The 144179-nt window shown below is 39.2% G+C and overlaps 7 protein-coding genes across 11 annotated transcripts in view; 4 read left to right on the top strand and 3 right to left on the bottom strand.

Moving 5' to 3' along the window:
- Positions 1-26446, top strand: part of adcy6a (adenylate cyclase 6a) — a 41048-nt gene extending 14602 nt beyond the window's left edge. For both annotated transcript variants that reach the window (XM_043224152.1, XM_043224151.1), the window contains 21 exons: positions 10142-10291; positions 12920-13041; positions 14118-14229; positions 16249-16376; positions 16918-17076; positions 17162-17303; positions 18183-18311; positions 18450-18478; positions 18567-18714; positions 18975-19072; positions 20178-20265; positions 20359-20475; positions 21304-21462; positions 21550-21725; positions 22419-22439; positions 22520-22549; positions 22711-22843; positions 22948-23211; positions 23333-23537; positions 23962-24086; positions 24174-26446. In XM_043224152.1, the coding sequence (XP_043080087.1) occupies positions 10142-10291; positions 12920-13041; positions 14118-14229; positions 16249-16376; positions 16918-17076; positions 17162-17303; positions 18183-18311; positions 18450-18478; positions 18567-18714; positions 18975-19072; positions 20178-20265; positions 20359-20475; positions 21304-21462; positions 21550-21725; positions 22419-22439; positions 22520-22549; positions 22711-22843; positions 22948-23211; positions 23333-23537; positions 23962-24086; positions 24174-24302 (2664 nt within the window). In that variant the 3' untranslated portion in view covers positions 24303-26446. The remainder of the gene's footprint in view (positions 1-10141; positions 10292-12919; positions 13042-14117; positions 14230-16248; positions 16377-16917; positions 17077-17161; positions 17304-18182; positions 18312-18449; positions 18479-18566; positions 18715-18974; positions 19073-20177; positions 20266-20358; positions 20476-21303; positions 21463-21549; positions 21726-22418; positions 22440-22519; positions 22550-22710; positions 22844-22947; positions 23212-23332; positions 23538-23961; positions 24087-24173) is intronic.
- A 496-nt stretch (positions 26447-26942) lies between these two features.
- LOC122328459 (testis-expressed protein 49-like) lies at positions 26943-28106 on the bottom strand. The gene is made up of 4 exons (XM_043224157.1): positions 27904-28106; positions 27754-27819; positions 27392-27527; positions 26943-27280 (listed from the first exon to the last, which is right to left on the bottom strand). Exons 1-4 carry the CDS (start codon positions 27989-27991, stop codon positions 27232-27234), a joined length of 339 nt encoding a protein of 112 aa, XP_043080092.1. The 5' UTR covers positions 27992-28106; the 3' UTR covers positions 26943-27231.
- A 15-nt stretch (positions 28107-28121) lies between these two features.
- LOC122329181 (polypeptide N-acetylgalactosaminyltransferase 6-like) lies at positions 28122-34949 on the top strand. The gene is made up of 12 exons (XM_043225379.1): positions 28122-28367; positions 29020-29505; positions 29593-29765; positions 30470-30617; positions 31279-31337; positions 32666-32900; positions 33015-33132; positions 33354-33554; positions 33643-33774; positions 33857-33958; positions 34043-34213; positions 34378-34949. Exons 2-12 carry the CDS (start codon positions 29021-29023, stop codon positions 34489-34491), a joined length of 1938 nt encoding a protein of 645 aa, XP_043081314.1. The 5' UTR covers positions 28122-28367; position 29020; the 3' UTR covers positions 34492-34949.
- A 298-nt stretch (positions 34950-35247) lies between these two features.
- g6pd (glucose-6-phosphate dehydrogenase) lies at positions 35248-46605 on the top strand. 3 transcript variants are annotated; one of them, XM_043224156.1, is made up of 14 exons: positions 35316-35464; positions 35748-35780; positions 36577-36695; positions 41364-41401; positions 42146-42254; positions 42353-42570; positions 42821-42979; positions 43123-43248; positions 43618-43711; positions 44422-44608; positions 44827-45062; positions 45219-45295; positions 45391-45483; positions 45563-46605. In XM_043224156.1, the coding sequence occupies exons 3-14, from the start codon at positions 36582-36584 to the stop codon at positions 45651-45653; spliced, it is 1542 nt and encodes a 513-aa protein (XP_043080091.1). In that variant the 5' UTR covers positions 35316-35464; positions 35748-35780; positions 36577-36581; the 3' UTR covers positions 45654-46605. The 3 variants fall into 3 exon arrangements, with proteins under 3 accessions (XP_043080088.1, XP_043080090.1, XP_043080091.1); XM_043224153.1 differs by lacking the exons at positions 35316-35464; positions 35748-35780 and adding an exon at positions 35248-35272; XM_043224155.1 differs by lacking the exon at positions 35748-35780 and having other exon boundaries at positions 35308-35464.
- A 496-nt stretch (positions 46606-47101) lies between these two features.
- naa10 (N-alpha-acetyltransferase 10, NatA catalytic subuni) lies at positions 47102-50639 on the top strand. The gene is made up of 8 exons (XM_043224062.1): positions 47102-47285; positions 48147-48245; positions 48317-48375; positions 48699-48744; positions 48854-48969; positions 49047-49091; positions 49544-49628; positions 50267-50639. The coding sequence occupies exons 1-8, from the start codon at positions 47265-47267 to the stop codon at positions 50468-50470; spliced, it is 675 nt and encodes a 224-aa protein (XP_043079997.1). The 5' UTR covers positions 47102-47264; the 3' UTR covers positions 50471-50639.
- Positions 50640-54429: 3790 nt separating this feature from the next.
- On the bottom strand, positions 54430-58979 carry lmod3 (leiomodin 3 (fetal)). Its single transcript, XM_043225496.1, has 4 exons — positions 58577-58979; positions 57812-58083; positions 55997-57499; positions 54430-54891 (listed from the first exon to the last, which is right to left on the bottom strand). Exons 1-4 carry the CDS (start codon positions 58755-58757, stop codon positions 54844-54846), a joined length of 2004 nt encoding a protein of 667 aa, XP_043081431.1. The 5' UTR covers positions 58758-58979; the 3' UTR covers positions 54430-54843.
- Positions 58980-61559: 2580 nt separating this feature from the next.
- zbtb46 (zinc finger and BTB domain containing 46) lies at positions 61560-131551 on the bottom strand. 2 transcript variants are annotated; one of them, XM_043224713.1, is made up of 6 exons: positions 131286-131551; positions 106961-107962; positions 81433-81702; positions 72762-72991; positions 71353-71395; positions 68549-71225 (listed from the first exon to the last, which is right to left on the bottom strand). In XM_043224713.1, the coding sequence occupies exons 2-6, from the start codon at positions 107925-107927 to the stop codon at positions 70633-70635; spliced, it is 2103 nt and encodes a 700-aa protein (XP_043080648.1). In that variant the 5' UTR covers positions 107928-107962; positions 131286-131551; the 3' UTR covers positions 68549-70632. The 2 variants fall into 2 exon arrangements, with proteins under 2 accessions (XP_043080649.1, XP_043080648.1); XM_043224714.1 differs by lacking the exons at positions 68549-71225; positions 71353-71395; positions 72762-72991 and adding exons at positions 61560-65285; positions 66911-67086 and having other exon boundaries at positions 131286-131547.
- Between the last annotated feature and the right edge of the window lie 12628 nt (positions 131552-144179).

The raw sequence follows: 144179 nt of genomic DNA, 5'->3' as shown, positions 1-144179 counted from the left end.
TCTGCAGTGTGCTTTCGGTCTGAGGTGAATGTGATACTCTCTCCTGTGCTTCTGTAATGAATAATTACTGTCCCCAGCACAACATCGACCGCATGCTAACAAGGCCAATGATACGTCCTCCCAGAATCCACTGTGGATATGAGGAATGTTTCAGCTGCTGAAACCAGATGATATACGTTTTGTTCACGCCTCAGTGTTGAATCATTTCATCCAAAAGTTGTTAGACCTTCTCAGTATATATAGATATGGTCAGTGGGGAAAGCTAATGTGAATTTGAGCAGTTAGAGGGGATTATGGGATGGGTGTGGTGCCATGGCAACTGGACACTTTCAGACACGCCTTATTTTGAGACTGATGGGTGATACTGTGTAAATTAGTTTTTTTTTTTAAAAAAAAAAAAAAAAAAGTTATTTAATCTTCATTCTCTTTTTTTCTGATCTGTGTTGATGTGGAAACATGAGGAACACGAGGAAATAAACTCAACTTGAATAAATATACCGTGACGGTGTCAAGGTAAAACCCCCTCTCTTCCTCCTAAAACCCGCTCTGGCCTCTTTCAGTAGTTTTGGTCAACATTTTCACCACACAGGCTTATCTAGTGTCCAGCAGGCCGGGTTCCTCTGACTCGGCACTTTGCTATCATGGAAGTTGTTTTACTTTGTGCCGTGTGCAGGATAAGAGATTCCAGAGAGGTGTTACACTCCTGTTGCTACAGCTACATTGTAGAAAAGCTGCAAAGTAGTTTAAAACGCAGTGCTTCATCTAGTTGCACTGTTTGTCCTTGGTTTGAAAGCTCTCCATAATTGAATTGATGCTTATTTATGATATAAAAATATTTGATCAGTTTTTGAATTTAAATTTTTGGATATTGGCCAATACATACATTATATATATATAAATATATATATTAGAACATACACACAGTTTTTTTTGTTTTTTTGTTATAGTTAATGTTATAGATTTCTATTATCTGCCATATCTGTTTGTCACGATGTGTGATAATCACGAGAGCACACAACGGATATAAATGAAAATAAATCCACTCAGGGATGAAATAAACACTATACAGACAGGCAGGCAGATACGACAAAATCACACGCAAAATAGAGAAGAGATCGGACAAACTGAACTGAAAACACAGGACTTAAGTACACAGGGTAAATTAACAAGACGCAGCTGAAGACAATGATATAATTAACACGGAGGGAAGGCAGGGCACAGGGAGCACATGGCACGAGACAAAAACAATAACAAAGTCCGGAGACGTGACACTGTTATAATCAACTTGAATATTTAATATTTTTAGCTGATACTTGACATTGCTTTGCCCTTGTTTTATATTTATTTATTTAATTATTTATTTTTACAAAATGATATAGATTTGTTTTTTGGCAGTTATATGAATTTTTATTTTTGATTGTATTTTTGATGCCATTTAATGGGCATTTATTGGCCATAACATGGAAAAGCAGCAGCTTACTTATTTATTAGCTCATACCATGCAAATAAAGTTTTAATATATACATTTTTTAGTCAACACCCAATCAAAGCAATTTATTTTGATTGGGCGTTGTCTGTTACATAAAAAGTTGTTTCATTATTATTTGATATACTTAATAATCCTCAAACGTAAACGATGCTTTGTTTCATCTCTTTGGTTTTAGCGTGTTTGTGGTTTAATCGTGCTGGCCGAGGTCGTTGGGCTGAAATGTATGGAACATGAGGGTGGGACAGTGGGAATGCCTCCGTCTCACGCGCTCTGGCAGAAGAATAAAGAATATGAATGCTGCACATTGTTGAGTTGCTCATGTTTGTGAGGGGGTGGCGGATGGGGCACGGGGCGAGTGGGACTTTTTTGAATGAAGACAAAGCATCTGGTTCACTGAAAAACACATTATCCACGAGGAATTAAAGATGGCATCCTGAGTCCATCTGATTATCATTTTGCACGATCGCAAAGTAACATAGTGGACAAATTAGCAGAAAAATGTAGCGGATATTAAAGTTCTGGTTTCGATTTATAAGTTAAATACCACAGAAAATAATGTCATTTGCTTTTGGTGAGCGCAGCTACATAGGAGTTCGCTCTTACCTACAAATACCTCGAGCTCTTTTTGAAACGCGTGTAGGAGGAAAACCTGGAGGAGCTAGATCTGCGTCTTCATCGTCTTTATGTTCTCCAGGACTTCTCAGATACATCCAGCGGTCGATTGTTTGGTTGTCGAGGTCTGAAAGGCATTTGCCTTGATGCTGAAATGTGAACACACACGAAGTGAATAGTGCTAGCATCATTGTTAGGCCTCGTTTGTATTACATAGGGCTTCTTCAGAGTGCTTAATGACTGTTTTTAATCAACAGTACACTTTCACAATGACCATGAGACCAAGATTACTAAAGTGCCTGTTACATTTCTTTATGAATTGTGAAACTTCCTAATAGATTCTGACAGGAAATTGCCTTTATACCTAATGTTTTTCCGTGTACCAATATGCAGAATGATGCTCAACCAATACATTTGCCAGTTGGTAGCAGACGTCTTTTTCTAATTCTATCTAAAATCCTAAATTTAGCAAAAGGGAAAAGATGACTCATCAGCCCATATTACTCTTTTCCATTGCTCAAGTGTCAAGGTTTCTCAGCCCTTGTACTGGTTTTCTGCGTCTCTATGTGTTGTCATTGGATACGCATTGTTTCTGAACGGCAGTCCTGTCATAAATTCCAGCTTTGACACGCAGGTTTGGTTGATTGGCGCTGATTCAATTCTCTGCTGATTTCTGGGCATCCTATTGAAAGTCTGTCAATCCCGGTTGCCGGATTGTCGGTGTGTCCACTTTAAGCCATGTTTTCCTCTTTGCTAAATTATTAAGCATTTTCTGTGAGTGATACTTCTGCAGCGTGGACATCATTTGTTGGGTCTATTTCTAAGCGCTGGCTGTCGTTTTGGAAAGTCACACAACAAAATGTTAATTGTCAGACCTCTTTTATAGCCGTCAGCATTAATCAGCCTAATGTGACTCACCTTTGCAGCTGCATTGGTAATTGAGATTTAATTACTTCAGGAATAAGCTCTTTTTTCCGCAGCGTTGCTGTTCGTTTGTCGATCTGTATTTGTTTGAATTTTTATGTTCTTCAAGGGATAGTTCGCCTAAAAAATAACTTCTGTTCGCAGTAAAACACTAAAAGAGATGTTTCGCAGAATGTTAAAGTTGCTCTTGTCCGTACAATGTAAGAATATGTCATTTAAAAGGATATGATTTGAGTTTTATTCTTAAAATGATTGATTCTTTCACTAAAGATTTGTCGACTGGGGTCATGTGGATTACTCTGAGACTTTCTGGACCATCTACATCGAGCCACTTGCGTTAAATGGTGAATAATACCATTTTTTTAATGTGTCTTGTCACATTATTGCGCCTGGTCACAAGCACCGGAACAACTAAAATATCCAAATTATGAATATAATTAAGAAAGCAAAGTAAATATCCTGTTTTCAACCTCGTATATAGTGAGCGTGTTTAAGCTAGAACCAGAAAGGCCTGCTAGGCTAGTTAGGTTGGTTAGCTGAAGGCTATCGTACAGCGCGTGCGCGAGTGTCTGTGTTTCGATCCCACGAAGGCTGGACTTGGATGTGAGTGTCAGTTATTTCCGTAATCTTGCTGAACATTTGGATGATAAGAGACTAGTTGTGGTGGAGTCTCATCACTTAGTTCTGTTTGACACCGAGAGATAAGATAAAGAGAAAAAAGCAAAAGAAATATAAGGAGATGCCTAATGCATGAAAGGGGGAGTGTGTGTGTGTGTTTTCAACAGACACGTATGAATTCAGACATTAAACCTCCAGATGCTCCTAGAGAGTCATCGCCCGAAACAGGAAGCAGCTCAGACCTGTTTCAGAAACAGTGTCCTATCAGTCATTGCCCTGAGAGGAAATGACTTACGCATTTACTTGCAACTTTCCCATCTTCGGTAGTTTCTGTCTTCTTTTTAGTGGTGCAGTCCAATTTTCTTTCAGAACGTTTTTTTACATGCACAGTCGTTTAAAGGCTTGGGATCAGTGAGGTGTTTTTTTTCTTTTGGTGAGTCTCTCATGCACACCAATGATGATAATAATAATAATATGAAATAGTTACAGTTTAAAGTAACTGTTAAGGAAGTAATGATAAACACATGCAGTCTAAATTCAAAGTGTAGAAATTAGGAAAGAAGTATTGTAACGTACTGCAGTGTAAAGCTAAAATAATAATATCTATGAAATTATTTTATAATATATGGCCTGTCTTAGGAATAACAATAATATAAAATTGTTATTATCATTATTATTATTATATTCTAATTTGTTTGGCTTCGTTAAACACTAGTATGAATGTAAATTTGTCTGAGACCATATATCACACATAAAAAGAGGATTGAGTCCCTTTTAAAGTTCAGGTACAAGTCAATTTAATGACTTTTTTTGGACTTCAGGAAATAAATATTGTGTTGTTGACTTCATATCACAATATAATTATATCGTGAGATTTTGATAGCTGCATCCCTACTAAGATTTTACATTTATTATATTTTATAATTTAAATTATTTCTCATGCAAAGCTGAATTTTTAGTGTTATTAGATCCTTCAGAAATCATTCCGTGTGAACACATTTTAATGAAAACTTTTTAGAAGAACAGTGTTAAAGAGTTTACCCTATAATAAATGTAACTGTTTCATGTTTTATTTCTTTTTTCATTAAAGCATTCTAGTCATTGCACTAAATGCATTTTGGAATAAATCAGAAGATACACTGAAAAGCAGCTAAAATTTCAGATGAATGTACAGTATAAAGCGTTTCTTGACAGAGCTGTAACTGCTTGCTAAAGACTCTCGGTTTGCACACGTTCGTCGTATAAAAGGAACTTATTATCTTGTTATTTGTGACACTGATACCCTGATGAAAACAGTGAGATGAAAAAAACAGTGTTTCAGCTCGGTGCTGATTTCCATCAATTATTCTCAGCGGTGCACATGTGCTTCATTTTACGGCTTTTTCTGGCCAAGAGCTGCCCACTTCAACAGAACGAGACCATCTGACCGGCGTGTAAAGTGACCGAACACAATGCATTTAGCTAAATCTTAAAACACCCGAATCCACAATAAGAATATCCCTTTAAAAGCCGCAGATGCAGACCTGGCAGTCGTATCGGAGCTTGAGATGTTGGCGAGCGTTGGCCGAGAGTGGTTCATATTCATCCTGACGACGGGCTCTCGGGTCATGCGGGTCTTTTTTTGAAGGACGTTGTGGAATTTGGGCTGGAGTCGCTGAAAGAAAATCAGCGTGCCCACCTCATGCCTCTTTACAGATGGGTGATGACACCATGCCCCTGATTTAAGGATCGATTTAGCAGTTCGATTAGCTTTTTTGGGGTTGGGAAATTTGGGTTTCTCAGTAACCCTCGGCCATCTTTGACGGTTGAATTACTGCAGCAGAAGGTCTCAAAGGCATTAGCTCAGTGTTAAATATTCTCACCGCTCGACTGCAGAGGTAGCACATAGCCACTAACCTCTCACTTGAGCAGAAGATCACGGTTCAGGCAGACAGCAGCTCAGTTACCAAACCGCTCTATTAATACAAAAAAGATCATCTTGAGGAAACTTAAAAAATTCGACACTAAAAGTGCATCCAGGTGCTTAAATAATGTCCTTTTGTTTGGTAAGTTTGAATTAGTTTGTTCACTACAGCTACAACTATAGATGTCTTGTTCAGCAAATTTTAATAACGCTGTAAAAACGATTATGGACTATGTTTTACAAGAAAATATCATTGAGGTTTTCATTCTTCAAAATTGACTAGGGCTGTCAAAAATGAACTGCGACTAAATTCGAATAAACTACATGCGAAAATTTCAGCTCAGTGTGCAATGACCTTTAATATTCCTGACTCAAATTGTCCTGTAAACTGGAAAACAAGTACTTGCTTTTTTACAGCGTATAGCAAGAAATAATAGCAATTTATAATTTATAATTTTTATATATATATATATATATATATATATATATTGATCTAATATATATATATATATATTGATCTAATGCCACATTAAGCTCTTGTTCAAAGTCACACATCATTTAAGACCGGTACGGTATGTACCTTTACAGATGCCATCTGTCTTTTTAAGGTTGTCGTTGTGTTTCTGTCACTGTCCCATTGTCCTCTTGTAATCTATTTCTGTCCCTCTCACTTCACGCTCATACTGTGAGTCCCATCCAGATATCCAAGGCTTCAGTTTTCTGCAAGTGGGCACGTACTCTTTGTCAAAGCCCAGTAGTTTCATGTTTCCACAGGTTTCATTTCCGAAGCGAGGCGTATTGTCCCTCCCCACCCCCTTTAGTGGCATCACAGAGGACGCGAAAGCTGGACATAATCTGCAATGATCATAATGGCTTTATATAATATCTGGAGCAGGCACAGGTAGATAAACACAGACCAGCACAGAGAAAAGAGGACGAGTGAGTCTGCAAACACAAATGATACGAACGAAAATAATCACAAATACCAGGAAGGGGTGAAATAATGAGTAAAAGTAAAAGCAGACAAACACAAAGCAAAATCATACTTTTATACAGATCAGATTTGTCTGATCTGCCAGGTTTGTGTCTACACATTGATCAGGGTTTTTAAAGTAAAGTTAAACCAGAGCTTGGCATTCGTCTTACATGCGCTGCAAAAAAAATAATATACACAGTATTTTTATATTTTTATCTTTATCTTTATCTTTATCTTTTATTTTTTAACTGTTTATTTCATAGGCAAAATTAACATATGACATTGTTTTAAAATTAAGTGAGTTTGAACTTAAAAAATATTTTTTTAAATAAATATAAATATGCAGTATTTTTGTTTTCCCATTGAATTAAATGAAAAGTTATCGCAATAATATTGCATGCACTTCAAAAAAAAGAACGTTATACGCAGAGTTTTATCTTTGTTTTCCATTATAAATACATAAACATCTTTAAAACACATTTATTTTTAAAATTAAGATATGAAATTGTTTTCTGAGAAAAAAATATATCTACCATTTAACAGGTATGTGTTTGTTATCATCACAAATTCGCTTCATTTTGATAGATTATTTCTTATATCATGTCTTAATTTATTAATTTATATACATTTGCACTAGAAAACAAGAAAAAGATACAAAATGCACATTTTTGCTGCGGGATCACAAGATAAAGTAAAAGTTTTTTCATATTCTTTTTAAAAATTAAAGTTTCCTAAAACCTTGACTTTGGATGAAGGCTTTCAAAACCTAAAAAAATGCATCTTCAAAAGTAGTCGAAGTAGTAGACGGTTTAAACCTAGTTTTCTCTTGGTTTGCATGCTCACAGGAATGACCTTAATAACACATGAGTTCATCCACTCATAGAAGTCAGCAGAAAAGACCACTTGGACAACATCACAGCTCAAATAGCAAACCTTGCATTGAACAGAAGCTGCACATTTTCATAATCACATCAGCCCAGAGACCTCCAGTGCAAGAAGTTGACTTTTTGTTGTATTTTATTGTCGTTTTACACCCGGAGCATTCCTCAGATGCTCTCCGTTTCACCACGCTGAGCAATAAACATTCAGAGTGAGCGCTAATCATAATATCATTTTTATGACAGTTTCTACACGTCGCTTGTTGACTTTTACTGGGAAAAAAAAAAATTGGCAGGCACAAAAAGGATCTCTAAACATTGGCTTTTAAGGGAAGAGATGTTCTCGGTGTCGGCGAATGTGTGAGAACACACTGCGAGGGAGTCGGGAAAATATATTTATTTGATGATTTGTGAGATGACAGACAAGGAAAAAGAGAAGGAGGAGAAGATTGACAGAGAGTAAAGGAGAGAACCATGTCTTTCTCTCTGTGTCCCAGCGCCTGTGATGGTTATTGCTAATAAATCCTGAGCGTGAAGGAGAGAGGTGTCAAGTTGCGCAAACAGAACGGCCAAGTGTGTGTGTGTGTGTGTGTGTGTGTGTGTGTGTGTGTGTGTGTGTGTGTGTGTGTGTGTGTGTGTGTGTGCGTGTGTGTGTGCGTGTGTGTGTGTGCAAACCCACTGACCTCGCCCTCTGGTGAAGAGCAAGCAATTATGACCTGCCTGTGATATGAACACACAGCTGATAACACACACTGATCATAACCAATAGTCAGTCGAAAGAATCAGCACTTTTTTTTTATGTCAAACTAATATTTAAAATGTTCTTGAATCTGTTATGGCTTGCTGATTATGAAGGCAATTTTATTCTCTAATATTTATAATTATTCAGATAATAATTATAGTCTAAGATAGGTACTGCATTTTAGTGGTTTTAGAAATCATTATATATATATATATATATATATATATATATATATATATATATATATATATATATATATATATATATATATATATTATTATGAATTATTTGATAGTTCTTTGAGTAAACTGATTATTTACATGTTATGGCTGATAAATACATAAATAGCCAATGTTAAAATACTATTTTATTTTTGTGTTATATTAAAATTATAGTAGAATTTATATATAGATTATATCTTTCTATCTATCTATCTATCTATCTGTCTGTCTGTCTGTCTGTCTGTCTGTCTGTCTGTCTCTATCTCTCTATCTATCTATCTCTCTATCTATCTAATTTGAGTATCCCTTATCAAATTAAAAAAATGCTAAAATGCTTTAAAACCTTTAGATTTTCTCTGTTTTGCTCAGTTTTACATTTAGGTGTTATTTGAAGGTTAAACCTGTCAAACTGACTGCTCTATAGGTGTAACACTATTGTTGATGTCAACAGTCAAAACACTTAAAGCGTCCACACACACACACACACAAATCAGGCCTGGTTTTGCTTGAACAGAAACTCTAATGTAAACAGAGCTCACAGCCATCTGCCTAATGTCAGTGTGGCCAGCAGGCTCGGCCTCACACACACACACACACACACACACACACACACACGCTACAGCATTGCTTCTCGCCTGTCCCTTTTCTTTCTCATTTGGTATTCTGTGCGCAGGAGTAAAAGCATTGTTTGTCAGACCTACTGTTTTATGTCATGTAGAGCAGCACACAGCACAGCATCGTCTCCGCTATCACTTCAGATAAATCCTCTGTAGTTTTCAGAACAGCACAGACATAAACTATCCAGTCAGCTACGAGAGCCTATTAGATTAATATGGCTGCTAATAAACCTGCCTGTTTGTAAAGTGGCGATGAGAATTTATTTTATAGTTGATAGCTTACTCCTATCAAACGGTTATGGTTGATCTGGGCATTGATTGGTGGATGAGAGTGGAGGAAGGCTTATCGACTGATTACTTTACCAGCGTTATTAGCTTTAGACTGTACTCACGCTCCTTACATTACATTTCATTGCATATTTGTTCATATTTTGTTGTAAGACTTTTTCTCTATTCGCAGATTTTATTCCTTTTTTAATTTACATTTAAAGTTATACATTCAAATGTTTGGTGGTTGAGCCGAAACACACAACAACAAAAAAACATAATTTTTGAAGCCATTTGAGTACACATTAAGACATTTTTCAAATACAATGCATGTTACATGGCTGAAAGTGAAACAAGATATATTTTTTTTAAATATATTGCCCTATATAGATCTGAACTGTATGCAATCTGCCTTAGCAATCGAAATTTTAACTGTTTACCTGCCTTATATTTTCTCAGTCGAATATTGTAATGAGCTTCACATCGCCCCGAATGGCTTCTCACCAGCCAAATAATGTATTTTAAGATTGGCTTTTTAGGAAATAGGCCAACAAGTGTTTGATAGTGAATGGTGTGAACCGTGTGACCTGGAGTAACCCCATCGCCCCCCTCTCATTCACCCAAAGGAAGTCACAGTGTTGGCTCTGCTTCAGGCTCCATTTTTAGCTCCGTTCTGGCTCTCCTATTCTAAACCTCTCTACAGGAAGTAGCCTCTCTGGGTCAGAGGTTGGCTTTTTTTCCCATGCTGCAGTCGAGTAAAGCCCTAGAGTACGACAGATGTCCCAGGATTCCAGAGCGCTGAGCTAAAGCCGTTTTTTTTTTTTTTTTTTTGTCTAAAGGTTCAACCGATCACCAGAGAGACACTGAGTGAGTCTGCTTTTCTTTTTTTTTCAGCTGAGTGCAAACGTGCTGATCTTCCTGTGCACCAACATCATTGGGATCTGCACCCACTACCCAGCAGAGGTCTCTCAGAGACAAGCTTTTCAGGAGACGCGAGGCTACATCCAGGCCCGACTGCACCTGCAAAGAGAGAACCAGCAGCAGGTCGGTTCAGCACCCAGTCCTCGACCTCCACTGGCACGGTTTAATAGCTACATTACTGGTCAAAGGGATTAGTGCTTTTATTCAGCAGAGGTGCATTCAGTTGATCAAAGGTGATTGGAAAGACATTACTAATCTTACAAAATTCCAACAAACTCTGGATGTATATTCATTCACTGAAGGGGTCTCACAACACACTGCACTGACGATCATTGTAAAATGAAAAAAAATAAATATTGAAAATAAATAATTAAATATTGATATCGTGTTAATACTGCGCAGATCCTGATAATACTGTAATTAAACCTTATAGTTGACACTCCAAAAAAGTAGGTGACAGTAACGCTGAACAATTCAGTATGTAGCTGCTAATGTTTATATATATATATATATATATCAATATCAACAAAAGAGCAATGACATTCAAGTGCTATAACAAGTCTCAGGTAGCTTAACGCAGTACATGTACAGTATATAAAAGAAAAGGAAAGCTGATAGAACAGAAAAAGAAGTAAGGATGATATGGACACAAACTGATGCATAAAGATTTTTGGTTAAGGAAATTGAACAAAGTGTACATTTTCTCCTATTTAAATTACTGTGTTTTTAAAGCTAAAATGACTGAATACTTCTTATTTCTAATTTAATTATTACATTTATTTATGTATTTGTATTCTTAGAAATTGTTATTATATATATATATATATATATATATATATATATATATATATATATATATATATATATTATACATATATATATTAGTGCTGTCAATCAATTAAAAAAAGTTAATCACGATCAGTTACACCTTACATTCAAGTTTTTAAATAGAATTTTATATTGCAGTAATCTCACATTCCATCATCAAATTCATTTAGAAACAACATAACAACATATATTTTGAATATTTGTTTAGTTGCAAATTTTTATATGAATATACCACTGCTACTGATTTTATTTTTTTCATTTTTATTTTTTTTAGCCATTAAACATCAGTGTAGTTGAGAGCTATCAAGTTGAACATTTTCTAGACTTAAAAAAAACAACAACTTATAATTTAAGTAAACTTATTTAAGTGAACAATCTTTCTACTAAAATATATTTTCAAATAATAATAAATGTCATATTTAACTTTGCCCTTCTTAAAGATATAAAAGTTATTGATCTCGTCTTATTTATGGGATATTATTAGCTCATTTGTCTGCTGTTCCTTTAAGAGCGTCCCACGGATCTGACACACGCGTGCTTGTAGTTTTATTATAGTTTTAATATACAGCGTTTTTCTATTTTCATGTTTCGAGTTCATGATGTCTTTAATGATGTCATGTCTTTTATTTTGAAGGTCAGCCTTATTCATAGTCTTTCTGTTTCCTGTCCCTCGTGTTCCTGTTTCCTGTCTTAATTGTTTTCAGGTGTTCCTTGTTAACTCATTAGCCCGGGTGTATTTTTAGCTCTCAGGCTTCCCTTGCGTCTTGTTGAGCTTTGATTTGTTTGTTATGGTTCCTGGTCAAGTTCAAATCATCATTTGATTCTGTTTAGTTTTTATTCGTATGATGCTTTTTGAAATAAACTGCTCTTGGGTTCAACTCTTCTCTCTTTCAGTAGACTTAACGTTACACTAACAAACTAAAAAAAAGCTAAAAAATGCTATTTATTAACATTAGTTAACAATCTTACAATGAAAAATACATCTTTATAAATCTTGTTACTCAGTTACTTTTATCATCTACTAACACATTAAAATCTAAATGTGTATCTGCTAATATTATTTATTGAATCTGAGGTAACACAGGATAGTTTTTATGGAAACACTTTACAAAAAGTCGTCATTTGTTAACATGAATTAATTTATTAAGTAACATGAACAAACAATGCATTTAATGCACTATTTATTAATCTTAGTTCATGTAATTATCATTGTTCATAGCTAGTTCGTGTTACTTCACAGTGCATCAAATAATGTTATCAAACTTAATAATGCATTGGTAAATGCTGAAATTAACGTTAACTAAGAATAATAAAAGCTGAAGTGATCGTTCTTAGTTGATGTTTACTAATGTTAACTAATGAAGTTTAATGTAATGTGTCACCGTTTTAATTTGAACTAACTTTAATAAAGATTAATATATACTGTGACACACGTACTGCTCGTTGTTAGTTTATGTTATTTACTAACGTTTTTGTTTCTATAGATATTGCAATTATGCCGTTATCATTAATTACTGTGGCTACGATAAAGGTAGTTAACGTCTAATATTGTGGCCGTCGTGGCTAAATTAATTATGATGGAAATTTTGTGATTCCTAATCAATTAATATGCTTAAACCCCACCTTTGACACTGAATGAAATGGCTGCTGTGCAGATTTTGGCAAAAATGACATCTGCTCTGAATCTGTTGAAGGTTCAGTTCATTTGGTTAAATGCCGTTATATTCTATGTATATAAATGTAATACAATAAACGCCGTTGCCAGTGGACAAGCCAACAAAAGTTATGCAACGGGATGCTGATGTTTAACAAAGAACAACCAGGGATATTAGGATATTTGATCTTCTTTGAGGAAAATGGCATGGTAATCTTCCTTCTCTCACACACACGTTCCCTCTCTTCTCCCCTCTCTGCAATTTTCAGGAACGCCTGTTGCTGTCTGTTTTGCCAAGACATGTCGCCATGGAAATGAAGGCTGACATCAACGCTAAAAAAGAAGACATGATGTTTCACAAGATCTACATCCAGAAGCACGACAACGTCAGGTAAGCATCGCTGTTACGCCACATTAGCTTTGACTGGATTAGATCATGAACGCAATCTAATCACGCGAAGTAAGAATGTTTAGGTTATGATTTTGAGGTTATGGTTTTATAGTATTTTCCCACCCTTATGGCCTTCATTACACGCTGTGAGCACAAGAGGCAAGTTTCAGTATATTTTCATCTGAGATCATGACTGATCACTATTTTATTTAGATAGAAAATACTCAGTTTTGTCAACTTCATATGGAATAATAATTTTTGGAGCATATTTGTGGCCCAAAACCAGTCACATGTAAACCTGGTATATTAGCAGTAGCCAAAAATACATTGCATGGGTCAAAATTATCGTTTTTAACTTCACTTCTTTTATTCATTATAACATTAAGTAAAGATCATGTTCCATGAATATATTTTGTAAATATATTGAAACTTCATTTTTGATTAGCAATAAGCATCGCTAAGGACTTCGTTTGGAAAAAATTTGAATATGATCCCAGATTTTCAAACCATTGTTCCTAAAGCAAACATGGATAGAAAGCTTATTTACTCAGCTTTCAGATGACATTAGCATTAGCCTTTAGCTGAAGTTGTTCGCCTGTGATTTTTTTTGTTTATTCGTCACTCTCGACATCGATCTCTCCTGCCTCTTTCGCTCTTTTTATTCTTTGCTTTAGCTCCGCGAGCTCGCAATAGGAGCAGTGGGGCTTTTCTTTTCAAATGTGGTCAGCTAATTATGGTGAGAGAGGGAATAGTTAATTATCAGTCACTAGACTAGCGCTAACCCCAGAAGATGCTGAAATGAAACCACGATTCAATTAAAGCGCTCCACAGCCTCAGAGTGAATTTCCCCTCGGCTCAAGGGATTCACACATTCATACTGTATGCATCTACCTTTCTACCTAGTTGTCATGACCAAACATTAGGATGAAAGGGCTTTTTATTCAAATCTGTCTTAATTTATCGCATTTTGTTGGCGTGACATTTTAGTTAACGGACTGATTGATAAGTATTGTGAAAGACAAAGCAACGATAATCCGTTTTTTGGATCTCTTTGTCTGTCTCTGTGTCTTTGTCAGTATTTTGTTTGCAGACATCGAGGGCTTCACCAGTCTGGCGTCACAGTGCACCGCTCAGGAGCTGGTCATGACTCTGAACGAGCTGTTTGCCCGCTTTGACAAGCTGGCTTCGGTGAGCACATCTGTTAACACGTGTCTGAAAGCTGCTGGATTATGTTTACTATGGTGGCAACATGAAGTCTGCGTTAGATAAAGATGGCAAGATATTAGTTCAACGTTACTCCTCTTTCAAAATAAAAATAAATAAAAAGATCATGCACATCATGCACATCATGTTTTTATGTCCCCTTATAATGTTAACAAACTTTTGACAAAAAGCATCATGATTTACTAGCAATAGGTTATTTTCTGTCCTGGTTTTGTCCCCCTCATCAGGACGAAGTTAACCCCCGCTGCTATAACTGACTAATAATTGTGCATTCCTCGTAGATGCACACTGCTGTGATTTAAGTTAAAAACGCATAAATAACTTGGTACATATCAAACCACAAAATCACCAAAAAAAAATCACAAAGCAGCAGTGATCACGTAAGGAAAATAAATCACACTTGTGTGGTGTGATGTTATGGTTGGATCCAATATAGTCAACACAGCATTTCCTTTAAGTTTTAGTCTCACTGAAAATCCTGCGCTGAATTGTGCCTTGTTTCGTAAATAAATCCACAGCAAAATAAATCTGGTCTGGATGGGCCTGGATGTTCATTAAAAATAAAGTTCTTTCACTCTTTTCTAACAATGCAATCAGAAGGAAGGCGATTCAAAGAGTGTTTTTTTTCACCGCTCAGCACTGTACAGCATCTTCTTGCCTACAGAGCCATTTTTCGTTCATTTTTCGGTTCTTTTCGTGTTCGTCTCTCTCGTAAATACTACATGCACAAATCGGTAGGCGGGGCTAAACAGGCAGTGATGTAGTAGGCGGTGCTTAGACACACTATCACATCACAGAGACGTACTTTCTTCAACCTCTGGTTTTGACAGTTTAGCTTCAGTATTAGCGGTTTTGAAACTAATGAGAAAGTTCTGAAACTTGCAGGGTGTTTTTATAGTACAGTGACCGCTTATTTGTCTTGGATTCTGAGTTAATGGTACATAAATACAATAATAAAATTGTATTGGACATAATTTTTATAAATAAACAATAGACAATACTTAACATTTATTAAAATAACTGGTGTATATATATATATATATATATATATATATATATATATATATATATATATATATATATATATATATATATATATATATATATATATTGTGCTGGTCAATAATCTCTGAGGGTTGGGAGTCTCAGCTCCAGGCTGTGGAAATGAAGCTTCCCAGAGTGCATCCTCAGCATGAGCTCCACCACAGCGCTGAAGCTTTTTTGATAATCCACCGTGGTGCAGTCGAGGATAAAAGCGTTCCCTTGTCCTCCCTACAAGATCTGATGGGAGCCCTGAGCGATTGTGGATGTAATGTTAAATGACAGCATCATTTCTAATGCAGCATTCTTGAACCATTGAATCATTCGCCGATTAGTTTAAAAACCACTACTTCATATCGGTCTTCTTTGACTTCTATAAATAAGCAATGACTCCCAAACGATTCGCACAACGCCTAATTTATTCCAAACCCCTCCTCTGCGTGACGCTAATTTGCGGTGATCGCCCGATTGGATTAAATCAGTGTTATAAAGTCTTATTTTACCACTCCAGAAGTGGCACAAAAATGACTCGTTTCAATGAGTCGACTCTTTCTTTTGAGACGCAGTAACTTAATACACGGTGCACTTTCAGACTCAAAACTTTACCGGATGTATTCATTCACTTAGAGCTGTGTTACACACCGCGTGAAATCTAATTCTCAAAAATCCATAGGGGCACTTTAAGACCTGTTACTCTCTGTAATGCACTACCTTTGTCAAATCCATTGTCAGATATTTACTTCTGATGATTTTTCTCAGAATTGAGACTCGTTTACACAAGGTGTCAGATGCACACATAAAAACCACACACTGTCTGTATTACACTCTAAGCAGAATGACTGTCCTCTTTTTACACCTCAGCGTGAAGCTGCCATCTCCTCAGCTTGAACTTTCTAATTAACTTCTGTTCCCTATTGTGTGTGTGTGTGTGTGTGTGTGCAGGAGAACCACTGCTTACGGATCAAGATCCTGGGGGATTGTTACTACTGTGTGTCAGGGTTACCTGAGCCCAGAGCGGACCACGCTCACTGCTGCGTGGAAATGGGGGTGGATATGATTGAAGCTATTTCGTAAGTCACACTTTGGCATCGGTTCATCTGAACGTGTTTTTAATTATTAAATGTAATTATTTTTTTATAGTTATTGTTTAATTATAATTATTTGATAATTCCAATATTTAGATGTAAATTCATAGACTTATATTTTGCAGCCAGTGTTATTATTTTTGGAGGGTTTTTTAATTGAAATAAAGCAAAAAATAAAAAATGAATATTAAATGAAAAACAAAGAGGAAAAAAGAAATGCTGCTTTAGCAAGTAATTGGAATAATGTAAAAACTAAACAAAAAATAAATCAGAAATAAGTTGAAGTACAACATTTTTTTAAACCGAAATAAAATGACATTTTAAATAAATGAAAAATGACAAAAGCACACAAAATCTCTAGAACAAACTTAATGTAAATTAAAAACTGGCAAAAAAAAAACACAGAGACTATTATGTGTAGATAAATTCATTATTATATGTAATAATATAAAAAATATTTTTACTAATATGTAAAAATAACACTGACTGCGGCATGTGATTTATTAATAACATGTTTGTGTGTCAGGTTGGTGAGAGAGGTCACAGGGGTCAATGTAAACATGCGGGTGGGGATCCACAGTGGACGTGTGCACTGTGGAGTTCTCGGATTGAGAAAGTGGCAATTCGACGTGTGGTCTAACGACGTCACGCTGGCCAACCACATGGAGGCTGGAGGCAAAGCCGGGTAAGAGTCAGACATATACACACAGCTAGACATGACACTGAAGAGGCTGTTTAGTAACCATGCAACATCATTACTGAAACCTCAGGAGGATCCATATCACTAAAGCTACTCTGCAGTACCTGAACGGAGACTATGAGGTGGAACCAGGTTTTGGAGGGGAGAGAAACGCCTATCTGAAAGAGAACAGCATTGAGACCTTCCTAGTGTTGGGCTGCAGTCAAAAGCGGGTTAGAGTTCATGCTCTCTCTCTCTGTCTCTCTCTGTCTGTCTCTCTCTCTCTCTCTCTCTGTCTCTCTCTCTCTGTCTCTGTCTTTATATAAAAAATGTTATGTATCACTTAAAACAAGACTGGTCAAGAAATAAATTTTTGTAGAAAATTAAATATAATGAGATTATGGCAAGTCAAAATTTCTGTGCAGTTCTAAAAATGTAATTTATGACAAAACGATTTATTTTTACACTGTACTGTACATTATAATGATTTGTGAGTCACAAACATTTAAAACAGATGTATTTTAGCCTTTATTGTTTTTTTAAATAACTTTTTTTATTATTTGAAATAACATGAACACCATTTTGAAATGTTTTTATCTAGTTTTTAGCCATATTTAGTCTAAAAGTCAGATTTTAACATTGGCTGTTATTCGTTAGATGTCATTTTTTGGTTATCTCACATAAAATGAAAATCTTTTTATTGTTCTAATTTACTCTTTGTACATTAATTACATTTGTAAATTCTATGGGTCTAGCTCCCGGTCTCACCTGCGTCCAGCTATTTTTAGCTGGTTTGTATTATCATGTTATTTTAATGTATTATCTAAAAACACACTGGTGTCTAGTACAAACAGTTTTACCGTTTACTGCACGGTTTTATTCTCCTCGTTATTTCCCTATAGCGTCTAACGAACCGGAATAGGCTTACTTATCACCCATAGGCTTACTTCCTCGTTGAGGAAAAAGGTGGATTGGTTATCTGCCATTTATCAGTTATATAGCATGACATAACATCAAAAACTTTTATTATCAATGCAGCCCTAACTTTATTGCTTCTCTTTTATGCAAGATCCCTGAGCACAAAACTTTTCTTTTGCCCTTGACTGTTTCAGAAAGAGGAGAAAGCCATGATGGCTAAGATGCAGCGCACGCGGACGAACTCTAACGAGGGTCTGGTGCCGCGATGGGTTCCTGACAGATCCTTCTCCAGGACTAAAGACTCCAAAGTCTTCAGACAGATGGTGAGACCCCACATGACCCGTGGGTCAATCGCCTGACCCCTCTCCTGGTCCTTTAACCCATTTCTGTCTTTATTGTTCTCTCAGTCCTCCTTACACTCACTTCTAATCTTCTCACATTAGTCTCTTGTCTTCACTCAGGGCATCGATGAAACATCCAGCAAAGACAAGTGAGTGTTTTTTTCTTGGTGGGGAAGGAATATAAAAGGCCCAAATAAAAATCTGCTGTTCTAACTGTTGTTCTGCTCACAAACGCAGCCGTGGCGCTCAGGAGGCGCTGAACCCCGAGGACGAGGTGGATGAGTTTTTGGGCCGCGCCATTGACGCTCGCAGTATCGACCAGCTCCGCAAAGACCACGTGAAGAAGTTCCTCCTCACCTTCCAGACCTCCAGCCTGGAGAAGAAGGTCAGACTCGGAAGATCTCCCCATCCTTTCCCGTTTCATTTAGTAGTGCTGACTAGAATGGATGAGATCATGAGAGATCAAATGTCCTCCGGGTTCCTCTTTGGTATTTAAGAAGAAGAGAAATATATTGAATTCTTTGGAGCAATTTTTAACATGTCGTGAGATTAAAAGGATCTTGTGTTAACTCACGCAGCACAGATTGGTAAGTCAGCGTTTTTGTTTTATATTTACATATCATATATTTTTCATCTTGTTTCTAGTATGCTAAGAAAGTAGATGATCGTTTCGGTGGCTACGTGGCCTGTACGCTGCTGGTCTTCTGTTTCATCTCTTTTATCCAGATCGTCGTATTCCCTCAGTGAGTGACACACACACACACACACACACACACACACACACACACACACACACACACACACACACACACACACGAATTTGTGGTTTCAAGGGACTCTTCATAGGCTTAGTGGTTTTTATCTTGCACAAACTAAACTGAATTTTTTAATTGCCCAAACCTACCCTTCACAGAAAACTGGCAACTTTAACTATTTAGTTATTACTATTTTAACCCTTTTGGTTTACGGGACACACGACGTCCTCATAAAACATGTTAATGTTGTAGCACCCATGTCAATAGGGCCTTCAAGCAGCCTCCACTTTTGGAACGGCAACAGCATTTTGACGTCAAAGATATGTGAAGCAAACAATGTAATTATTGTCTAAACATCCTCCTCATAATCCATCATTAGCATTTAAATCAATGACTGAATGCTCTCTCTCTCTCTCGATCGAGAATTCATTCAAATAAACGTTATAATTCATTCAAATAAATGTGATCTTGTGCCTGACCGTCATTTTTACCCTTCCGGTCGAATATTGCACTGCAAAGGGCAATACTAGTTTTAACTTGCCTATAACTTGACAGATGGCCATGGAATAAGCAGGATAGTCAACGGCTAGCCGTGCGTTAAAGTATTTCAAATGCACTTCGCGGAGGCTAAGAAGCGCTCGACTCGAAGCGGAGGGTGGTTGACATGATTATTTTTGTCAGTTACGGCTCGTTAGCGCTAACATGCTGACCGCTTCAAATCCACACACACACACACACACACACACACACACACACACACACACACACACACACACTCTAAAGATGGCAGCCATGTTTACTTTTGCTCTGTGAAATGTGAGCAAAATCCGGTCATTCCAGTAAAAATTGTTTCAATAATTTTGTGTGAGGGCAAAAAAACGAGGTCATTTTAATCCTGACAAAACACATTCTGTATTTTTACAATTGAAAAAAAAAAAAAAAAACCCACACATTACTTTTTATATTGTTTAAATGAGGGCATCCCAAAAGGAGGTTTTGTCAGGTTTAGCTCACTTCTGTACAAATTTGTCCCTAATATATGGCTAAGTATGTACGCAGATACACACACGCCGATCTTCTGTGTGATTTTCAGTACTCTGGTCATGCTGGGAATATACATCAGTATCTTCATCATTCTTGCCAACATCCTCTTCATCTGTGCCATTTACTCCTGTGTGAAGGTGAGCGGAGTCTAATTATACTGCTCTTCATTCTTTCGCATTTCCTCTCGCTCCAACGTGTACAATCGGTCTTTCTCTGGCTCTGTCTTGCAGCTCTTCCCTGCTGCTATGCAGACTGTGTCCAAGAAGATTGTTCAGTCTCGCACCAACAGCACACTGGTGGGAGTTTTCACCATCATCCTCGTCTTCATCTCTGCCTTTGTCAATATGGTATGCAGAGCTGCCAAATCACTTCACACACAACATTGGTGTGTCTAACACTTTAGCTAACAATCTTATTTCTTCCAAAGAGACTGTATTGTCACAAATGTTACTTAAAATATCAATTCTGTCATTATTTACTCCCCGTATGTAGATCCAGACGCGTATGGCTTTCTTTTGTCTACAGAACACAGCCTTTGCCAAAATGTCCAGAGCGTTGTAATCCATACAGTAAAAATAAATGACAACAAGGGTTGTGTAAACTGTTTATTTTGAGGTGAATTATACATGTAAAGGAACAGTTCAATTAAAAAAAGGACAATTTGCTGAAATTTTCCATCTATTTTTTCACTTTTTAAATGTACAATGTTTGTTTGGACGCTCTGAGGTGAATGGGTGCCGTCAGAATGTGAGCCCAAGCAGCAGATGAAAACATCACAATAATTCCCACCACTCCAGTCCATCAGTTCAAATCTTGTGAAGCTTAAAAGCTGCATGTTTGCAAGAAAGAAATACACTATTAAAATGTTTTACATTTAAACCGTCACTTCTATGCAAGATGCAAGTCCATATTTTATAATATCAAACAATGAAACCCATCAATGTTTTCACTTGAAAATAGTCCCCGATCTGTGCATATTGCTCTTGTTTTAGTTTAATTGTTTGAAGTGATGTGGGGTTCCTTGTGGATTATTGTGATGTTTTTATCAGCTCTTTGAACTCTTATTCTGACGGCACCCATTCACTGCAAAGTATCCACTGATGAGCAAGGGATGCAAACCTGTGCTGATATGCTGAAGAAAATCTGATTGTGCGTATGCTTTGTGTTTCCTGCAGTTTTCCTGCGATACGCAGAAGCTCGTGGACTGCGTAGCGGAGCGGTTTAACTGGTCGTCAGAGATGGTGTCTCTGTGCGTGATTAACAACTTGTCTCGCTCCGCAGCCGACGGCCTGAATATCTGTCCCAGCAACACTCCCTCCTGCCCCTTCCCTGAGGTGAAACGTGTGTATAGTCTCGCTGAAGATTAAAACAATGTTGCAAACGAAACCGGATTCAGGTTTTATCCCTTATGTCTCTTTCAGTATTTCAGCTACAGTGTGCTGCTGACCCTGTTGGCCTGCTCGGTGTTCCTGCAGATCAGTAGTATAGGGAAGCTGGCTTTAATGCTGCTCATCCAGCTCACGTTCCTGCTGCTTGTGGAGTGGCCAGAGGTGGCGCTGTTTGACAACGCAGACCTCTTCGTTACTGCCAATGCTCTGTGAGTACCAACGGCAGCCGTTAGAGGGCGTCAGTAGAGATAAAACACCACAGAGAGAAGTGGCCTTGTAGCTGCTTTATGTTCAGATGATAATATGAGCCGCAATTTCAGCTGTGGCCGGTTTTTTGTGTTTATATTCAATAATGTCATGACATGTTATTACATTGATTTAGTAATAAATTATTAAATACCGTGGTGTATGGTTTGCAACAGTGTCAAGTATTATTTATATACCGTTATTATTATTATGATTTCAAGAGTTCATTTGCAATAACTTGGTTTATAACTGGTTTAAAAAAAATCATGGTTTTTCATTGTGCATTCAAATTCATCTCAAACTGCAAAATAAAAACTTTATATCATGCTAAAAAAACATGATTTTTGATAAGAGTGTTTTTGCAAATAAACTTAAATATATTAGGTTTTTTATATATATTCAGTTCTTATTTTGAGCAGGTTTTTGTATTTTGATGGGCTTTTGTGTGAGTTCAGTTTTTAGTATGATGAAATATATAATAAATAAAATAATATGCAATAAAAATAGTATAAAAATATGTATTAAATATCTCTATTTGAATGCAAATTTTATAATATAGTTTATTTGCGATATAAATGCTGGTGCTTGTGATGTTAAGCTTTACACTGAATATTTATGTTGTGTTTAAACAAGTGTTTTTGCTGTTCTTTTTTTAGTGTTCTCAATGAAACTCAATGGTAAGACCTCATTTCATTTCCTATTTCCCCATTATTCGTAGTTTATTGTTTTTATAAATGTTTTTTTGGTTTTCCCACAGGCTCAGTATCAATACAACTACTGAACAGTGGTATGTTTAATTAATAGTCATTTTTTCCCCCCATGCATTCATCGTTTATTGTTAACTTGAAGACACTAACTCTTTGGCTGTGTGTTGTATTCTGTTACATCCATTCTGTGATGTACTGTAAATAATTTATCCTATGGCTGACCTGATCTCTCTCGTTTCAGTACTTTCAGGGTGACTAAAGTGTCCCTAAAGGTCATGACCCCGGTGATCCTCACTGTTTTTGTACTAGCACTGTACCTACATGCCCAGCAAGTGGAGTCAACGGCTCGTCTAGACTTCCTTTGGAAACTTCAGGTCAGGCTTTGATCCAAGACCGAAATGTCAATGTTGTCGATAGACTACTACACCGAGACGTTCGTCCTTTCTGAATTCAAAATATATCGTTTGTTTCTCTACAGGCCACAGAAGAAAAGGAGGAGATGGAGGAACTTCAAGCCTACAACCGGCGGCTTCTCCACAACATCCTGCCCAAAGACGTGGCCGCCCACTTTCTAGCCAGAGAGAGGAGGAACGACGAGCTGTACTACCAGTCTTGTGAGTGTGTGGCTGTCATGTTCGCCTCCATCAGCAACTTCTCAGAGTTCTACGTGGAGCTGGAGGCCAACAACGAAGGAGTGGAGTGTCTGAGGCTCCTCAATGAAATCATCGCTGATTTCGATGAGGTTTGTTTTTGAAAGGAACGAGGGGATCTTTATTCATTACACCATTCAGTATGACCATAGTGAAAGCGTCTTTTGAACGGTCGGGTATATTTATTAAATGTATGTCTCTCCTCTCTTGCAGATCATCAGTGAGGAGAAATACAGGCAGCTGGAGAAAATAAAGACCATTGGCAGCACCTACATGGCTGCTTCTGGCCTTAACGACTCCACCTATGACAAGGAAGGCCGCTCTCATATAACCGCCCTTGCTGACTACGCCATGCACCTCCGAGAACAGATGAAATACATCAATGAGCATTCCTTCAACAACTTCCAGATGAAGATCGGTGAGTTTCAAAACCCGTAGGGTCACATAGGTGTGCATTGTTTGCCCATTTTGTTTTTCGAAATGTCTGAAAAGGCAAATATATATATATATATATACACATATGATTTTACGGAGCTTCAAAATAATTGCCAATATCCACCTGCATTACCAAACTTGGAAGAGCCAGGATAGATTTTTTTAAAAACTCAAGACTGTGTTCATCTGAAAATTAGAAAGTCATATATAGAATGGAATGGGTTGGGGATGAATACATTATGGTGTAATTTTTAAATTGCTTTAAGTAATATATAAATAATATAAAAATCTGCAGGTCAAGCTACATGGATTCGCATGACATTAAATAACCTTTATTTTATTTACTTTTTGACACATGAACGTTAAAGGTACATTTCTAAATTGCATATGCATGTGTGTCTGTGCAGGACTGAACATTGGGCCAGTGGTGGCAGGAGTAATTGGTGCCAGGAAGCCGCAGTATGATATCTGGGGAAACACCGTAAACGTGGCCAGTCGGATGGACAGTACAGGGGTCCCAGACCGCATTCAGGTAAACCTTCAAGCCCTTAGATGCCTTAGTCATCACCAGCAAGTCATTTAGAAGTGATTTTCCGATGTTTTACTGGATGCCTTGCAGGTGACCACAGACCTGCACCAGGTGTTGGCCAGTAAAGGTTACCAGCTGGAGTGTCGAGGGGTCGTGAAGGTGAAAGGCAAGGGTGAGATGACCACTTACTTCCTGAATGATGGACCTCCCAACAGTTAGCAGCGTACTAGAGTTCCTTTGGATTCCCACAATTCACCAGAGAGCAGGATTTCTCGAGGCAAGCAGAAGACAAACAAGTAGCCATTGCCATCACTTGAAGAAAAAACAACGAAAAAAGGACGATTATCGAAAAAATAACCCAAGCAGACTCCAGACTGGAGAGTCGTGGCGCTCGTGGATACAGCTGTGCACCTTGAAGGACGATTGTTTTTAAGCCTCCCTCAGGCTGCTTGAAAGATGCAAAGTCTGTTTATTTAATAAAGGCCTTTATTTGCCGAAGAAAAACGCTGTACATAAGGCATTTTCTCTAGTTTTATTTTTGTGTGACATTTTTTTTTTCCTCTGTTATTTTTTATTTCAGGAGAATATAAATACAGGTACTCATGTTTTGTTCGGAATTCCTTATTTATTTTGATCTCGATGTTTTGTGCAAAAAGTCCTTTATGGAACAAGTGTGAAAAACACATACACATTTATACCGTACATAAACGCGTACGCTCGTATATCTGTGTGTGTACCAATACAGTATCTGTATAAATTAAGAAGAGAACTATTGACCAAAGACCAAAGTATTTAATAGAAAAGAAGCCGTCAAAACATTTGCGGAAGTTTTGAATATTATGTAATGCTCTGAAGTCCTCACCCCTCGATTTTAATCCTGTTTGGTTTTTTTTTTAATGATGTTTTATCATTTAAAGTAAGTCACACCGGTTGACTGACAGAGCGTTGTTCACCGGATCATATGAAGGACTGAATGATTTATTTAAAGTCATGCTTTTCCTTCAGTACGACGAATTAGGAAAAGCTGTGAAACAGTTTTTTTTTTCCCTTCTTTTTTTTTTTTTTGGAAGTACGACCGGGTCTGGGCCTTCAGCGCCTCAAGGAAGACTTTTGGTTTTGTTTCGTGCGTCCCGTCAACCATTTCTTCTTTTTTCAAAGAAGTATTTTTGGTACAAAATGAAATAAAAAGGAAAAAAAGAGTTTTTCGGAGGCACCTGGGGAAAAGCCACGGCATTGGATACCACGGTACAAGACAGTTTATCGAAATCCAATTTATTCTAGAAGGACTTTTTTAAAAACGAAAGAAATATATCTATAAATTATGACTGAATACTGTGCTTTGTAATCTCGAAGGGGCATAACTCTTTTCACTGTGAGGTTTCTATGATACAACTAGCTGCTTTCTTGCCAAACTAAACAGCTCAAAAGCATGTCTGATTGTGGTATCTTCTCTACGACTTTTGTTTGTTCGTTTGATTCCCTGAAGTTGTTTGGGTATTTTGTATCACCTCTGTATCCATTTTTTTTTATTATTCCTATTCTGGTTGTTCTTATATTTATTCGATTATGATTCCATTCCAGCGGAGGAGACCTGAATTGAGACGCTTGGTACCAACTGATCAACTGACGCATGATCGGATCGACAGTGCTCTTTTCATTGTAGTGAACATCTCTTTAAGGAAAAAGCCACTTGGGAAAATGCATATCTAAACCGTAAACTTCAAATTCGTTAGGTAACCAGTTGCTAGCCAGCTAAATAATAACATGGGAGACCTTCCGTGCGCTGCGTGCATGCGGTGCGAATTGCAGTGCATTTGCCTTAATTGAACAAATTCAGCATACGATAACAGTGCCTCTTTCTATCACAATGCGATTCATCCGGTAGACGCAACTTTCGTTAACTCGCTCATCTCTCGCATGACGGCCAAAGCACTGTCTTTTCCTGCTGCGCGTTCTTTGCTTATTGAAAACCCGCTTCGGTCGTAGTTTGGTCATGGCGTGTCAGTTGATCGTGTCCGTACCAAAGGCAGGGCGCCCTGTTGTTCCGTTCAGCATGTGCAATAAAAGCACACAAGAACGGAGATTGAGCGCGAGGGAAGCAAACACAGTACCTGATGTGTATTTGAGTACTACTGACTCTCACGCTGGGGCCTCTGTCTAGATCGGGGGCCGGACGCCTCTCGATCGCCTCTTTATTTTTTTGTTTACCTTTTCGTTCGTTTTGTTTCATTTCCGTTTTTACTTCAGTCGAAGGATTAGAAAAAGGGACAAGCTTTTCAACTTTGCAAAGGAAAGTTGAGAAAAGACTCTTGATGAATATAGACAAACTTTTCCCCTCTAAAAATAAAAAAATGTCTGTTTTATTTGGTTTTTGTGATTGCTTTTTATTGTGGTTTTGTTTTAAATTGCTTTACAATTTTTATTTTGGTATATATATATATTTTCGGCGTCGCGTTTGCAAAGGATGAATCATTTAAAGGTTTTCTCTTCAGAATATTGTTAGGTTCATTATGGATTTCACCCGTTTTATCAATTTTGTTCGTTATAATAATCAATTATTTACGGATTATTACTTCTATGATCAAACTAGTATTTTTTTTTTACATTTTAACAATGCAAACTGATTGATTTCTGCCTTTCAAAACTCCACATGAGAGTTGCGTGTAAATCAAGATGCCTTGCTCAGTAAATATTTTATGCATTTGCTGAGCTGTAATTCAAATACTATTGTCAAGGCAACTTAACATGGTCCTAGATCATCATTTCATCCTGCTGTAGTCAGTTTTTGATACTAACGAAAGAACAATCAGAACATTAGGCAGTCTATTAAAACTAAAAAAAAAAAATGGAAACTGTTCATTCTCAAATGGTTCATTGTTTTATTACTAGACTTAGCCACCATGACGCAGATATATGCAAAGAACAACATTTAGCACATACAGATTAGGACTAAATTTATTGCACCAAATTCTATAATCGATATGGCACGGTCATAGATGCGGTGAATATGTTACACCCGTGTTAGTGTAAGTTGTGTGTCCTCTGTACCTTGTGTTCTGCAAAGCAAAGGGACACGCTGCGGTGTTGCAGTATGGACTGTGATGACCATGTGATTATACGGCCTTATTACGCTTTCATGGACCAGGAGTCAAAATAAGATGAAGTCTGGGCAGGTCATTGACATTTCATTCACAAACCTGAAGGAGAAAAAAAAAAAAAAAAAAAAAAAAAAAAAAGAGTGAAACGTGCATTATCCGTTAATTCTCTGCTGATACACATTGGCCTACATAGCTTCAGATTCTTCATACTTTGTCATTTCGCTGTTTTTGCGTGGGAAGCGACGGGTTTGAGTCCAAGGCTCCCGGCTCCTCAGGCCATCGGTGGAAACCCACCAGCCATACTGCTGGTTGTCCGTCACGGGTACACGATACAGTTGTTTAGGAGCTGACAGACGAACAAGATATCATCAATATCACACCCACCACAAAAAGAGCACACAATTCATTTAGATTTAAAATATTCATGTAAAAAATCAGCACTGCTCATTAATTAATCTGAACAGATCATTTTCTCCAAAAAAAAAAAGCATAACATGAACACACACTCGACCTTTCTTTAGCATGTAACATATTCAGTATGTGGGCGTTTGATGCATTTAGTGTGAACTTACACCTCTGAACGCGTCTGCTGAAGTCCTGATATCTGCACTGGCCGCCGAGATGCAGGTCTGATGAGTCTGAAAGGAAACACCAAACATATTAGACCCAGATGTGCTAAAGACTCGTCGAAAGCTCCTGTGTTTACGTCCTACCAGCCATACCTCGTGAAAGTTTGTTTTGGGCAGGTGTTACCATCCTGTCCAGAAAAGGGTTCTGATAGCCCAAATATGTGAGCCCGAAGAAAGCCATAATCTAAACCGTATTACGAGAACTAGCAAAACAACAGATAGCAGAAGCAACGAGCGGAGTCTAACGCGACATTCACGCGCTCTCCTCAAACGCTGTTTAACGTGTTTCCATGGATACTTACACTGCCACCCCCAGCTCCAGTTTAGTCACAAATATTTCGCTTGCTTCCTAAATACCAGCTCAGTCCATTTACTAATCTGCTGTTCCTTAGATTACGACTTGTTTGTAGAGGAAATAACCCGAGGGTTAAATTATCCAATGAGATGCACCTGGCATGCTGCTTTAAGAAAATGTAACGCGAGCCATTTTCTGAATATTTTCTGTGGCGTGTAAGTTTACAACTGAAAGGTGGTTACAAGGCGTCGCTTTAGTGTAGGTAAGTACATACTTGAGCTGAAGCGGCACTCTTTGAGCCACCTATCTTTTTTTTTTTTTTTTTTTTTTTATAAAACATCATTCAAACTACGCAATTGTCCTGCCTGTGGCACAAGACACTAGGTTGACTTTGTGGGCATTTTTAAAATGATTTGACAATTCAGAGTAAAACAGAGCTCAAACTGAAGAATACCAAAGGAAAAAATAGACTGCAACCGACTTTACAGATCTGGGTTAATCACTCAATATCCGACTTATAAATGGCCAATTTTCATAAACAATATCTGTTTAACATTTTAAGAACAAAATGAAGTCCAGTACAAAGAACAAAATCATTAACTATTATTGTAGAAATACTTTTGGCTCAAATTACCCCACTACATTTACTTGTATCTTCCAGCAGTTTAGAGCTCACATCATGCTAACACTACGGCCTCGTTTTATAACATTTTTCTTTTAGATTTGTTTGTAAATGTTCAGACACAATAAGCACAAGTCGTTAAACATACAACATACATCTGCTGTGTGACAGATGAATAAGACTTGCTTATGTCACATCTTAAATTGAAAAGACCACAAACTAATTTCCTGCAGACTTTTTCCGATGCTACAAGTGACCGAAGTACAAATATGTTGGGTTTATTTTTTTCTAGGATGAGCTTACAAAGTCCTCAATGTACACTACCCATAAAACTGAGCATCTTGGGACTGACCTTTTTAATCACTATTTTATGGGTATTACTGCTGGATCTAGCAGGGTGGAGGTTTGCCAGCTACTATTACCAAGATATTTCCTTAAAGCCTAGATACAGAGGCAGTGTGGATGGTAATTACAGTAGCATCTGGCATATACGGACGTATACCTCTATACCACCCTTTGAAAGGGCTTTAGCGTTATCTGGAGATGCCAGATGTCCCTCTGGGTTCTACAGCACGGAGGAGCTCAAGCCTCATATACAGAGGCCTCTGGAGGATCCAGAAGGACCTGGAGCTGATGGAAAGCCCTTCATCTCTGGCTTATTGACACCTGCAGAGCTGATGGAGAAGCAGAAGGGCCTTTCTAGAAACGGCTTCAACCAGTTTGCCAGCGACCGCATCTCCTTCCACCGCAGTCTTGGTGTAGACACACGCCCCCTCGAGTGAGTACCACAGGAGGCAGACTGAGCAAAATTGTTCCTATTTCACCTTTTAATCATGTAGTACTAGTTCACCGTTATTCTTCCAAGATGCGTTGAGCAGAAGTTCAGCAGATGTCCACGGTTACCCTCCACCAGCGTGATTATTGTGTTCCACAATGAGGCGTGGTCCACTCTTCTCCGCACCATCTGCAGTGTCTTACATACTTCACCTGCTGTTTTACTTAAAGAAATCATACTGGTGGATGATGCAAGTACTCAAGGTAAGTAAAGTCATATGTGCATTGTATTTTAGGTACCTTCTTTGGATGAGGTAGACACTAAAAAGAGCAAACAAATTCAGTGGTCTTAATAAACACCTGGTGAGGGGATCCTTTGACTTGAAGCAGCCACCCAGGAGAAATGACTTAGTAATCACTCAGTATACAACAGTAATGTCTTGCCAATCCCCGGAACACACTATCAACACCTTAGCCAGCACACAAAACATCTTAGCAACTACTTGGCAGCCACTCAGAACATGTCAGTACTTCATCATCCCACCACAACACAATAGCAATAGCTTAGCAACCACTCACAGCACCCTAAAATGCCTGAGTTACTACCCAGATTGTTGTGGCAACACCCAGAACACTCTAGTAACACTATAGCAACCACCTAGGATGGCCTAACATACTTTTGCTGTCTTCAGCTAGGACACCTAGTATAAATTAACCAGCTCACACTAGTAGTGCCATAGCAATCTCCAAGAACACCCAGTAACAACTTTATAAAACAATGGAGCACTATGTGAATGCCTTAGAAACCACCCAGAATGTGATAGTATTAAATAAATTCATTACACATTGACCCAGAATTAGTTTAATGCCTTAGAAACCATTTTAATTACAATAAAAGCCACAACATTAAATTAAAATTTGAAATCTTGTAGTTCGGTTATAGTGGATTATATTTGTTTTTATTTCAGATCATCTCAAAGCCCCATTAGATCAGTATGTCCAGTCCCTTGAGACTGTGCGTGTCCTGAGGCAGCGTGAGAGGAAGGGTCTAATCTCTGCCAGACTGATGGGTGCACGAGAGGCTGGAGGAGAGGTGCTTGCCTTCCTGTTGGCCTTGTGAGTACATATGTTCTTTCTTCTGCACATGTGCACTCATATATTAGAATGTCGTGGAAAAGTTATTTTATATAAGTAATTCAACTCGAATTGTGAAACTTGGGTATTAAATAAATTCAGTGCACACAGACTGAATTAGTTTAAATCATCATTATTTTAATTAAATAATTAAAACTTAACTTCAAATGACTTTGGCTATGAGCAAACCCACCAATTCACTATCTTCCAAATTAGAGCCATGGTTTCAAAAATGAAATTTTTAGTGAATTGTCTCATCTTGTGAAATTATGTTCTTTTACTGCACATGTATCAATACATGGTAGTGGCTCCTTTTGCTTAATTAAAAAAACGCAATGGACCAACAACTGAAGATGACAATGCACCTCAAATCATCACAGACTGTGTGTTAACACTGGCTCTTCATGCAACTTGGGCTATGAGCTTCTAGCCTCAGTCCACCAGACTCTAGAGCCATGGTTTCTCAAATTCTTCAATACAATACTTGCTCTTATCTGAAAAGAGACTTTTGGACCACTGGACATCAGTCCACACTTCTTCCACTCAGCTTTCTGTTAACATGCTTGTGTGTGGTGGCTCTGATGCCTTGACCCCAGCCTCAGTCAATGAATGTTTGTAGTTAACTCAAATTCTTCAATCGAAGGCTGCGGTTATCTCGGTTTGTTGTCAATCTTTGTCTTCTGGACAACTGCCAGATCAACAGTCTGTGAAAAATGATTGTGTAGCCTCTGTGAACAGCCAGCCTCTTTGTCAATGAATGTTTGTGAGACCATTTTGAAGGCTCAGGAAACCTTTGTCAGGTGTTTTGAGTTTATTAGCTGACTGCCATTTCACCATTCTAATTTGTTGAGATTAAATGTGGGTTTTTGTTAAATGTGAGCCAAAATCATTACAATTAAAAGAACCAAAGACTACTCCAGTTTCACAATTTGAGTTGTATTACTGAAATAAATTAACTTTTCCATGATTTTGTACCTGTATAATTGATTCAGTTTATAAATAGAATTGTTTGGATATTTAGATGTGGTCTTGCTTCAGCTGTCTATAAAGATGAGCCCAAATCTATAAAAGGTTAAAGGAACACGCCAAAATGTTTTTGAAAATAGGCACATTTTCTAAGTTAAACAGCTGAGTTTTGCCGTTTTTAAATCTCTGATCTCTGGGTCTGATGAAGCACTTTTTTTAGCTGCAGTTTGGCATAAATCATTGAATCTGATTATACCATTGGCAACTTGCTCAAAAATGCCAAAAGAGTTTTGATATTTTTCCTGGATGGGGATTATTTTATCACTGCGTCTGCTGCATCCATGATTCCTTGATAATTAGACCGGAATGAGAGTGTAGTTCCTAGGCATATTGGCTTAGAAAATATCAAATGTAAACTTTTCCGTCTGTTTTAGTATATAACGTAACTACAGAAGAGTCAAGTTTTAAATTTGTGATTTATGTTGAGCTACAGCTAAAAGTGTTACCATCAGACCTGGAGATCGACTGAATAGATTTGAAAACTCAATGTTTAACTTTATTTGCCACAATTAATAGGTTGACATGCACACAAAGTCCTTTTGTTCTTATATGCATTTATTTTGACCTTATTTGTTCAATGACTCCCAAACAATTAATTCAACGATTAACTTTTCACTTAAAGCAGTGTTTGTGAGCTTTAAATGCTACAAAAGTGGAACCCAGTGGCAAAGTTTGAATTTACATTTTCATTCATACCAACATGAAAGGATCAATAAGTGGGTGGGCAATATGCTTAATGTTTAATTTTGCTGATGTTCATCAACATCAGCCCACTTGAGACATGTTTTAAAAAAGCTCTGCTTCACACTGCATGAAAGGCCATTTTCAAAAATCCATAAATGGGGTCCTTTAATGTATTACAACCATAGCTGTGAGAATTAAGTGTTATATTAAAGTAAAAGCTGGTGTAATGGGGAGAATGATAAACCGTGTAATCAATGTTAAAGTTATCAAGTAAGAATATTAGTCGACTTCCTGGCCTGGTTGTATGTGTGTTTTCTCAGGTGAGTGTTTCTATGGTTGGTTGGAGCCCCTGTTGGCCCGGTTAGTTCAGGAACCTACCACAGTTGTGAGCCCAAGCATTGCTGTCATCAACAAGAACAATCTACAGTTCGTTAAGCCAGTGGTGTCGGCCCGCACACACTCTCGCGGGAACTTTGACTGGATCCTGAGCTTCGGCTGGGAGACAATACCTGAAGAAGAGAGAGTGAAACGCAAAGATGAAACTTATCCAGTCAGGCAAATGATCTACAAAATTTACACAAACAGAGACCTCTTCCTCATGACGCATTTAATGTATATTGCTGTTGCATATAAGACACCAGTTTTCACGTGGTTTAATTTTTCATTCAGGACACCCACAATTGCTGGTGGGCTTTTTGCTATTTACAAGCAGTTCTTTGAACATGTTGGAACTTATGATGACAAGATGGAGTTTTGGGGAGCAGAGAACATAGAAATGTCATTTAGGGTAAGACCCTCTCACAGGTTTCTTTTGCATCCACTGAGTGAACTTTTTGTAAAATATTTTAACATCTGAAATCTTGGTTTATTCTAATTCTGGTACAGTTGTGTTATTGTTAACCATTTTATTTAAATCAATTAATTCAATTTAATTCCAATTTTATACATTTAACCATTTTTAATAAAATTATATGAATAATACAAAAACTGTTCATGCTGCTCTTGCAGGTATGGTTGTGTGGAGGTAGGCTAGAGATCATTCCTTGTTCTGTGGTCGGCCACATCTTTCGCACCAGAAGTCCACATTCCTTCTCTAAAGGTATAGATGTGATTGCACGCAACCAGGTTCGCCTCGCAGAAGTCTGGATGAATGATTACAAGAAGATTTTCTACAACAGAAATAAAAAAGCTGCTTCTATTGCAGCAGGGGTAAGAGAAATATTCAAATGGCAATATTTTGTTTAGATTACCCACTCTTAACTGTACAGGCCACGTATTTCTCTTTTCTACCTAACAGAAATCATACGGGGACATCAGTGAGCGGCTACGGCTCAAAGAAAGACTGAATTGCAAAAACTTCTCCTGGTTCCTCGAAAACGTTTACCCTGAGGCTTTTGTGCCCCATTTAAACCCTGTGCTGTTCGGATCGGTAATGTAGTGTTATATTTCGGATTGAATTGTAATAAACTATTTCCTGTGAAATTGTTTCTTTTTGTGCATATTGTCTGTAGTTAAAGAACATTGCCACAAACACTTGTCTTGATATTGGTGAAAAGAATTTTGGAGGGAAGTCGGTGATTTTATTCATTTGCCACAACATGGGAATCAATCAGGTACTGATAACTGCTGTCGTACTCACTTTATTTTTTTATTGGCTATTATTAACACTTTTCCTATACTTTTGTTTTGCTTTGTAGTATTTTGAGTACACGTCACATCAGGAGCTGAGGCATAATATTGATAAGCAGCTGTGTCTGCATGCAACGATCGAGCCTGAACCCGTGCGAGTGGAGCTGTGCAACTTTCAGGGCGAAGGAACCGTCCCAGCTCCACAGCAGACGTGGACTTTCATTCTTGCTTCCCAACAGGTGTGGTACATACCTTAACATCCTATTGCCTTTGGTCGCATAATGTCACAAATAGTCAATGTAGCCTACTATTATGCCACAAAATGATCATGTAATCCCAAACTTTTGCGGGTGTTGTTTTACAGAGATTGCTATTTTAACTATACATTTGTAATTATTTGCAGATATATCTTGTCCACAATGCTCTATTTAATAAGTGTCTAATGGTGGAGTTTGGCAACATCATCATGAAAAACTGTGACCCTGCCAACAATTATCAGCACTGGTCTTTCATCTGATATGAAGTCAAAAGGGGCTCGTCCTCCATCAGATTACCCGATTCCTTTTTTTTGTAATGAAACTGAAGTTTAAGGAATAGTTAATCAAATATCGCTGTTTTGCACTATTGTACGTTTTCTAAATCTGTCAACTGAATCTGAATAGATTAAATGTAATAAAATCATTGTTTGTCAAATAATGCGCACTTTTAACTAACAGTTCTGTTTCTCGCATTGAAAGCTGATTAGCATTTGATCGTTGTATTTATTAAATAAAAGCTGATGATGCATTAAAATGTCTTTGTGAGCAAGTTCACTTAAAAATCCTATCGAGTATGTACATTAACGCAAGGTGGCGCTAAAGCAATATAATAAAATTGTGTATTATTATGTTCTGCGTGCAGCTGTTAACAAAATGCTAAATGTCTAAATCATTACAGTAGCTTTATGCTAAATATATATGCGAATATGTCTAATCGGTCCGGTTATTAAATATTAAGTGTGTTATACTTTATTTTGGTGCGTTTTTTATCTGCAGTGTCATGCTGACATTCTTACAGAGCTCCACGTTCTAGCTCTTATCAGCAGAACTTAATGCTCATTAGGTACCCCGCATGCGCGTTTTCCATTGGACAGAAGAGCGTTTACCACGCACGCCATTGGAGCGCTTAGCTGTCAATCACCGCCCTTACCCGCAGTCCCCTCCCTCCCGCGGTCTGGCCCGCCCCCTCCGCTTATCCCCGGCGCGGCGTCGGGGTGACGTCATATTCCCCAGCAATGATGGGCAGTCGAGCGAGCGCTGGTGAGTGCCTCTCTACACCAATAAAATCACAGGAGCCGGCCGTGTCATTTCAACAGGGAAGGAGGAAACCGGGCTAAAGAATGACACTGTAGTCGGCATTGTTACAGTTTGGGGGGTTTTAAGTCTGTTACAGCCCTTCAGCGTTTAAATTAAACCTTGCTGTTTTTGTCTGGTTCGTAAAGAGCACTAAAAGTAAGTAGCATGTTGTCATGCCTGCATCCTGCCGGCTACTGACTTCAGATTTTCACTTACCGGCTTTATCTTGTAGAGTTTGATGTTCGAGACAGATCTATGTGTTTAAGGCATTATGCGATGCACTGCGTAAAACAATCAGCGAGCTGTTAGTCCAGTCAGTGCCAGGCTGAGCCCTGTTAAATAGGGGATTGTGTTAATAACATTATGGTAAGTTCAGGGTGTGGGTTTGTGGGAGGTTGTGTTTTTGTGTCACACGAGGTTTCTGTGTATCTTTCGACAGAGAGAGCACACACAACAGTCCCTGAACACAGTGGTAGGACTTTGTTTGTCATCCCAATGCATCCCAGTTGTGTTATAACTTGTCAAACCACTAGACTAGTCAACACTATAGGTGGTGTTGTGTGTCTGTTCCCTATAGAGTGCAAGTGACCCTGCACTGGCAAGCAATACTGCACGTGAAAGAACTTCAATAAATGCATGTACATGTTCTAGACTGCTTCATTCCAAGTAGCATGTATGTCTTTAGAATCAGGAAGTTTAGTTTCATGAACTTGCTTTGTGGTTGTTATTTGTTAATATTGTGTTGTTTAATATTCATACGAATGCCTTTGACTGTACTGTATGTTGGCAGCTTTAGTAAACACCTTTTGTATGTGATTCTACGTGCATTATTTTTCAGTAGTCATAGACCGATGTCTTTATAAATTTAGCCGTTTTGAGGTTGGTTAACATGCACATAAGTCTTAATTTGCTGTTTTTGTTGTCATTGAGTTGAATTATGTAGTGTGTGTGTGTGTATCAGCATTATCATGCATCCCGATGTAAAACTTTACATATTAACTGCCCTGTCAACATTTTCACTGGCTTAAATAACCTTCTTCATTGTTGTTGTTGTTGTTAATAATATTATTATTTTAACTTTTTTTTTATTTTAGGAATAATTTGGCACCTACACATACGTTTTGCTTAATTTTTCTTTATCAAAAGGAAGTTACTTTGAATAGAAACGATACAGCTGTAATGCTGTACAACGACATGCTTCTGTTGACTGAATGGACATGAGGACAGCTTGAGATCTATGGTTTAATCTTTTTCTGACCTCTTCACAGACAAGATGAGTCTTCCCCTCTCACGCTCTGAGGTGTTTGGGCAGCTGAGGAAAGAGCTACATGATGATGTGGAATTTCACCAGTCTGACGTTCATATTTTTATCATCATGGGTGCTTCGGTGAGTCTGTGTGTGTGTGTGTGTGTGTTTAAAATATCTCTGTCTCAGCTAATGAGGAGTTAACACAGTCTCATCTGCTGTCACAAAGTGCCTCATTTTGTTCATTTCACATCATATTGTAAAGTCTACATATCGTTGAACCAAAAATGAATGTTTTTGGGCAACTTTTTCTTTACCGTGACTACATTTACATGCACATCGGTGTTTATAATATCAATCTAAACTCATCTGTTAGGCACTGAATGGTGTGAACGCCTCAATCCAGTGGGCTGATTCAGTTTAAGAGAATACTCTGATTTCACAAAATTCAAATTCTCACCCCTAAAATATTACACACGTGTTGAGTGTAAAAAGACTATTTAGAAAATGGTAACACTGTTCACTATTAACTATTAGCTTATTCGCACGCATATTACTAGCGTATGGAGTATTAGTATTTAGAAAGCGGGCATTAAAGCCTAATTCTGCGTGACCATATTCTAGATCCCTAACCCGCACCTAAACTGCTACAACAGCTGCTTTTCTTGCTATCAGTAAGCAGCCAATTAGGGGAAATTCTTAGTTGATGGTGAATATGTGTTTTAATCTTAAGAGCATTTACAGAAATCATGCGCACACCCTCCACAACCTCAAAGTTAAGCACATTACAACAGGCCCAGGTGCACCTACGGTTTCATCACCATGATTTCAGCATCATTTCCATGATTGCATGTAGTTTTAGGAATGAGCGTTTCCACATTCTAGACCTCTGTCGCCATTCTGTCAGCTCTGATGCCCTGCCCCACACTAGTCCTTGCTGCAGACCTTCTTCCCCTCTCTTTTCTTCTGTTGCTCTAATTACATATTACTGCATGTGTTTATTAATGATTGTGCCATGCTTTCCATTTCACGGTGGTGTTATTGGGATTGTTGGAGGTAAGAAGTGTTAATTAAAATACTGTGAAAACTAGGGATGTAATGATTCGCACAACTCGCAATGTGATATACTTATTAGATGATCCAATTTTCCCACAATTAATTTTTTTATGAGATTTAAGCGAAATCAGACAAAATGCTGCACATTTCTTTAAAATATGAATGTCAAATAACTACATTTAAACAAATCCCAAACATAGAAATAATACAAATAAAAGAACCATCACAATTTCAACAAAGACGTAGCTTACACGCAGCGTGAGCAGTTTTTTGGTTTAGGTTAGATCGTATAGTTGTGAAATTTGAAGCGGAAACAGACTAGGTTTAGCTTTGTAAAACTATGCCACATAAAACATCTGAATGAACCAAAGACAGTAGACGGGCTGAATGAGTCACATTCACTCTCTGACAGCAGCGATGTTGTGTTTCCGTTGGTTACCACTGTGAACGCTTATGCATTATACATAGGTGAGATGATTCATATAAACTCATACCCCAGTTTGTATCACAATTTGTTTAACTCAACTGACTTGAATCAGTCGTTGCATCATTACATCCCTAGCGAAAAAAAAAAAAAAAAAAAAAAGAAGAGCATCTTGACTCTTTGCGAAAAAAGCGCACGTGTGGACTGGCATACTTCCAAAATTAAAAATTGAACAGGAATAATCCAATGCCTGTATAAAAGTTTCTTTATAGTGGACGTCAACATTCTCTTATATTTAACAACCATATGGGGTGTAAAATTAAGAATTAAACTTTATTATATTCAGCACTTTATTATATTGAATGTGCTTTTTTTTTTTTTGTATTTGAGTGCAATAAATTTTGTTGAAGAATGAGCATCGTGAACATCTCAATCTCCATGGGGAAAAATTCTGACCAGCATTTTAGCAAGAATCGTGCAGCCCTACAAGGAAGTAGAGCTGAAATTATGGGAACGGCATAGGGCTTCCTTTTATCATCCAGACAGAACAGGGGGGTTGAGTAATTCAGTTCAGTTCACCCACCATGAATGCTTAAGGCCTTGAAAGGTGATTGGTCGAGTGTTGTGACAGAAGATCTGTGATTTGACCAGACCTGATGATGAAAGACTCATTGCGTTTAGAAAGCCTTGGTGAGGTTCGGCATGAAAACTTAAACTGTGATCAATGCTGATGGGCCCAATGTATGAAAAAAAAAAAAATAAATAAAAAAAATCACACAAAATGCTAAGAATGAAGTGAAAGTGAAGTTTGCATTGTAGTAGTTCAGGCTTTTATACTTCTCAATAGACTGTTTATCTTAACTTTCAGTTGTGAAATTTAAACCCTCTTCCTCCTTTATTTCTGGGCTAGATTTTCCTTGTTCCTCCTTATTTTGTTCGTCTTTTTACTAGTCCGTTTTTACACAACTGCTTTGTGAAATGATTGCTGTCGCTGTTGGCTTTTCCTGTTCTTATTGTTTGGCTTTTTAAATAGGTGCTAGTGAGCTGGATTATGCAATATCACTCCCTGTCAGCGCTTTTCTTTCAGTTGGTGTGAAGAGAGAGGTGAAAGAGCTGGCTTGTGTTTGGGACGAGGGCGCAGTCAGAAAGATAGTGGAGAGAGGGATATGCATGGCTGCGTCTGGCTTGTTTCCACAGGTTTATGGCATATTGAGTCCTTTCAGAAGCCGTGTCAAAACGCAGACGCAACATCACCTCATTTGTCTAACCTTGAGCCACTTAGATTCAGTGCATCGACCCCCGGCCAGCCTGCCGCATTACCAAACTTCATTTTAAAAAAGAGCGCTTGTGACCGCGCAGGTGTGAGTTGTCGTCATTAGTTACGTGGCTTTTGCAAAGGAAAGCTAAAAGTAAATTAAATCTATGCTATAGAAATTCTATTATAGAGTCTGCTCATCAGTTGCCATTATAATGACCAAAAAACTTTCTCTTATGATGATGATGATGATTAATTTTGCACAAATCGGTATCAGAATAAATCTCGGCCTTTTAATGTTTTGCTTGATTTAAAATATGAAGATAAAGTGGATGTGCTTACATGTTTTTATAAATGGAATGAACAGAAATATCTTCAAATATTGCAAAAATATGCATGTTATTTTGTGACTTGAATAAAACGCTTGTGAATTATATAGACAGCCATTTAAATGTCTCTTATGCTCGCAAAAGCATCATTTATTGGATCAAAATACAATAAATAAAACCGTAATATTCTGAAAATATTACAATTTAAATTTTTTTTTTTCTATTTGAATATTTTTAAATCAAATTTATTTCTAATAAAGCAAATTTATTCCTTGATTGATTTTATTTATTTATTTATTTTTTTTTGGTTTTAGCATCATTACCTGATTATTTTACTGCTCAGAAAACATTTCTTATTTATCTGCTTTATCGGTTTAATAGTAAATGGTTTAAATGGAAAATCCAGCTCTCAAATGCATTACTGTACCTTTTACTTCTTTTGTGTTTGTGGTCTTGTTTTTTTTTTTACTCCTCCAAAAAGTGGTTTACATTTTGTTTTCAGCATCCTTTTCTTTTATCTCTTCATGCACTTTTCTGTAAATCAGCCCCGTGCTCATTCCTCAGTTTTATGAACAAAAAAACTGTTACTTTAGGGATGTTGAGTCACTATCAGAATGAATACGTACAGTTGTTTTTTTTCTGGCTGAGTTTGTTTTAGTTTAATAATGTGACGCTAAAAGGTCATAGAATAATTTTTGTCAAGTCATCATTACTGAGTGCTTTTCTCCGCACCAAAGCAGCGGGAGCGACTAATAGATTAAATGGTGAAGTGATACATTTAATAATGTCCCCCTATAATGCATATCAGGAGCGATGGGACTCTCCCACAATGCCATGAATCAGCCAAGACAAACAGAAGAGTGCTGTCTCACCATGCACAGAGCGTTTCTCGTGTGTCTGATTGGGTGTGGAGCAGATCAATGACCTTTGCATTGAGAAGATTGAATCACACGAAGCAGGGATGGGTCCACTGCTATTTTAAGCTGCTTTAGATCTCGTTCTTGTGTATTTTACATTCATTTAGTCATCTTTATAATGAGATGTTTTTGTTGCTGTGTTCCACAGAAATGATGGCGATTCCCTAGGTTTTAAGTCCTCTTCAATCACAGTGATTGAAGTTGACTATAATCAGGCTGTAGTCTATTTAAAAAAGTACTACTTGGCGTGACTTATAGGCACCATTAAACAGTTTAACAAATGCACATTGCTTTTAAATGTATTTACTATTTGCAGAATCTTTGATGTAGCCTTTAAATTTCAATCCTGAAAAACACCAAAAGCCACTTTCAAATAAACGTACTTCATTCTCCTCTAAGTGATGGTGTAACTTGCTGTCGCTGAAATGAAAGAGGCATTATTATCCTAGTGAGTATTTGAACAAAGTTTGTATTTACCAGTGCAAACAGTATGAATCATCAGCATTTATATTGTGACTTTTTTTTTTTATGCACGCTTGATGTTTGATTTTGTCAACTGTGTTAAACTATAAGCACACGTTTCTCACGAGGGGCTTTCTTATGTAATGATCTCTTTGTGAGGGACCCCTTCCATTAAAATCTAAAGGCAACTGTCTACAGATGTCTACAAACACATTTGCATGCATAAATCATGGTGGCCCGTGTGTAAATTCCTTTTTTTGTTTGTTTTGAAAGTGTTGCATTATGAAACACCGTGAACAGCTTTTTGTAATTCAGACTTTAGTAACAAATTGTACCATGATGTAAGAAATGTGTTTGTTTTTGTAGGGAGATTTGGCGAAAAAGAAAATCTACCCAACTTTGTGGTGAGTACTCTTATTAATTTTTTATTTTTTTATTTACACATACTACTGTTTGCTAGTACAGCACCATTTGTGACCCTGGACCACAAAACCAGTCAGAAGAGTTGTGTATATTCTGGTTGTTATATATTTACAGTAGAACATTTAAAGAATATCTTTATAGAACATGATCTTTACTTAATAAAAAAAAAAAAAAAAAAAAATCTATAATCTTTGACCCAATGTGTTTTTGACTATTGCTCTAAATACTTTAAATACCTAAGTTTTTGTTTACGTAAAATATGTGTTTGGTGTGTATATTAATTGTGTGTATATATAAATACATATAATGAGAGGGGGAAATAGTGGGAAGAAATTTGATTTGTTTAATAATAAAGATGAATTTCCTGACTTGCCATCTCCTCATAGATGCTCCTTTAAAGAGAAGTTATCTTTACGGATTGAGATCATTATGAAAGAGTTTTTTGTTTTCAATTAGTTTTTAAAATTTCATTAGGTGGTCATTTAAGCTTTCTATAGATATATTTATCATGTCTTTTTCGGCTCATTTTTGTGAAGCGCTCCTGATACAACAATTTTGCCGTTACACACAAAACTGAATTATTTTAATAGCCGAAATGGGAAGGAGGGGAAAATAAACACTCTGGTAATTCTGAAGAACTGTCAGACACGGTGAGGCCTGAGCAGGACTCTAACCTAAAGCTTTGATCGGTATGACTACGAAGCGTTTCTCTCTGTCTCTTGTAGGTGGTTGTTCAGAGATGGTCTTCTCCCTGAACAGACGTATTTTGTAGGATTTGCGCGCTCTGATCTGACCGTGGATGCCATACGCACGGCCTGCATGCCCTACATGAAGGTCACAGCTTACAGACTTTCTGCTTGTGCATTTTTCTGTTTACTCCCTATTTAATGCATGTTAAAATGTCATCTTTTTTTTTTTGCTCCTCCCTTTAGGTGGCAGATACTGAAGCTGATCGGCTTGCTGCATTCTTCAGCAGAAACTCTTACATCAGCGGGAAGTATGTGGACGAATCGTCTTTTGCTAACCTGAACACTCACCTGCTGTCCCTGCCTGGAGGAGCCGAGGCCAACCGCCTCTTCTACCTGGCCCTGCCGCCCAGCGTGTACCACGACGTCACCAAGAACATCAAGCATCAGTGCATGAGCACCAAGTAAGGAGCAAACGCTTGCCTCTGTTACTGAACCGAAAACACACTTTAGAACTAGTAACGAAGGAACGTCGAGTTGCTTCATTACATTTTATTACAAAAAAATAGAGTATTATGAGAGAGAGATTGACCGAGTGACTGTGAACAACATCTGATATAGAATTAATTCTTCAGCTCAACCTCATGTTCACAATAAAATCTAAGTTTGAGTGTCCAGTAAAAGGCATGTTTTGTGTGTTTGTATGTTTGGTAGAGGCTGGAACAGGATAATCGTGGAGAAGCCTTTTGGACGTGACCTGCAGAGTTCAGAGGAGTTATCCAGTCATCTCTCTTCTCTCTTCACGGAGGACCAGATTTACCGTATAGACCATTACCTCGGCAAAGAGATGGTCCAGAACCTCATGGTTCTCAGGTGCGGCTCTATCCCTTTCATCCTCTTCATCCCTGTCTGCCTACCGCTTTTCACTGGCTGTCACACACAGTTGTCGTTTATGCATAATTAATTAAAATCTCTGTGTCTCATTAGTCACCGTTTTCTCTCCTATTTCCTTAAAGGTTTGGAAACAGGATATTTGGTCCCATATGGAACCGGGACAGTGTGGCATGTGTGGTTCTGACCTTCAAAGAGCCGTTTGGTACCCAGGGCCGGGGGGGATATTTTGACGATTTCGGTATAATACGGTTAGTTTTCTTGCTTTACAATGATGTTTGCATCTGGGACACTAAGATGTTTAATGGCATGTTCTAAAAGTGCGGTCTACCAAAAACTGAACCTGTTGAATGAATCGATGTGATTTTCTTCTCACAAAATGAGGATATTGAAATCTAATGAAATTTCCATATAATGAAAGCGCACTGTGTGAAGTACCTTTTTAAAAGTAGTCTGTAAAATGCAAATGAAAGTGCATATTTTCAAAGATGAATAAAAAGTGTTTAAAAATAGACTGCACTTTCAGTGCATGAGGTTTCCTTTCAAAGGCTGTGAGGATTTTGATATTGTAATGAAGCATGATTTGTAAATGAATGTATTCCTCTCGTTCCTGTCTCCAGTGATGTGATGCAGAACCACCTGCTGCAGATGCTCTGTCTGGTTGCCATGGAGAAGCCTGCATCCACCAGCTCTGATGATGTTAGAGATGAGAAGGTAACGAGCCGGTCAGCCAATGAACTGTGTGCAGCTGCCCCCTGCCTATCTGAACCATCCTGAATTTAGCCTTGAGGAGTGAAGCGTATATAAATTAAGGTCTTTGCTTTGACATTACACTTCAGGGTAGTGTTCATTTTGTGGTTTGTACTACAGAATCACCATAACGTACACTTAAAATCACTATTAAGGGGTCAGGGTGTGTTTACTTATATTTTATTTATTTGGGGTTGTGCTTGTACATGTCCTTTTATTTTTTTATTTTGCTTTGAACTGATTTTTCTTTTAATTATTTTTCTTTTTTTAATTTTGTACTTTTTTTAGATTATTAGCATTGTGAAGTAGAGTTGTGCTTTTACCTGTCCGTATTCACTTGTTTTTAATTTTGCATTTTTTTGCAATATTTACATTTTTATTTTATGTTGCTTTTGCACTGCTTTTAACAGTGTAAAATAGCCTTTTTTTATTATAGTAGACTTTAAACTTTTTTCCTGTTTGTGTATTCTTTTTTCATTTTTCACTTTTTTCTTCATTTTTTTCCCCCTTGTCTACTGCAGAGAGTTGTTTTTATATTAGATTTATTTGTGTTCGTGTGTGTTCAGTCACATAAATGTAAATGATCCTGGATGGCTCTCTGCAGGTGTAATGGACCTCCATTCTTAATGCCTGCTGTTTTGTTTGGTTTCTTTTCTCTCTGTGTCCCTCTACAGGTGAAGGTGCTGAAGTGCATTGAGCCGGTCTCTCTCTCAGATGTGGTCTTGGGTCAGTATGTGGGTGATCCAAATGGAGAAGGAGAAGCTAAACTTGGCTATCTAGATGATAAAACGGTCCCTGAAGGCTCCACTCAGGCTACTTTTGCCACAGCAGTGCTTTATGTAAAGAACGAACGCTGGGATGGTAAGTGATCACCAATAAACTAATACAGTGTCACACGATCCTTCAGAAAGCAATCTAATATGCTGCATAGATTTACAGCATGTAATCATTTCTTTCAGTACCGTCTAAAGAACATTTTTACTGACTCCAAACTGAACAGCAGGATTTACCCGACAGCCTTCCTGAATACGTTGATATTTTATTAAACCGTTTGCTTACCCTCGTCTCTCTCTCCCCAGGTGTTCCCTTCGTCCTCCGGTGTGGAAAGGCTCTGAATGAGAGGAAGGCCGAGGTGAGGCTGCAGTTCACAGACGTTCCTGGAGACATCTTCAACTCTCAGTGCAGGAGGAACGAGTTGGTGGTGCGCGTGCAGCCCAACGAGGCCATCTACGCCAAGATGATGAGCAAGAAACCCGGAGTCTACTTCAGCCCTGAAGAGACGGAGCTGGATCTGACCTACCACAGCAGATACAGGGTAAAGCACACACCTTCCATACACTCACATTCGGTTTCTTTTGTCCTAATTGGCAACTTTAAATACTAACATGTGAGAAATGACTTATTCCAACCAGAAATCTTTATTAAAGTTACTTGGTTAAACGCTTTCTCTCTCGTCTTTGCTTTTTCGAAGGACGTTAAGCTGCCTGACGCCTACGAACGTCTGATTCTGGACGTCTTCTGTGGCAGCCAAATGCATTTTGTACGAAGGTGCGTGTCTCGCTGTGATTTCGGGGGTAATGTAGATGCACCATGTTGTTTGTAATGATTCTGAAGCATCGATGTCTGAATTTTGGCTCTGAAAGTGACGAGTTGAGGGAAGCCTGGAGGATCTTCACTCCTCTGCTTCATAAGATAGAGAAGGAGAAGACGCCACCCATCAAGTACAAATACGGAAGGTAAAACAAGCTCCTTTTTTTAGACACGTGTAAAGCGACGTGTAAAATCTCTCACACGTCGTCTGGCTCTCTCTCACAGCCGTGGTCCCGCCGAGGCCGATGAGCTGGTACAGAAGGTGGGCTTCCGCTACGAGGGTACATACAAATGGGTGAACCCACACAAACTGTGAGAGAACGGGACGACGGAAATGGCAACCTGAAGCATTTTTTCTTTTTGGAATCAGATGAGTGCCTGAAATAAAAGAGAGAAAAGGGCACTTAAGTATTTGAAGATGCACTCTGGACCAACGATGTTAGCAAACACTTTGTATGCTATTAAACATAACCAGCTCAATATGATATATAGTGCTTTACAGGAGATTTTTTCATTATTTTGTTCTATATTTCATTCTAAACAATTTTTAGTTATGCATCATTATTGTATTTTATACTGCGCTGCTTTTTCTCTGTTACGCATTCCTCTTTCAACAAGCAGAAGTCTTGCATTAAATACTGTCCACGTTTCAGAAGTGGCATAAAGGGTACAATCTGCTCCTGCGGTGGTGGTGGTATTCATGTATTTTCTTGCATTTGTTTTGTAGAAATCAATGCTATAACTGGACCACACAAAAGAAAGATACCATAAGCTTCCAGGTATTAGGATTCCAGTGCATGTACTGTATGTATATGCCATTTAACCATGTCTTAAGGTTCCCACCGATTGGCTTAATGAGCCACGAATATGAGTAGTCTTATTAAAGTAGATGTATTACATTCCACATCGCTCTGTAAATAATTTAATAGATGAGCTTTAATGTTTGTTCCTTCATTTGGGCTCGGTCTATTTCTGCTCGCTGTTGCTTTTGGTGTCAGCACTACGTATATAGACACTGAACCAGTGTCTCTTACCAATTTTGTTGTGTTGTGAGGTTGTGTTTTTGACAGCACTGAATCTCAACATCCTGTGTGGCTGCCTAAAACAAATAATTTTCTGAATAACTGCTTGTCTGGCTTTTTTTTTTTTTGGGCTTCTAAAACATATTTGTGAGTTATTTAATTTCTCTGTACAAGTTCAGTCCAGTGTTTTCTATTTTATTATAATAGACAAATACTTTTACAATAAAGCATAGTTAAGATGCCTCACATGTGTCTGTTTTTTTTCATCTGATCCTTTCATATTCTCTTAATGATTCTGACTCATTTCAGCGCAGCTAATATTGCAACAAAATTATATAGTTAATAATCTATAGTGTCTTTATTGATCTTTATAGAGACTGTTGTACACTTTGTTTTAATAAATGCTATGCACATGAAAATCCTATCGCGATTTAAAAATGCTTATGAAGAACACATGAAAGACTGGAAGAGGAGCGGAAATTCTCCTTAGAAAAAAAATAGCTTTAATAAATATAACAAAATTAAGGCCTTGAGGAATTAAGTTTAATAGTAGAATTGTAGTTTTAATATTTTTTTCTCTATGCATTTTTAAAAATCTATAAATATGATTTGCAATATAAATAGTTAATTAAAAACAAATAATCCAGAATGTAAGTCCTTTAGAAATAAAATATAAGTCGAAACCATAAATCTTCGTTTCGTGGCTTTTTAAAGGACTTTTATTATGGTTATCACCGGAAGAGCTTTACAACCCCAGCATCCGTCTTCCGGTCACGGGCAACATGGTTGTAGTGATATAGCTGTGTCTGTCTGCCTGCTTATTCGATTCTACAGAAAGATATTTGACTATTTGAAAACTGTATTAATATCATATCATATATTTATCAAGCCATCCAGAAGGCAAAATGAATATACGCAACGCACGGGTGAGTAACTTAAACGAAACTAAAGACAAGGCATTGCTGCAGTTATCAGACAGTTTAGTGTCTGTGCCTCAAAACCCATTTGGGCATCGTTGACTCGTTCTGTACGACGAGGCACAGGATGTATTAACTAGTATGCTTCTTTATTGAGTCTACGACGTTTTGCGATTCAATAGTTTTTAAAGGGACCGTATTCCGTAACGTTACTTTTGAGTGCTTTCACAGTCAAACCAACATTTATTAAGACGTCTATTCGCTATAGTTCATAAAGTGGAAAGAAAAATGTGAACTGTTGATCTGTGTCAGAACAAATTCATCTTGATAATGTCAGATTGAAAGGCATGTAATGAACTAGGTTGAGAAGTTGTTACATTTAAGTACACACTTAGGAGATACCAATTTATTTCATGCAAGTAATGCTTAATTCTGCTCAATCTGAGGTGTAAAAAGGTTACATTTAAAAATTATATTAATAAAAAACAAACACTTAAGCATGGTCAGGTTAAAGTGTGTTTAATTTAAAAAAAAAAAAAGATTAATGGCAGTGCACTGTATGGATAATTGTTGGGTATAATATGCAACATTTTACTTAATTTTCCTATTCCCACTCATACTGGACTACAGAGTTCTGCACCCACTAGTAAAAATACCAAAAATTATAACAGGTGTCTGAAAGGTTTGACTGTGTCTCTTATTTCAGAGGTACACTTACATCAGTCAAGCACCACAACTATTTTCCAGTTTCTCTCTGGATGTTAGATTTAAACAGTTAGGTTTGGCTAATGTAGTTAATGTTAATGATTCAAGCAGGAGGCAGGTTGAGAACAGCTCGACTCAATTATTTTCTCTTTCACATGTTTTCAGCCGGAAGATCTGATGAACATGCAGCACTGCAACCTGCTGTGTCTTCCAGAAAACTATCAGATGAAGTACTACTTCTACCACGGCCTGTCCTGGCCACAGGTCTGAGACCGACGCTGCTCTCTATACAGACACTGATTGTCATGTGCTGAACTGCTCTGTTTGTTTTCCAGCTGTCGTACATTGCAGAGGACGAGAATGGGAAGATAGTGGGTTACGTTTTGGCTAAAATGTAAGTTTTGTTTTTCTTAATTGATTTTGTGTGAGATTTTCACTGGAAGTCAGTGGAAACCCAAACTGTTTGGTTACCAACACCGCTCAAAATATATTACATTATGTCCTATTATGTTCTAATAAGGCAGAATTTTCTTCATTTTGTTATTTGCATGAGGGTAAATGATGACAGAATTTTCTTTTTTTTTTTCTGGTAAACTGTCCCTTTAAAAAAGGTTATTGTGTAAATAAAGTAATAACCAGTAAATCATGTAAAAGCCGTAATTATCACAATGAATGAATTAGATACTATAAATATAATGTATGTTGCATATTTTTCAGGGAGGAGGATCCTGACGATGTGCCTCATGGACACATTACATCACTGGTAGTGTTTTAATATAAACACATCTGCTGCTCTTTCGTGTCATTTCTGCTCACGTTGACTTATATTTTCCGCGCGTCTATAATAAATGCACTGCTGTGTGTTAATGTAGGCAGTTAAACGCTCTCACAGGCGTCTAGGACTGGCTCAAAAACTGATGGATCAAGCCAGCAGAGCCATGATTGAGAACTTCAATGCCAAATATGTGTCTTTACATGTCAGGAAGAGGTAGGACATGCGCCCTCTGTCATCATATCAGGCCTGATAGATGGATCGTCCTGACCCTGCTTCTGTTCTCATTTCAGTAACCGGGCCGCTCTTCACTTGTACTCAAACACACTCAAGTTTCAGTGAGTATCGCTTCTTTTTCCCAGTTCTGTTGTATTGTGCTGTGAAAGAATATGGGCTAAATGAATAAATTGGCTACAAATCAAATTTAATTTCAGAAAATGCTAGATGGAGTCGTATCACAATGAAACAACTGCAGCTGTCTCTTTACTTTCACACGCTGTTTTTAAATAGAAGGTATAAAGACGACGTCCTGTGTTAATAGTGACCCTTCAGGCGCAGTTCAACTTCAAAAACTTCAGTGTAATTAAGCGCATGATTAACTGTTAATTGTACTAAACTAGTGTTACATTGATAGGAATAGAATTAAGCTATTTATAAAAACAGCTCTGTTTTAACATCATATGTGTCATGATAAAGTGAAGAGACATTAAGTGTGTGTGTGCGTGTGTGTGTGTGTATGTGTTGCGTTATTGCATTGCATCACAAAATGTTTCCTGATGCTGTGTTGTAGGATCAGTGAAGTGGAGCCCAAATATTACGCTGATGGAGAAGATGCTTATGCCATGAAGAGGAATCTCACACAGATGGCAGATGAGGTATAGTGTGTGCAAGTACATATCATCATCATTATTATTAACTCCTCAAAGGGAGATGAATAAACAATTTCCCAAATCGTAACCCGAACCTCTACCCCCACTGAACATATGTGGAAGAATAACACGGGCACAAATGTTTTTTTAATCTTCGGTGAAACAAACCACAAATATTCAATTAGCCTGCTCACAGATTTTCAGCGGTTTGTTCAGGACTCTAACAGCAGTCACGATGCATCTATGTTGCGTGCTTGTGCCAACTTGCGAGCCAAGTGGCTTTTGAATACCTAATCAAAAAATATGTATTTTTATCTTAATAATTACTGCCCAATTACTGTAGGTAGATAAGTGTTAGTAACAGAATCACACATTCACGTATCTAAATTTGGTCAGTGCATTTGAGTCGCACCTTCCACAGATTTTAATTTAACAAATTAGACGGGCTAAATTGGGTTCAACTTCAGGAATTAAAAAGCTACCATAGCTTTTTTCTTTTCTTTTTTTTTTTAAAATCCATTATCTGTATTCTCAATATTCAGTGTTGCCAGTTAAAAAGCGTACTCGCTCAAAAACACGTTTAACACTTTTATAAAAAAAAAAAAAATCGCTACGCAAGATACTATCTTTTACTTGATGTGCAGTTGCAGAAACCAGGTGTTCGTCTGTGGGGCTCTGAGACGCCAGCATCTCAGGACACATCTGTTACTGGCCTGGTGGAGAAGCTGACGGTGCAGGACGGAGAGAAGGAGGGAGACGGGGACAGTGGAGGAGAGAGCAAAGAAATGAGCGAGGTCAGCGAGGCCACGGAGAGCACGGACGTCAAAGACTCCTCGTCAGACTCTTAACTCGCACCTGTGCGTTCACACCCATCGTAAAGGTTTCAAATCGGTTTACAGTTTATACGCTCTGATGGTTTCATTTTCAAAATACAGGAAAGCGACCTCGTACAAGCGGTTCACAACTATGAAATTGTCTGTGAGGAGATTTGTCAATAAAAATCGAAGATTAAACCTATTTTGTGATGGTGTCATTTTTTTTTTGCCAAAAACAACTATTTATTTTTACATTTCTGCTTTGCAAATAAAGTAAATAAATTTGTAACTTCTGTAATTTGTCGAAAAATGCGTAGTGTAAAATAAGTCCATCAATATTTTGCCTTGACGTTTTTTAGAGGTCATTCTTATGGCGACGTAGAGATTACCTTGAATGCAAACGGAAGCTAATTATGTTTGCAGCGCTCATATTTGAACTTTGTCTTAACAGTCAATTTAAACATGTTTTTTTCAAAACGGCGTCTTTACAAGCTACGTTGAGATGTATTACAGTTTTTCTCAATTGCTTTGGCTCAATTCTCGAATGAAATTTTAATTTTTCAAAACAATAAGTTCAGATCTCTAAACAATTAGCTTCTTGTTCACATCAGATTAGAATTTCTTATTGTTTTGAGCAAATGCTTTGGCACATGTGCGCAAACAGTAAGTACAATTGTCTGCATTTTTGCACAAAAATTAATTGCATATGGCTTGTTGATCAAAACTGATCAGACGATTCTCACTTTAACTGTCAAACTCTTCATAACTTTTCAATCCTTTTTCATTGTGTAAGCCATCACACTCAAAACGATCCATTCAGTTATGAAAAGTTAGTATACATACATGTATATTCTATAAATATCTGTCATTGACATTGTTTGTAATGTCTGATATTTGGCTAATGACCTCTAATTGCAACACAATTTGAATCGACCAATCAACCAATTAATTCAACCATGTAACCCATCAAGTTTGAGAGCATATATATGTAGATTGCCTACAGCACAATCACTACCATTTTTTTTTTTTTTTTTTTTTGGAAAATGGAGGACTTCCACAACCCTGAACTGCAGCAACATGCTCGTAGAAGAGCAATTGGAAGACGTGTAAGAATACGTGGTGGTGGTGTTAGAGGAAGACACAATAGAGGAAGAGGTGGAAATAGAAGAGTCAGATGTCTCTGTTGAATGCCATGAATGCTGCATGTGAGGACATCACAGCTGATCATTGCAGGGGATGGGTACGGCATTCAAGGAGATTTTTTCCCCGGTGCATTGCAATGGAAAACATCAGATGTGATGTTGATGAAAATCTTTGGCCTGACCAACAAGAGCGACAGGATGTCCACCAAGAATAATTTTTTTTTCTTCTTCTCATGGGTGTTATTTTGCATTTGTGGTAACGTAAGACATCTGAAATGTACAGTAATTGGACGAGCAAGATTTCCGATTACATGTAGTGCATTACAAAAATAAATGTACTGTATAAATACAAATGTTCATATACTTTTTTTTTCTATGTACTATTGACTGTTCTCAAAAAAAATATTAGTTTTGTTTTGTTTTTTGTTTGTTTTACTAAAACCTTAATTTCCATGGTTGAGTGCCATGGTGAAAAAACAGCTAAACATTTTGACCAGCGTGGCTCACACAATGACAAAAATACTTTATATTTTGGTGGCCTTGGCCAAATGACTGACAAGATAACTAGGTTTTGAAGCATGAATGAAAAGTTTTGGGTGACTAACTACATTTTGCAGACATGCAATAGAGTTCTGAAGTTCCAGCAAACAGTTTTGACATTTGCACTAACAGTTTAGAGAAAGTTAAGACTGTTTTGAAAAATGTGCCAAAGCAATTGAGAAAAACTGTAATAAAGCAAACTTGGACGAGACGTGTCGCACAAACTGTTGAAGCCAGGCCGACGTGAGCAGCGACCGTGTTAAAAATGGACGCACTTTTGGGATCCCTCGGTAAGATGAGCGGAGCGACAGATGAGAGGCTTACCAGCAGACGGAGACAGCACAAGGTTTGGCATACTTTCCCTCACTTTTCTCACTTCGAGTGTTTGTGAAGAATAGCATATATATCCCGCTTCGTCTTTATCGCTGTCGCCCAAGTTACTGACTTTTTAATACAGGCCTTGCGAAAACGTGGTTGTCGCCATTTTAAGTGCTATGTAGGGGCGCTTGAATATTTTACTGACCGGCTCACTGCTGTCAAACTAACATCTTGTTAACATCTTAATTTACCTGGATAGTATACTTTAAATAAATCGGGTGAGGTTTCTTTTGGGTCCAGCAGAGGGCGGTAAAGTTATAATTTTGCTGAGCGTCTTTAACATTTCATATATCAAGGGCCTTTGGTTGATATAGATTTGAATGTCTTTTATTGGTCAGAACTCAGTGTGAATCCTAAGCCTAGCCTATAATAACGTGTTTAGTGAGCCTACCGTACTGATATGACATTTAAAGTGTAAAAACCCTGCTAAAAAACAGTGGAAGCCCAATGGAAACCATCATAGAAATTCTAATGGTTTCCATTATAATACCAATTTGCGCTATTAACCTTTTCCAGTAAAACCATTACAAAATACCTTTTTGTAGTTTTGGGCACTTTTCCAATGGGATTGAACTTCCCACCAACATAATCCATGACCAGTAGACACCATTATACAAACCGGATTCCAAAAAAGTTGGGACACTATACAAATCGTGAATAAAAACTGAATGCAATGATGTGTAGGTGCCAACTTCTAATATTTTATTCAGAATAGAACATAACTCACGGAACAAAAGTTTAAACTGAGAAAATGTACCATTTTAAGGGAAAAATATGTTGATTCAGAATTTCATGGTGTCAACAAATCCCAAAAAAGTGGGACAAGGACATTTTCACCACTGTGTGGCATCTCCCCTTCTTTTTACAACACTCAACAGACGTCTGGGGACAGAGGAGACCAGTTTCTCAAGTTTAGAAATAGGAATGCTCTCCCATTCTTGTCTAATACAGGCCTCTAACTGTTCAATCGTCTTGGGCCTTCTTTGTCGCACCTTCCTCTTTATGATGCACCAAATGTTCTCTATAGGTGAAAGATCTGGACTGCAGACTGGCCATTTCAGTACCCGGATCCTTCTCCTACGCAGCCATGATGCTGTGATTGATGCAGAATGTGGTCTGGCATTATCTTGTTGAAAAATGCAGGGTCTTCCCTGAAAAAGATGACGTCTGGATGGGAGCATATGTTGTTCTAGAACCTGAATATATTTTTCTGCATTGATGGTGCCTTTCCAGACATGCAAGCTGCATCTTGGCTTCTGAGAGACACTGCCACTCTGAGAAGCTCTTTTTATACCCAATCATGTTGCCAATTGACCTAATTAGTGTTAATTGGTCTTCCAGCTCCTCGTTATGCTTAAATTTACTTTTTCCAGCCTCTTATTGCTACTTGTCCCAACTTTTTTGGGATTTGTTGACACCATGAAATTCTGAATCAATATGTTTTTCCCTTAAAATGGTACATTTTCTCAGTTTAAACTTTTGTTTTGTGATTTATGTTCTATTCTGAATAAAATATTAGAAGTTGGCACCTACACATCATTGCATTCAGTTTTTATTCACGATTTGTATAGTGTCCCAACTTTTTTGGAATCCGGTTTGTATACTTTTCTTTAAAAACTATAAAAATAAAAAAAAACATTAAATCAATTATATTTTCTATTGTGTTTTGGGCAGGATTTTGTTGTTTTTTTTTTCAGCTAGGGAAGAATCATAATTCTTCATTACCGCTTAATCTACCTCAGTATATTTTAATGTGTGATGGACAGTGACACATAACCTTTAGCTTCTTAACTGTAGCTTTGGTTAACATTATGTTAAAAAGGTTAGTAGGTAGTAGGTTTTCAGCTAACATTAGTGGCAAAAAAAAATTTCTGCATGAATTATATAATTATCTGAATAACAGTCTCTAATTAATTAAGAAAAAGTCCAGAGTGACATTTACACTAAGTTTATTGACACTATAAATACATGAAGACAAATTCAGACAAAGCAATACATTACATTTTCATGTACATCATGTATCGCCATTCACAGACATTCACAAAATTTATTGAAGTGGTTTATATGAATAGATGTGCATGTTGAATTTTACAGTTCAGGACCTCATCGAAGTGCCCATCGTGTCGTGCTTACTCTTATATAACTGTTCGCTTGTCCAAGGGAGTGCAGCGGCTACCTCTCCATTTCCAACCCCCTGGGTCAAATGATTTGAGTACACTCTACTCTCTCCATTAGTTGAGGAGCACCGTGGAATTGTTTGGCCACATGAACTGCACTCTCTCCATGACCTTTCTGATGTTGGCCCTGTCCCCTTGTGCAGTCTCTCTATGAAGTCATGTGTGCGACTCAGAAGAGACTGGTTTCACTTGACTCCAGGATTTTTGGAAGAGGTACCTGCAGACGTGAAACAGAAGCATAGGCTTGTTTGAAATTATATCAAAAGTGGTACTGTCTTTCTTGGATTCATTGTATCGCTGACAACCTTTCCGTTGGCATTACAGAAATCCAAGCCAATAACATAACAACACGAAAAGTGAAAAGATGCACATTTTTAACAAACTGCATAAATGTGTGGAACGAGTTACACATTTAAGTTTAATACTTTGGATTAGCGATTCAAAAAATGAGCAGTAGTGGTGCTTACCAATACAAACAACTTGCCAACACATTTTTGACATGTTCGCAAATTATCACATTTCATTTATTTATTGAAGAATAACTCAATAAAATAATTGTTACAATTGCACAAGCAAATTCTTGTTAATATATTGTCAGCCAGGTGGTAAGGTGTATGTTTAGTTTATAATGTTTGATGTCTGACTAACAATATAGTGTATATGGAAACATTTGTACACATAACTACACAGAAACAAAAAACATCTAAAATGTATTCTATATGAGTTGGTAGCACCAGAGCTGTCACTCAAATTCTCACATTTTTGGGGGCCAGAGTAATTTATGCAAATATCATCAAAGCAACGGTTCCTAACTGGTGCAGTTTTTCATCCCCCCCAAAAATTATTATATATATATTTTTTGCAATTATGTTCTGATAACATAAACTACCAAAGATAGCATAAAAAACAAATGGGAATAAAATATCAAAATACATTTTTGATGTTATAGTGCATATATTCAAAATAACAAGTATCTAGTATTTTATATTAGTATCTTAGTTCATATTTCTTTAATAGAAGCTAGTCAAACTATGCAAGGTAAAAGAAAATATCTTGAAAGTACCTACAACTTATTGAAACGCACTGTTTGGTAAAATTTAGTTTGAGAACCACTGGATTTAGGGTTGTAGCTAAACTCCTCTGAACTGTAGGCTACATAGTTCATGGTAATGTAAAGTACATTTTATTCTTTGAGTAATGATTTTCAAAGACCCCAACAACATTTCCAGGTTTCCCTCCCCAACAATGGCAAAAGCTAAGATCGTGCACACTATGTACTCAGCTAACTGATTGCTAATTTGAGAACCTTTAGCATTACATACCGCTTTGAGATAGGCCACGTTGCTCTGTCGAATCTCGCTGAGCAGCTGATCCCGAGGTGTTAGCTCCACTTTAGGTGGTTGTCGCCTTCGAGGAACCGGCTTTAGAGTCTTTATCATGTCTCTCAGGTTGGCTCTCTCATCTGCTGGTCCTTCTCTTGCTGTGTCTCTTTGTTTAGGAACACTCCTTAACTGAACGTTAGCTCTTCCCTCTTTCCTTTCATCCCGTAAGTTTAATTCCAAAAGCGGATCCCTTCGTTTCGGAGTCTTTTTCAAATGGACTTCTTCTAAGCAGTTTCCTATGTCTGAGCTAGGAGGGTGCTGTTGCGGGGCAAGATTTTGAGTTTTGCGGAGCTGATGAAGAGGACTTGGCTGTGGTGAAGGTTCAGGAGAACTCTCAGGAGTCTCCTCAGCTCCATTATGAGAACTCTGTAATAGAGACAATGGTATGTATCCTCCTAGCATTTCCAGCATGCCAGGGGGCAAGTTCAGGGAGTCCTCGTACATCTCCATGACTTTCCTCTGCTCTTTCATCTGCTGGAGCTTCTGCTCCTCCATTCTCTGCTGCCGCTGACGGTCCAAGTTCCTGGTGAGGAGATTAGTGACCACCATCCTAGGCCCTGGGACCTCAAAGTGGTAGCCCATCTTCAGAAGTGTGTTGTTAGCCTTGAGGAGACGAGACACTTCCATTTCTGCATGGTGTCCTAGCATGTGCCTTTGGTTGTGGAAGCGGAGCTCAGTGAGTGTCTCGTTGAACTGGAGGCAACGTATTATTGCAACAATACCTTTTCCTGTGATGAAATTGGATTCAATATTTAGTGTGGTGATGCTTCTGTTCTCTCTGAGCATGTTAGCCAGAGAGAATGCCACATTTTCATCTGCACCAGTGTTTGCGATGCTAAAGGTCTTAACGTGTCTGTTCTTTTTGAGCGCGTTGACATAATCAAGGAGCATTTCTTTGGGAATGTTTTCAATGTTGTTGAGATTGACATCTGTGACAGAGGGGTTGTTGTTCCGGATCTTAACCAAAGTGGTCTCCAAATTGGTTTCATTCCCAGAAGGTCTTGCAGTCTTTTTAACTAAAGCATTTCCACCTAGTGCAAGTTTTGGGATCTTCAGCTTGGATATGACCCTTTCCTCTTTCTCAGGAACCCAGTTCTCATATGGTGAGGGAGCAGGTTCAGCCTGGCTGGAATCTGCTTCCTTCTCTTCATTCACTTTAGATTCATTAAGTTCTAAATGTTCAGTCTTTTCTTCAACTTTTGCATCTGCAAACTCTGGAGGCGGCTGCAAACCATCTTCTGAGGTCACCACAGGGCCAGAGGCATCAGGTTCTGTCTTGACAGGCTGGTCTTCCTTAACCTCCATTATCACTTCTTCAATCACTTCATCAGCAACAACATCTTCCTCCCCTCCTTCAACCTCCTCTACGATCTCCTCATAGACATATTCCACCTCTTCAACTTTATCTTCTTTTTTGGCTTCGAGCTCCTCTTTGGCTGTCTTCTGATGATGACAAATGGACAAAAGGGTCAAGTCCGAAGTGTTGAACAACTTTTAAAGACTATGAATTACGAAACATTTAATCTTCAACAACTTGCTCGAAGCCTAAAAATAGAATGTCCCATTTTTAAACGCTGCATGACAGCGCAGTTGCTGTTTCAAGGCATTTGTTGTTGTAGTGTTATTGGCCTCCTAGTTGCAGCAGTTATAAATAGTCAAAATTGATGATTAATAATCAGAGCTCCAAGCACTTTAGCAGTTTATGAGACATGTAATACACTGAATGTAAATAATGCAGACAATAGCTACAGTTACCTGACTGGGTAATAGAGTCGTGGGAACTCTCTCCTCCTCCAGCATACGTTTGGACTCTTTCTCCCAGTACAGATATTCCACCAGCGATCTGTGATCAAATGATCCAGTGGGTGGTTTGTCAGTTTGGTCTCTCTGTCTCATTCCCACTGGCACCCTCTCGTCAGGAGCGATTTCTTCCATCTCACTCTGGAGCTGCTTGAGCTGCTCCGCCGAGAGGCCTGCCAGAATCTCATCCTCATCGATCTCCTCTTCTGACTGGGGCTCACTGCAGTCTAAAAAAAAATCGTTAAGATAAGACAAAAAAGCATATAATCATATTTTTCTTCATAGGCAAACTATTTATCATTATGTGACTACATTGTGTTAAACCGATGATCAGGTTATATATCAGGCACAAATAGCGTCTTATGTATGCTGTTAAATATTTATTTCTGTGCCACTGGTATCGCAAAGTGACAAATTTAATCTATACCTAAGTGTTACATTAGAATTTATGTTGTACTGAAGGTCAGGACTGCTGATATGTTCAACGACATGAATGCGAGCATGATATTTCTTCATAAATATTTCTTATTTTTACAGTATGATACCACCACCAGTTTTAGCGACGGTCTACTGGGAGCTAGTTAGAGATGGAGTAGGCTGAGTGTTAAACTCATTTTCTTCCAGCACCTCAGAGCTTTTTACAATGATTCCCTATGTTCTCAGGATTAATGGCAACAAACAGTCTAATATATTAGCGACCAAGTCGAGAGAATGCAGTACCTTGGACTGTGGTCTTGTGAGAAGCGTCTCTCTGTCTCATTCCCACCGGCACCCTCTCGTCAGGAGCGATGTCGTCCATCTCACTCTGAAGCTGTTTGAGCTCCTCTGCCGAGAGGCCTGCCAGGATCTCATCCTCATCGATCTCCTCTGCGTATGACTCCTGATCAGTGTGCTTAGACATGTCCGCTCTTTTGTTTTCAAGAACTCAACTACAGCCACTGGTTTCGAAGTGCTGTGTGTGTCACTCAGCTCCAAGGCGGACAGCAGAACTCAGAGCCTTATCCCACATGTACGATCTAAAATAACCTCCATTCAACAGAGGGGGTGGTATTTATGGAACAAGCGGGGAGATACGGACATAGACTTTTTTCAGCAGCTTGAGTCAGCTGGTCCGTCCCCTGCATTTCAACATGACAGACTTGAGAGAGAGAGAGCTCGGTGGAGAAAAACAGCAGCAGGTGGACATGCCAGTCAAGTGGCCCCAGTGGCTCAGACCCCAACGACTTTGCCTACAAATATTTTATCTGTCTGGAATTACAAAATGACCACAAGAAAAGAGAACCCCAGCTGGGCGGTTCCACAGCCAGTAAAACAGACCTGTTCCACGTGTTTAATAGCTATGTGCCGTCAGTGCTAGAAATATATACCGCTCTGACCCCTAATCCTCCACAGTTCTATGAGGACAGAAATAAAATCTGTCTGATGTTGAACACAACAGGCGGGGAAGCTGGGCAGTCAGGAAAAGCAGGCTGATGTAGGATGGAAAGACTCCACAAACATTAGTTCTCTTCAGTGTTGGAGGAAAATACTTACGCAAGTGTAGTGTGTCTGAAATGTTTGGAAGGCTAAAATGTCTTTCATATTGATGTATTGGGAGGGAAAATGCAAGCAATAAAAATAACTGAGTTGTCAGTCACCTCAAGATAGAAATCAGCATTATCGCATTGTTCAATAATTAAAAACATTTAAACCAGAAGAATAAACAACTTCATAGTGTTACATATTGTAATAATCTTGACGATTCCTTCACACTGTTGGGGAGTAACAAGCTACATGTAATGGTGTTACTTAATTTAATTACAAAATAAATATCACTTTAATCCACGATTCTGATGCTTTTGACTGATTCTCGTTTGAATTTGAAGCACACCACTTCTACAAATTACATCAGTCCACATTGTTGCAGAAAGCATTAGGCTACAATTTTTCTTAGAATTAATTTATACTGATTAACAGTTGAAAACAATGAAACATGCTAGTAATTTAGAAGAAATCAAAACTGTAATCAGTCGAATTGCTGTTTGTGTGTTACTAGTGTCGTCTAGCGGAACAAAAATAAAGCGTGTTTTTAAAGAACCTTTACAAATGCTCCTTTAACACAATTCAATCATCAAAAATACAGTTCTCAAGGGTCTATAAAAATTAAAGCACGCTTCAACGGGTAAAAGTAGGTGACTAAAAAAAAAGGCTCAACATATTAGGAATACTTTTAATTCAAAGTGTAGTTTAGCTCGTCTGTTGAGAAGTCTTGTAAAAACGCTCTGTGTTTACCTTTGTTTTACTCTGTTGTGTAGGTATGTGTATATTTTGGCATGGCTTTGAATTTTGGCTTAAAGGAACATGCCACTATTTTTGAAAATGGGCTCATTTTTCAACTCACCTTAAACAGTTGAGTTTTACCATTTTCAAATCCATACAGGCGATCTCCAAGTCTGGGGGAGCACTTTTAGCTGTAGCCTAGCATAGATGATTGAATCCGATTAGACAATTAGCATACATCGTGTACTAAGACTGCTGGAAAATTTAGCCATTTTCTAGGCTGATATGGCTAGGAACTACACTCTTTATCCGGCGTAAAAATAAAGGAATTTTACTGACTTACCATGGCTGCAGCAGGTGCAATGATATTATGGAGCGCCTGAAAATAGTTCCCAGCATTTTCAGGTGCTGCGTAATATCAGTGCACCTGCTGCACTACAGAAGAGTCAAGTTTTAAACAGGAAAAATATCTAAACTCTTTGGTCATTTTTGAGCGAGATGCTAATGGTCTAATCAGATTCAATGATCTATGCTAAGCTGCAGCTAAAAGTGCTCCGTCAGACCCAGAGATCGGCTGAATGGATTCGAAAATGGTGAAATGCAACTGTTTAACTCTAGAGGAGTTGGAAAATGATCCTATTTTAAAAAATAGTGGCGTTTTCCTTTAAACTTCTGTATGTAAAATGATTTTCTTTTTCCACACTGGCTAAATTCATCCACACTTTTTATAATAATTATTATAAAATATTTAATCATATCATACTAATTTATTAAGTCATCAAAGAATATATTTCACAAAATGGGACCATCAATCACATAATGCTAGGTTGTTATTAGGGCTGAACTATCATAATTGTTGATTATTCCTTTGAAATTGTAACTGCGATTTATTATGATCATTACAATTTACACTGAATGCCATATTTTTAGATGAAAATAAGCTAAAAACTACAGAAAAAAGTATAACTTTTCTATAGTATCGGACACGTTTCTTTAAATAATAAAAAAAATATTTACTATTATAATGCTATACTAAAACTAAAATCATAGAATTTTAGAATTCAATCTTTAAGAAACTACTTAAATACTAATACTAAATCCTAAAGAATACCGTATACTAAATTAAAGATTAAATTAGTTATTTCTGCCCACAAATATAATTATAAGCTGACATATCTTCACTGGTATTTTTAGAAACATTACTTACAAAATCACAAGTAATCTCACAAAAACAAGCATAATTTTGCAATGTCTTTAGAAACGAGCAATACAATTATTAAATTAAATAATTATCTGGTTTATAATGATGTTTATGTCTATGAAAGTAATGTTTTTACATTGGTCAATATTATTTAATTTGTGTGTTGAGAAGTGATGAGAAGAGGCTTATTTGTAGGTTGTAGCAAATGGTTTTGGTTTAACAAATAAAGACAGTTGAACAAAATGGAATAAAAAGGAAGAAATGCTATATTGCAGAATTTACATCTCTGATGCATGGGCAAAACCTACATGTGCATGCACTTACAAACACAACCACAAATTAACCACACACTGGGTCATTTATAGTACACTTGTAGCAAGTATATAGAGGCACATATGCTTTAATATTGATCTGTACAAATTACCTGATTGAAATGACTGAGAAGCATCAGCAAGTGTATTTAAAAATAGACCAATCATGAAATCTCATATTAACCCCTTTCACAAATACAGGCTTTACTGGTAAATTACCGGTAAACGCTATCGTGCGTGAACAGGCCTATTTAAAAAGTACCGGTAAATTTGTTCTGGCAATTTACCAGTAAGAGAAGTTGTAACATCAGTAAATTGCTGGAATTCTGCTCAGTGTGGACGCAGAACAAGAGTACCGGTATGAGCGCGTACAAACTCAGAATGCAGTAATGCTAGACTGGGCTACTCTGGGCTAATCCAGACACTTCAATGCCTTTCTGATTAATGGTGTCACAGAATTTACCTGTATTTTAAAATAGATGTGTGAATGATGTGCATTACCTGGAAAATTATTTTTCATTTACCGGTAAAGTCATTCTGGTAATTCTACAGCAACTTACTGGTATTACTGTGTAAAAAAGGCTATATACTTGCATGGATTCCATTCAAATTATGCCGTCCAGTTTGTTTTTAAATTCCAACAGATTTTATTTCAATTAAAGGTAAAGAACACAATAAATTAAACAAACAGGAAAAAAGCTAAATGTCCAATCATTTGGAGGGATTTGGATAGCAATTGTGCCTGGCACTTGGGCCAGTGACATTTGAGGTCAAAAGCTTGTACAATTTCTAATTGCAAAGCATACATTTCCCATAATTCCACACGACAGTGGCCAGCCTTCTTAATTCAGATGCAGAGTGATGACATACAGTAGAGCACATCCATTAAAACTTTTCCAAGGGCAACGGAATTAAAGCTGTGATTCCTCCTTAAAACGTACTTTCAAGTAGCCCTTCAAAACATAACACCATAATCTGTGCTTTTTCAAAGTAGAGGGAAACAAATTAAATCAACCAAGCAATTTACTGTTCGATCAAAGCTTTGCACCTGTACACCAAATCGAAACAAAAGCACTAAATGTATACAAAGTATACCAGATTATTATTTTTTGGTATAATATTCATTACTTAGTGTACGTTAGTAATATAGAAGCGTGTGCTGTATATACCTTTCTGTCAACACTTAGTAAGTTAAGCTCTCAGAAGGTTCATCCTTCGAAAAATATAATAATAAGGAAAAAAAAGTTCTCAAATATCACTCAGAAATGCATGGAACTGGCACAATATAATTACTTCTGAAAGCCACATGGCTTGCTGTCCACAGAAAGGCAAGATTGGAAAGTTTTACACTGTTTTTCAAGAAAGGAAATATAAAAATGAAACAGATAATAAAGCTTAGCCTCCAGCACTTAATAATAATAACAATAACAATAATCATAATAACAATAAGAATTACAACGATATCAACAGTAACCATAATAATTAAAATTTGTTAATCATAAGTAAAGCATAATAAAGCGTTTTTATTCCCATTGTCAAAGATTCTGGCACAGATTGTTAAAACAATGAGTAAAAAGACATTCATGAACCCGGTCCTTCACACACTCGTACACACGTGCGCGCACACACACACACACACACACACAGAATGGTAAGGATGTGTAGAAAGACTAGACAATCTCTCCCTCAACACGCAAACTAAATAAATAACCATTTAAACCCAGTAAATGAACAGCAATTTCACTTTACAGCACACATCAGTCCCCATGGTCTCATTACAAAGTGTTTTTGTGTTTCGTCATCTCAAATGGACTGACAAAAAAAACCAAAAAAAAAAAAACTGTGGTTCACCGATTAAGAAATTGATGCATATTTCTGAATATTCCAGAAGTTAGAGCAATAAATATTTAGTGGGAAGGCATGATATCTCCCTGTCACATCACACGGCTTTAAGATTTCAGAGGCAGACTCAGTACAGTACAATGGCAAGGCTGCGAAAAAAACGCGAAATACGTCAAACGTAAAAAGAGGGACGAGAGGAGAGAGTCTGAAACCGCTTCGGTAAAGGCTTTTGAATGACGTTAGTTTGAGTTAAACACCCCCCACACACCAAACCTACAAAATACACACATTTGCATACAGGTTTTGTTTTGTTTAGTTTTTTGTTTTCTTTTGATTTTAATAGAAACACACCACACTGGAAACCCTCTGTATAAAACCATACCCATCCCTGACTGTGTCCACTATGGAATGCAAATAATGAGGAAATGTTACAGTGGTACACAAGTAATATTTCCATAAATCTACTCGTATACTATCTCTCTCTCCCCCAGTCTCTCTGCTTTGCCATTGCTGAAGACTAGTTTTCTCTCCCATAATAGAGAGAATAAAGATTGTTGAGAACTAGAAAGATTCGTTTCTGCATAGTGTTCACCCATCCCGTTCACCCTTTACCGTTCTTTGTCGAGAACACAAAATCAACATCTCACTTATAAGCATCTATATACATGATTTTTCCCCTTAATATAAATGTTCAGGAATGAAAATTGCAATGAAATAAAACATTAAAAGGCATACATTATAATTAGCAAACCTAGCACAAATGTTCATATATAACAGTCATAAGGACATACTGTGTATCCTTAAAGGTAGGCGCGGTCACCATATTCATCTATGTAAATTGGAATAAAAATGTAAACCACAGAAACAGGGAATCGATAGGAATCTAGTCAACGTTTAAAGTGCAAGTCTGTTGCAGTTTCTCTTCGCAGAAAACAACAATGTGCCAAAAAAAAAAAAAAAAAACTGGTGCAAGTCTTCTGACGTGAACTGCTGCGCAATAGATAAGCCAGCGCCCCCTGGTGGCGGCTGACCATATGGCAAGAGCACATCTTTCGTACACTTTCTTTGTCTGACCCATCAAAGCGTGGTACTGATTTGGACAATCTCCCAAGACAAGACAATCTCTTTTGTCTGAAGAAATAGCAAACACATACACAGAAACCCGTTTGGTCCTCAAGGAAGAAAGGAGACAAACTGAAGCCTGGGTCAGAAGCACATGGAGTCGGGGCGAGAGGACTCTCCACTGTCTCTCCTTTGGCAGCCCTGTGGGCATCTCAAGGATCTCTCTGTTTCCGGCTCCTTCCACATGCTGAGATCCGATTGCCCCGCCTTAAGCATATCTCCTCATAGGAACAGGTGGTCAACCTTGGAGTAGGATCCAGGCATTGGACTAGGAGATCCAACTGAAGTCTTTCTCGCTTCCCGCCCTCGCTTCTCCTTCCAGAGCCGAGTCGCTTTCCTCTTTGCCATCGTCTATTGCTCTGTCGTCTCGCTGCGACATCCCTGAGCCAGCCCGCCATTTCCCGTTTTCCTCTTCTCCTTCACCTTCTCCCATCAACTCCGCTTCCACCATCATCTCCTCTTCCCCGTCGCCGTCGGCGGTGTCATCGGGGAAACGGTGGTCACCGGGATACAAGAGTTCCTCCTCTGGCGAGCCGTCCTCACCATTCTGGTCCAACAGGGCAGCCATGCCTCGACCAGAGCAGTCTGCGCAGACTCCGTGACGCCGAGAGCCGTGCTTGATGCCCACGCTGGCGGCCGACATGAAGACACGGCTGCATACTTTACACACGTACTTCTTGTCCTTGCTGTGCACCTAAAAAAGACGATACCTTGTTAAGAGACAGCACTTCATTCTTTTCAAAGACGTTTTGCGCGATAATACCGCAATACAATATTCACTGTTTCCCAATGTGAGGCATACAGTGACCCTGTTCATTCTTGGAATTAAGATCAATCTGTGGCTGCTATTATCCTTTTCATAGGTCTGAGCACGCTTTTGGTATGTTCGCTTTTGGTATGTTCGCACACTCAGGTACTTTTACTGAGATTTTTGCTCAGCATATGCTGCAGCAACAGCAATATGATAAAAGCCCCTAATGTTCAATGAACAGTTTGATTCATCAACAATAATTCTTTTTGCCAAATAATACAGGTTACTTGTTGGGAGTCACTGATATGCAGTTATTCATTAGGCTATTTACAGTTGCCTAGCAACATAGCAACTAGTCACATTAATGTAGAATGTACATTTCATCTGCAATTTATCTGCACTTTATAATGTTTTTGAAAAGTATTTTTATGCATGTGAAGCGCCTTACATTGGATTAAAAGCATGCATTTTATCATCACAAGGATTCCCTTTGGGAATCTAACCCAAAACCTCAAGATTGCTATAATGCCACGCTTCATTTTATCAGCATTGCATGTATACCTGAAGTGTAAAAGCATCTCTAACAGAACTATGTATCTGCAGTCGCTGCTGGATTCGCAAGGGAAGAGAAGCATTCAGCCAATTACAGTCTCTTGTGCAGACCTTTGAATTTTTCACCACATTATAACGAAGCGGTGACAACATGTGGCGGTGTAGCATATCGGGTGCGATCCATCATGGTGTGGATCATGAATTAAGCAATGTTTAGGTGTTAAACGTTTCAGCGCTAAGCAGAAGCAGCGCTGTCTGTTATCATGTCACACTATTACAGGCCCTTTGATATGCTCAAAACCAGAGCTAATTTCTGTGGCACGTCTCTTAGCCACACAGAGACCAAGAACATGCGCCAAAGCTTGTTTATGTGTGCTTCCCTTGAGAAGATACAGTAAATACAGGCTTTAAGAAAGAAAAAGGAGAGGAGGTGTTAAAGAACTGCTGGCAATAAGGGCAGAAAAACTGAGATAAGAGGGGTTTATGGGATATGGCAGAATGCTTATTTAATAGGGGCCCACTAGAGACTCGAATGTCTCCCACACAAACATCTTTAAGAAAAGCACATATGCTGTATAGCCCTTAATAAAAACTGAAAATAAATTTCAAACTGTCGGCTTTGAAATTCAAACATTTTGCCATTTTCAACTGCATTTGACCTAATTATAATCATTCAGGTGTAATAATCGAAATTGCTTCCTCAATGATATCTTAATCACTCTTAAAGGGATAGTTCGCTCTAAAATTAAATTTAAAATTAAAATCATCACCCTCAAGCTGTTCCAAACCTGCATGAGTTTCCTTCTGTTGAACACAAAAGATGATACTTTTAAAAATGTGGTTAACCAAACAGTTGCCAGTAGCCATGTCAATGGTAACAGGAAACTGCTTGGTTAAGCACATTCTTCAAAATATTATCCTTCGAACAGCTTCAGGGTGAGTAAACAATGCTTTAAATGCAATTTTTGGGGGAGGGACTTGCACTCACTGCCGCCCCCTGTTGGTCCTGCACTCACCAGCGTGTGGCGTTTCATGTGCTCCCTCCGGGTGAACTTCTTCCCGCAGATCTCGCAAGGATACGGCCTCTCGCCCGTATGTGAACGCATGTGCCTCTTCAGGATGCACTGATGCATGGCAGAAAAACTGCAGTATGGGCACTTAAACTTCTTCCTGATCACTGTGAAGTCATTAACTGTGGAGAGAGATGAAGAGATGTGATCAGAGTCTGAACACATGCAGGTTAATCCACTGGAAGTATGAGAGTTTATATGTGGGAAGTGTTAAAGCCCTGCACATAGCATTAATGCCAAACCTACTTACCAAAGCACTGGGTTAATCACTCTCTCTCTTTCTATTGGATAGAATGACTTTAATTAACAGCTGCTATTGCTGCTTTAACAGAACGGGCTGATTCATGTTAACCCTAATTATTTTCATGGGTGGAGTCAGGGCTATTTTTAATTTAGGAGCATTCTTTAAAGCCTTAAGAGATGACCCAAAATGAGGACATTACTCTACATCAGATTTAGCCAACAGGAAGAACATGTCCTGGTCAGATATTATCTCAAAATGAAAAGTGAGAATAAGAATTGAATTCATCTATAAGTCACCAATACAGTACACTTTATGTTTGCTTTATGTGATATTGTATTACAGTACTCTTCACTGTACACAAGCGCACATTTTAATGACCATTAATAACCATTTGAGAATAATGGTAATGATCAAAAACATTTTAAAAAACCCATTCAGACATTTCTGATGAGCGTTTAATTAAATCCAAATATTTACTTGATTAAAATACTTTTAATCAAGGGGAAAAATTCACCTCTAAATTGTCACTTTTTATTATATTATTATTACTGTTGCTTTTACAACAGTGACTGTATTTCCTGTCCGATTCCTCCTATCCTTTCACTGTGTCATCTAGTGGCAGATTCTGAAGATAGCCAAAGCACTGACAAACTGTAAGAGGGATACTCTCCCTAACTCACCTGCCCTTAGCTACCAAAAGCAGCCCCCAAAAGACAGTTTCCCTAGCAACCACAGCACCGAAACAGATTTTACTGCTCAAATTCAACAAAGAAAGATGAAAAACCCACAACGCAGCATAGCATAGCTTCCTATTGTTTGCTGAACAATTGCTGCACAAATTATCAACCCAAACTCACAAAACCAAACATCAATTCCACTACTTCTTGTTCTTTTTCTAGTCTTTCTGCCTTCTGTTAGTAAAAGATTCAGACAGAGGCATGTGCTTTGTGTTATTCATACTGTGATGACTGTAATCTCATTAGGCATTGGTCTAGACTAGCTCAGCTAATAAGTGGATGAGCACCATTTAGGTAAGAACAAATCTGAAGCCAAGGTTTACCTAATAATCCATACATCTAAAAGACCTGATGAGCATGTGCTGCTGAAATGACAAAACCAACACGTTTCCGTAATTCCCCTGCCGTGGAATTGACAATACGCACTTTTTAAATAGCTGATGTTCAGATCTGATCTCAACAAGCTTACATTTAAGGCAGCAAATAAACCCCTTGTGACCATCCAAGAAAAAATATAGTACTACAAATCTGTAGCTGGTGAAAAATCTGGTAGCTGAGAGGTTCTCAGTTAACTTTTACTAATGTAAAATAAAATGACCACAGTTTTTATGATGCTTTATGTCAAAATTTATTGTCTAAAAAAGGACATCCAACAAGTTACACGACAGTACTGTTCCAAAATACATCGATTACATAAATCTGTGGTTTTAGTCTAAAGGTTTTTTTGGGTTTTTTTTCCATTTCGGTGATAAAAAATAGTGCAATTCAAAACAGCTGTGACTGAGATGTCTGATGCGTTTTTACACCCACCATTCAAACCTCTTCAGACAATATCAGAGTGCATCAGTCCTTTCGTTTCCTGAGGAGAAAGTGCTAAGACCTTGAAAACTTCAGTGCAAATCTCTTTCTCTCTCTCTCTCTTTGCATAGGCGATAAACAGTGATTCCTTTCACAATTCACCCCACATTCAGTGCAGCAAAACACACTTAACAGTTTAAAAGATAACTGTTATGCTTTCATTCTAACTTGGAAATTGTTCCAAGAAGATATTTTGTTGGACACAACAAAGCTTTATGTATGATACACAGATTGGACAGTCTATGCGAAAAGTCTTTGAGGCCTTCAAGATCTTTACAAAGACACCAACATCTTTTTTTCTGGGAAAAAAACTGCGAAAAGAAGGGGCCTTTTTCATGCTTACGTGTAAGATTTATGGGTAATTTTAAGTGGTTCTAGAGTGACAATCCACTTTTCTTTTTCACTGCAGTGTCAGTAAAAATGCCGACACATTCACAGTTTCTGCCACAACTGATTTACCGCAACACTGCAAATCCATTGATTTCAAAGAGAAAAAAAATGAATGACACTCGAAAGTTGCGAAAGCGCTGACAACTTCTGCTGAAATGAGCACCGACAGTCATTTGTTGACCAATCGCAGAGATTCTTAGAGAGGTGAGTCGAGTTGAAGAAATCCATGTACTTTCACTCGATTTTAATCTCTTCCACACTCTCAAAATGAATCTAACACATGCCTTATATACGGAGCACTCCATCAGATCTTCCTCTAGTGTGTACGCGCCCACTGATACGCTAATGAACTTGTCATAACTGTATGACATATGTTGTGTGAAAATTCCAATTAACGTAACAACGTCTCCTCCAGGTATTACTACAAATGAAGACTGCCTCAAAGATTTCCCAGAACTCTGCTTGATACATTTGTGGTCTGACCACTCAATGACAAAGCTAACTTAAAAAAAAAATAGAATTCACTTTTAACACTTTCATCTTCAACAATCGCGAAAAATGGGAACAAAATAAAACCCAACTGTAATGTAGAACCATCTCTGCTAGCAGGGGTGCAGAAACACCTTCAATACGCTTTTACTTTTCTACCGGCTGTTACGGTCAGGTTCGGAGGCTAGTGTGAGGTCACACAAGGACCGGTCACAACTTTAAAGGACTTGCGTCTTTTCCTCTCACATCTCCTTCATCACTGCGATTTAGGGTCAGCATGGGCGAGAGCCAAGAAGAGCTAATTACTGACATGATTCGATGCACTCTCACGAACACACACACACACACACACACACACACACACACACATCAGAAGACAACGTAGCTTGCTGAAAGATTTAGGACATTCCCTAATCTTCCTCATCCCTAATCATCTCGTCACACTCAAGTGCAGAATACAAGAGAGAGATTCTCCTGCAGAGGGCAGCATTGTGCACAGGTTTCACAGCTGAATTCACTGAGTTACGGAGACCCCTGCGTCTGAGTCCGTCTAAGCATAATAAGATTAGTTCGCTGGTAAAGAAAGGGTTGCGAAGCCACCCAGAATGAAAAAGCATTGGCATCCAATGCACCGAGATCTCTATGTTCTCCAGTTTTCTGTAAAACCTTAAATAATCTTGCATGGTACAAAAAGCAGACAGCTCTAAATGCGACAAGAGAAATTACATAAAATATCTTTATTTTGCATAGCATTTGTGCCTCAGCAGCCATATGCAGTTGTCATAAAAAAAAAACCCTGACGATTTAGGTATTTGAAGAACATACAAATCTGACGTACAGTAAAAAGAAACGTCAACAGTGCTGTGGCCAAAGGCCTGATTTGGGATGACCTGAAGCTTTTTATCACATTCCCTTTGTAATGAAGTAGTAAATGTTGCTGGTTTGGAGAATCAGTCGTCTATATGGATATGGTCATCTTCCTTTAAGCCGTGCAAGTTCCACAGCTGCTCGGTGGGCGAGATTCCCGCCTGACAGCAGACCTTGCCGTGGGTAGCCAGGTTTTTCTGTGTGCTGAAGGTTCGGGAGCAAGCGGGACACGTGTAGACGCGCTCGCTGGAATGCACGGACGACAGGTGGCGGTTCAGGTCCGTTCGGTCACGGAAGTGCTTGAGGCAGTACATGCATTGCATCAGCTTCCGCTTGAGGTGGATGGTCTTCTCGTGGCGGTCGGCGTTGGACTTGAGGGTGAAGCTGGCGGGGCACTGCGAGCAATGGTAGCGCGCTGGTGGAGGGTTTAGTGGAGACTGGGTCACTAGGGGGCGATGGTGGTCGAGGCAGTCCAGCGAAAGGGCCATGAGCGAGAGCGTGTGGCTGTATTCGTGCTGCCTCAGTTGAAGCAGGCTGCTAAACAGTTGCTTACACAGAGAGCAGGCGAGCTCCTGCCGCCAACCCGGCCCTCCGCCCTGCACCTCCGCCACACACACTCCATGCTTCTCCTCCACCATCTGATCTTCCTCAACAGGAACCTGGACACGCTCCAGCCCTGAGAGGGAGAGGGAGGGAGGGTGGGAGAGAGAGGTGAGAACTAACGCCAGGATATCGGCTTATGTATGTGAAAAATAACAGGCAGTCATGTGGCGGGCCATTGGCGTCACAGACTCCACGCGTACCTGCATTGTTATTCGGACTATTGTCTTCTTCTTGCATTTCCTCCTGTAAGAATGCACACACACACACATGCACATCAACACTTGTGTACTTCTGAGCACAGGTCTGTATTGAGGTGTGTACTCCTGAGGCATGCAAGTTCATAAGGTAAAACACACAAACAGACACGCTAGAAACAGAGGAGATAAGACGGGACCCTTGAAGAAAAAAGAAAAGCAAAGAAAGGGTTGGCTGAAAAACGGTTAAAGCAACAAAACCTGAGGCGCAAAAGATAGCATGCAAAAAGCTGACTCGGTCTTTAATGCAAAACATAAATATGTAGAATATATATGTAGAATATATATATATAAGCATATTCATAATAATATTCTATTTTTAAGTATTTGCTAGTAGGGTAAGAAATTTTGCTTACGTGTATATCATATCTGTGGAGTAAATTTATCATTTTTCTGTATATATATATATAAAGCTGACCAGTAGGGTCTGGCAAAGTCAATATATCTTATTTTACTGACATTACATATTTGCATATCTTATATCAAGTCTTATTATTTTCATTCATTAAGCCTGAGTTTCTCAACAGCATATCCAACAGGTGGAGACAAAGAGAAGACTCTTGGGACACAAGAGGATATTAAGTATTGTCCATGAGGAGAGGTGTATGTTTGTTTGGTAGGTGGAGGTTTTTTTGGGGGTTTTTCACCCGTGCTTTGAGATGCGTGCAGCTTGTACGTGTATAGGTGCGTCCCATCCCCCTCGTTCTCGTTCCGCCCTCTCTTGCGTAAGAGTGACACATTATGGTTTAAGCAAACAGATGGCTTGTCCACAGAGATGGTACAACTTCTTGGGGGGGAGGTCCTGCGAAACCAAATGCCACCTCAGCACACACGGGGAGAATGCAATTTCCTGCTCTCACTCAAGAAAACAAAAACCCACCCTGCCCCTCTGCATTGTCCATCACTATTGATTTCGACCACCACCTGGATCCCCCTCTTATCAGAAGATCCTCAGCTGCGGAAGTCGTCATTATATTCATCTGAATGGCAAATGCACAGAGGACGATAGACGTCCTGAAGTTTGTTTTTTTTGTGAAAAAATTGGCAGAATTCAATGGAATATAGTTTGTGTATTAGGGATAATTTGGTTCTGTTCGGGTTTGAATTTTGTGCCTATCAAGTGGTCCAAATGTGTGGAAATCTTTGGGATATGTAGAAAATCCCTGCACACGGGCCTTTATTTTTCTCAAAGAAAGGAAGAAAAAGCAGAAACATGAATTAACAGAAAAAGAGAACATGCAGGAAGAGAGCAGGCAATGCAAAAACGCAACAAATCATCCACAACATGGAGTTATATATCAAGAGACACACAAAGCTGAAGGATAAGTGGCCTATTGGGTGTTTGTTGGACTTACCTCAGTGGGTGAAGCTTTCAGGGCCCGTTCTGTATAGAGCTTGTCTGGGGAACCCCCAGATTGTGGCATACCGAGGGCCCCTGGGGGCCGCGGCACGGATGGCGGAGGCGGCAGTAGAAGAGGAAGAGGAGGAAGAGTAGACGGAGGAGAAGATGTAGATGCCCCATGTTTGCTACCAAACAGGGCCCCTGGATGGTGGGAGCTGCTGCTGCCATTGGAGCAACGAGGCCCTGAGGAGCACAGGAAATGAGTCTCACCCACCTACTCTCAGACCAGCGGCCATCTTCCACACAGCAGCAGAGAGAGAGGAGGAGGAGGAGGAGGAGGAGGAGGAGGAGGAGGAGGAGGGGAAGGGGGCAAGGGGCACATACAGCCTTCATTTAGTACCAGAGAGGGAGAGGAGGGAAGAGATGAAGAGACCGGAGTGGGGTTAGGGCTTGGCCTCTCTCGCTCTGTTTTTTTGGTCCTCTCCATCCACCCACGTGCACACGCAAGAGATTGCCGCATATGTGTGTGTGTGTGTGTGTGTGTAAGTGAGAGATAAAGAAATAGGAAAGAAGAGGCTTATAAATGATGGCGGACGTTCTTTTTATTTAAAAAAAAAATGAAATAACATGTCAGGCTACTTGCCAAACTGTGCAAAAGTTCAAACAGGATATACACAAAATAGACCGTAACCATGCTTCATGACAGAAACCAAGAGAAGCGGAGGCAAAGGTTCAGAGAAAGGTGAAATATTTACACCAATTATAGAATGTAGAGGGACAAATGTGACATTTTGAGGAATGATTTGACTTTACTGTTCAGAAGCACATAGCTTAAACAGGACTGTCAATGTAATGTGTTAATTCAATGTGACTATTTAGAAAAGATTTATGTTAATAAATTATTTTAAAAAGTTGCACCTCAAGATGAATTTTCTTTTTTTTAAGCTTTTCAGATTACTTGACACTGTTTGACATGGAGCAATAGAGGCAGGTCTACATTAAGGTACGGTAACATTAGTGACATTTTGCTGGAAAAAAACTGTCAGTAGCGCAGCAATGAATGAATCACAATTCAGACAGTAGTCACGGTTTTCTGTTGGTCAACTCTGCGAACCGGCATGACCGACTCAACCGAATTAGATATTTTTTTTTCTGGAAATCATTTGTCTTCACGCAAAATTCCTAAAAGCATGACCTCTAAAAATTCCCCAACAACAGTAAATGTGACCGCACTTTTAGACTTTTTATTCAATAATTCTCTTGTCATTCTTTCACATGCAATTTAATTACAAACATACATAATTTTTCAGATATGTATGCTGAACCTATATGTACTACATACCAGGTTAAAAAAACGGTATGTGCAAGACTGAGATTTTTTTCAAGCCACCGTGTTTCCGAATGTTCATCTTGTCTTTTTTTGGACAAGAATGTTTGTGGACTCCTGTTGTTGGGAATATGCTGGAGTTGCTGGTTAAGCGCTAAGTGGACAGATGCACATGCTACAGTAATGCACAACCACGAACAGATTCCTGGAATTCTCTTCTCCTACACGTCCACTCCCATCTAGCACACATCACCCTCTCATTTCTCCTTCCTTTTGTCTGCAATGTGTAAATGTAGACGTGCTTCAAACTCCCCTACAACAATTAACAGTAATTGAAACTGAATGTATGGTTCACTTCAAACCATCAGTCTACTGTCATTCTCTCATCTGTAAAACTCCCAACTAAAGTGCAAAACTTTTCAGGGAATTCTTCGGGGGGTAAGTGAAAACAGCAGTGCAGGTTTGATAGGATCTGGGACGGGCATTTGACCTAATGACCACCAACCGTGGTCCATTACAATAGAAATTTAAAGGCTGATTACAGGTCAGGGTTTGAGATCAAGCTTTGTCTCAGACTTTGGCGTAAAGATGAACTAACCTTCACATCCCTCCTATTAATTATCTAAATAAAGTAACATGTCCTACGGTTGGTTTCCCAATCTAATGAAATCTACAGGGAGAAAATGCTCATCTGAATGTAGAAACAATGAGTAGCTGGGAGGATACAGGAAATCATGTTATGCTATTACAGCTCATGATACACCAGAATCGAGAAACTATCCTCATGGTATCTGGCCAACTGAGGTTAACCACCAGCTGCCGTGTCACAGGCCGTCCGTTCTATGGGAAGCGGCACAAACCTTCGCATGTTGCATTCCCATGATGATACCTGACAGCTAACAATATTTTTATGTGGTCTGGATGACACCTTCTTCTTTTACCAATTTGTTGCGTGAACTGCTTCCGAAATCACATGCACTTTAAGCAGGTGGTTCTTTTGAAAAACGAGTATTTAATCTGGACGTACTACATTCGCCATGTTGGCGTTGTGATATGACCTACAAATCCTCTCCCGTGGCCTCATAACTATAATGTGATAGTTATGTATCGAACTTCAGAAAGTTGTCGAAATAGTAGGTCATCTGGGAGTCTTTTTGCGGACTATTTTATGAATACTGTGAATTCTGACATAATACTCTTTTAATGTATTGCTTTTCACCTTATATAGAAGGGAAACATGCATATTTGGAGACAGTCAATGTTGTAGCATGGGCAGAGCATTCACGAAACTGTCTAGAACCCAGAAGTGTAATGACCTATAAATTCTGCAGAAAAAGGAAGCAGACAAATAGCTCGAACTGCAGGACAGTTTTACCTTCATTAGTGAAGCATTTACACCCAACCAGGAAGGCACACGCTCAGGTCCAATTTAATGAAATTTCAGCCCAAAAATAACCAAAAACTCAGCTCACTCCTTCTGACAGATTGCCAACAGATGCACAATTATGAGCACATTCATTTGAATTCCACTTTAGAAAGCAATTGAATTTACTCGGTTCCAACTAATATCCAAATTGCATTGCAGCACGTCCCATCTACAGTAATTTATCCTGAATTTGCTCTGGTTCATATCAATACTTGAGAAATGTTTTACCATCAAGACTGCTAATCAGAGCTTGAGCTGAATTTGTGTTTATCCAATATTTCAATTGTTGCTTTTATTTACATTAATCATTTTTCTTCGTAAACATTGCTCTTGCAACTCACCTCTTTCCAGATATTTGCTTGTGCAAAAAATAAATTAAATTTAAAATAAATGAATAAATTAAATGCATTTATATATACATTTAATACTCTTTGAATGGATTGCAAAGTGATGCAACAAACATCACTACTTGACTAAATACCAATGCTTAAATTAAGGAATGAAATCATATTCATTTTAAACAGTACTTTCACAGCATATTAATTATGGGATCACATCATCACGTTGTTGTTTTCACGATGAATTGCTAGTCACTACTTTCTATTAATAAATTGTCACTATTTTGGTTTTGGAATTGCACTCTCGCACTAATTTGCCCTGTTTAGTAAATCGGGCCCTAAGCATTTTTGTAAATCAAATTTAGACAAGTATGTGCAAACATTTATCTTAATTTGACTTGTAACTTGTGATCTAGCATCTACAAGGTCAAATTCAGTATTTCAGAATACAGTATTCATACTGTATATGTATATTTATTCGTATTTGTTCTCTGTATATTTGTTCTCTGTATTATATTGCATTATAGTATTGTGATTGCATTATATAATCTTAAATGTGTATTATTTGATATTCACGCTGTGGTTTGGAATATACGTCAAGTATGTACTATAATTTTTTTCTTTGGAACAACTCACTGATTCCTAGTAAGTGCAAATTTGTATATCCGTACACATGAAACCTCACGCGCACACACACACACACACACACACACACACACACACACATACACTTCCCCTGAGACTCCGGCAGTGGCGTTGAAGAGGACAGGTTGTCAGCCTGCTGTCAGTGTGTATAGATCAGTAGAGAAGACAGACACACACCTAAAGCAAATCACACCGCCAAACCTGACCCAGGATCAGCCAATAACACACTATCTGGGTTAATCACAGCAGCCTGCAGGACGCAAGGGGACCCGCCATGACCCGCTCGGCTCGATCAAATCAATTCCTTTCCCAGAGACTTCAACAAATCTACTTTGAAGTTTGGGAGAGGAGGGCGACTAGTGATCCGTCTGAGCGGCGCGGTGCGGTTCAACGAACGCTGTTTGTTTTAGAGGGGCGCAGAACCCCAAACTATCATCAGTTGATCGGTTACTTATTAACAAGAGCCTGTGTGTGTGTGTGTGTGCGAGTTTGTGTGCACGTGTGTGAGTATGCTGACTTCAATACAAATCTCTTAATGTTTGAGATGGTAAAAAATGGATTTTCATCTCTCGGTTTACATTTTCAATACACTGTTCTTGTTTGGATACTTCCTATACGTAAATGTCTCATTATTTACTTTTTAATGTAGTTTCAAACCAGTTGATATTTCTTTCAAGCTTCAACTGGGATGTAAAGCGCCATAAAAGTCATCCATACAACTTATGCATTTTATTCAAAATCTTTGAAACTTTATGTTAGCTCGGCATGACCAAATGGGGTTTTGGTTTTGTCCATTTGGTGAATTAATCATTTAGACCAATTTAGCTCACCAAAAAAAAAAAATACAAGTAGTTATTTCGGATTTCTTTTCTTTTCTCATAGCTTCATAAAATATGAGAATAACTGAACCACTGATGTCACATGGATTATTTTAATCATGTCCTTACTATCTTTCTGGGCCTTGAAAGTGTCAGCTGCGCTTCTGTCTATGCAGCTTTCAGATTAAAATAATAAAAAACTAAATATTTTCATTGGTGTTCTTAAGATGAATAAAATTTTACGGGTTTGGAACGAACGATGTGCGCGAGTCAGTAATAGACTTTTTTAATATTTCGTTGAACTGTCCTCGAACAGACTGAGAGATCTGACTCAAAAAATGATTTGTTCATAAATCAAGCATTGCTACTTTTGTCATGAATGTACCAAGATTAGCTAAAACATGAGAAAAGGTGTTTAGTGAAAAGAAAAATCTGTCTCTCACACAACGCTACCAAATGACTTGAGAAGACTTGGAATACATAAAGTGCTTTGGTTTACCTTTTTTCTTCCATTTACGAGAATGAAATTTTTCCAAACAACAAATATTTCTCTCTGTACAACTTTAATTTTAAGACCTAAATGGCGAACCCTGCCAGTTAACGTCGACTTTTTACAATCCAATCAATTTGCAAAGGATAAAAACATTGAACATCGTTTATTACTCTGAAATACGTCGTGTCACGACGGGTAAAATGGTGTTTCGTGTTGGCTTTAAGCCGGAAGTAAAGATCACAGGAACATTCTGGCAGTGCTGGTGGAAGGCAGCATTCGTACATTAGCAAGATGATCAGATTAATGCTCCTCTACGTCGTCTTTTAGCTGGAGTTTGGGAGACAAAAGCTCCTGTGGCGTGAGTGACAGCCACTGTGTTTCATCCTCAAGAGTGGCCATTAAGACTTAATGTAGTTCAGCAAACACACACTCTTGAGCCTGCCCTAAGGGTTTTAAGAGCAGGAGTGGTTCAGAGTTGTCCTCCCTCTCCTATTCAGAAGACTGAACTTAAACAGACAAAAGAGACAATTACCAACCCAGGACAGAGGGAGAGAGAGAGGCAAAGAAAGGGAGAGAAGGAGACATAAACTCACAAAGGAATAAGCCAAAAATAACATAACACACTCACAGAGCCACACACATTCAATACTTTGACAAAGTGATTGAGTGTGGGCAAAAATTGGGTTTGGTGATCCCAAAGCTTTTATGAAATTCACTGCCATTCATAAAAGCTCTGGTGTCTTCGGAGGATGTATTCCACCACAAGAATTTTACTACTCACACACACTTCAACAAAAGAACTTGTTGAGGGCATAAATATGTATGGACGCATCTAAATATGACAAACTACAGTCTAGAAATTCTAGTTCTTTCTCAGCTGAGTACATTCAGACACTGCCTTCTGTCTGCAGCCATTCATCACACTATTTTACATGTATCTAGAGTCGTTAAGAGCAAACTGCAGTAACGCCGATGCAGATTTCACATCTTTTTTTTTTCTTTGTGCCATAGTAAAAAAAGATATTAACACACACAGACACTCACACACGCTCATCTGGAATTTCGTGAGAAGGAATGTGTATTATCAATGTTCTACACACGCTATCATGCAAATATTTTCATGGTGTGGTCCCAGTTTTGTATATCATAATCGCATTAAACAAAATAAGAAATGTGTTAATATTAAATATAAAATCATCTTGCATTGCAGTGTCTTAAAAAAGACAAAATCGGAAAAAAAAAAAAAAAAAAAAAAATGATGCTCCCAAGGCATGTTTTCTTAGCTTCAAAGTTTCCCTTCCATCATTAATACCTTTTAAAATATTTCAAACCTGATTTTCAGGCGGAAAATTTTAGAGTACAATTGCTGAATGGAACATGAAGGTCAAATACTATATGTAGGCTTTAAAGCTTTGAAATGGCTGTTAATTTTAAATAGTCTAAAATACATCCAAAGCCACTTTAAACCACTGAAATGAACTGGAGAAATCATGACCTTGATTAAAAGTGATGAAAAAAACGTTAAAGAAATTGCAATTAGCCATATACATTTTAACCTATAACCTTAATGCAGAAAATACATTCCTCAATCAAAGTCCCAGTCATCCAGACTGACGTTTCTAAGACACAGTCAACTAATAGGATTCCATCAGAGTCTATGGACGACACAGGGGTTCATCTAAATCAGCAGGAGGCTACATACTCATAAAGACTTTGCAGGGACACAGAGGTTTACAAAAACATACAGAAACCTACAGGAGAGGTTTCAAGCATTCAATGGTACCAGAAGATCCCAAAGAGTGCATACAGTCAGTGAGTCCTGAAAACTCAGTAACAGCAAACAAGCTCCTATAGATCATTTCGAAACATCATTGTTTATGTAGGATACCTACAAAAACTCAGCAGAAACCATACAGCCCAGCCTACAAGTACCTAAAAGTCCCTACAGGACCCTATGGTTTATAGAGACTACAGGACAATCTTTATACACCCAATGGTAGAATGTAACACAGCATGTATCATTCAAACAGGAGCACATCTACAGTCATGTGAAAAAATTAGGACACCCTTTGAAAGCATGTGGTTTTATTGTAACATTTTTAATAAATGGTTATTTCATCTCAGTTTCAACAATACAGAGAGATTAAAGTAATCAAACTAAACAATGAAAACTGAAGAAAAGTCTTTTCAAGATCTTCTGTACATTCTACAAAGTCATTCTACAAAAATGCCTATTCTAACTGAGGAAAAAGATAGGACACCCTTGCCCGTAATAGCGAGTGTTACCTCCTTTGGCTGAAATAACGGCAGTGAGACGGTTCTTGTAGCCATCTACCAGTCTCTGACATCGGTCTGAGGAAATTTTACCCCACTCCTCAATGCAGAACTTTTTCAGCTGTGAGATGTTTGAGGGTTTCTTGCACAGACAGCCCTTTTCAAGTCACCCCACAGCATCTCAATGGGATTCAAATCTGGACTTTGACTTGGCCATTCCAGGACTCTCCATTTCTTCTTTTTCAGCCAATCTTTGGTTGATTTACTAGTATGTTTTGGGTCATTGTCATGTTGCATGGTCCAGTTCCGCTTCAGCTTTAATTTTCTAACTGATGGTCTCACATGTTCTTCAAGCACCTTCTGATACACAGTAGAATTCATGGGGATTCTATGATGGTGAGCTGACCAGGTCCTGCTGCAGCAAAGCAGCCCCAAACCATGACACTTCCACCTCCATGCTTCACAGTTGGTATGAGGTTCTTTTCTTGGAATGCTGTGTTTGGTTTACCATGTCTCTCTCTTGTGTCCAAATAATTCAGTTGGTCATCTGTCCAAAGAACATTATTCCAGAAGTCCTTCTTTGTCTTTATCTCTTGTCAGTCTGGCCTTGATGTTTCTGTTGGAAAGCAAAGGTTTCCTCCTTGCACACCTCCCATGCAAGTTAAACTTGTACAGTCTCTTTCTGATTGTAAAGGCATGTACTTCTACATCTGTAGTTCTCGAGATGACACTTTAGGGTTTTTGGAGACCTCTTTTAGCATCTTGCGGTCTGCTCTTGGGGTGAACTTGCTGGGGCGACCAGTCCTGGGCATGTTGGCAGTTGTTTTGAAAGCCCTCCACTTGTAGACTATCTTCCGGACAGTGGAATGGCTGATTTCAAAATCTTTTGAGATCTTTTTAAATCCCTTCCCAGACTCATAGGCTGCTACGATCTTTTTTCTGAAGTCCTCTGACAGCTCTTTTGCTCTCACCATGGTGCTCACTCTCACTTCAACAGTCAGGAGCACACCAAACTAAATGTCTGAGGTTTAAATAGGGCAAGCCTCATTCAACATGCAGAGTAACGATCTACTAATTATGTGCACCTGGTGTGATGTACCTGTGTGAGATCTGAGCCAATTTAAGAGGGAATACATGTGAGGGATCTTTTTCCTCAGAATAGGCATTTTTGTAGAATGACATGTACAGAAGATCTTGAAAAGACTTTTCTTCAGTTTTCATTGTTTAGTTTGATTACTTTAATCTCTCTGTATTGAGAGATTTTTCACATGACTGTATGTCCCAGTGGGATGCTATCAGAACTCCCTATCGGACTCTATAGGAAACTCCATGAGCAAGAGCAGCGAGCCAAAGTGTGACTTACGGGAGAGAGAGTGTCCACTCTTGGGTAGGTAGTCGAACAGAAGCGGGTTCTCCTCTCCGAGCATCTCTGCCCCCAGAGACAACAAGCTGTTCTTGCTCATGAGGGCGGCTCGCAGGTTGGCCACCGAGCCCCCTCTCTCCTGGGCCACGGCCTCGTCTCGCTCCCCGGACAGAAACCCGCCGTCCCCGGCCGCGGCCTCCTCCTGCTTTACCAGGAGGTCCATGCGCTCGCCGCGGCTGTCGGAAATGTTGGGTTCTGTCACTTCTGCACCTGTGAGGAAAGAGAGGAATGTTAATGAATTTTCCAAGGCGCAAATACACAGAACCACAACGAAAGATGGGAATATATCAGTTAACTCACGACAACAGGTTCAGGGCTAGAGCAGAGCGTTTGCTTGTGTGTTTTGTGTCAATATATGCATACATTCTTATTTTATGACTATGTGACGAGCATTAGGGCAGTGTAAAAATATTCATATTCATAGTTTTCTGGCTCTTTAATGCGTCGTGACAGATCACTGTAGCATTTCAGTTCAAGGCCCGGGACCCGATCATCTCTTCTTCTTTACTAGCTATAGCATGAAATAAACTTGAATGAACATCAGAAGGGATATTCATTAAATTATATTGTATAATTCCTATAATTCTTTATAAAATCAAGATATTATGACTTGACTAAATGAAGATGAAAGATTACTACATGAAATACTCTTTGTGGAATCACTGCCCTTTATAATTTTCAACATTTCCAGGAAATCATTTATGGCTTAAAAAAAACCCTGAAAAAAACTCAGCCTTCTGATGAAAGACTCAGACTTCTCCAGTCATTTCATCTACATAAAACCAACGCATTTATTACAATAGCACTGCTGCCTCACAATCAAGAACCAAAGCAGAACTGTGTTTGGCGCACTTTCTATTTTCATTTCGATCCTAAGATTCGCTCTGATTTTTATCGCTGCATTGAAGCTACTACTTGTCCCTCCTTCACATACATTACAATGTTAAACTCTAAATATCTCCAAACGAATCAGAACAAAACTGAATCAAAATGAGAATCAAATCACAAAACGGAACTTAACCGAATTCCAGCCTGAATAAAAAAAACGCAACTAATAAATAAACCATCAAACAAAAGAAAACCGTTTCATCCCTGCTTTTCAAACTTTTTGAACATAGGTGAAAAAAAAGCAAAGTGAATCTTTACCTCCCTATTCATTACTACTGTCAAATCAGGCAACGTAGAGGAGGCTGCCAAAACACACACATACACACTTCTCCTGTCAAAGACAAGGACGACTGCTTGGATGTAAGAAGTCCAAACTGTAAGAACAACAGTAAAAAAAAAAAAAAAGTGGCAAGACACAAAACAAAAACAACAACAACAAAAAAAATGATTTACCAGGAGAGAGCCAGAGAGGCTTGTTTAGACTAAACTGACAGCCTAAAGGAAAAGAGCTTTTCAAAACAGCTGTCAGTGAAGCTCAGATCACTGGAAGCCTCAAAGCAGTATGAACGACAGCCCAGCCGGCAAACCGCTTCAGTCATGGCACCGCAAGACCCGCCTACAACCTGCCATACTTCACACCACTTAATTACACCTTACATTAGGACAGCATGCTTGCAGAAAATACACATTTACACTCTCTTGCGCGCACGCACACACACACACACACACACACACACAGAAGTAGGCTCTGGAGCGTGTATTGTGTTTACACAGTATTCTCTGGGGTTTGGATGAACAGACAGAGAAATGGAGACAGTGTGAGGGGATGAAACATAATGAGTGTTATAAACCCCTTCCCTCAACACACACACACGCACACACGCTGTAACTTCATCTGAGGGCCTCCCAATGACAAGCACGGCAACTTCATCAACTTTGAGTTTTAGAGGAGGATTCGGCTCATTTCCAGAGAGAGAGAGAGACTGACTCTGTGTGTGTGTGTGTGTGTTAGAGAGAGACGCTCATGAAGCACTGACCCCATAAAGATCTTATCTTCTCTTCTGGTGTCCACAGCCTGGAGTTCACAAGAAGGTCACTCGTGAAGAACCGAGTCTCCATCATTCAAACCTACTCTGGTTACTGTAACATTTGCATTAACAAGCAATGCTGGTTTTGATATTTTATTGTTGGAAAATGAGTGCTGTTTAAGCAGATACTGTAGTTTCCAATATTTACCTTAGTGGTCTTGCCAAGCTAGACTTTTGTTAGCATGAAGGTCAATGATAAATAAAATGTGTTCAATAGAGTGTTCAAGATAAATAAAAGCAAAAAAAAAATGAATGAAATAAAATAAAAAACTATTTGAAATAAAAAAATGGTGCTGAGTTCTTAGAAATGTACTGTTCGTATTTGTTTATTTATTTATATATATATATATATATATATATATATATATATATATATATATATATATATATATATATATATATATATATGTGCATTTTCAACAACGTTTTTGATTTGAACAGGAATAACATTTTCACAAACCTATGTTTTATGAATGTAATGAATTTATAAATATATAAAGTTTGAACCGTAATGACATCCTACCTTGTCATGTTATAAGATGATAAAAAAAAAACTTATTGACACAATCTTAAGTATCTCCACAAGGCCCCTCGATGTCTTTTTAAAAAAAAATATTAATAAGCAGTGAATCAGTTTCTTAATATATTTTAAGAAATATTAATAAATGGCAATTACTTGCGGTTTTCATTTCAAGAATTTGATTCCTTTAATGAGTTTTTTCCCATTATGATATCAGTTAAATCACCCTGACATTTTCGATTCTACATTATTTTTAAATTAAAAATTAAAATGAAATGCATATTAATGATAGAATATGTGAAACCATACAGCCTGAACCACTTTAGGGTTTATTCAGGCCAAGAACCGCCCATTTAGACAGGAACTGCTCTGGTCTGACCAACATGTAAGGCAACCAACCACAATCTGTGGCGTTTTTAAGGGTTAGTTTATCTAAATTATCACTGATACCATGCCAATTTGATAGAAAAAAAAATCTAAATTGCACAATGGTAGGTTCCAATTGACTATATGGAATATCTATTTAACTTGCCACTATGCAAAAAGATGATTATCTAGCTCAACCATATAAAACCGCTAACCTGGCAGAACTTTGTCTCATGGTGGACTGCTGCTCTCTGACTCACAGAAGTTACATAGCAGTCAGCCAATCAGATTGGACCTGGCAATGTGGCAGTCATTTCAGAATACCACTATGCTGCAAGCCCATAGAGAGAGAGAGAGAGAGAGAGAGAGAGCATGTCTTATTCTCACTGTTCAGGGTGCCGAAAGAAGTAATTGTGAAACAGAATAAGAGGGAGGATGTGGAAGATGTAGAAATGAGAGAGGAAGTAGAAATGTGGAGGTGAGAGAGAAAAAGACAGAGAGAGAGAGAGAGAGAGATGTCCTCCACGAAAAACAAGATGATTTCAACATGAATTCATAATTTCGAAATCTGAATTTGTGTAATGCATAATTTATGTAAATGTTTTTCATTCATGGTTTCTGTGTAGCTGTAATTCTTTCTGAAAGAAATGCTGAATGTGTGTTCGTGAATAGCTCAGTTGCCACAGGGGAACATTCTACTAAAACCAGCGGATTAAACGCAATTCAGAGAGGTGTGTGTGGCTCAGTGAGAGGAGAAGTGTGTTAACGGCTGCAGCCATCATACAGCTGACCCTCGCTGTCCCAGAGCTTAAAAAACAATCATAAGATCAGCCAAAGTGAGTGTGTGTGTGTGTGTTTGCACCAGAGTTAACATGCATTGGCTGGATACATTGAGCCTTGGTGCTCAGGTGGGAAATGTGGGTTTGAATAATCGTATAAAAAGTAATGATAGTTTCAAAACAGTCTACTCTTTCTTAAAACATACTGAATGCTATAAACACGTAAAAAAAAATTTGGGCTGAGTAACTTTATTAGAAACTTCAAAACATGCATGGTTTAAATTGCAATAATAATAGTCTATTTGTAGATACTGTTGAAAAGTGAGCCGAAAAGTGAAAAAAAGGACAAGCAGGAGAAAGAAATGAGCAGAGTGGACAGGTCTCACACACACACACACACACGCTGATGTGCACAAACACACACAGGCAGAGTTAATTAAGTTGGGGGAGTGGGGAGACGGGAAGCGGGAATTCATTAGATAAGTTCACCCTTCATCTGTGGGCCGGGGCCACAGGAGTCAATCAATAAAATGGATCCGCTGCTCCCAAATGCCCCAAGACCTGACGCCCACAATGAAGAGAGGAGCAAATCGCCCCTTTGACCCCGATTTCTCCCCCTACACACCTGCCCCGACCTCTCGCCCAACACAAACACATTACAGCCAACACAATACTGATGCACTGTTATTTTAAACACTGCACATTCCACTCCGTCACGCTCTATAATATCTCACCGTTCATTACGTCCCACTCAACATGAGATACAGGGGGGATTGTTCCCAGGGCTGTTATGAGCCTGCTGTGATACACATCCAAATGTACAAACACACACTCTACACTAATGCTTGAGGAGCCCGAAACAGCCTACAGACAACGCAGGGGTCCGAGAACAAGTTTTCAAAGATGATACTGTCTCATATACAGGCATCAACAGGCAATTCGGGCACAGAAGGTTTACAAACACATATAGAAATCTATAGGAGAGTCTTGCTGTTCCAGCAGGAGCACATACTGCATGAGCAGAGCCAGTTCTGATTCATCTGGTACCATTAGCCAAAGCCGCGAAGATATGCAGGGTCAGAAACATGCATAACAGAAAGAAACATTTAAAAAGTACCAGCTCGGCATGTGTAAAGTACACAAACTGCCAAACAGCTACAAAGGTGTATTTTTTATTTCATTTTTTTTAAAGCATCTCATTTCAAGAGGGCCCGGGGACTTCCAGGGGTTGCAGGAGAGATCAAGGGGATTAGTGAAACCCCCTAAAATTAAATTTGAAATCAATTTAATATATTAAAATTTATTAAAATTATATTAAAATATTTGTAGATTTTTTTTATATAATTAATTCCCCTGATATCATAACACAATTTTCAGCAGCCATTTATCTAGTCTTTGTTTAGTGTTTTTATACTTCACTTTCACTTTCAAAAATAGGCTTTTGCATGTTTGATTTAAATGATTGCAGTTAAATACTCCACTTCATCCACAACTCTTTCCCTTTCTCCGCATTCTAAAGTTGCCAGTTTTACTGCTTGAGAATCCGTTTCAAGTGATTCAGTGCATGGAAGAAACCTGAATCAATTTTTACTAACCCATTTGGTCAATTCATGGCAAGGTAACAGCCCAAAAGTGTGATTAATCAGGTATATCTTATTCTGATTCTAAACAACAACAGAAAAACTAATAGGTTCATGGACACTCACTACATAAAAATCCCGTAAATGCTGGAATACATTACGCAACTTTTAAAAACTGAACAGATTTTAAAACCCATAGGAATCATACACTCGCCGACTTGGCAACAGAGAAAAACTGGACATCATTAAAGTAAAAGACTGAGGATCGCAGACTACCAGATTTTAGAATTGTTCCAAAACAACAAACACTAAAATACCGTACGATGACCATATGTGTTCTAAAATCATGTTACAATGTTACAACGTACAATACGTGATTTTCTGCGCAATCTGTCAACTTCAACTGCCCAGTTTTGCAGGCTGACTTTCAGCAACTAGCGCCGACTCTTCTAGATGGCAAATCGGTGCAAAAAATCTTTGCAAAGAGCCTTTAGAGAGTCTTCAGGTATTCATTGATTGCACTAGCTATTCGCTATGTACTACACAACATAGCATAATATCAATGAATGGCGATATTTGAAATACTATTTTCATTCAATGCACATCCTTCGAGATGCATTTCGTAACATCTTGCCGTTATTATGTCCCTCTCGAGATGTGCATCGGGATACAGGGGGCATTGTTACGCCTTTGTTTTAGATAGCAGCTTAAGTGAATGAGGAAAGCTCGTGGAATCTTTGTTCACGCGTGTAATCCGAAAGCTTTAATGGGCACTGATTGAAGTGTTGTGTCACACCGAGTGAGATTACAGTGGAAATAATGGCGCGTATTGTCCCACGTTCCCCTCATAAGAGAACGGCTGAATCAGTTTGATTCTTTCTTGTAAAGGGGATCTCAGTTTAATGTGGTTGCCATGGCAGCCAGGCACTCTTGGCTTCAACATTTATGCTAAATAAAACACCCTTTTAAGAGTAGACACAAATAGGCGGACCCACGGTGTTGGCTTTGTGTCCGCGCGTGATTGTGTGTGCGTCTGCGCGTGGGCGTCCGCTGGTTCCAACGTATCTGTTTATCGGGCGCTAGAACGTAAACTCTCGGCATGAGAAAATATGCATTCAGGAACACGAACGAGCACAAGCGTAGTGGCTAATGTAAGACCTTGTGGTGCGGCATTGAATGTGGGCTTCGTCTCTGAAAGAGCTTTTTGTGAGCGTGGAGAGTGTGTGATCTGTGCGTGTTAATGGTTATTGGAGGGGATGGGGTTGGGCGAATGTCTATTAAAGCACAATAAACGAGAGAACAACACAGAAAGGCCGAGAGAAAAGGGTCAGCTGACGGGGTTTGACCCCATGACCCTCTGTTCCAGCTGCTGTGGCGATTACGACCCTCTCTGGCTGAAACTCAACACTGTCTTTTGTTTCAGCCGGTTTCGAGGTGTCCCTGGACGCTCTCCCATCTCGCACAGAGATCAGGTTTGCGCACACACAGCGTGGAGTTTGTTTCTGTTCGGTGATAAGACACACAGAGAGCTGTTTAAGCTGTCGTGTTTAACTCTTATCTGCTACATCGTCACATCAGACACACTCATTAGTCACGATAAACAGCCCCTGGGGACGGAGAACGCACACGTATGTAAACATACACACGCCACTCATGTGTCCAGCGGGGCTTATGGGTAGGGAGGGGAAGGTCAGGCCTGCTTCCTCAGCGTGGTTGGAGTTTGAAAGGGTAAAAAGTAATTTCCAAGGAATGGAGGGAGGGAGGCACTAAAAAAGCCGAAGAATTCAGAGGCAATTTAAAAGCAGTGTGGGAGAGGGGGATGAGAGGAAAAAAAAAAAAAAAACGAAGAAAGAGGAGGCATGATGGAAAGTAAAAGAGAGGTTGTTATTTTCTCTCTCTCTCTCTTTCTCTCGCTGTTGTTTTTTAGGGACTAGTCGGGCCACAACCTCCGAGGAGAGAGAGAGAGAGAGATAGATAGATAGATAGAGGAAGAATAAATCAAACAAACCCTGAAGGCTAGAAAGGAGGGAGAAAGACGAGCGAAAGAGAAGTGTGGGTAATGATGGAGGGGGGAGTTGAGTGGGCGACGGAGAGGACGAGAGGGTGAGCGCGAGCAGGGGTGGAGGTGGAGAGGGGGAGTGGAGGATTGCAGGGCTCAAGGTAATCTGGGGAGTTAATGCAGCTTAGCAAAGCGGAGAGAGAGAGAGAGGAGCACAAAGTGGCAGACAGTGCGAGCGGCAGAAAGAGAGAGGGCGTAAGAGACAGAGAAAGACAGACGGAGAGAGAAAGGGAGGGCCGGAGAGAGTGGGAGAGAGGAGATCTTGGGGAAAATGGAATGCTGGGTGGAGAGGGGAAGCAAACACGCAGGGCTTTGTGCTAAAAGCACGACTCTGGGGAGGGTGCGACCAACGCTAAATCCAGAGCACAGGCCAGAAATCAGGGTTTAAAGAGCAGGCAACGGGACCGGCCCTTTTTAGATGTACAAACACACGTACACAGAGTCTAAAATGAACCTTGTGGTGAATTGTTCTGAATATTTCTTAACAATTGCTTTGTTAGAAATGCTGCATGTTGTCATTGTTATGTGACCTACTAGTGTCAGCTGCGTCAATTCACTGCCATTCACAAATCCTCTCCCACAGCCTTATGAGATAGTAGTATCCACTGGATGCGCATATGAGAATATCTACCTAAGCAGTGGCTTATCTGGGTATTATTAATACTGTGAATTTGGATGTACTGAATCAGGCATATTTGGATGCAGACAGTGTTTTTGAACAAATTGGTTGCGTGAATGACTCGATGACTCACTCGTAAGAACAGTCAATAAAGTTATAAAATCATATCACAAGCAAGAGTGCTGTTGGCCTTAATATCAGCACAATCACAGTCATACTTTGTACAGTTAAATAAGAAGATAATAATCAATCATTTCATTTTAGAGTCAATATTGAAATATATTGATTTGTCTGTTTTTACTTTGCCAATGCAAAAGTACCAAGCAAAAAGTCGGAACAGCATTATCGTTATCTTTATAGTTATCCTGCTTGGTTTGAACGTGCCTTGATTTTTATATAATGCAATATTTTTTTCTCCCTTGTATATTTGTTACAAACAACGCAGGTCTCTCTGAAACTCTCATGAAACATTAAGACGCACTAAGATTTTTCCCCCCTAAAATATTCGTGGCTTAATGGGAGGAATATTGAACAAACAGTATGTGTCACCACACTGGATAAACCTGATACATTATTAAAAGTCTTCTCTGATAGGCCCATGTCGCTAAGTCTTTTACATCAGTGAAAAGTCATACTATCTTTTTTTACAGTTCAATTTGAGCCATGTATTGTGTTGCAAATCCTTATAAAGTTGCCAGCCAAATGGAGTCACTCCAATTTATTTACTCGCCAAAGGCAATTTTACTAACTTGGCATTTAGTGACTGTTAATTTTGGACCTTGAACATACACATTCAAAACATTTTTTCATACAGAAAGTTTCCACACAGCTGATAGACACTGGAGTGTGTTGTACCTTTGAGGAATGTCTGCTGACAGACACTTTAAATGAGGTCAAATTACTGTAAATTTGACAGTAATGGAGACACGGCCTGGCGGTGCATTTCTGTCCAGGCAATTCCCAAGTTTGATTGTGGCTTCAGTAATTTCCCAACCCCAGAATTTCCTGTTATCTCATCTGTCCGTGGATGAAAAAAAAAAAAAATAGGATGTGATCATAATAGTAATAAAGCTGATTGAACCTGTTTACACCAGGTATTAACATCTGTTCTGTGTGAAATGTGTAAACGGAATCTGGTCATTTTTTTTACTCATTCATTCATATCCTAACATTGAAACGTGTAAAATCAATTAAACATTCTGCAACTGAAAACTTGACTTTAATAATATGTGTAAACTGGGACTACATGTGTCCCACGTTTACTGTATTTCTGACTCATCATGAACTGTATCAAGCTTGGCTGTATGGCCGTATCCTTGGTAACTTCTGTCTTGGGCGAAGAAGAACACAGGAGCCAGAAGAATAAACTCAGAGAGCGACTGAGCAAGAATTAAAACTTAAAGTGGTCGGCGCAGACGTAAAGGTCTGCCATGAGAGTGTAGACAGACTCCAGGTATGAGGCAAATGGAAAACCTGAGGAGAAATGAGCAGGAGGGAGACGCCAGGTCTTCATGCGGATAAGACGTACAGATAGAGTACTTAATGTCAGATTATCTGACACACGATACGATTCCAAACAAAAAAATCCTCAAACCTCTTCGTCAGCAGTGTTGACTGGGTCAAATGCCACTCAATGTTTTAATAAAACCATTAGAAATGATTGTATTGAATGATCATTCATGCACAAATTCCCGGTTCCCCAGGTAATTCTGCAGCTGTCAAAACACACCATACAACTTCAACTCCATGTGACCGACATGCAGTCTGCAGCTCCACATGGTCAATGGAGCTCCATGGCAACAGGATCTCATGTAGAGGCTTCTACATTTCACCTCGACACAGCGGAAGCGAACGAGAGAGGCAACAATTTATAATGAGAGATGATGGGAAGGCACGTGACAGCACTTGAAATCTTAAAGGGGTCATAAACGGAGAAAACGAAATTCCCTTGATCACTGAACTACAAAACATCCTGTATGTTTCAGAACTTTCTCCGTAGTTTAAAAACAGCTCATGCTGAAGCCAGTTTGCCAAAACGACAACTAGTGAAAAGTACCACTCTATGATAGTGATAGTTTGTCAAAACGCCTGCTTCTTGTTAACTTCACGCAGATTCATTTACAAAAGATTTTCAGAAAGATCCAGATGATGCAGTGTCGACTATACTGAATCCGGCAGTAATGTCACAACACAAGTGTGAGCATCCTTACCGTTTTCAGTACTTGGACACTATTGCTTTGTCTCTTCTTACGGATCGTTGTATTGAGTATTTATGCATTTTTGACCTAAATCACACCCCGGTCCGAGTCTACAACCCACCACATACATAGATAGGGAGTTAAAAACAAGACAGAAAAGCCTTTTTACTCGAATTACGATGCTTCTTGATGCAAATATCATGATAACGTTATAAGGGGGCCTCGGAGAACAGGTAATCCTGCCACTGTCAAAACACGTCATACAACCGCGCAAAATGAGCACATCTGCCATGGATAATCAACGGAGCGCCATGGCAACAACATATCATGTAGATGTTCTACATATCAAGACAGGTCTTCAGTAAGCAGAAGAGTTCATTAGTACAATGAGAGATGCAGGATAATGTGTGATCTGCTGGAATCTTAATATAACTCTGCACAAGGTTACCGTGACTGACGCACCGATCTAAAATGGAACAATAAGGAGGTTTTTCAGGAGGGGCAAGAACGGGAAAGAAAAAAGAGAGGGGAATAAAAAGTGAAACGGAAGTGTCTTATTCCCTCTCGCCAGAGGAGAGTTGGGTCGTTGAAATTAATTGCATGTGATCAAATCAGCAGAATCATGCCCTCCCCTAGAGTATGACGGACGGAGAGTTAGAGAATCGGGGTTTTATTTAAGCTAGCTGACGTGTCACTTCCTCTTCCACTTGTGGTGGGGGCCACAGAGTTGGCCCCGTTGACATGTGGGTAATACGCCACACAGTTTTACACACTCTCTCTGTGAAGCCTCATCAGAACGCATCAGAGCTAATGACAGAGCACGACTGGGGCATGAGCACAGAGAACTGAGCTAGAAAGAAGGCATGAGTGAAAATGTATGACAATAGCTCTTTTCCAATTGGGCTGCTGGGCTGTCAGCCCTATACACAGGCAGCTGTTAGGGCTGCATGATTGCAATTTCAAAGAATAAAAAAAAAGGTAAAAATGCTCGTTTATAGGGCTGCACAATTTGGTCAAACATTTTCTCATTTATTTTATTAAAAACATTGTATTTATTTAAATCACTTTATTAATGATTATTATTACCAAACAAATGTATTAAACGAAATAAACAACATTACTATTGTAATATTTATTCTAAAAATATATATTTTATTTTATTACATATTTAGAAATATGTTACGTATATATACATCCCATTATATATACACGTTATTATTCCAAACCAGTATGAGCTTTTTTTTTATGTTGTGCACTTAGGTTTCTTATGTTGAAGAAGCAAACCGTTGTTGATCTCCGTTGACTTCCATTGTAGGGAAAGAAATACTATAGAAGTAAAAGGGATCATCAGCTGTCGATTATTTTCATTCAAGTTAAATTCAGTATGGCGTCTACCCTGAACTATATCCCACTAGACTGTAAGATTAGCAAGCTGCTAAGCTAACAATATAATAAAATATGTCTATAAACATAAAACAAACAGCACATTATTGTGTAAAATAACATTTATACTATTATTGTTTTCCCTCTTCTCCCAATTTAATGTCAGTCACTAACTTCTGGAGCAGGCTTTTGCTTTGTTTGTGCTCCTCTGATGGTGCTCTAAAAGTGCCAAATATGAAAGCTAACTAGATTTAGGCGAGAAACATATAGGAGAAAAAGAGAAAGACAGTATAAAGGAGATGGAAAGACACAGAGGGAGCGCAGGGGACCAGAGGTTAGAAAGAAGATGAGGGAGAGAAGCGGTTAAGATGAGGAAAATAGCAAATGAAGGAAAGAGACATAATTGACCTCATAGTTGTAATTCCTCAGAAGAGAAGGAATGGAGGCTGGAAGTGGTGGAAAAATAGAGGGATAGAGAGGATGGATGTGGAGCGAGAGGGGGAAAGAAATGGACTGTTTGGGAGGACAGTAACGGCCGCTTCCTCATGCGGTCTGAGGAATGCAGGACGGGTGGATCTGAGTGTGTGTGTGTGCGTGTGTGTGTGTGTGTGTTTGCCCGATAGAGCAGACAGGAATCCCTAACCCCCACAGACTCTGGAGCCAGTTATCAGAGACAGAGGGGCCGGGGTGTCCCAACTTTATCTCTCTTTCTCTCCTACTTTCCTCCTCCCTTTTTTTCCCACTTCTTTCTTTTCACATCCTCCTCCTTCTGCCCTTTTTCTCCGTAATTGTGCCAGCAGGAAAAAAAAGAAAACAAGGAGGATGTGGGGTAAAAGAATGAGAGTGAGCTGGAGGCGAGAGGAGGACAAACCTTGAAGTGAGCCTGCTTCAAGGTTGTGGTGAATTCTTTCACAAAGCCAAACACAGAGTTGAGAGAGACATCAGACTTATCTTTATTCTGTTTCTATAGAGCACCGGAATGTTCAATTCTGATTGGACAGTTATAGGATTCTACATGTTGTAGAATGAAACTAAGTTTTATAATGAAATTGACTTTCGACAGGCAACCGATTTTCTTTCATAACTGTGCAAGCTTGTTCAATCTGTTCTCTTCTGTCTTATATATTTAATCATGTGTAAAAATAATAATAATTTAAACTCAATTAAGTAATTCGTATCTATTCATTGGAAGTGCTCAGTGCAACAGACGCCCTAATTCTATTTTGTTTGCACTTTATTTACTTCCTTTGAACAAAATGTGTGTGTGTTTCATATTTGCAAATGTTGTGAGCGAGTTGATTTGCTGTGAATCAAAAAAGTATGCCTGTTAAATCAAAGCCAGTTTCTCATGGCATGAAGATTGAAATTAAATTATAGCTGCAATACAGATGATTCGTTTATTTTTTTTTTTTACTTTTGTTAACAGCTAAGTATATATCAGTTATTGAGAAATTACTTAAAAATGGGTTTCCTAATTCACAATGATCAGGAATGATCAGTTTCACTTCATTTATCTTTGGTACATAAATAAAAAGCCTGTAAATAAAACTAGCTATTACAGGCTTAAAAGGCACTAGGATATTCTACTTTTTAAATATTTTTTAAATATTACATATTACATTTTAAATATATTATAGTATATATAGTCTATATATATAATACATATAGTCATTTGCTCAGATAAAAACCTGTTACCACGGTTACACCATTAAGCTTAAAACAATCGTATTCATCTGCACTAAAAATCATTTACTAATCAATTACTAACACAATGTTTGTTCACCAGTAATTTTAAGCATTATCCTCGACTGCTAGAAGGTTAAATCTTCTATCTCGCAGGGTTGGAGAAATATTTTCAAAGGTGTTCTTTAACCCTAGATCTCCAACCTGTTATAAAAAGACTGTACTCAGTGACGTCACTGGGCAGATAAGCTGCTTGTGAGAGTGGTCCTCAGCTCCCCCTGGCCTGGCTCCAGCACTGTTTCGGTGGAAAGGGGTGTGTTTGTGTGTGCGCAGCTCCTGCCGTGAGGTCCTGATTGTTTGGAGCCGAGCTGGTGATGAGCCCAGACCCTCCATACCGATCGCCTCAGGGGAAGGACGGTGACACCTCTCTCACTCTCTCTCACCTCATACAATACCTCTGAGAGAGAAAGGTGGTGGTGGGGGGGGTGCGCAATCTGCCGGCTTCCTGCCATTTTCTCCGAAAAGGGAGCCTTTAACTTCACATCGCTGTCACTGAGTGAGCTGGTCCAAGAAATCCACTTCGGTACAAGAGTATTCACAAAGAAAACCACAATGCTGCTTGTACCGTATGTGTGTGTGTGTGTGTGTGTGTGTGTGTGTGTGTGTGTGTGTGTTGGTGGGCATGAAACAGAAGCCAGGGAATGCTTGTGACGGTGTGAAGCTCACGCCCAAAGATACTGCATCTCTTCAAGGGCATTCCATCACACACACACACACACACAGTCGCTGCAGTCCATTATTTGAAAGAAAACAGAAGTGACACACTGAATTGATGGGGCACAATTGGGGACATGCAAGAGATTTGTATCCACTGTGCATTAATACTAACACCCCATTCATACACACACATGCATTTACCTAGATATCTACACAAGGACATACTGCAGGCTTCACATGTGTTTACATAAAGCAAACGACTACAGTAATGACTACAGATCTGTTAGCATTTCCATTCATCTCAGCCACAATTGCTTGGCTGGTGCTGGAAGTTTATCAATTGAAATCTGCCATATTTGTTCATGGGTTCTTCAGTTCAGTTCTCACAGTTCAGAATTCATATGACTAGCAATATTAGTCAACTAGTAAATTATTATACCTCCCCAATCCCAATCTATAATATTATTAAATGTTTATGTTGCATAACAAATATTAAAGCAAATTTGGAATTCTGTAATTAATTACTGACCATCATGACATTTTAAATGCACAAGACCTTTGTTCATTATCAAAACACTAATTCACATATTTTTGATGAAATCTGAGAGCTTTCTGACCCTCCATAGACCGCAATGTAACTGAAAAGTTTCAAGGCCAAAATAGGTAGCAAGGTCATTAAAAAAGTCCATCTGACATCAGTGGCTCAACCATGATTTTATAAAACAAAGAAAACAAAAAGTATTCTCATAGCTTCAGAAAATAATTGGTGACATCACATGGACTATTTCAACACGTCCTTGCCACCTTTCTAGGCCTTGAACATGGTTCACGTTGCCTTGTTGTCAATGCAGGGTCTTGAATTTAATCAAAAATATCTTATTTTGTGTTACGAGGATGAATGATAGTCTTGCAGCTTTTGAAATGACACGAGGGTGAGTAATTATCGATAGAAGTTTCATTTTTGGGTAAACTATCCCGTTAATAGAGAAAACGTCTTCTAAAGGACACCTTTATTGCAATTTTAATAAGAGTAGTAGTAAAACTTATATATTTAATTATATAAACAATAAAATACATTATACTATATATATGAAATAATTAACAGTTCAAGCACACCAATTTATTTAGGTTGTAGGGACAAATATGTATGACTAAATATAGCTTTCCCCGTCCCACACACATACTCCGCTGCATAATCACACCTGTTTCTATAGCACATACGTCATGCATATAACAAATCTCGCAACAAAAATCATCCCTTTTTAGTACGCATGCAGTTGTGCTGCTGTAGCTAGAGTTTGTTTATCAGCCATTGCCCACTTTCACATGCACACATGGGGTTTTCTTCTTTCACCTTTAACGCCCTCTCCCCTAAACCTCTCCTTATTTAGGAGCGAGGGAGAGCAGGGTGCAGCCACAGGGAGGAGGTGAGGGGAGGACAATGGGTGGAGGATCGCGAGGAGCTGGAGAGGGTGTGGGGTAGAAGAATGAGTGTGTGTGTGTGTGTGTGAGGAAGGGAGATTTTGCCCTCCCACGCCGGTTTTGTGTGTGTGTCTGTGTAGCAGGGCCAATCCGACACACCCAGAGGGCAGCGAACCTCCACATCCTGCCCAGGGCGTCCGTTTGTCCAAACAGCTCACTTCTTCCTCTTCTCTCCTTTCTCTCTCTCTCTCTATACTCAAACCGGTCTGACTGGAGGGTAGAGAGCAAAAGAGGGTGGGGGTTTGTCTATAAAGAACAGAAACCCCCCGTAAAACCAGAAGAGGAAGAAAAAGCCGCGGAGTAAAATACAGCAGAAGAAAACAAACAGCAGGGCGTTGTCCTGCCCTGAATGGGGAAGTTTGACGGTTTGGTGGTGTTCTAACCCCTTTACACACTCTAAAACACACACACACACACATACCTATTACCCTCTCTGTCCACAGCGGTCTGCCTGGAGCTAGTGTAAGTGCACAGTCACAACGAGACAAACTGTTAGGAGATCTGAACCTGTATACAATCAAAGACTTATTCAGAGTGTCTAAACATGGGACAAACAGAGATATATCCTGTCAGGCCTATAATCACGTCCCAGAACGCTCTCCTCTTTCTCTTGCTGTGTCTCAGTGATCAGTTTTTATGGCGGTCATCACAGGCCGCTGCAAAAATTGATTGGGGTGCACAATCCAGTTCCTGGAGGGCCAATGTCCGACAGAGTTTAGCTCCAATCTGCCCCAATGCACTTTCTACTGATCCTGAAGACCTCGATTGGCCCTCCAGGAGCAAGAATGGACATCTTTGGGAAAGTGCCTCACAGATACAGAGCCGGGGTTTCCAACCCTGTTCCTGGAGATTTCCAGACAGGACACATTTTCCTTTAAAAAAGGAACCCATCAACTTGTTATTAGACACCCATGTTCTGAAATACCTGGGTCAGATTAGAAAATCTTCCAAAATGTCTATTATTGGGAGGTTCCGTAAATGTAGTTTAGAGAAAAAAACCCATGCAAGGATCATCCAACCAAAAGTTCTGTTTATGTAACACAGGGCCATCCAGTCCTGTTCCACTTTCCCGAAGAGTTTAACTCAATCACACCTGCCTAAAAGGTTCTAATGATCCTAAAGACCTTTATTAGCTGGTTCAGGTGTGTTTAATTAGTGCTGGTGCTAAACTCTGCTGAAAAGTGTCCCTCTAGATTTAGGATTGAACAAGCTGTAACGCATTTGAATGACATGAAATGACCAGTGACTTCAAAAAGCCCAACTGTTCTAGTTGTAAGCACCTATGGAATTTGTTTTATTTATTTTTTATTTTTTTTAAACACTATTCTCTAAACAATTTTTATCAAAACTGTTTATTTAAGTTAAACTGAACTTTTATTTTAAAGGGTTGCTGTGAAGACCTTTAAGTTTTTATTTGTATCTGATATGATGATCGTTTTACTTAAAGGAAATGGTAAAATACTTTTAATTTATTCATCCAAAAGACTGCAAATTCCATGACATTCCACATTATACAGTAAATACAGTTATAGCATCGTGGAAAACATAGGGCCCTATAGTGCTTTCCTAAATCTTACTTGACACATTCCTTCTCCATTTTTAAACTCATCTAGCTCCTTCCACAGGCTCAAAGCTAATCTTTTTACATTCTTATCTGTCCAGTGCTTCAAGCTTTCTAAATATGCTTCAGCGTCCGACACATGTGTAGACAGGCCCTCTCCATTAAAAAGGTAAGAAACACAAGCAGAACTTCTGAATAATAGCAGGACAATCCCCGTAACATCCACTGCATCCGGAGATCAGCTTTGATTCTGAGGGTGAGCGACGAGAGCGAAGCGCATTCCCCCCACCCTATGCATTGTGATTAATGGGATTATCCTCCATTAAACAGCCCACCATGATACTAAGTGGCTTGTCTCATTGTGTTCCTCTCAAGACATCTATTACTTTGCAATAAGCCAGTTGAGCATGGCCTTCCCTCAAACAGGTTAATGTAAGGAAATATTTACCCAAGTGGGTGAGGATTGGTTTTGGACTGATTCCAAACAAGTGATGAAAAAGTAAACGGCAGAACCAGGGCTTAGTGGTTACAATACCAACTGTGCACACAAAAAGATTTGGTGAGGATCATGAGGATAATTTTTAGGCTACCATTTGTGCCCTGATCTATTTTTATTTTTTATATTTTATTGAGAGGAAATATAGGAAGCAATGCAGGAGGAGAAAGGGGATGGGGTCAGGAAATGTCCATGATTGAAGAATCAAACTCAGGTCACCTGAAGCACTGTGCACTGTAGGCTATATCTCCCACTGGATATAATCTACTTTATATATCAATCAAACTATCCCCCAAAATAGCACAGATAAGTACATGTTAGTGCCTCTGTCATGTGCAAACTTTCGTTTAAAAGAATTTTTTTTTGCTGGCAGGGCATCTTTTCAGTGTTGCCCCATGGGACTGAGGAGAAGCCCAGATGGCAGAGATGGGCATTGGGCCACTTTTGTTACGGATACAACACGGGTGTTGGAAGGGTATGATCTGCCATAAAAACTTTCTACCATCCCTTCATCTCTGCTGAGTAGCTCGGGCATTCTGCTCCAAGGGCAGGGGGTGCTTACGTTTTGGAAAAAGGCATTGCTATCATCGTCATCTTCACTGGCCAAAGCTGAGACACCGTGGTGCGTCCTGGCTTGAGGCACCTCTTGGTTTTAGAGGCCAAAGTGTCTATATATAGTGCATGTGTAAAGGATTCTGTGAGGGCTCGGGTACTCAGAGACCAGAGCACTGAAGCAGGAGGGAACTCCACCATGAGGAAGTCTGGATTTTTCTGTCCATGATAAAGTCAAGAGTGTTCACTTTCAAAGAGACAGCGAGACCCACAGGTGGGAGGTGTGGAGGAGTGACAGACATGTCATTTCCAAGCAAAGAGAGCGAAAGAGAGACGAGGACAGTGGGAAGAGCCTAAAACAGTTAGTGAACCTGAAACCTGAACAACAAAAATAGTTAGATAAATTATAAATTGACCAACAGCACTGAAACAAAGGAAGAAAGCTTCCCGCTAAACACTCACAGCACTTTAGTAATTATTGTCTGAATTTATTTACTGTGGTAATTGACCAAACAGTAAACATGCATTAGGTGGAAAAAACCCCCAAATATTCCCTTACAGAATCAGGCAAATCAGCTGACTTGGTGGCCATCTTGGTAACTCCCTGGGGCAGCTATGAAAGAATAAAGATTTCAAAACTGTTTGCCAAGCTTGTATTTAAACTGCATTTGTCAAATCAATAAAATCTGACCACAAAACGGTCACGATTTTTGTCTCATGTAAAGATGATAAACAGTATTTTTTACAACTATTTTAAGGCTGTTCAATTTAAAGCACTAAATACGAGCAAAAACTTAATCTTGTAACTGAACTGCAAGACTTCATTTCCTACAGATGCTATATAAAGTATTGCGATTCCTCTCATTGGTCACACTTTATTTTAACGTCCAATTCTTGCTATTAATAAACCATCAACTATGACTTTTGCCTCAATAAACTCCTAATTTGCTGCTTATTAATACGTAGTAAAATAACTGTTTAGGTAAGATTAATAATCAGCCAATGCGTAATTAATAGGCATGCTAATAAGCAACTATTTAATAGTGAGAATTGGTACTAAAATATTATCAATCAATCAATCATTTTTATTTATATAGCGCTTTTAACAACACAGGTTGCATCAAAGCACTGTACAGTATAATATTACCTTTTCACTCATTTTATTTGTACTCACACTAGCCTTTAAAGATACTATACACCGACCAATTAATACCTAATTATCTACCCGGTTCACCGTATTGTAGATAAAGAGACTTGTTGCAGTAAGAAAGGAACAGAGGAAGACTGAAGAGAGAGGCGAGAGAATGGCATAGAGCGAGGTGGAACACAAGAACTCTGTCTGACAGTCCGACATGACGCCTTACCCCAGAACAAACAAGCATTCAGCTACATTGAGGGGCAACCCAGAATGCCATGGGGGAGACAGAGGGAGAGAGAAAGAAACAGAGAAGCAAGAGAAAGAAAGAGAGAGAAGAAAACTGTGAAGGTCATCTGGTGGGATGGTGAGACTCAAATCAAAAGAAAATAGGGAGGCACATCGGATGAGGGACAGAGAGGGAGGAAAAAGGAACAGATGAGGGACGCAGTGCGAGGAGAAAAAAAGTAAAAGTTTAACTTGTGAAATATGAAATCTATTTTGGTTTTAATGGAGAGGGAGGAAATATGAAAGTAGATTATTAAACTGGGAGAAAGCGATGAGGGAGGGGAAAAATCCAGAGGTGTTCAGGGTGGGAGGGTTGAGATCTGTTCACGATGTTTTAAATATTAAAGCTATTTCAGGTTTAATGAGGTGTAAATACTATGGGGAGAGTGGTAAGAGGATGGGGGTTAAAGGGGCCTCACTCTCATTATTTCAAGCGCACACCTTTTGACTATAGAGACCCAGAGAGAGAGAAGTGAGAGCGAGTGTAAAAACGGAGAGCTGATGAGCTAAGAAAGACACGGGGGCTGAGAGAAGGAGGACGACACAATCGGAAAGACATTACGTGATAATAAATGAATAAACAGCGTACAGAGTGAGTGCGTGAGTCAGTGAATGGGTGAATGATTGAAATAATGAATGAAAGAAAGATTGTGAGAAAGTGAGTGAGTCTGAGAGAAAGAGAATTATAGTCATCAAGTGAATGAGCGAGTGAGTGAGAGAATGAGTGAGTGAAGGAATGAATAATGGGGTGACTTAATAATGAATAGAATGAATGAATCAGTGATTCAGTGAATTAATGAATTAATTAGCGAGTAAATAAATTAGATGCTAGTGAGTGAGTGACTGAATTAATGAGGAAGGAAAGGAAGGAATAACTAAGTGAGTGAATAAATAAATGTGAATGAATGAAAGAGTAAGAGAGCAGATTACTGAGTAAGCCAGTGAGTAAATGAGTGAGTCATGAAGAATGTCAAAGTGAATAACAGTTAGAGGAGTGAATGAATTAGTGAGTGAATGACTGAATAAGGCTGAATGAATGAGTGAGTGAGTCAGTGAATGAATGAATGAATTACTGAATTGATGACCGAAAGAACAGGTAAAAATCAATGAGTAAGTGAGTGAATACATTAATTAGTGAGTGAGAGAATAAATTAATTAGTAGGGGTTAGTAAAGTACCAACCTACCAGTGAATGCATGAATGAGCGAGTGTTTGTAGAGCAGTGGGTGAGAGGCCAAAGGTTAAACTCTCAGAGGAGAGTAAATAGATGTGATGTGTTGAGGCTGAGCTGAAGCTCATGTGTATGTGTGTTTGCTCTGATGAACAGGATTAGATTAGATGAGCTCCGCTGTGAACATGTCAGCCGCTCACTGAGACAAGTACAAAGTTACACCATTACACTTGCTAAATATTTCAACACTGTTTCTACATGTAAGACGCTTCGCTATTATCTGTGTGCATGTGTGCGTTTTCTCCGCACACACACTCTGAAATCCCATTTAAGAACTCAGTCGCCCCGTCAGGTACACAGATAAACACAGACACCTAAGAAAGCACACACTTCCCTTTTAACAACAATTAAAAAACATAATAATGCATCAACGGCACAACAACCTGTGCGAATGATCTAAACGTGGGATTTTTGTCTTGTCTTGTGCTGTGGAAAGGGGAAGGCCAAAACGATCGTATTTTCCTAGTCTCTGTCTGATCAAGCGATAGCCATGCTCACAAACAGATAATCTAAAATAAAATATCAGTGACCATTTCCTGGCCAGCCTAAAAATTCCCCCTGATGACAGTGTAAAGTTCACAGCCGCAGCCAACCACAGAAACCCCCCTCTTCATCAGGGAGTAAACTTGAAACACAAACAACCCTCAAAGCAACAAGCCACTTTCACACACAGATACCATGCCATAGCATCAGAGACACGCTGGGTAAATTTCCTTTCCAAATGTCACCCTTTGTTGGTAATTTTCGGGTCTGACAGGCGAATGCTATTGCTAATGCTAACCATAGCGGCCTCTAGCATCAGACACAGGCTGTAGATGAAATACAGATAAAATCACTAGTGTTGTTTTAAGGGTCTATGAAACATGGAGCTGTGACTCAGGTCTGTATTACAGACATCGTGGGTTTGTTTGTAAGTGGCTGCTCACTCAAAAGAGGTCTGGCTTTTGGAAGAGCGCTGAGCTTGTACATTGAAATTTCGGAGTGTACACACACTCCTGATGATGAGTAATGAAATCATGGCACATGTAAATGGGTGGGGACAAACTGATATAGCAACCATTGAAACAACAAAAAAAGTGTAGGATGATGGGAAGAAAGAGGATCACTATATGACAACAATGAAAGAAACACAGGCATCGTTGATAGCCTGATTCTCTCACAAACACTTTGCTATAGACTCAGGTTGATTAAATATATTTTACACAAAAACATGAAAGCAAAAAAATAAATAAAAATCAATACACTCAAGCATAATTTCATGCTCCATTTTGTATGAATTTATACGAAACCCACGACATAAGCAGATCATATGAAAATGTACAATTAATTCATACAAGTTTACATAAACCAACAACCAATTTCCCAATATGCAAAACAGTTATAAATTGCAATGAGAGTTTATTCCACTTGAGACCACTTAATTCACAAAGCAATACATAATATGCATTTTTCATTCTAAGTGTTGCCACAAAGGAGCCACTATTAGCAGATATGAGATTAAATTCTTCTTCTATGGTCAGTTTTATCTTTCAGATCAACAACTGTCAGAGAACAGGACTGAAGATAATTTTCTGTTGTACTAGCTAAACTAACTTGCTAGGTATGTAAATGATAAACCATGAACGCAATCACAGAATCCAGGTCACAAAAACGTCATTTTCTGTACAACGTATAGAATGTTTTGGAATTTGGCAAAACATGGATGAATAAACCAATCGTAGGTCTGTGCACTGGATAAAATCCCCATATGGAATTGTGTAAAAAATAAAACTATTTAAACTTCACAAAAAAAACAAAAATGTAAACCATTTAAACCAAACTATGATATTGTGATGTTTCCCCAACGTTTGTGAATCTGTATTCTAGGACACATGCCCATTATAACGCCTGCATCAGTTTCAACACCTGCAAACATCTGCTAAACATCCAATTTGACCTCACATCCCCTCTCCAGAACTGTGATGCATTGATGACTCATGTTTGTCATTGGTCGGTAAGACGCACTGAAAGGGAATGTCCATTCAACAGGGGCCCGAACAAGGGCGCAGTAAAACGTAAGGACACGTGCAAAGAATAACTGGTACGCAAGCGGTCCCTATAGCATGATCTGAGGCTTATCTTACAACGTTCGTGAAGAAAACCATATCAATAAGATGATTAGGATAATATTGTAGCAGACATGAGAAGTAGCTAGAAGCTTTAGACAGTAGCCTGACTGTCTTTTTGGTCTTGGCTGCCTAATCATGTTAAAAACCATATCCTCTCTCTCTCACACACACATTTCACAAAGTGCAGGTTGAGAAATATCCTGCTGCTCGCCAGCACTTCATACCAGAAGCATGGTAATTTAGATATACAGTTCTATAAACATGCCAACCACCAATTACAAGCTTCTTAAAACCATTAGTCTGCGCACAATGCAACTTGGACATCAGCATCCTGAGATCCCATTTAGTGCTGTCAGCAAACGGCACCCTTAACCATGCAAACCATTACCCCTGCAACTAGACACTTCCTGTGCCCTTTAACCAAATCTGAGAAGTCTAGCTGCTGACTTGACCTCAGCACGGACAGAAATCACTTATGAGGGCATTTATAGAATCCCTCAAATGACTAAAGCTGTCATATTGTCTTAATGAGATTTAACATGTTCATGTTGCATATAACAGGTGGGTGATAAAATACACACATGCACAAAATAATCATTGTTTATTTAAACAAAGCAAACCGTCCTGGCCACAGTAGCCGCTTGCATAGGTTTTGAACAAACCTGTCTGCCTCAACCCCTCAAAGAATCCACCAATTCAGTAGGAAAATTACAACGAGTCCAAAACCCGAAGCAGGGTATGGCGGCTTTAACAACATGCCGTCTTTCTCTCACCCCGATCCGACTCGTCCAAGCCTGAGCCTGTTTTGTGTACCAAGCAAAATTCTCATCTTCACTGAGCATCGGCCCATATTATCAAATGACATCCAAAGCAATTTGCCATTTTTGCAAGTCCTCGGTTCCTTAGCGGACTGAGATTTACACACGGTTAAGAGGGATGATTTTAGATTTAAAAATGTTTCGATTCCATTTAGAACATAATTAAATTGACCTCAAAAGCTTGACTAGCGTATTAGTTCGGCTTATAGGGGCCAGCGCGTCAGGAATATAAATGTGTACTATTTGTGTCGCACACAAAGGAACGGGTGTGACTTTTGTGAGCATGCGTGTGAACGCAGTACAGTGAGCCGGTGTGTACTTAGATGTGTGGAGTCTTGCACTTGATATTTGATCTGTTGGGGTTGGGTCAGCGAGTGCAGTTATTTCTGTTGGAGCCGCAGGTAGCAGGGCTGGCAAACAGAGAGGATGAGAGAGTGCCTCGAGAGTTAAGTAGGTAAACTCGCGCTAAGCTGATGCAGATCTCCGCGTATTCCCCTCCCTCTCTCCTTCACTTTATCCCTTCTTCTCCACACTTCAGAAGACCTTGGGGCACCCCCCGTCCCAACACACTCGCACACACACATACAATTTAATCCTCATACCGCCACCAAGGTCAATTCAATTATCCTGTTTTCTTAAAGTGTGTGTGTGCCCATTTCACAGTCGGCCTGCACAAATTCACCAGAGATTAGAGCTGCCACACTTTTAATGATCTACATACCTATAAGCAACAGTATCCGAGACAGGTAGGGCCTCATCCCCGCTTGCTGGCGTGATCTGTTCCTCAGCACGGATTTTGTTTTTAGGTTGATGAGGCTGCCTGGCGTCCCATGTGTCTTTCCGATGTTAATGAGGAAATGAGTTTTTTCAACCCCAAATTCCCCACCTCAATCTGTAGTTTGTCATGCTGCTATACTATTAGTGCTACAACAATAATTTTCAACTTCATCAGAGTTCTATTTCTATCTAGGTTCGAATTATACAATCAAACTCAGTGACAAAGTATTACAGAAGACCGGGCTCTCAAGGGATTCATGAGGCAGTGCTAGCTGCAACCAGACACAAACTTTGTGACTGTTTAAAAGTACGGTCCACATAGTATGAATGAGTATAGTACGAATGTAATCCAAACACCTATGACGTCTGCTGTATCGCTTCACTGCCATCCCCAACTCCTCTCCTGAAGCCTCATAGGATAGGAAAGTGTCCACTGGATGTGCAGTGTTTCATGAAAACTTTTCTGACATACTACTTATTTCACGCACTTAATATAAAGGATGGTTAACTCCAGTTCTTTGTGGGGGGGTGATACTGTCCTGCAGCATTTACCTCCATCCCAAATTAAACATAGCTGAAATATTTAACCAAAATCTTCAAGATTAATAGAAAATTAAGGCTGCGTCCAAAAGCCTAGGCAGCAGATTTGTTGCCTCGATGCCTTATGAGGCAATAACAGTTTTTGCACGAAGGCTCCTTACGAAACTGATTTTGAGCTGGCTTCTGAGACAGCGTAACGGTTTAATGACCTACAACAAAATTGAACTGGTTTTGGGGATAACTACAGAAATATTTTATTGCTACAATATTGATTTGCACACAACATTTAGATGCTATCTTTATTTCTTAGCTCAACCGTCACAAAATTCGATCAGAATAAGGTACCTCCGGAGACAGGAAGTAAAGCATAATTTGGATTCGGATGTCTTCCTGCCTTGTAACACTTTTGGACGCATTCTTGATTAGGGATGGAGCTAAACTTTGTCCCTCCATTGCCCATTCCTGTACTATAAAGTAGACTTATTCAGTCTCATCTGCAAGACCAAACATCCTTTGATGAAAGGTCAACAATTGGCTTCACAATGTAATATTATGTCTGTATAAAGGAAGCAATAAAACAAACAGTACACAGTAATCCTACCTGGAATGTCCTGGTTGCTGTAGCTCCAGCCAGGATTGGAGAGCATGGATGGCAGCGGTGACGCCGTCCGACTGTCCCCTTCATTCTGTTGGGTTATGTGCCTGACCGTGTCCTTGTTCTTACGGTTCTTCCTGCGGCCTGAGCCAGGGGGTTGCCAGCCCCCCTCTCCTCGTCCACCTTGCTCTCCAGGCGTGCCTTGTGCCCCTCGGCCAGCCCCATCTTGCAGATTGGAGGGGGAGACCTGCTCCTCTTTGACCTGGACAGAGCGGTAGTCAGCGGGCCACAAGGGCTGCAAACAAGCATCTTCCTGGCTCTCATGGCTTTTGGGTTCCTGGTCTTCCTTGCCGTAGTTGCTACCACCTTCGTGGCAGCTAGCGATGGCTGAGTCTCCAGATGAGTTTGCCGGGCTGGTGCGTCTGGCCAACCACGGCGAGGAACTGCGGGCCGAGATCATAGAGGCAAGTGCTTCCGAAGCCCCGCCCACACCGGGCCCAGCCCCACCTCCCATAGAGCTCACCACATTGCCCATCTCAATATCCGTGAGTTCGTCAGCGAGCTCGGAGCGAATGCTAATGTCTAGCGCCGCCTTGATGAAGCCGTGACACGCTTGCACTATGTCGGTCATCTGCAGGTAGCTGGCGGCAGACATCACCTCGATCACATTCTTGCTTGTGAGCGCCAAGTGGGCAGAGTACATGAAGTCAAGGATGGTCTTGAAGCCTTGAGCTGTGACGATGTCCAGGTGCGTTATGGTGGCCTGCTGCTCTGAGCCCTTCTTCACCTGGCAGTAAAGTGTCTTGAAGTAGCGGCTGCTGCCCAGCAACACGTTCTTGTGCGCTTTGAAGATCTTGCCCTCCACGATCACACACACGTCGCACAGGATGCCGTGCTGCCGCTGCTCGTTCAGCTCCCGCAGGAGCTGCCGGTAGTGCGACGTGATCTCCATGTCTTCCTTCCGGTTATTCATTGGACTAACGGGTGGCTGCTTCTCCTGAACAGAGTCTGGAGGAGGACAACATACAACACAGAAACCCTGGTTAGTACAGTTGTAGTAGACGCAAGAAACCGACCACAAGTTTCTGCATAAAGAGAGAACAGTAATATCTGGAATTAAATATTAGCTTACACTAATACTATATAATAGTGCGAAACAGTTGGCATTATTTAACAGTAAACATTTTAAAAAAGAGGTATGCCATTAAGAATGTCCACATTAAGTTCCATGTGAGTGGCATACAGTTATCAATATCAATAAAACTGCTATTTTTCATTTTGCTATTTAAAATGTTGATTACCAGAGAAAATAATTTTGACTTCAAGCAAAAATACATACAGTGATTTACTTTTGTTAAGGCACTTACTTTTCATAAAAAAACCCCAAATTTGAGATGTGCAGTTGTTTACTGCATTATACAGAAAATTCAGTTTTTATTTAGCTCGTATTGATATATCCTGGAATATTTCTTTATATTTATATTTATTTTAAAAAGATGATAAATAACAGCCAGTCAGTTTGTCACATTAGAAATGCAATGTCAAACTGAGGGCATCACACTGTGTGATGCAGTGTTGTGCTCTTTTGGTAGTCTATAAATACATGCAACTCACATACTACGCACAGTTTACAAACACAGCCAATGACTGAACAGGAGGCTCAGATTAATACAGTAAATGTAAATCATCCGGTCTGGACACATTGATTAATATCATCTTAAAGCAACAAATACAACCTTGTATACACACAAATATACTTTGCAATTTTAATTTGTCTTTTATTGCATCGCAATAATGAGAATGGGATTCCTTTATTTGCATTACTGAAGGCTATTGAGAATTGTGAGTTAATGTGCTTAACTGTCATGAAAATAATGTCAAGATGCAATCACAGTCCTAAAATGGGCTTCTTTTATTGTTTTTGGGTGAAATGCAAAATCCAGTCAATATTTTACAGTGTTTGTGAGATGTACCCCCATGCTTTCCCTCTTTTCCCAGCTGAGTGTGTCTTGTGTTTATAGTTTCTCTCTCTTTCCTCTGTGCACATTCAAGAACAATGCATTGCCTCGTCTAACTCTCCTCCCCCATCTCTCTATCTTAATGATTATAGCAGAGATGCTCAGGTGTTCACTGTTCAACCCTTTAATCATGATGTTTTTCTCTGTTCGCTTTATTAGCTGCCAAATAAAATCACCCAGTGAGTGTGTAAAGCACTTTAACACAATCATCGCCTCTCCTCTTCTCACTTTTCTCTTTTTTGTTTCTAAATTGTTTCATTTAATTACCATTTTGTGAGTTAGTTGAATAATAAAGTGGAAAATGGAGCTGCCAAACAGATAATTCATTTTTAGCGAGGAAAGGTGATGGCTGTAGCCCAGCAGACAATCAGCCTCAAGCCATCAGAGCTGGCCAATGCATGTCACCTGCTTCAGAATGGCATTTTAGTGACATTTAGTGCTTAAATGACTTTTTACGGAGATAGAAGACCTCAGTAATAACAACTTAAAGCTATGGTCAATTTCTTCTGTCAGGTTTTCTGCTGGTAGGCGTCTTTTATGAAGTTAGGTTTTACGTGATGAGTGAAAATTTCTAGATTTTGATGCTGCGCTCCATGAAAATCCAATTCTTCACTTGATTTAATATCAATCTTAAGACTTTTCGAAATGCGTAAGAGGTTACCAGCAATGTCAAGGACTGTCAATAGTCACACTACACTATTTATATTTTAAAGTTGTCTTGCACACTTAAAATGAAGCATCTAGTTCTTGATTGCGAGGCCCAAGTGCAATCTGTGCCTGCGGGTTCCCGCAGAATTTAGTTTCTTGTTTATTAAATATTTGGGACAATTTGATTATGCTGTTGGCTATCATAACAGTGAAGCACTCTCAGCTCCATTTAACCATTTTTTAATATTTAATCATATATTTTACACAATTTGACAGATTACCCCAAAATAATTGCAAAAAAACTGCAGATTCCTGGGCATTTAAGGGGTTAAAACGGTTGGGAATAACTTTGAAATTATTATTATTTTTACATTCTAATGGTTAATTTGTTTTAAATTGTTATTAAAGCAACACAAGCAAGATTGTATAGTATCTCTAGAATGCAAAGTCACTGCTATAATTAAAAAAATCCTATTTAAGCAAGTGGTAAAATTGCATTTATACAACAATTCAATACAAAAAAAACTTACATTTTAGTAAATATTATATGCTGTTTTGTTGTTACTTTAATCAGTTGAGTGGATGATTTAACGACTCATACAAGACGACTATTTTTCATTCCTGAATGAATCAGTGTTTTTGATTGATTTGATTGGTTAAATGATTCACTCATACAGACTTGATGCCACCTACAGGCATATCAATGTAAGTGAATGGGCGCCATCAAATTGAGCACTAAATAGAACTTCTAATGATGGATTTGTTTCTTACAAAAATGCTACTTTTCCTTTCACAGGATGTTTGGAATGGAGCGGAGTGTATTATTGTGACCTTTTTATCAGCAGTTTGGACTCTCATAATAACAAAATCATTTACATCTCTGAGGGCCTGAGGTTCAGTATATATTAAAGAAATATCTTGAAATGTCTTTGTAAGGTTATCCCATAGACCAATGAGTAGATGAACTCTCACTAACCGTGATTTCACTCACACTCACTGAGATGCAACTTCTTACATGAACATGCACCTACATATTCACACACATACACACACAGATATCCCCAATAGGCTAGACTTCCCCACTAGCATCCTCTATGAGCAGCACAGAAGCCGTCCTGGTTGGGGCTAAATCGCAGGGACATGGAGTGTTACCAAATGGGGCCATGATTTGTTTTGTGAGCGTTCAGGCTGTCAGCTCGCATCGGCCCGACCGCAGCGTGACAGCTCCCGTTCACTATAGTGACAGCAGCGTTTGCTGCGGGGCCGGCACACTTCAGGTCATGTTTAGGAAAGTTCCTCTCAACCTGATGGCTTGTAAGATCAAATCAATCCTCTGCCTCTCCCATGTCCACTTGTACAAATACACCTTACTTGGAAGACTGCAAGAAGAGAATGACAGTGACAAGTGACTTTTTTTTTCTTTTAATAGTTTTAAGTTAGCCTCCAACTGCTTCACTTGAGGCTTTTTTGATTTGATTGCCTATAATGCAGTTATTTGACTCATTCTAATAAAGAACAAAAACTGAACAATGTTAGTGACTTAAAGGGATAGCTGGCCTAAAATGTGATGCACTTGGCTACTTTTGATACTTTTATAGTGCTTTTTGTGCTTTCTATTAATCTTCCCCTTTGTGTTCTATTTAAGAAAGAAAATTCTAACTTATTTGGAACACATACCCTCTCCAGAAAAAAAGGTCCAAACACTATCACAGGGCAGAACCTTTTTTTAAATTGCATGTCTCTGCACCTTGTAAAAGATGCATATTACTACCTTGAAGGTACATATTAGCACATAAATGGTAACATCTTAGCACTTAAACAGTGCAATTTAGCACCTTTGGAAAGAATACCACCCTAGTGGCTTTGTACCTAGTCTAAAGGTGACAGAATTTTTGTACAGACTATCCCTTTAACATCAGAGAATCTTTTCATCCCTTTTAACCCCCAAGACCAATTTATTTTTCTCTGACAATGAGTAGTAACGGCTCAGTAAATAACAGCACTTTGCACCCCAGGCTCCCCAAATTAGTCAGTTCTTTTCATGTGACTATTCAGAACTACTTCAACTGTGCAACCAACAATGAATATTAATATCTCTTCGTTGGCCGACAGAGTTACATGACAATCTGGGCAATCAAGTGCAAAACAACAATAAACATAAACAACACAATTGACAGACGTGTAACACGGCTAAACACTGAATGAGACAGAATGCAGTTGGACTAATCAGATTTTCTGCTTCACTGGAACTATAGCATCTGAAGCTTGTTAGACAAAAAGGAAGAGTGTAAAATGAGAAACACATAATAGACAGCAGGTTCACATAGCCTTAGTGAACCATACAGAGCGCAAGTGCGGCTGCAGATACTTCATATTTAGTAAGAGGCTTCACGCAAGAATAATATTTGGAGATATTTAAAATGGCCGTTAAAGTTCCCATATAAAAATGTAACAGCTCTAAGTGAACGAAAACATCCCGCAAAGTTTTAAATCTGAAAGTGCAGTGTATAAAGTTATTGTCTCTCAAAAGAAAGAGTCGACTCTGAAAGGAGTCGTTTTTTAAAATTTCAAAATGAAAATGCAGATTCAATCTTTGCCACTAGGTGCTGCTTTTGGAGCGGTTAAAAGCTTTGAAAGGAATCGACCAATCACAACAGCTGAATGAATCGTTTGGAAGTCGCTGAACAAATAAGGTAGAAATAAATGCATATTATAAGAAAATAAGAAAAAGTGTTTTTGACCTTGCGTGCTTGTCAGCCAGTTGTTTGAGTCTCCCAAAACTAAAATATGAACCTTTCATAACCAATAACAGGGGCACTTTAAACTTCATCGCAAAACTAGCAAATTAAAGAGTTCGTTTTAGTGTAGGGTATATCTTGAATTTATACTTCTGCACTTGATATGACAGTAAAAAGTGTCTGTGAATAATAAAATACTGCGCACCGATTTGTCATTCATAACATGACCAGAAACTTAATAGGGTCAATTTTGATGTTGACTTTAAAAAAAAAGGATTTTTACGCTCTTCAAAAGTAGGCTGATGATGGCTTTAAATGAAGCTCTCGGACTGCATTCAATTACAGTGAAATTGTCCGGAAAAAAAAAAATCCCTGTAAAACTACATCATCTAACAGTGTTGTTCAGATGATTATACATGATTGGAAGCAATTGCTTTAATAAGGCTTGATAACCACTATCCATCAATGTTTCAGCACCAGGAGCAACAACATCATGATATTATCTACCCTGTCTTATACATCGCACCCACTGAGTTCACAGTTTACAGCCTAACTGCGGCCCAGCTTTAGTCCGCACCAAAATAGAAGGTGTAAGAAGTGCTAGTAGTAAGGTTAAGGTTAGGCTTAGGCCCGTAATGGGATTGGAGGGGAGAAATGTGCAAAGAATGGAGGCCAGAGCAGCCTAAGTCTCCGAGGATAGAGTGTTAAAGAGTGCCACCACCGCTTACAGTCCCTGTCACCCGCAAACACTCAGATTTGGAGTGACTGGGTTCCTCCGGCCACACACACACACACACACACACACACACACACACACACTCGCATATATGTCTATGTACGCTCTTCCTTATTTTCGTAGAGGTGGTTCTGATATTCTTGGAGGGGACGAGGGAAACAAGGCCATCTTTCTGTCTTTTTCTTTGCGTTTCTGTGCATGATGGTGGGAAGGACAGTCGTGACATACGAGGAGGTGGCGGAAATAGGAAGGGTGGGAGGAAGAAGGAGACAGCGAGCGCTCAGAGGGTGTAAGTCATGTATGCGTCAGTGTGTTTCTCAGGCAGCCAGTCATTTTAAACCACTCAACTGGACATCAGGGCCATTATCCGAGGGGTTAATCCCCAATTTCACAGAGCTGGCAACAGGCAAAGTGGAACAAAAAGGGTGCAGGCCTTTAAAAAAAAATAAAAGAAGAAATGTATGCTACGACAGCAGCCAACATACAAAAACTACAAAAAAATAGAAAAGCAATTTTGAAACTTTTTTTTTTTTTTTTTTACAAAGTTCATGAAAGTTTTATGATGGCTTCGCGAAGCTCAGCCGCAGCATTTTAAGTCATAAAACAGCTCAATTTAATTAGGGAAAGGCTACAAGCATACCCTCAAATTGGCTTTCCAGCTGGTGGTAAAATCATTAATTGACTGAACAAACAGCTGTTTAAATGTGGTCTGACCGAGACGAAAAAAAAAAGAGTAAATGACTCGTTAAACGAGGAGTATTGGTATTAAAAGATTAGCCAAATAAAACTAAATAAACAGCAAATGAGAATTAAGCGCAGCTAAATATGGTTACGGGCACTAACGCTGGGGTATTATTTATACATTTTTTAAACATCTAGAAGAAATTCTCAAAGAATGCAAGTGTTACGACAAATACAGAGATAAATGAGCTGAGGATAAAAGGTGGATGCATTTAGTCTCACTATTTATAACTATTAGGGTAGCAATATAAATAGACTCCAGCAAAATGAGAAAGAAAAAAAGGTGTTTTGATACGCGACATCCACAAATACTAGATGGTTAAGGCTATTTATAATATTCATTAATGAGATATCAGCACATGCAAAGCTTAAAATAAAGTGTTCATATATGTTAAACTATAAACACATGCATTATATGCAGTATTATACTCTTTAATGCATGGATATTGTTTTATATTAATGAAATCATGATAGCAAATGTAATGGCAAAAGACTGATTAATTCAATCTCAAAGTATAGCTAAATGGAAGTGAGTTAGGATATGTTCTCTGGTACAATCTGTTCCAGGTACAGTATGATTAATAGATAAATAGCATGGGGGACATCGGTGAAATATATTTGACTGCAGCAAGAGCGACTTAAAACTTCAGATACTTCATGTGCTGCCATTTTGCTGCCGTTTTTAGTGTTTAAGACTAGCAGTCAATGAAAAATGTAATTGAATTCTGTAATATGCTGATCAGTTAATCAACGCAGTTGCTTACACACATGAATATTTGCTAAGAAAAGCTCCCAAATGAAGATAATTAAAAGAAAATATGTTTTTGTAGCATGTAAAAGCCTTGAAAAGAAAAAAAGGCTTTAGAAGTCTTTATATAGGCCTATACAGCTGTTTAATTCTTTTTTTTTTATAAATTAAAACTTTCATTCAGTAGGCATCTGTTAAACTGATCAAAAGTGACATTAAGGAAATAAGTAATATCACAAATGATTTCTGTCAAATAAATGCTGTGTGTTTGACATTTCTATTCATGAAAGAATGCAGATTGTTTATATAATGGTTTTCACAAAAAATATCAAGCAGCACAAGAAAAGGAAATCGTGAATGATTTTTTTGAGCAGCAAATCATAATAAAATGATTTTCGAAGGATTATGTGAGAAATTCAGCTTTGCATCACAGGATTAAATTACATTTTAAGATGCATTTTGGGTAACACTTTATTTCAGTAAGTAACTTTGCGACTACATTGTCATTAGAGTATTAGTAGACTGTCTTCATGATATCTTTATAATTTTTATTTTGATGGGTCCACCACATACAACATATAATAAGAAACTTTGTAAGTATATGTCAACGTATTCTAGTAAACCTAAACCTAATGATATTTAGTTAACATGCAGTTACAAATTTGCTTAGCTACGGTAGTAAAATGTCTAAAGTGGACATAAATATTACCGTACGTAAATAGAATAAGCAGAAGAAGAAAAGGTTGGATTGGTTCTCTCTGGGAGCTGACCCTATATCTCTGCATAGACTGAGCAGCACTATCTCAGTGTCTGTCTTTAGGCCAAACTCCAGCTGGCCCAGGTGACAAGAGCCTGTCACACCACCGAGAATGTGACAAGAGCGGATCTAAAAGGCTTTGAGAGTCTTAACCCCTCCGCTCAGCTCCACCCGGCTCAGCACCTCTCCCCCCAGCCACGTCCTCCTTTACCTCCTCTTGAGCATTAAGCCGGAGCAGTGAAGGTGAGTCCGTGCTGAAAAGCTGGAAAGGTCAGAGTGTCGGGAGAGTGGTGTGAAACAGGGACGGAGAGACTGGAGTGTTTACCGGTTCACATCAAGGCCTTGTCCCGCCTTGCTCTCTGCTAAACTGAGGTCCTCCAAGGTCCTATCCCAGTCTTCTCAATGAGACTTTGCCCTGAGCTCGCCTGCTGAAACTTTCAGGTATTCCCTCTCACGCTAACGTTTCGTCCTTTCGTCTCCGTGTCCACAGCTTATTCATCATCATTTCATCATCTACAACCACTGAGGATTTCAAAACACAGTAACGGAGGCTTTTTACAACTGACGTTTTTATGCAAAATGCCTTACTTCGCCTTCGAACAAACATTTTTGAGCGCTTGGGGTTTGTTGCTAGTGCCACGCTTTACTGTTTGAGCTAGATTAATCAATTCAACCTGAAAAACCTTTACAGAAAATGCATATTTTATGTGCGTGGATGATGGAAAATGACATTAATACGTCACACCCTGAAAATAACTGCCTATTTTCATGTCTGCTAACTCTCAGACTGTTGTGGTAGGTTTGGGTTTAGCGGAATAAGTTGACATATACTTGCAATGTTTCTAATAGCCAGCATGGTGCATGCTGTGCTCAAACGGCAGCGCAGATACTAACTCTTACTAATAGTTTTAATCTGAAATAAATGTGAATGAACATCTCATGCCTCACATGATCACACAATCTATGTTTCAGGCATGGATAGCCGACAAAATGTCATGTAGCATTTTATATACAATGTTCACAGCTTGTTAGTTCGCAAGAGAAATTAAGTCTAAAAAAGAACATTTCGTGAAATATTAGCCTCATTATATTTCACGTTGTCTGTTATGAAACAAGTTATGGCAGCCACTGTGTAACTGAACGTATTTCAACAAATAGAAAACCTTATGCAACCTTATAGTTCAGAACATAAGCTGAGGTAGATTTTTATCCTTAAGAAAAATGTAATTAGAAGTTATTTCAAGAAAGAACTATTCAGTAAAATACTGTTTAATACAAAAAAATCTATTTTTGTTAAGTTTTCCCCCGTGCTGTACCAAAATCATACCGAGCCATGATACATACCAAAACTTTCATAACTGAGGGACTTTCTTCCTTTACAGCAGAAAAAACTTCGTCACTGCCATCAAGAAGCACCCTTAATAAGAAAGTCTGCATGTGTCAGCGTGACTAATTAATATTCATGTGCAAAGCTGCTATAACAGAATTAATATTTTTGCTATAATTCATATGACTCGCTGCTACATTTACAGCAAAATAACTAGTATAATTAAATTTAGCAAACTGTCAGGGGCAGTCTCTCTTAACATAAAGTTTGGATGTAAGTGGAGATTCCAGGAAGGTTATGAAGTCAACGAGGCAAAACAGAAACTCGAGGGATATTGTTACTTCCATTTTCTTCCATGTTGGTATCTACTGAAGTAAAGGTACTTTACATCTGTATCCCCAATGCAAACTCGCAGGCACACAAAGCCCTTATCTCTACTCTTTAGTAACGCTCTGGCACACTTTCCCCCAAACGCCTGGTGAACATTTCCATTCAGCTGCACCTCGAAGGACTGCGACAGACTCCCTCACCAGAAAGTTTGCTGGCACTGAAACGCCGCACCTGACTGAAACACATCACCTTAAATAACGCTTTTCCCCCTTAAACCCAGTCTCTTTTTCCTCTAACCAATGGAAACACAGTGGAAAATGTTAATGCCAGGCAAAAAGTAGTTAACCTGTTCACCCTTAAACCGGTACTTGGCGGTGGCACTTCTTGCAGTGTGACGCTATCTGGCCTTTGTCCTCCATCTTTCTCTCACTCCTTCCCTCCCTCTTTCCCTCTGTCCTAGTGTATTTCTGGGCTATTCACTGCCTCAGAGGCCCTGAAGCCAGCCGTGTCTCCAGTGGAGGCTCCCTCTCCGACAACCCGGGGCTTAGCCTAAATTCTCTCGCTATTAAAAGCTGTGAAATGCAAATAATGAAACATCTCATTACCACTGTAGGAAAATGAAAAGAGAAAATGGTAGGGGGGAAGATAGAGAGAGAGAGAGAGAGAGAGAGAGAGAGAGAGAGAGAGAGAGAGAGAGAGAGAGAGGGGAGGTTAGCAGGAGATAACCTGACAGAGTGGCTTTTGTTTCGTGAGAGTTGGCGTTACGGAGGGAGTCAAGATTGGATTTGCCAGTAAAATAAACAGGGGTGGATCCTGAAAATTTTCTAGGGTGACTTACGGTCATGACATGGGGAAACACACACATAAGAGAGCTGGAACTCATACAGAGTTACACTTATACTACTATATATATATATATATATATATATATATATATATATATATATATATATATATATATATATATATATATATATTCAGTGTATATGGGCTCCTAAAACCTCTGTCTGTGTGGGGTCATGGTTGTCACATATCTTCTCCTGTTACTGGCAACAAGGACATGGGTGGCTGAATCATATCGGCCAAGAACATGCCCACATGTCCAGGTCAAATTTCACCGCATGATCAAAAGAAAAACAAAATGCATATTGTCCACAAAAACACTGATTCCTGATTTAAGGGCATAATATTGTTTACACCGCATTTGCATATCATTTTAGTCACAATTAAGCACACCCCCCCTCTAAATACTTATTTACAAAATAATAGTAAAATATTTTACTTATAAATTACTTAATAGGATAGGCGGTAATAGCATTACAATGAATTATTTCAAATAAGACAATATATCATTTTTGCATTAGAGTGTACAGTGTACATGATTTTGCAATTCGGTGTACAGTGCTTATTGTAATTAAAATAATGCTAAAAAAATACCCACTGAAGCTAAGCGGTGCTGAGCCTGCCTGGTCAGTACCTGGATGGGAGACCTCCTGGGAAAACTAGGTTGCTGCTGGAAGAGGTGTTAGTGAGGCCAGCAGACGTTAAACCGAGGTCCTGACTCTCTGTGGTCATTAAAAATCCCAGGATGTCTCTCGAAAAGAGTACAAGTATGACCTTGGCATCCTGGCCAAATTCGCCCATTGGCCTCTGAACATCATGGCCTCCTAACAATCCCCATATCTACTGATTGGCTCCATCTTTTTGTCTTCTCTACACCAATAAGCTTATTGCGTTCTGGCGCAATATGGCTGCCGTCGCCTCATCAAGGTGGATGCTGCACACTGGTGGTGGATGAGGAGACCCCCCCCACCCCCACAATATAAAGCACTTTGAGTGCCTTCAAAGGAAGGAATTATTATTAGTATTATTTTTATGTAATCTCTATTTGTAAATAAAATCAGTTAGATACCTCTAATTAAAGTACAAAATAATTAACAAGTTAACATCCGACAGAAAATCTAGTTTTAAGGGTGTTTTATACCGGGAAACGCAGTTTTGCAGTGCAGTCTGGACACAGACATCTGCCTGGATAGTGCTGTGTGTTGTGACACTGCAAATAAGAGATCCACGAGGATAGTTTAAATTGAATGAATGGGTGTATGTATCTTCATCTGACCATCCTCGCTGAGGGACGGGTTCTCTTAAGCGCTGGGTTGAGAGGTTGATGACAAGCCTCGTTACTGAGTGGGAGTCAAATTCCAGCACGATCTCCACCTCTTCCTTCTCTTTCGCTGTCTTTCTTTCTCCCACTTCTTTCTTTTTTTTATGAGTGTACACTCGCATTACCACACATACACACACACACACACACAGAGTCATCGTTTCAAATCCACCAAATGGTGCGCCGATGACTCCCTAAAGCTCGGCTGCCGCTACTCACGAATCGACGACTCATCTTTAACACCTTCCTGGAGCTCGCGCCGTGAGAGGTGTCACAACAAACCGCCGTTGTCACGCTGCACTGAGGCACGGCGTTCCTGTAAGCACACACTCCTGTGCACACACACACCGACACACAACCTCACACACCATGCTGTGACAAGCCATTATCACAACAGGAAGGCTCATCACCGCCAGATAAGGTCCACGAATGCGAACTTCACAGAATGGTTCGCTAAATGTTGCTTTACATTTTTAAACTTAATAAAACACTTTTTTTTGTCTGCTAATTTTTTTATGAAGTTCCCTAATAGAGATTTTGTACAGTCGTATTTTAGTTTTCATCACCACTGTCCACCCTTAGGCGCTTATTAAGCAGGCACACATATCCTTGACACGCTGAAGAAGAAAAAAATGATGCCAATCTCCTTTTAAGGTACGTGGTTGCAAAAAAAAAAATCATTTCAGCTATGCTAAAAAAAAAGTTGAACGTTACTAAACTAAATTTCTTTATATAAATGTAGATAGAACAACAGAATGATAGAATTATAGATTGACAGAACGATAGAACGATAGATAGATAGAGGATAGATAGATAGAGAGATAGATAGATAGATAGATAGATAGATAGATAGATAGATAGATAGATAGATAGATAGATAGATAGATAGATAGATAGATAGATAGATAGATAGATAGATAGATAGATAGATAGATAGATAGATAGATAGATAGATAGATAGATAGATAGATAGATAGAAATATAGATAGATTCTAGATATATAGATAGATTAGATAGATAGATAGAGGATCTCTTTAATAGATAGATAGATTTAATAGGCTTTTCTAAAATTTCAGATTAAAGTGCGATTTAACAGGCTTTTAAAATTTCAGATTAAAAACTAGCACACACACACACACACACACACACACACACACACACACACAAACATGTCCTGGCATGAGGTGTCTGTCAGGAAGCTAATTGTCATAATCAGGAACACTGGCTCCTGTCAATGACTCAGAGAGAAAGAGAGAAAGAGAAAGAGAGGTGCAGGTGGACAGAAAGGAGGGGGTGTCTGTAGCGTGACTGCTGGGCTGTCAACAAAACATTGGCATCCTTCTGAAAATCATCCGTACTGGATAACCCCTAACTAACACTCGCCAAATACTAAACTGACGGGGAGAGAACAGGAGGGGGTGGCAGAGAATAGAGACAGATAGACGGTGAAAGAAAGAAACTGCAGAGAGGAAAACGGCATGACCTCACAAAGTATTAATGAACTCTTGTCCCTCTTTAAATCACCGATCATGATTTTGAAAAACTAGCATTTTTAGTCTCTTTATACGGTGGGTGTGTGACGTTTCCGCAACTAACATCATGAAACTTTGAAAGTAATTACACTTCAAACCCATCTGCCATTGGTCGGACAAACACATAGCCCCGCCCCCAACCCATGTCATTGGTCGAGCCGCTGTTGCTGTGTTAGGCTTGTCAGACGCTCAAACAGAGCAATGTTTTAAAAGCATCTTAAAAACCACAGCGTGTATGCTTATCTGGGAAATCAACTAAGAATGCCTTAATTACAGATGACTCCACATATTAAGAAAAGTTATTTTCACTATTGTGAGCGGCCTACGAGGAAAAAACACTGGGAAAACATCTTCAACTGCTGCATTGGCTGGTCAGGAACAGCCTGTGCTAACTATAGATTTGTATAGGTACATAAAGTTTACCCAATTTCTTTAGAAATTTTTATCTCTGCACTTTTTATATCCAGACTTATATACACTTTAAGACTAAATAATGACACACTGACTGTTCCAAGATTGCGGACACATCAAATTAAATTGTATTTTCCCAATCATTACTTTTTTCCTTGCAAATATTTCTAAGGATAAAACAAGAAATGTAATCCGAATTATTAGTTAAACTGCAAAATAAAATTTTAATTCAACCTCTCTTTCACTCTTTAAATTTATGTTTGCATATTTAAATCAGTATAATTTGATTATATAATCAGTTTGTTTTTCTAGCAAAAATTTCTAAGGATAAAAACAATAAATGTACATACATTAAAGACGGATTTTAAACGCCGTATCTTAAACGAAGCATATTTTATCACACCTCTAGCTAATTACTTTTCTTGTTTTAAAAAGTAAAGCTCACTAAATGTTACCTGATGTATGATTAAAACTAGAAAATAAAATAAAAACTCAGTCTAACTTAATTGTTCATTTAAAGCAAACAAGGGTTGTTTAAGAGGTATGTTCAGACTTTTATGCTGAAAAAACAAGGTAGAAATATTGATGCAAGCGTCAGTACTGTTAACGGCCCTAAACTCTCTCGCTCTGTGTCATCTTTATCGCTGAGCCTTATATTGACTCCTATGATCAGTGTTTCTGTCACGCAGGGGCATTTTCGCACCTTTGTCTTCTGTCTGGTGAGGACTGGTGGGAGAAAATGAAGAGAAACACAACTGTGGCTATACTTAGTCGGTTTGACAATTTGTAATCACAACATGAGAAAAGAAAGAGAAGCAAGCGGCTGAGCGAGAAGGGAAAGATTAGCGGCCTTCCAAGTCTTATAACAGATATTAATGCATTTTATATTAACCCATAAAACATTGCGTATCAACTTCCTCAAGGCTGATATGACCCTACTAAATAATTCATTACCTCTAAGAGCTTCTTTTGTTTCATATTTGATAATCAAGTGTAGCTTAACAATAGCCAGTGTTTTTACCCAGGCTTGTGTTGCCATGGTAACCACGAGTGTGGCCAAGAGTCAACCCTGTCACCAGACGCTTCGCTCCTGTCCCATACTGTCTGTTTTTCATTCTTTTGTACATTTTGCCACACAGCGCTTTGAGTCACGGCGAGCAGCTCAGGTGTCACCTGCAGAGGCTGACGTCGCTCGATTAGCGGCGGGCGAAATATGCGAGCGATGTATAAGCTGCAGCATGTTGCGTGGAGTAGGAATAGCAGGGCTAGCGTGTTGCTCTGGTGATCACGATCATCCTGCGACACCGCCCACCTCACAAACCTAATTTTAAAGAAAGTCACACATTCCCACGTTGTGAGGTGGCGGTATCGAGTGTCCAACCAACACTTTCTCTGATCAACCCCTTGGGTGGGATGGGAGGGGGAGAGACCTTCACCGCTTTCCTTTCCTCGCGTTTCGGTTTCAGAAAGCAAGAAGGCCCGTAAAATACTGTGGTGGCACCTTGTGTTTTGAACCGTGAATAAATAAAAAAACCCACACTTTTTTGCAAATGATGAAGTCGGTGGGGGTTGCCAAAGGGTGAGGAGGTCTAAATGTGCAGAAAAAAAAATGCTGAAAATTACTGAAATGCAATTAAAAATAAAATGAATGAAGCTCATTAAATACCAATAGATTTACAATTCAAGTTGGTTCATTAAATCAGTGTTACATATTTAATCCAAAGTTGTTTTAGGTATGTTCAGATATTTGAACTGAAAAACAAGATAAAAAAATATAGATTAAGAAGGGACAGGCACACACACACACACACACACATTTTTTGCAAATGATGAAGTCGGTGGGGGCTGCCAGAGGATGCTATAAAAAATTCCCAATAATAAAGTTCACTACATATTATTAGACATAAAAATTAACATAAAAATGAACATAAAGCAAGATAAAAAAAAGGTTTCTCAATGAACCCTAACCTCTCTCAAGTCATTTAACAAAAAAGAAAAGGCCTGAAAAATTAATAAAATAAAATAAACACAATGTGTGCCACAGTGTTCACAGCTAACTCGTAATTGCAGCGCAAACTTTCCCATGCAGCCTGGCACTGCTGCACGCTCACCTGGCAGTGGGGGTGTTCGGTCTCAGAGAGCAGGGCGTGGAAGCTGGAACCAGAGTGAGATCAGGGCTTTTATTTAATCTAGGTAGAAAAGAGGAATGGGGCCACGAAGGGCACACCTGTACCACTTCCAACACCCCTTCTCCAGCACTAACAATCAGGTGCACACTCGATCGGGGAGGGCTGGAAAGCGGATCTGGCGATCACGGAGTCAAGCATGAAGGACACAGTCCATAACTGACTGACATCGTCCATCAAAGTGACAACACGGGTTTTGCTGTGCATTATTCAGCCTGCAATTTTTGCGTATTGTCACAGCGTGTGAATCCAAGTTGTTATTGAGGCACTTTGACAACTGACAAGACAGAGGAAAATTACAGCGAAAGCGGCAGTCCCAGGTTTCTGCCCGCGCAATCGCTCTCATCACGTTTGAGAGTTTCCCATACGAGACACTTATCCGTCCGCCACAAATGTACCTCTTCAGCGTGATGAATATTTCATGTTCTGATGGCACTTTTAAGACAGAACTAATTAACGAAAACTAGTTGATCTGGCATACGTTAAATCAGTTCAATTAAAAGCACGCAGACAAACGCTACATGCTAATAGCAAGAGCAGAGGAATAATTGTATGTTGAGGGGGAAGTGCTGAATGTTAAACAGGCCCTGTTAACAGCACTTTAGCACTTGGAGATGAACTCCTCTCAGGATTACACCGACCCTTGATAATGGACTAATGCAGATCGGCACATCACACAATACATTTGGAAAAACAGAGGCCTTCCAATGTCCGTTACATATCTACTCCCTGCTAAGCAATGAGGCAGTGCGGATCTGATAGATTTGGGAATACGATCCATGTGCACCGCGAACTTAAAGAGGACATATGGTGTTGCTAAAAAGAACATTATTTTGTGTATTTGGTGTAATGCGTTTAAAAAAAAACATTATTTTCCACATACGCTACATTATTGTTTCTCCTCTAAGCCCCGCCTTCCTGAAACTGGGGTCGATTTGTACAAAGCTCATCTTTCTAAAAAAGTGAGGTGTGCTCTGATTAGCCAGCTATCCAGTGGGAAGGATCGGCCAAAAACCTCAAGTGTGTGACGGAAATGTTTTATCTCATACCACAATGTGATACCGCGTCTCAGTGCTATGACACAAAAGCAATAAAACAATTACAAACAAGGCATTTGTTGCATGCAGTGGTTACATAATTACTTAGTACTGTCTTTTTATGCACAGCATTATATGATGCCTTGTTAACATGACCATGTCTGCATTTGTGATAGTAAAAACGTCAAACTCTAACTCACATTTAAATAGTATGTAGCAGGTTCTTTTAATAAGAAAATGTAACTTAGCCTACTTAAAGGTTGTGAGTCCGAAGCACCAGACTGTCCTTGCAGAGTTTGATCCACTTTGTAGTCTCTGTGTACAGACAGCAAAGGCTCCTCTGTCAGGATCAAGAATCAGTTCTCTGTAAATGCTCTGAACACACTCTAATATTTGTGTTGAACTGTTGAGGAACAGTGTTGAAATACAACCTAACCAATGATTTCTAGTTGTGTCCTCTTTTGGAAGCACAAAGAAAGTAGTTTCAATTTCACACGAAACACAACGTCTCCAGAACATGGCGCCGCAGCAACGCTACAGGGAGAGTAATAGCTCCGCCTTCTTTCTTTGCATAAACATTTGGACAGTGTTATGAAAATAAACCCACACAGTGATGTAGAGAAGTAGGGGTATGTTTGAACAAGCCATTTTAGGGGGGTGTTGATGAGTCATAACCTTTATAAAGAATATCCATTTGGTTTTGAGGGATGTTATCTATGCACTAATAACACTTGTAACACTCCAAAGAGAAAGGAAAACTTGAAATTGTATCATATTCCCCCTTTACACCATCTTGGACTTGTGGTTTGGGAATTTTCAATGCTCACATTTAGACGCAGATCGAGACGGTCTTGAAGAAAGGAAACCTTCGCCCTAACAATGATTGCAATGGCTTTCTGAAATTCACAGCATGGAGGAAAAGCGTTCTGTGGTGTTGTGGGGTAAATGTGTTAGCGCTGGGAGTGTCTCCACCCTCCCTTAATGGTTAGCTCTTGGCAGACAAGATGGGATGAAAAGTATAGAGACAGACTAAACCATCTTCTGAAAAATAAACAGAGCTTTTAAGAGACAGACAAAAGTGCTATGGAAAGTGGACAACCGACTGTCCACCGATTCACCTGAGAACGTCTGAAATGGTAATAGTCTTCCTGTCCAAAACTGAGCGCTAAAATAAACCTGTTTTCTTTGTTTGCTCTGTTATTTTTGTTGCATCTCAATTGCTACTCTTTGACAGAAATGGTTTTCATTGAAGAGCACATGGAGCTTTTTAACAAGATTTGTTAAAATACTTCCTTATCCAAGCTTAGTATGCAGAGGCATTTTTAGGTTGATTTCCTTGAAAAGTATAACAGTGTGTCCCTGTGGTGCTTTGAAAACACTGCTCTGTTTGTTTGAACATCTCGATCCAGGCTGACACAGCAACATTGACTCAACCAATTGAGTTTAGGGCGGGGCTATCTGTTTGTCCAAACAATGAAACATTAGTGGGTATGAAAATTATTTGAAAATTATTTTTGCAGTCCTGGTTGGCACAGATATTACACACTTCGGTTGCTCCTCAGGCGTTTCTCCAGAGAAAAGACCCCAGTAATCTCACATATGTCTCCTCAAATGATCCTCAAGACAATTTCAAAAGCTGAGATATCAAGCTGTTTCGGCATTTAAAAATCATGTTGCCAGGGTGTTGCTAGGTACGATACATATGCGGTTGCTTACTGCCTCAATTAAATAGAGGGGTTTGATAATATCTAATTGGGAACCGTAGTAACAAATGTATTGGTCTCAATGGTTTGACATTGCATAAATTATATTTGACTCAAAAGCTTGTACTGAAGTATTTTAATCCCACAATTTATATCCCTCGACTGATAACACTGTGCTAGATGACTGTCAGAGAGACTGTTTGCAGAAATACATGACAAGCACTAAAAAAGAGAAGAAGTGCATCAGAACAAACTGCGAATACTTTATTTCCAAATTTGAAGTATTTTTGGACTACCTTAGTCATTTAGATTATTTTTATAATAGATTGGTCAATGCAGAATTGGCAACCCTGGTCGTAATTGTGATCATTCAGAATAAAGATACCATGCGATCTGAGAGACGGTTTGAATTAGCAGTTTGTGTAAATATGAATGAACACGTCTCTCTGGGTCATCCGATTTGAATCTCTGACATCACGCACAAATGTGTGATACTACTGCTGCAAAAAAGTTAGCAACCGTCACAAACACTTGCCATATTTACAATATGTGACACTTTATTTAAAACTCCCATTTGAAGTTGAGCAGGGATGTACATTAGATAAAGTCTACTTACTCTAAACCCATAATCACCACGTTAAAGGGACTGAAGAGGATGAAGACAAGTATGGTTTTAACTGGTGAGGGTTAGCATACCTCCCCGTGTGTAAACATCCTGTATTTAAGACCACGTGTGGTCAGAAAGTAAGCCAGAAACGGCAGAGTGTGACAGAGGCGGGGGTGTTGTAACCGAGTTTGTGTGTGCGTGTGTTTGTTACTTTTCAAACCCAAAAGCAGGAATACGCGACAATACCACCAGGAGACAGAGAAAGAGAGAGCGAATTACCGACGATACAAGATGGACAATCCAAGAGTGCAAGGAGAAAAAGAAGAGGAAAAAACAGAAACAAAAACCTCACAACCACATCCTCTTTTTCAGCCTAGGAGTGTGAAGCCCACTGCTAAGCGCTTGCCCAGGGTATGCTATCTCATTTCCAGGGGCTTTTTTTCACTCAGTTTCTCCCCCAGGGCTTTCCACACAGCCTGAGAGCCCCCACTGAAATATTCACAAGGCACCTGAGGACACAGGTCTTTGTGGGGCGGTTCCAGGGAGGTCGGCTCCGGTTTAACCCACACACCGAGCGCCTAATCTAGGGGGATGAACACATCTAAGTGGCTGATGAGCACAGCTGTCACTCCATACACACACACACACACACACACAGGCCCCCAAACAGCTCTAGGGAGCGAAGCGCACCTGTATGCATCCCCGCTCACACAAAAGAACTCCTAGTTTTTTGGTAAGGGACGAGTTTGATTGCACATCTGGCGTGAGGGTGTAAATGTAAAATAAAAAATTAAACGCAACAATTGTGTGTGGAACAGTCTTGTTTGCATTATCTTTAAATATTGATGCGAAGCATCACGCGAGACACGTACTGTACAGATGTTTAATGCACAGCGTGTTTCCAAGCTGATAAACAGAATATCGGGCTTTGTGTGGTCTTTACAGTGAGGGGGAAGAAGCAGGTCCCCAGTGTTGTAGCAGGTTCATGCTTTCTAACCTGTTACCCACACAACACAGCCCACAGCCCGGGGAGAGCAGCCATCTTCCACACACTCCACCCACACACACATACATACACACTCAGCTGTGTGTCGTGTCAGCTTGCACCCCCATACCCCCCCGCCTCCCCACATCAGCACCCGTTCTCCATGAACACACACACACACGGCCAGCTGAACTACCCCCTCTTTATCTGTTTCTCTATCCCTCTGCACCATCAGCCACCTCCTCCCCCATATCTTGCCTTTCTGTGCAAATGTTCAGATTAACAACCGCAACCACCCTGAATAAACACCACACTGCACTTTCTTGTTCAACTAACTGCCTGAACCTCCCTCAAGATACACTTGCACATCCACATACATGTTAAACATGTATGCTTAAACATTATAGCAGTACAAACAATTAAAATAAACTCCAACACCGTGGATTCCCACATATAAAGTGGGAAAATATTAAACAAGCATACTTTGTATATTCATTTAGCGGGACGCGACCTGAGCTTTAGGCGCTGACGTGCATAATTCAGCATATTAAAAGAATATCCGGGGTTAAAAACAAGTTCTTTTGGAAACTTCTATACTGTCAACTTCAATAGAAACATTCAACATTGTAGAAGTCTATTGGGCATTAATTTGCTGTTTTAAGCAGGGACTCCATAATTAGTCCGACTCAAATTGATTGTAAAAATACGCCTGTGGTAATACTTCATCAAAATTATGTTATACGTTTCGCGACACCTTCAAAGTGAAATGTCCAGTAAATTAATCTGGCAACATGAATACGAGATGGTTATTGTAAGCATTGCAGATTTTAAATTAAATCTCCGAGAGGCTCTAAACGAAGGGCTGAAGCAAACATGCCATTTTTAGCTTACTTGCATTTAGTCTTTGCGCTCTTTGAATCAGTTCTCATTTTGTAACGGCACTCAATGTAATGCTGTACCAGGTGTGCAACAGAGTACGTTTACAAAATGACAAGCGTATAGAGCTTATGTGATGCAATTAACAATTATAATGTAACAAATCATGAACAAGTGTTTTGACGACAAAACATAGTAAGAAAAAATAAGTCTATTAATTATTAAGCCCCCCCCCGTAGTCATAATTTGACTGAAAAAGAATAAAAGCTATTGGTGTTTTACTGCAACTAGTGTTCATTTCAGATGGCTTTGTTAAATTATACTCGGTGGTAATCAACAGCAAGCTAACAATAGAGTTTAACTTGTGTTTAATATTCTTTTAACAGCTTATTAAGTGCTGAGAGAGGACAGGTATGATATTTCGGCTTCATTAAAGCAGTTCCTAGAACACAATGCTGTTCTTTACTCTTATTTCAGCCCCTCTCTTTCCTTTACCCCATGCAGTAGGAACCAGTTCCCCTCCCCTGCTTTCTGTTGACACAATACAACCACACCTGTGAGGAAGTCTATATGCATAGTGGACCAGAGCCCCCTCCTGCCTTAAATGTTCTCCCACTTATACACAAACACACACAGATTCTCCATTAAACGAAAACACCTGGACACGCAACGCCAACACTGCCCTCTAGAATGAGAGCTCTTGCTATGAAAAATACACAAATATAGTGTGTGGCCATATCAAAGAATTATTTATCGGTTTATACATTGGGCGGTATTAAAAAGTACATCTGTGAAGGTATAGTTTGTGTACTCAATGGGAATCAAACCCCTGAAGCTGATCTGCACGGTCTGCAGGAACACATACTACACTTTTATCCGCAAGAATAAGAGTTAGATAGTGCTTTGTTATAATTCTGTGGGGTGTCTGCATACTTTACAGTCAAGTAAAAGAAGAAAGCAAAGAAAAGGCCATATTTTAGTGCCTAATATAACAGATAAAAAAGACCATATGAGAATCTATTGGCCTGGTTTGGTCAGTAACAAGTCTAGCACATGGTGTCATTAAATCATTCTAGGCTACCTTAAAAATTACCGTTTTCCATCCCAGGAGAGAGATGGGGTGGACGGGCTGTTCTGCTTACAACAGACACCTGCCAGCATCGCACACACACACACACACACACACACACCACTAACATCAAGGCACATTACAATCCTTACATCAATAATAGTATAAATAACGCCACTGGCACACTAATTAACTCATTGTTCAATTAAAACTGAGGCCATGGCTGTCAGAGAGGCGGAGAAAGCCTAAAAAAGTGATTGGCAAAAGGAAGTTGTCATGTTTCCACTGGCTTCATTCTGTGTAGATGGGCATGAGGACAGTTCCTTACATAACCAGTTCTTCTGCTCAACTGACTCATTTTTTTGCACCGCAGACACTTACAACGCCATAAATACACGAGCGCGATGTTAAAAGCGTGACAGCTCCACTTACTTACGTTCTTATATGTAAAATAAGTTAAACTGGCGCGGTCAATTAAAAAAATAATAATAACAATAATGCACTGGTAAGTATCATTTATTGATTTTATCAGTCCGAATTCGACATTTTCGCCTGAACGGTTACAAATATTTCCAGCTAACCAATCAGAACGGGGTGCACCTGTAGCAAACAAGAGCCGCCACGCCGCGAACCAGCGTCATGATAATCAATACAGAGTGGCACGTTCTTCTGACAGACGCGCCGAGCGATACATTGTTGCGCCTGACGCTCGATTCAAACGATTCTGAGACGCGCGTTCGAATCCTTTGTTGACGTTTTATCTGGAAACCCGCTGATGTTCCGCCGTCGGCGAGTCAAACAAGTGGGGTCGCTCCCCTTAAAACCAACCCGTCAGCGAGGAGAAAATGGAGGAAGACGGAACTGACCAGCTTTAAGGGGGCAGACGGGGGGGAAAAAAAGAGACAATAACCCGAAGAGAAACGCTCCTGTCACCTAACGCTTCCCTCAGCGGACGCTCGAATATACTCCGCTCTCCTCAAGTTGAGGGAAGTATTAGGCTCCGATCGCGCGGATTCAATTATGCAGGACGTAAAATAATAGTAAAGTGAGTTGAAAAAAAAATCCCCTTCCCTTTTTGGTAGTAGGTTTAGGGTGTTGACGCAGCAGAAATTTCCTGCTGGAGAAATTCCCCTTTTGGAGGTTAAACGAGGGGAGGAGAGAGTGGGGTTAAGCCCTCTGCCTGCCAAAGCCGAGCTTTTCATTTAAATACCACCACCGCATGCACTGACCCCCAAAGGACGCGATTTTAGGATTAAAACTTAGGGCGAATGTTGTGATATGAAACGTGGGCTGTTAAGTTCCCGGTGAAATGCGAAGTAAAGCGCGTAAAAAGGTTGACGAGACAAAAAAGAAAGTCTCCCATCACTCCAATGAAACTATCCGGAATGAATGGCTGCACATCTGACAGCTGTTCGCAGCGCGTGCATCGTCTGTCACGAGCGTGTTCTCACCTGGAGACGTCAAACAGGTTGCTGTCACGCAGTCTACTTCAACGACGCGAAAATAACGCACCGGCGTCGCGGAAACTCGCGACTTGAACTTACCTGAAACCCCGCGCTGGGGCGCGAGCTCGTGTCTCTGCCGTACATCCAGATGACAAGTCGAGCGTGATCGTAAAAAAAAAACACAACTAAAAGCGCCGAGACCGAAGCCTGCGCGGCGGTCAGAAGGGAGGAAGTGCTGTTAAGAGACAGAGTGGAAAGGTGAGAGAGGCATACCTGTTAACCCATGAGTTCTGGGGGAGCGCGATGTCGATGCTTCGGAGCTCCAGTGTTTCGCTCGTGACAGGTTTGGGAGAGTGAGCGCGTCAACAATGTCAGCAGTCAGCTGGGAGACGCGTGTGTGTCGGTCAGTGTAATTCCCCTGCTCGCTGTCTCCCTCTCTCCACGCTCGTCTTTTTCTGTAATTCTCCCTCCCCTGCTTTTCCGTGTCTCGGTATCAGGAACCAACCTCCCCCTCTGTGTGTGTGTGTGTGTGTGTGTGTGTAGCTAGCTCTCTCTCTCTCTCTCTCTCTCTCTCTCTCTCTCTCTCTCTCTCTCTCGACTGAGAGTCAAATACAGGAAATGAGGCAACATAAACGCTCGCATTCACCATCAAACCCTGGACAGCTCCAGCTGAACTCATACAGCCATGAAGCCTCCAGGTCAATTATGAATATACCGAGGACGATATGCCCACCTTATTAGTAAAAAAAGATGTTTATGGTACCAATAAGACAAGTGGAATACAGGTGACACAACCTCAAAACAAAAGTAATTGTGTTAAAAATGTAAAAAGAACAAAATACAAAATGATTTATTGTTGTCACTAGTTCTATCTATCTATCTCTCTATACATAAATGACTTGTACATTTAAAACTGTAATTGTTTCATCACACAGAGAGATAATTCATATTAAATGTATGTTAAAATATATTTAAAATGTATCGTCTTAGTGTCAATTTATGTACATTACATTTAAATATAAAACTGACTGATCGTTTGGTTTTTTTCAACTTTTTCTTCACTAGTTTATTAAGAAAAGTCTGCTGGTATGCTTATGTAATTTCATATTATATTATATTGTATTATAAGAATTCGGTTATATTTAGCAGAATATATAGCATATTTATAAAAATAACAAACACACACACATATTTCAATATATAATACGTAATATATTTTAGAACAATCTGCATGCTGATGGTATTATTTTATTATTGTCTTTACTGATTTTCTATTTTCTCTCTTATTGTTTCAGTTAATAGCTCGTTTAAAAATCCTTTAGTCTGGCAAAGCTGTGTTTAAACCGAGTGTCCAGTTCGTATAGAGGATGTGCTGCTTTCCCGTGGGTACCGCTGAATTTGCATGAGGGAGCGTCTGCGCGTCCAGGCGCGTGTAGGCGTGAGCGCGCGGCTGCTGCACGCTTTTGTCCGCCGTTCGCGAGAGCGACACGCGCCCCCTAGCGGCGGGAACGGCTCTTTGGATTCACCACCGAGGGCATGTCATCACGCTCCCGGCCTTCCCTGTCCGTATAGAAGGTGTCACCTGCGTGCTCGTGCAGATCGCGGGAGGCGGGGCTGCTTTAGCTTATGCAGCTTTGCATACTCTCAGAGACGCGTCGGAGTCCGAACGGCTCGACTTTATAGAGTCCCGGTTTTTGTGATTTCGACGCCGTCTCTCACCGCTTAATCTGAGATGCGACAGCGGTCGGGCCATTTTGTATCGCGCATGTGAGCTTTGGCCGGATCGGAGCGTGCGCCTGGCAGGGTTTGTGTGTGTGGATTAAACCCATTGACCTGTGGCAGGGCTCCTGTCTTAGGCTCCCGTGCACACGTGTAATACCGATGTTCTTTAGCCACTCTCTGCGTCCGCAATCCGTGTCAGAATCAAGCTGCTTTTCTCCCTCGCTGTATCCGTCTGCCTGTCCATGTACGCCAACGGCGGTCTGCCAATCTGCCTGACACAACACAGTCTGCCTGATTACGCCCCCTTTTATCCCGCCACCTCTTAAACACCATCCCCCTCCAATCCAGCATGGGGCTCAAACTTCATTAGGCCTCTTATGTATTTATTCATTCATATCATGAACACTCATCAAAGCCAGGCCAGAGGGACAAGAGCCAAAGAAGGCCATAAACATATGGAAGTGACCAGACAACATATTATTTTCAAAACCTCTCAACAAATATGCTCAGACAGTCCCGCTAGCTCTAGAGACTCTAGAGAAATTTTTTTTTTTTTTTTAAAAAGTACACCTTAACATATTTTTTGTATATTTGATTTATATGATTCAAAGACGAAAAGGGTTTAAACTGTTGCCGTTGAATGTGAATTTGACGCCCAGAAATTAAAATGATAATATAATCTTATAATTAACTCTTTAATGCCTATTTTAGCTGTTGGGACTATCTTAATTTTCAATACTGGATTCTCTTTAAGAATCAGCAGCCACTTTACATGTGGTTCAGTGTGTTATTTAACAATACTCTTAAGATCTGAAGCGCACTACACGTGTACATGCAGCGCCGTTAAGCACACTTCCTTTTCACCAGGGTGCGTATCTTGCTGCAGCCTCAAAACTTTGTTATTTAGGCCACTACAAACACATTTCAACTCCTCAAAGCGCTCAAACGCATGTACGCACGCATCGTAGCTGCATAATTAAAAGAAAACACTCCCGTAAACGTCAGCGCAGGAAACGAGAGTGGAGTCCAAGCGCTGACACGCGTTTGAACCGTGACAACAGGAGGAGAAACATAAATAGCATCCTTAAAAACTTTCTGAAGTCTGAAATTAATTACGTCTTTACTCCGGCCCCCCTGCCGTGAAGCGCAATAATCGTTCACGTCAAACAAGCGGGCGAAAAATATATATAAACACAAACTGTCATAAAAATAGCACGGGTGGATTTCAAAGCGCTGTCCCCCCCACCTTTCACTATCAATTTGCCAGCGAGCTGAATAGTGCTCTGTTTCTGCCAGTCTGTCAGTGGATGCGAAGGGAGACCAGGTGTGTGTCTGTTCTATTCAGTGACGCTCCGCTTTTCTATGGGGAGCTCAGAGACGAGGTGTCCATCTAAAGGTGCAATGTGACGATAATGGCAGCTGACAAAAACCAAAACCGACTTCTACGCTAGCGCTCGCTCTCAAAGCAAACAAACCAAAAAATACAAGGGAATGACAGCGAAACAATGACACCTTCGCAGAGATTAATGGGTGAACGGAAAAGGGGGTGGATCGACGGAGGAAAGGGAAGTGAGAGTGAGATTTTTTTGTACTGTAGACTAGATACATGACAGGCTATCAAACAACACAACAGCTCTTAGGTGTCTGCGTGTCCATCATCGTCTAGTCTGGTCAAGTCTAATCTTGTCAACGCGATGCAGGGTTCGACGCAGGGCACTTTCGCACCAGAGCTTTCGCCGCAGACTTGGTTGCATGTGTGTGAATAAGTGAACCCCACCTGACTCTGTTTTGAAACGTTAAGCTAGTGGATGATTCATTTGTACTCAAAGTTGGTGTGAAAACAGTCTTTTGATGTTTCCGGCTGTTAGGCCCAAAACGGAGTCGAAACGAGATAAAACACCTAAATGATACAATTTTTTTTATATTTTTCCTATTAAAACCTGACTCTTCTGTAGTTATACTGTGTACCAAGACCAGTGTAAAAAGGATAACTGCGATTTTCTAAGTTAATACGACTGGGAACTATACTCTCATTCCAGCGTGATAATCAAGGAAGTTCGCTGCCGCACTGTGGCCGCAGCAGGCGCAGTGATATCACATGGTGCCTGTGGAAAATAGTCCCCAGCTTGCAAGATAAAGTACAAGAAAGAGGGTCTGGCTGTTTTCAGGCGCTGTGTGATGTCACTGTGCCTGCTGCGCACATGGTACGGCAGCAAATTTTCCTTTTTCCACCAGTCTTACTACACAATACAACTACAGAAGAGTCAAGGTTTAAACAGGAATAATATCTAAACTCTTTGGTCATTTTTTACGCGATGCTACTGGTCTAATTGGATTCAATGATCTATGCTAAGCTATGCAAAAAGAGCTATCGCCAGACCCAGAGATCAACTGCATGGATTAAAAAATGGCAAAACTCAACTTATTAAGTCTGGGGGAGCTGGAGAATGAGCCGGCTTACCAAAAAAGTGTAGTGTTCCTTTAAACCTACCTGATGTTGTTAACAAATGTAAAACTGAGAAAAATATGCATTTATTGACTGAACTGTGCCATTTCAACTTCCTTTTACACAGATTTGAACTGTTTTGTTGAACCATGGTCCTCGCCTCTCAAATACATCTCTGTTCTCCGTGAGCTACCAAACAAACCTATTGTTTATGAAGCTGGATATGTGTTGTGCTGATGTTAAAAAACATCAGTTTTCAAATCTCCCAGCTAATTAAAATTGTTCCGACGTCATAACACGACATACTTCAAGTATTTGTATTAAAATTATGCTTTATTCATCAAAACTGTGTAAATTTGTGCAAACAGGAATAAAAACAGTTTTACTGCCTCTGGGGACCCATTGTCCTGCAAATTTTATTTCCAACCTGTTTCATCACAGCTGTGTGTTTTCAAGTGATCCTGAAGACACTGATTAGCTGATTCAGGTGTGTTTGATTAGGGATTTAGCTAAACTCTGCAGGACACCCAGGACCTGTTTACACCTGGTCATTTCATACGTTTTCGCTGATTGGATATCCGTTATGCTATAACATTTCCAATTAAAAACGGCCTCATAAATCCAATCTTGATCTACAGTGGTTACGGCCCTGTCCAGTATCAAAGCATCCAGATGACCTACTACTTCCAGTGAGGTTCTGAATTGTGCATTCAGTGGACACTTTACTATCCCATGAGGCCACGGGACAGGAGTGAATGGCACTTAAGAGACAAACTCACCCTGCAGGTCACATCACATACTTCCTGAAGTAAATTACAAACCAGAAGGTTGCACCTAGTAGTTCTGGACTGCTAGATAGAAATTTCCCTTAGCAATTTGCACCGTAGTCACAAACAGACGCAAGTTTTGGTTGTAAAGAAAGAGTCGCAAGTAGAGCGAGCTGTCATCTCTTGTCTAGAGTTGGTTTAATAAAACTAATACCGTCACTAATAGTCACAGGGGTGCTCGTGTCGAGGACACTTAGGTTGCCCGAAATAAGCCCCACGGAGGGGAGAAGGGGGTGTAACCGAAATGTTCAGACCAAACAGTGGAACCAAGTATGCAAACTGCCCTAGACTCGCTGAGTTAAAACAAGGTTTTTACTGCAGTTAGAGCCCTTCATGTTAGAGACGGACTGCGCTGCGAGCTGGGCTGAACTCGGGCTTCTCTCCTCTCTCTTCCCACTCCGCCCACTCCATTTCCTCTTCTTCTCTCATTTCTTTTGTAGCACCGAATGGCCTTGGCTGACCATCACTAACCACCCCCCTCGCTGCCCACCGCCTCTGCCCCTGCCCGCCTCAGAAATCACTCAAGGCCCTCTCTCTCCCTCTCTCTCCTGCTCCCTCGCTTCTTTTCTGCTCGGTTCTTTGCAGCCAGAGGTGACCTTCCCTAGCTTACAAGCACATAGACTGAAGGCTCGCCTCCTGTTTAGCTTTAACAAGCTCCTATCTTTTCTTTCCTTTTCTCTCGTTCAGTGTCAGTGTTTTTGAAACATAAAAACGAAAGCTAGCCAGACCACTGTTCCCTAACTCTTGTCTCTCTCCCCGCCTTATATCTCATTTACTCGCTCTGTACTTGTAGGGGGGAGTATTAGAGTACAAAACGACCTTCTCTTGCCCTGAAGCAAAAACATCATCTTATTGCAGAGGTCACCCTCCTGATACAGCTCTCCAGGTTGGAACACTACACTGCTTGTTTTAATGATGTCAGGGAACACACAAAGCTTCCAGGACATCTCTTCCCCTTTTTTCTTTTGAGATACTAAAACCTTCCTTCAGTCTTTCATGGTAGGAGAGAAAGCTTTTCCAATTCCTTAATATATATATATAAAATTTAAATATTCATATTGGGAAATAATTTTCTGTGAATGTACATTTATTCCTGACATGGTGGATCCTAATAACATATTAGAATGCAATGGCTGCAGAAAATTCAGTTTTGTCATTAAAGGAATAAAATACATTTTAAAATATGTTCAAGGAGAAAACAGTTGTTTATCATTTGTAATACGATTTCACAATATAAATTGTTTCTGCATTTTTAATATTTTCCTATATTCTTTCAAAAGATGAAACACCTTATTTTTGGAATCATTGACCTATGCTAAATAAATAAAATAAACATATTTAAAGTAATTACAATAATATAAAACTTCTTATAATTAAATAACTATAATAATAATATAATATAATCATAATAATTATTGCATGTTAGATTTACAAAATTGAGTAATGGCTGCTGAAAAGGCAGCTTTGTCATCCCAAAAGTAAAGATAATTAAATAGAATCAAACATTTTTATATTTATATTTATGGTAAGCTTCTTTCAAAAACAGCTGACCCGCAGTGTATATAATAAAAATTAGTGCTTTCAAATGATTAATCGTGATTAATCGCATCCAAAATAAAAGTTTTTGTTTACATAATATATGTACTGCGTATATATTTATTATGTATATATGTCAATATATATATTATGTATATTTTGTGTATATGTGTGTATGTCAAAATGTCTAAAATATGTGTAAAAGCCGTGTGTTGCTCTTCACAGCTATCTTTAATCGTACGAGTGGTTTAAAGATCCAGTGAGAGCTGCGTGTGTTGAGTGAGGAGGAGGAAAGGGTTAATCCTAAGCATCGTCTCCTGCTTGAACAGAGCAGCAAGCCATTTCATTTGACCTTCCCTGACCTTTAGGGGCCATGACACACTCCCACACCAGAACAAATTACCCCTGACCTCTCAAGCAAGGGGCAGCGCTCGGCCATGAGGGTGCTCAGGTCATCGGCTCTGGGCTGCACGGAAACTACAATACATTACACACCAATACATGCGTGTGTTGGTGTGTGCGCTACGCAGGAAATCAATGCATTGTGTATTCTTTCATTAGACAATACAAATGTATTCCAGGATCTACACGCCGCAGCTTCATGTATTTCTTCTTCGTTGCCCCAGGGTGATTTCTGCATAAAAGAGTTTTTGAAGATTTTACAGCGTGGTTTCATGCAGAAAACATTTAGGGGTAAAACACAAGAGGAACTGATGTCAGTAAAAGCCCAGAAACATTTACAGACATGGGCTTTTTTTTGCCCACATGTACGTGTAGTTGACAGGGAAACACCTTTGTGACGTGATGCTGTTGTTAAAAGCTTCCTCCAAACAAATGTCGGCATTTACCGACACCCCTGTCATGTCCTTTCTTCATAATTCCCCTCTCACTTTCTTCCCTAAATCTGATGGCTTGATGAGAAGCGGTGTGTTACTATATTTCTAAGCAATTGGAATTGCAAATAAAAAAAAATAAAATAAAAAAATCACATTAGCGACCACTTCAGGCTTGTTGTTTCAAACCTGAATAAGTTTCTTTCACCCGTTGAACACAAAAGAAGACATTTTGAGGAATGCTGTTAACCAAACAGTTGATGCGCCCGTTTACTTTCACAGTATATTTTTCCATACACTTGAAGTCAATGGCCACCATCAACTGCTTGGTTACCAGTAATATTCTTCAAAATATCTTCTTTTGTGTTTAAACAGGTTTGAAATGAGATAAATGTGAGATAAATTATTACAGTTTTTAGTTTTTTTGCTGAACTATCCCTTTAACAGCTGAACAGCGGTAATGTTTTACAGGCGGGCGTCAACTCAGGAGGAAAAAAAGATTTAAAAAAATTAAATTATTAAACTATTTACAATTTTTTTTATAATATATACAATCAGTTAAATGAATAATAATTATAGTTAGTTCATTTGACTCTCAACGCTTCTCAGTGATGTTCTGTTTGATTGCATGGAGTAAAAATGACAGTAATATACTGCTGTAATTAATCACGATTAACCGCATACAAAATAAAAGTATTTGTTTGCATAACATATGTATAACTTTTGTATGCTGGCAGTCGTTTGCAGCGCTACTGTAATGACACGATGTAAAAATACTTCCTTATTTGAATACTTTTGGCATTACAGTAACGTCGTTATAAAAATGTCCCACTTAAAAAAGAATGGTTTTAACAGGATTCGTTTCCTATATGCAGCACAATTCACATCATAATCGTATTGCTTTATATTTAAGGATGAAATATGACTTTTCTGTCTTTCTTCCTCCACTTCCACTCGCTCACAGCCTACTCCTCCTCTTCTCAAGCTGTTCATCTATTGGGGAGCATTGGTTTTTTTTGCATTCCTCTGTCATAATCGTCTCAGAGGCTGACGAGCCGTTTCCACACTAGCGAGGTGGAGGCCTGTGTGTGCCTGAGCAGCGGTTAATGTGAGAGGACAGGCCCCCAGAAAGAACCCAGAACCACTCTCGCTTTTTTGTATCTCGGTCCTTTTCTTCCTCCCTCCCGCAACGAGGGATATGTATTGGAAAGTAGCTGGCACCGGAGCCCGTGATGTCACCGCTGGTAGGTGTTTAAGCAGCTTACTAACATGAGAGGAAGAAAGAGAAAAAGAGAGAGCACACAGCGTGGGTTGAAAGGGTAGGGGCATGTGCAGATGCCGTTTGTGGGTATGAGCTCGGTGGAGGATGATGTGTGTCAGAAGGGCAGATAACACGCAGGGAGGGGAGTGACCGTGATTAGCGCTGCCGGCTAATCGAAAGAATCGCCGATCGGAGATCTCCGCCGGGGGCCAACGCTATAAAGATGACTAGAAAGTAGAAATGTCTAAACTGTTCTGCTTCTGTGAGAAAGAGGAAGTCCACGCTTTCGGGATGACTGCTTTCGAAGCTAATGGCGGAAAAAAGCATCGACAGCCAATCAGAACCCTCCTCTTCTTTAAAGAAGATGCCGCAATAAAGTCATAATATCGGAAGAATTAAGTCGTGTTTTAGAGTAACATCACGGCATTATCAGATTCAAGTCAGACTGACAAAATGACAATAAAGTCATAAAATCACAGCAGTACAAGATTAATCAGTGTACTATTTTGAGAAAAAATATATATGAAAATTTCACCACCTACTCCACAAATAAAGTCAGTTTTGATAGTCTTCATGTTTTAATGTTAAAAACAGTAATAAAAAATTACGTTTAAGTAACATTCAGTGACTATTCTAAGCTGTTTTATACATGGGATATGATAAAAGTCCCTTCAGTTCCTACAAAAGTCCCTTTTGCATTCAACTAATGTGAATTTTTACATTAATTATTTCTTTGAGCACTATACTACTTCAACCTTTTTCATTTCCATTTCTCAAAATGTAACAACCTGTTACACTCTGTATTCTCAAATTATTATGACTTTATACTCAAAATTGTATAACTTTATTCTTATGATTTTATTCTCAATACAGAGACTTTAATCTAAATATTATAAGTTTATTCTCATAATTATTACTTTATTCTCAAAATAATATGATTTTAATATCATAATGCTATGCATTTATTCTCAAAATTATTAAACTGTTTGCTATTTGTGTGTGTGTGTGTGTGTGTGTGTGTGGCAGATTTCTTTCTTCTCTTAAGCATAAAGAAACATATCTTAAAGAATGTTGGTACAATATCCAAAATAGTTAGGTGGTAGCCATTGACTTACATAGTAATAACATGGGAAACATTTCAATTCATACAGGTCTGGAACAACATGACTGCGAGTAAATGATGACAGAATATTCATTTTACTATGAACTAACCCTTTAATATACTTATTGTTCTTTGTTATGTACTTTGGTACATAACTCATGTTCGTGCCAAGGAGAAGAGAAGAGGCGTGTTACATTTCTAAGCGGCTGGATAACAAAAACTTGAATAACTCCGTAGACCTACATATAGCATAGGGATCAGAATATAGAAACTTGTGGATGGGCTCTTTGGACTTGGGCTAGCAAGCAACCACTTAGCAACCACCCAGAATACCATAGCAACCACTTTAGTAACATTCACAGAACACCTCAGAAAATTCAATGTCCTGGCAACCGTCCGTAACAACACAGGCAACCATCACACAAAGAGGAAAGAAAAAATCAATAATCAATTACATTAAACACAAAAATATAACTTAAATACAATTAAACTGTTCATTTGAATATATATGTCCTTGTGTCAGGCAGTTTGTTTCTTGAACCTAATAAAGACGGGATCCAGAGTGAAGCCGTCAGAGTGACAGATTACACATTTTAGGGGGTCAAGCAGAGAATCCAGCTGGCCTGTGTGTGTGTGTGTGTGTGTGTGTCTTGTGTAAGAAGACCCACCCTAATAATTTCCACACTCCCACAGGATGGAATGGGTTAAAGGACGCAAAGGGAGAGGCATCATGGGAAGGCGTGGGATTCTCTATCCGTCCGGCCCGTTTTGCGGTTAGTTAGAAAAGTGAAGTCAGAAAAGGAGGAGTTAAGGGGGAACATGAGGGAGGGAGAGAGCATAATTGAAGGGTAGGGCCGCTGATCAGGACTTTCAGCATCATCTACTCAAAATAAAGAGAGCCCTGGACAGAACCTAGAGACTATGCTCATATTTACTGTACTCATTCTGAGGAGTTTAATAAAACACACTGAAACATAACTGTTCTAAATGGAGCCCAGAGGACAGCGCTCCTACCGATGACTGAAAGGACAAAATATTGAATAAACAAACACAGAACGGACGGGGGATGAGGAATATTATAAACGACGGGCATTCTGGTCATATGCTAGTGTGTGATGCTTCCAGTGGAATTCCGTGGGTGAAACCTCCATGTGAAAGTCTGGCAAACGGCAGATGCGTCTGAAATATCTTTTCTTTTGAAAGGAAAACAGAGCGGGTCTGTACGAAAGAACGAACATTCTGGGTATTGCGGTAAATAGCACGCTCCTGCGCCAGACCACTCGAGTGTAAACTCACAGCGCACAGGGTTTCTCGCACATTTTATCATGCGTCAGGTGAAAATTCTCTCGAAAAGGTCACAGGAGCAGCGTGATTTGAGGTATTATTCATGTCCGTACGCAACAAAGACCTGATGCAGAACGCAGTGTTTATTAGGGGGTTTTGTTCGATTCCATAACCCAGGCACAGCGATGATCTGATACACCCTCACAGAAACACACACACACACACACACACACACACACACACATGTCTTTGTCTTGTCCTCTCAGCAAACTCATGCTGATGAAGACGCAAACACTCCCTCATTAGGTCAGTCCTCCCCCATCTCTCCATTTCTCAGTTCCTCTATCCATCCCTCCCTTTCTCGCCTGACCAACTCCTCTAATTTAGTTTTTCATTTCTTCTCTCACCTCTACTCATCCCCCTCCTTCCTCTTTCTCCCAAGAACTCAGAAAAACACCCATGAACGTGTTAAAAGACGACTTCGTGTACAACAAAAGGGGAGAATTATATAGGATTTGAATGTTACATCCTCTTAAAGAAGCATTTATTTGATCAGAAATATAGTAAAAAAAGCTTTGAAAGTGTGAAATAATATTACAATTTAAAATAACCGTTTTCTAATTTAATATATATTAAAATGTAATTTATTCCTGTGATGCAAAGCTGAATTTCCGGCATCATTACTCCAGTCTTCAGTGTCGCACGATCCTTTAAAAGTCATAATAATATGCTGATGTGTGTGTGTGTGTGTGTGTGTGTGTGTGTGTGTGTGTGTGAAGAAATCACGTCAAATGTAATGAAATCAAAGACACGGAAACAAATAATACACATACACAATATGACAACTTCCCCAACCTGTAATTGTTTGCATGCATAGACTAGATGATTCATGTCCAGCGAATCCTTCAAAAAGAAGAGGGAGCCGTGTTAAATGCAGAAGTTGCGAGGAACTGAGCGCAACACTTAAGAAGAGAAGAGAGAAAGAGATAGACGCAGCTGTCTCATCCCGTCATATATAAAAAACCTTCAGAAATGAGCACCACATCTCACAGGGGAGCAAGAAAGAAACCGAGAGAAAGAATGCTGAGAGGGAGAAGCAAATAGAAATCCCAATCAATACAGTCTCTATGAGCAGTCAGCTCAGACACAGAGAAAGTGGGTCAAACAATGGGAGAAGAACAGGAGCGAGCGAGGGAGAGACCGAGAGGGAGAGAGGAGGTTGTGACCCTTCTCGACTACCTATCCAAGACCCACAACCCCCGATGGCTTCATCTCAGACTTTTGGGAGACTCGAAGCGAAGCATTGTGGGATGCATCCTGCCTCTAGTCAGCTCAGTGACTGGAAGACACAGTGTGTTTATGTCTTAATGGCTTAGCCCGAGCACAACTGTTCTAACACACGGAAAAACTCACGCTTTCACGAGAGCAAGGGATGTTTAGTGTAATTTAGTTATGCAAACACAGATTTGCCCCTGGCTTATGTGAGATTGATAAAGTTGTGTTCTGTGCGTGTGCTTGTGACACTTTCTATAACGTTTAAGGGTGCTGAAAATATAATGATGTCAATTTCTAAGGAAAAATCAGCACTGCCTTCCTTTATAAAAAAGGAGATATATATATATTTTTTTTATTTCTTTATTTTTTTCTGTATTATTTTAGTAGTTGTTTTTATTTTATTGACTACAGCGGCTGTCATGGCCTACAGCAAATTAGCATTATTGATTGTAGACAAAGTGCTGCGTATTTCATGGTACATACAGAAGTATTTTGTACGTTCTTGTTATATTTTAAATGCAAATGTAATGGTTAAGTTTGCTCAGGATTCCACGTTGAGGGTCATTTCATAATCATAATTATAATTATAATAAGTATAACTCACCTTTAGAACATTAGGACTTAAATATAATATTAAGATTAACATTAAGATTACTTAACATTAAATCATTTAAATTATTAAATTGTTCTTAAAAATATTAATGTTTATTTTAGCATATTAATTAAGATTAATTTAACATACAGTAATGTAATATAAATAATTGTTGGGACTCAAAACTGTTGTGGCTTGGAGCTAAAAACTTAAAATTATTGCATTTTCTCTTAAATCTACCGTCAGTCTCCCAAATGTTATTCTTGCCACCCTTGACCCCTAGTTTGGT

Source organism: Puntigrus tetrazona, chromosome 23, assembly GCF_018831695.1.
Source record: "Puntigrus tetrazona isolate hp1 chromosome 23, ASM1883169v1, whole genome shotgun sequence".
NCBI classification, from domain to species: domain Eukaryota; kingdom Metazoa; phylum Chordata; class Actinopteri; order Cypriniformes; family Cyprinidae; genus Puntigrus; species Puntigrus tetrazona.
Note: the sequence above shows the minus strand (reverse complement) of the source record. Positions and strands in the feature narration are given on the sequence as shown.

Coding starts and splice junctions, on each gene's coding strand:
- LOC122328459 (XM_043224157.1), bottom strand. CDS start 27,991: ATGGCTTTCTTCGGGCTCACATATTTGGGCTATCAGAACCCTTTTCTG. Junction 27,820..27,903: donor CCAAAACAAACTTTCACGAG/GTATGGCTGGTA, acceptor GTTTCCTTTCAG/ACTCATCAGACCTGCATCTC. Junction 27,281..27,391: donor AAAAACAGCGAAATGACAAA/GTATGAAGAATC, acceptor TTTCTCCTTCAG/GTTTGTGAATGAAATGTCAA.
- LOC122329181 (XM_043225379.1), top strand. CDS start 29,021: ATGAGCTTACAAAGTCCTCAATGTACACTACCCATAAAACTGAGCATC. Junction 33,775..33,856: donor ACCCTGTGCTGTTCGGATCG/GTAATGTAGTGT, acceptor TATTGTCTGTAG/TTAAAGAACATTGCCACAAA. Junction 33,959..34,042: donor ACAACATGGGAATCAATCAG/GTACTGATAACT, acceptor TTTGCTTTGTAG/TATTTTGAGTACACGTCACA.
- g6pd (XM_043224153.1), top strand. CDS start 35,248: ATGATGGGCAGTCGAGCGAGCGCTG. Junction 45,063..45,218: donor CCTACCACAGCAGATACAGG/GTAAAGCACACA, acceptor GCTTTTTCGAAG/GACGTTAAGCTGCCTGACGC. Junction 45,484..45,562: donor ATCAAGTACAAATACGGAAG/GTAAAACAAGCT, acceptor TCTCTCTCACAG/CCGTGGTCCCGCCGAGGCCG.
- naa10 (XM_043224062.1), top strand. CDS start 47,265: ATGAATATACGCAACGCACGG. Junction 48,246..48,316: donor ACGGCCTGTCCTGGCCACAG/GTCTGAGACCGA, acceptor TTTGTTTTCCAG/CTGTCGTACATTGCAGAGGA. Junction 49,092..49,543: donor TCAAACACACTCAAGTTTCA/GTGAGTATCGCT, acceptor GCTGTGTTGTAG/GATCAGTGAAGTGGAGCCCA.
- lmod3 (XM_043225496.1), bottom strand. CDS start 58,757: ATGTCTAAGCACACTGATCAGGAGTCATACGCAGAGGAGATCGATGAG. Junction 58,084..58,576: donor TCACAAGACCACAGTCCAAG/GTACTGCATTCT, acceptor ATTTTTTTTTAG/ACTGCAGTGAGCCCCAGTCA. Junction 57,500..57,811: donor CGACTCTATTACCCAGTCAG/GTAACTGTAGCT, acceptor TGTCATCATCAG/AAGACAGCCAAAGAGGAGCT.
- zbtb46 (XM_043224713.1), bottom strand. CDS start 107,927: ATGAATAACCGGAAGGAAGACATGGAGATCACGTCGCACTACCGGCAG. Junction 81,703..106,960: donor CAGCAACCAGGACATTCCAG/GTAGGATTACTG, acceptor CTTTCCTCACAG/GTGCAGAAGTGACAGAACCC. Junction 72,992..81,432: donor GAGTGGACACTCTCTCTCCC/GTAAGTCACACT, acceptor TGTGCTCCTCAG/GGCCTCGTTGCTCCAATGGC.